At 36.0% G+C, this 124,680-nt stretch overlaps 11 protein-coding genes and 1 pseudogene across 12 annotated transcripts; 10 read left to right on the top strand and 2 right to left on the bottom strand.

Moving 5' to 3' along the window:
• Nucleotides 1–1,140: 1,140 nt before the first annotated feature.
• On the top strand, nucleotides 1,141–2,751 carry LOC142619070 (putative xyloglucan endotransglucosylase/hydrolase protein 23). Its single transcript, XM_075792148.1, has 3 exons — nucleotides 1,141–1,583; nucleotides 1,689–1,882; nucleotides 2,131–2,751. Exons 1-3 carry the CDS (start codon nucleotides 1,311–1,313, stop codon nucleotides 2,543–2,545), a joined length of 882 nt encoding a protein of 293 aa, XP_075648263.1. The 5' UTR covers nucleotides 1,141–1,310; the 3' UTR covers nucleotides 2,546–2,751.
• Nucleotides 2,752–11,689: 8,938 nt separating this feature from the next.
• On the top strand, nucleotides 11,690–13,433 carry LOC142624869 (putative xyloglucan endotransglucosylase/hydrolase protein 23). The gene is made up of 3 exons (XM_075798602.1): nucleotides 11,690–12,304; nucleotides 12,424–12,617; nucleotides 12,879–13,433. Exons 1-3 carry the CDS (start codon nucleotides 12,020–12,022, stop codon nucleotides 13,279–13,281), a joined length of 882 nt encoding a protein of 293 aa, XP_075654717.1. The 5' UTR covers nucleotides 11,690–12,019; the 3' UTR covers nucleotides 13,282–13,433.
• A 5,177-nt stretch (nucleotides 13,434–18,610) lies between these two features.
• Nucleotides 18,611–19,857, top strand: LOC142622160 (putative xyloglucan endotransglucosylase/hydrolase protein 23). Its single transcript, XM_075795592.1, has 3 exons — nucleotides 18,611–18,895; nucleotides 19,013–19,206; nucleotides 19,423–19,857. Exons 1-3 carry the CDS (start codon nucleotides 18,611–18,613, stop codon nucleotides 19,811–19,813), a joined length of 870 nt encoding a protein of 289 aa, XP_075651707.1. The 3' UTR covers nucleotides 19,814–19,857.
• A 16,441-nt stretch (nucleotides 19,858–36,298) lies between these two features.
• Nucleotides 36,299–37,605, top strand: LOC142621593 (putative xyloglucan endotransglucosylase/hydrolase protein 23). Its single transcript, XM_075794885.1, has 3 exons — nucleotides 36,299–36,684; nucleotides 36,782–36,975; nucleotides 37,079–37,605. Exons 1-3 carry the CDS (start codon nucleotides 36,403–36,405, stop codon nucleotides 37,479–37,481), a joined length of 879 nt encoding a protein of 292 aa, XP_075651000.1. The 5' UTR covers nucleotides 36,299–36,402; the 3' UTR covers nucleotides 37,482–37,605.
• A 2,619-nt stretch (nucleotides 37,606–40,224) lies between these two features.
• LOC142621657 (putative xyloglucan endotransglucosylase/hydrolase protein 23) lies at nucleotides 40,225–41,585 on the top strand. Its single transcript, XM_075794983.1, has 3 exons — nucleotides 40,225–40,602; nucleotides 40,699–40,892; nucleotides 40,991–41,585. The coding sequence occupies exons 1-3, from the start codon at nucleotides 40,318–40,320 to the stop codon at nucleotides 41,391–41,393; spliced, it is 882 nt and encodes a 293-aa protein (XP_075651098.1). The 5' UTR covers nucleotides 40,225–40,317; the 3' UTR covers nucleotides 41,394–41,585.
• Nucleotides 41,586–46,073: 4,488 nt separating this feature from the next.
• Nucleotides 46,074–47,403, top strand: LOC142606126 (putative xyloglucan endotransglucosylase/hydrolase protein 23). The gene is made up of 3 exons (XM_075777527.1): nucleotides 46,074–46,452; nucleotides 46,537–46,730; nucleotides 46,874–47,403. The coding sequence occupies exons 1-3, from the start codon at nucleotides 46,174–46,176 to the stop codon at nucleotides 47,274–47,276; spliced, it is 876 nt and encodes a 291-aa protein (XP_075633642.1). The 5' UTR covers nucleotides 46,074–46,173; the 3' UTR covers nucleotides 47,277–47,403.
• A 3,463-nt stretch (nucleotides 47,404–50,866) lies between these two features.
• Nucleotides 50,867–52,314, top strand: LOC142621624 (xyloglucan endotransglucosylase/hydrolase protein 22-like; annotated as a pseudogene).
• A 5,988-nt stretch (nucleotides 52,315–58,302) lies between these two features.
• On the top strand, nucleotides 58,303–59,755 carry LOC142644331 (xyloglucan endotransglucosylase/hydrolase protein 22-like). The gene is made up of 3 exons (XM_075818971.1): nucleotides 58,303–58,632; nucleotides 58,732–58,925; nucleotides 59,159–59,755. Exons 1-3 carry the CDS (start codon nucleotides 58,348–58,350, stop codon nucleotides 59,556–59,558), a joined length of 879 nt encoding a protein of 292 aa, XP_075675086.1. The 5' UTR covers nucleotides 58,303–58,347; the 3' UTR covers nucleotides 59,559–59,755.
• Nucleotides 59,756–66,867: 7,112 nt separating this feature from the next.
• On the top strand, nucleotides 66,868–68,403 carry LOC142644151 (xyloglucan endotransglucosylase/hydrolase protein 22-like). Its single transcript, XM_075818829.1, has 3 exons — nucleotides 66,868–67,248; nucleotides 67,348–67,541; nucleotides 67,800–68,403. Exons 1-3 carry the CDS (start codon nucleotides 66,964–66,966, stop codon nucleotides 68,197–68,199), a joined length of 879 nt encoding a protein of 292 aa, XP_075674944.1. The 5' UTR covers nucleotides 66,868–66,963; the 3' UTR covers nucleotides 68,200–68,403.
• Nucleotides 68,404–72,587: 4,184 nt separating this feature from the next.
• On the top strand, nucleotides 72,588–74,201 carry LOC142642975 (xyloglucan endotransglucosylase/hydrolase protein 22-like). Its single transcript, XM_075817450.1, has 3 exons — nucleotides 72,588–72,951; nucleotides 73,056–73,249; nucleotides 73,513–74,201. Exons 1-3 carry the CDS (start codon nucleotides 72,667–72,669, stop codon nucleotides 73,910–73,912), a joined length of 879 nt encoding a protein of 292 aa, XP_075673565.1. The 5' UTR covers nucleotides 72,588–72,666; the 3' UTR covers nucleotides 73,913–74,201.
• Nucleotides 74,202–82,163: 7,962 nt separating this feature from the next.
• Nucleotides 82,164–91,132, bottom strand: LOC142616896 (calmodulin-binding protein 60 B). Of its 2 annotated transcripts, XM_075789653.1 has the most exons (10): nucleotides 90,946–91,084; nucleotides 90,791–90,872; nucleotides 90,478–90,630; nucleotides 89,788–89,863; nucleotides 87,849–87,907; nucleotides 86,300–86,793; nucleotides 86,056–86,216; nucleotides 85,778–85,981; nucleotides 83,896–84,127; nucleotides 82,164–83,196 (listed from the first exon to the last, which is right to left on the bottom strand). In XM_075789653.1, the coding sequence occupies exons 3-10, from the start codon at nucleotides 90,591–90,593 to the stop codon at nucleotides 82,613–82,615; spliced, it is 1,926 nt and encodes a 641-aa protein (XP_075645768.1). In that variant the 5' UTR covers nucleotides 90,594–90,630; nucleotides 90,791–90,872; nucleotides 90,946–91,084; the 3' UTR covers nucleotides 82,164–82,612. The 2 variants fall into 2 exon arrangements, with proteins under 2 accessions (XP_075645768.1, XP_075645774.1); XM_075789659.1 differs by lacking the exon at nucleotides 90,791–90,872 and having other exon boundaries at nucleotides 90,946–91,132.
• Nucleotides 91,133–115,636: 24,504 nt separating this feature from the next.
• Nucleotides 115,637–123,767, bottom strand: LOC142622584 (bifunctional dethiobiotin synthetase/7,8-diamino-pelargonic acid aminotransferase, mitochondrial). Its single transcript, XM_075796099.1, has 14 exons — nucleotides 122,716–123,767; nucleotides 122,109–122,279; nucleotides 121,631–121,892; nucleotides 121,418–121,498; nucleotides 121,047–121,167; nucleotides 120,556–120,704; nucleotides 120,275–120,369; nucleotides 119,823–119,938; nucleotides 119,570–119,716; nucleotides 118,305–118,438; nucleotides 118,058–118,189; nucleotides 117,043–117,177; nucleotides 116,621–116,733; nucleotides 115,637–116,003 (listed from the first exon to the last, which is right to left on the bottom strand). The coding sequence occupies exons 1-14, from the start codon at nucleotides 123,438–123,440 to the stop codon at nucleotides 115,790–115,792; spliced, it is 2,595 nt and encodes an 864-aa protein (XP_075652214.1). The 5' UTR covers nucleotides 123,441–123,767; the 3' UTR covers nucleotides 115,637–115,789.
• Between the last annotated feature and the right edge of the window lie 913 nt (nucleotides 123,768–124,680).

Genomic DNA, 124,680 nt, shown 5'->3' with positions numbered 1-124,680 from the left:
ACATAACTTGAACAAAACGTATGGTTTTGGTGCAACTTGTAAGCACTCTGGCCTGTGGGCGAGCATGGGCCGCCAAAAAGTATTCCTCGCAAGTATAAAATGGATAAACCCAATCGTTGTTTATAAAAAAGGGTCCGGTTAATACACGTTAAGTCATTTATTTTTAAAAATATTTTTTTAAAAATTAAAAAAATTTTCAATAATTTTTTAATTTTTTAAAAAATATTATCAAAAATAATTAATTATTGTATATCTTAAAGCACATATTAGCAAAATTATATAAAAAATACTAAAAAATAAAAACAGAGTAAACCCCAATCATAGTTTTCTATTTCGCTGTATATATGAATCAATCTTTATCAATAATAAATTATAAATAGAGGTTCTACTAGAAAGAAGTCCAACCATACTGGTCACTGGTCTAATCTTCTTTTTTTTTTTTTGAAAAGAGTCACTGGTCTAATCTAGTAAGCTATATTGCGTAAGGCAAGTTAAAAGTGGACGAGGCACAACAAGATTGGTCTTAAAGGTCTCATCACTCATCTGTAGCGACTGTGTTATCTAGCGAAGGTTGGATTGTCACATGTAACACGTGTGACATGCATATTGCAAAACAACAAGTGAACATACAATAAAAATTGCACAATTTTTTTACCAATTATTGAAACAGTAAGTTATGATTTATATTAATAAAAATGGTGTTAATGATATCAACAACATTATAGACTAATTAATATTTTTTTGATGTTTCTAATGCAAATATCAACTTACAAATGCTATCTTCTCTATTATGCTATTAAACTAGTTATGATCCTATATGAAAATTATGTTGCACCAATCACATCAAATCTTTAAAAAGTAATAAAATTTATGACTAAATCTTGTTATACGTTCTCCATTGCACACATAATGTAAAATCGTATTTTGAAAATACAAATTCAATTATAATTACAAAATGACAAGCATTTTAACTAAAAATTTCAGCCGACGTGATAGTGTGTGTCACGTAAACTTTGTGGAACTATCACTACCCAAAATTTATTGTCACTAATTGCATTTCAAAATCATAGCACCAGTACTACTACCCTTTGCCATCTGTGTCCAGCTCTTATTCAAATAGAAGCCCCACAAATTGACATTGGGAGGCACCCTCCCAATAACATTTTCACTTACCTTTTCCCTCCTTTAAAATGCCAATTCCATGCACCACAATCTTCACCAACCCAACATTATTTCTCTCCTATCTCAACCCTAATCTGTCCCACACTCATCAATAACAATAACAATAACAAAAGAAAATCTCTCTATCTATGGCTCCCTCTTCTTCAACATTGAAGCTGTTACTGACTTTCTTGGCTAGCTATGCTTTGGTTGCCTATGCAGGTAGCTTTTCCCAGGACTTTGATGTCACTTGGGGTGATGGTCGTGGTAAGATACTCAACAATGGGGGACTTCTTACTCTCTCACTTGATAGGGGGTCTGGCTCTGGCTTTCAGTCCAAGAATGAATTTCTCTTTGGTAAGATTGACATGCAACTCAAACTTGTCCCAGGAAATTCTGCAGGCACAGTAACTGCATACTATGTAAGTACCCCTTGCACTATAAGACTTGCCCCAATCTTTTTTCGTCTTATGTTATGTACTTTTTTTTGACTAATACAAGTATATATTTCTGTGCTTGACTTGCAGTTATCTTCAAAAGGGTCAACATGGGATGAGATAGACTTTGAATTCTTGGGTAATCTAAGTGGTGATCCTTACATTCTTCACACTAACATATTTACCCAAGGCAAAGGAAACAGAGAGCAACAATTCTACCTTTGGTTTGACCCCACAGCTAATTTCCACACCTACTCTGTTCTATGGAATCCACAAGTCATCATGTAAGAACACTCTGTTTCAGTTCGAATAATGGTTAAATTAACCATTTTCTAACGGTTTAAATTTTTGTTACAATTGATTAATATCATGATATCAAAGCAGAGTCTGGACTCAAGAGGATTGACAAAATAAAATTTAACTACTAAAATTTATCATTTCTTAATATGTATTAAAATTCTTTGAGCATGAAATTTTATTTCATGGCTTTTTTCAACTTTGCATTAACTTGCTATTTTGCTGCACATTTCAGCTTCTCTGTGGATGGTACTCCCATTAGAAAATTCAAGAACTCTGAGTCGATTGGCATTCCATTCCCAAAGAAGCAGCCAATGAGGTTATACTCTAGCCTCTGGAACGCAGATGATTGGGCAACAAGAGGAGGGCTTGTGAAGACAGATTGGTCACAAGCTCCCTTTACTGCTTCATATAGGAACTTCAATGCCAAAGCATGTTTATGGTCTTCTGGGTCATCTTCTTGTAGTTCAAAGTCTCCATCTTCAACAACTTCCAACAATAATTCGTGGCTGAAAGAAGATTTGGATACCACAAGACAAGCCAGGCTGAAGTGGGTGCAGAAAAATTACATGATTTATAACTACTGCACAGACACCAAGCGCTTCCCACAGGGCTTTCCTCCAGAGTGTGCCATTGCCAATGCATCGTAGAGATGAAAGAAACTACAAGATAACATAGTACCTAGGCCTACCTCACAATTGTGGATTTTTTTTTTTTTCTTGTATGTTGCTCTTAGTTTTCACTTAGCGGGTTGATTATTTGTCGCACTCTTATTATCTTGTGAGATAATATTATTGTAAGCTTGTATAATATATATTACATATCTTAATCTGTTTAAAAAACTATTAAATATCGATTTTCTTTTTGTATGTATGAATGTATGTATGGGTTGAATAACTTATTATAGGATTTATATTTTGAAAATCTCACCCGTGAATTAGATGCTTTTTATATATTTATAATGCTCCTGTCAAATTTTATGTCAATGGGAAGTTATTTACTATTCAATTTATAAATTCATCTTTTATATTATTTTAAATAAAAAATTTGAATTTAAAAAATTGATTGATCCTATGACGAATAATCTTTGATCATTTTGAGCATAAAAAATATGCAAAGATAAAAAATATGCAAATATAATATAATTTAATGGTAAATTTGTCAAAATTTGTATTTAATTAAAAAATATTGAATAGTGTAACATTACTTAAAGTTATATTAGCTATAATTTGAACTCAATCTATATATATATATATATATATATATATATATGTTAATTTGTGCATAGTATAATATATGTTTTCCTAAAAAAATGCTTAATGTGGGTATTATACTATTATAGTGAGCAAAATAGAAATAGAAAGATAAAACAACCAATTACTTCTAAGTTTTAGCACAAAAATTTACATGGCTTTACCTTAAGCTTATGGCTAAATATATGGTGACATTGAAGATAAAAGTTTCATTAACAATATAAGCATATTAAAGGTGACATATAGACACTCGGTACAATACCCAAACCCAAAATGAATCCAAAGATCTCTCTCTCACACATAAGTAGCACACCACTGGGAAACCTAGCCTGCAAATACAAGTTGTGTGACCATATAAAATACCAAAAGCTGGCCGATCGACATTTCAACTTTGAATTGATTTTGCTTAATTTTGTTTGGACTATAACAGGGCATGCTTTTTTTACAGTGAAATCATGCTTATCATTGTTGGCATGTTGTGGGATATTGTGCATGCTTATTATGCAATCAGTGATAGGTTGAACACTCGAACATAACACTCATAAGTCATAACAACAAGTGCATGATTATTATGCGATTAATTTCACAAGTTGAACGTTAGCCTCATACATTCATCTAATATAAATAGGTGTGAACATTTTTACCTTACATTATATTTAGTATAAATAGGCAAATACATCACATCCAAACCATTTTTTTTTTCTGGCAATCATACATAGTCACTGCAACCAAAGGCGACTACTAATATTAATTAACCCTTGAACCCATAAACACCAAAGCCACTTCCACATATTTTTATTGATCAAAGCACGTGCCAATGGGATGGTTAAATGAAGCATTTGACCCTCAACCACAAGTAAAATACTTCAATATCCACCTTAGCAATTGAAACAGAGAGGACAATCCATGTAGGGCACATAATTCATCTGTTGATTTTTTTGTAAAATCAACTTATGCTTAAAATTGTTTTATACCATAAAATAGTTTTAATGATAAATACCTTATATTAATACTATATTCCTATAGTGTTGTAATATTTACATGTAAGTGATGTGGTTAATTAAGTGATAAAGCCTATATTGGATACTGTGGGGGGATGAGAATCCAAACAACTTATAAAATAGGTGAGGGCATTTGTGAGGAGGTAAACCACGGGAAATATTGATGGAATGTCCTCGGAAAGTATACATCTAACTCATACAGAAGTTGTATAACCATAGTTGGCAAGGGCACCGAGAACATCTACCTAACCTCGAAAAGTCGAGAGTCAGAGTTAAAGGGAGCATGGCCCAACTCGAGGGTGGACAAGGGTAACTTGGCATTGAACAAGAAAGAGAAGAAAAAGGAAGGACAAAGTAGTCATCTCTTCCGCATTAAATGTACTGCAATCACTTAGTTGGCTGCATTAATGGGAATATTACCATGAACAATACCCACACAGCTCACACCTTAGTGTAAAAACCTTCTAGCAATGCCTTGATGGGACAAGTATTAGGAAAGTCTGATCCTAACCCTCCAAATGTAAAATCTAGATGCATTTTGGCTAAACTATATAAAGCCAAGAAACACCTGGATCAAGGGGAGTTCTTTTGGGGGAAAGATATAGGAAAAAGAGAGAATTCAATTGTAACATCTTCCTTGGACCAAACCCGAGGACAGACACTTAGCCATTTCAAGGTTTTTTCTAGTTGAATATTTTTACTTCACACTTAAGATTGATCTGACCATCAATTTTTTTATCACATAACAGGTACTTAAAGATTGACATTGCATTTTACCTCTAAAAATTAATTGTGTGAGCAAACAGTAGAATGATTAATGCCTGCTTAATTTCTTTGTTTTACTTTTTGCCTGCCATAGATACTAATGCAAAGAATAAGTAGTTAGTAAAAAATAATTTGACCCATACTCATTAGCTTAAGTTTTTAGGTGAAGTACAGGCTCGTTTGGTTTGGCCATGACTCAGTTTTCATAACTTAATATTCATAACTTAAACTAAAATCCCATAACTCATATCCCAAACCTCACTTTATCTCAAAAACTCCAAAATTCTTGTTTGGTCACAAACTCACCTTTTGCCACCATAACTCATATTTCAGAAACTGGAAACACCAAAATTCTGTTTTCAGTTTCCATCATCCATCACTCAAATTTTTGAGTTTTGAGTGATGGAAATACCACCCAAAAACCAAGCCAAACAAGATTTTTTCCGTGAGACCCACGCGTTTTGGAAACTCAATAATGAAAACTGAGTGATATCACTCAAAATTATGGTAATCCAAACAAGCCCATAGTGTCTCTATATATAACACTTAACTAAATTAAAATTTCTCCAATGTGTTCTCTCCCCAACAAACATTTATTTATTGATATAAAGCCATAACATGAATATTGAGCCAACTCACTATTTGATAGGTTGGGGCTTCAACTGTAATCCAAAGTCGCCATCTCAGTTAAACCTTCTATTGTGATTAGGGCCCTAGCTAGAGATGGATTTGGCTCATGCTTTATAATGTAACCCTCATTTTAAAATAAACTTGTTGTTTATCAAGGGAAAAAACCGTATTTATAACCACATTTTGGCGTGGAGTACACATCATGTTAAATAAAAGGGGAAAGTACCAAAAAAAACCGTACACTTTTTAATATGACATTGCAAACCCTAGACTTTCATAAATACCTAAAAAAAACTCCAAACAAGTCTGACCCTCACACATAAAATGCATACATAAGAAAGTCTAGTTTAAATTGTCTTAGGATAAGATTCCCTTGACACCTCCTGAACTTAATTTGGATAATTTCATTTACACCCCTTAATTTTTATTTTATCCAATTTAGTGCATAAACATTAGGACTATAACAAATGCACCCTCTATATTTTTATGTTTTTGAAGTAAGATTCCTTTAATTATATTTTTGTTGATTATTTGGTCCCTAAAAAATTTAAAATTGGTGATAGGAAAAAGTTAAGGGCGTCTTGTTGCTATAGTATCAAAGTTTATGTATTAAATAAAAAAAGTTCAGAGATCTATTTACTACATTACCAAATTCATATGAATAATGCTAGAAATATAAACTATTTTACAAAAAAATTTACAAATTGTTGATATGGTGAGTAATTATTGGTGAATGAAAAAGTAATATTCATGGTAGGCTAAATGAAAACTAGGGGTGTCTGCTGGTCGTCAGGGTTAGTTTTGTGCCCAACTCGAAAATGACCCAATCAAATCGAGTGTGCAATTTCCAGACCTGCTGCCGACTGATGAAGGACTTGGGTCAAACTGGTCAGGTTCCCTCAGATTCGGTAGTTTTCAGGTCGGTCTGGTCAATCTGGGTGGGTGGGTCAATCTAGCTAGTGGATTGGATATGACTAATGAAAACCAATAACATGTTGAACACATCAACATTTTGTAAATAAATAATAAAATAGTTTATAACTGTATAATTACTCAAATTTTATATCAAATTGATTAAAATAAAAGTTCAAAAATTGTAAGTGCAACCATCTCATATGTAGTGAGAATAAAATTTCTCAAGTCTTTTAATTTAAAAGTCCAGGATTTAATGTATCCCAATGATTTTTTTTTTTTTCTCATTTTCTCCTAAATAAAATTTTCACTTTTCCTTTTGAAACGCCCCAACCTCAACCAAAAAGACAGAATAAAAAAGTAAAAAGTAACTTTTGTGCAATGGGATAAGATACTTTGTTTTTTTATGTCCTTGTCGGTGTTGATTCCAGCCGTCGGTGCTAACGCATGCACATATCTTCTTCTTTTGACTTTCATTTTTTAAACAATCACATATGTCACAGAAACAGAACAATTTAAAATAGGCACACATAACAATAATATGCTTCCCTATCAAAAAAAAAAAAAAAACAATAATATGCTTCTCTAAAAAATAATAATGATGTGCTAACGCTAACCCAGCTAATAAGCAGCTTTGTGATGCGTACTGTGCAGCACCAACCTATCTACTTCGGCTCATTATATCAATGCAAAACCAAAACCAAAACCGCGTCCCATTACCCACAATGATATAACCCAAAAAAAAACAAAAAGGGTTAGGTTGAGTCTGATTCTGACAACCAAAAAATTCTTGTCCTTAATTTTTTTTATGTCTTTTATTTTTGGTAGAAAATTTGTGATTGAGTTATTACTATTAGGACTAGGAAAAACGCTTTTGAGATTTGACCGCGATCTCTTAAACCCAGCAGCTGTCCATAGCTGACTTGACTGGTGGACCTTCCTATGTTACTTCCTCTTTTACTCTGGCCTTACGAAACGTATCACTATTCACTTCTCACTATTTATAAATACCAATCCAAGTTCTCAACCATACTCATCCATCCCTTCACTTCATAAGCTCTTCTTACTCGTATTTTCAATTACCCTCTTTCATATATCCATGGCTTCTTTTCCTTCAACATTTCCAGTGATGCTGATGATCAGTACTTTAATGCTTGGTTCTTTGATATTGTCTGCCTCTGCTAGTAACTTGTACCAAGATTTTGATATTACATGGGGTGATGGCCGTGCTGAGATTCTCAACAATGGCGAGCTTCTTTCTCTCTCCCTTGACAAAGCCTCTGGCTCTGGATTCCAATCCAAGAATGAATATTTATTCGGGAAGATTGATATGCAACTCAAGCTTGTCCTTGGAAACTCTGCTGGCATAGTCACTGCCTACTATGTGAGTTCTGCTAAATCACCATTTGCCTCTATCTTCTATAATACTATTTTGTTTATATATTCCATGCTTCAAGGTATACTAATATATATCATCTTGTTAGGTGTGAATTTACAGTTATAGGTCGGTAGACGACATACTACCAAGTACACACGTCCACAAAATAAATACAGTCAACTATAAAGCGCCAGCACCACGTACTCTACAAATCGCCATTGTTAGGTTTTGTTATCACTATTCAGAAACTAACATAAATTTGTAAAGTGTCATTGAAATAGGGGTATAAAATGCATGAAAAAAAAAAAAAACCAATCATGTATCAGCATGTGTATGCGATGATATAAGTAGTCTGCACATGTAAGTAATGACATAAGTAATCCAGCGCGTGTAAGCGATGATATAAGTGAACCAATCAAGCTGTGACATGTGTCACCAATCAGACTCCGCCACACATTGCTCACCCACCTCCAAACTCCTATAAATAGAAGATTTGTCCAACAATTGCAAGACACAATAACAAATACCATTCGAGCACAATATGGTGGTTCTTCCACTAGTGGTGCATCAACAACATGAGAATGCCAAATGGGTACCAACCTCCTAAGTTCCTACAATTTGACGGGAAGTACAATTCAAAACAACACATTTGCTCACTTCGAAGAGACTTGTGAGAATGCAGAAACTCAAGGAAGCCTCCTTGTGAAACAATTTGTCCGTTCACTCAAGGGAAATGTGTTTGATTGATACATTGATTTGAAACTTGAATCAATCGACAATTGGGAACCACTCGAAAGGGAGTTTCTCAACTAATTTTATAGCACACATCGCACGGTAAGTATGATGGAGCTTACTAATACCAAGCGTGGAAGGATGAGCCTATTGTTGATTAGTAAGCTCCATCATGCTTACCGTGCGATGTGTGCTATAAAATCGGTTGAGAAACTCCCTTTCGAATTGTTTCCAATTGTCGATTCATTCGGGTTTCAAATTAGTGTACTAATCAAACGCATTTCCCTTTAGTGAACGAACAAATTGTTTCACAAGGAGACTTCCTTGAGTTCCTGCATTCTCACAAGTCTCTACGAAGTGAGCAATGAGTTGTTTTGAATTGCCCTTACCGTCAAATTGTAGGAACTTAGGAGGTTGATACTCATTTGGCATTCTCATGGTCTCACATCAATTCTTTTATTTTTTTGACATTCCCATTTGATTAATTAATTTGTATGCCAATGATATAATCAAATTATTTTATTCTTTTCATTCGTCGCCTATTTTCATATCACAGTATTGTCTATTATTTGACTTTGTTCAAAGCAGCAAACCCATTCGGATTAAAACACACACATTTAGGCCCAACCCATTCTAACCTAAAAAATAAAAATAAAGCACATTTAAGGCCAGTACTCTAACAGTTAATTAGGCCCAGGGATAACCAACCATAGTTTAGCCGACTGATCCAAGGCTTCAAGCCTAATAGTGCAGTAGGGTTTCTAACGTGTGGTAACTGACCTTGGTGCATACATATTTTTAACCCATATTTGATAGGTCAAAACCAAATACACGAGTTAACACCTGTTTGCCAAGTGTGCCTATTGTTTTTCCTCAACAATAAAAAAGAAAAAAAGTCTGCCTATTGTTAGTCTATAAAGTTAATATTAATAGGCATAACAAGTAATAAAGATTAAAATACTTTTCTTTCATTCAAAGCACAGTTATATTATACACAGTTAATTTCCAAAATATATCCAATATTCATTTCAGTCCATATCAAAGATCACGTATAATAATACTGCAGTTCAAACAAATATTATATTCAACTCTTTGATTCCTTTACATCTCAAAAAAAAAAAAAAAAGAACTCTTTGATTCCTTTCAATAAATTTACACTTGTTTGATCCATGCTTGAAAAAAAATTCTGAACTTTCTAAATAAACAGAATCGGAGAAATTTATAGTATTTCTATAAATAAATTAAAAACCACTTTTTTTCTTTAAATATATAAGCTAAACTAATCAATGAGAAATTGTAAGGAAAGACAGGAATATTCAACAAATAATAAAAATTGTATTTTAAGCAAATGACTAGCCATGGAAAACGTTAATTACATTTGGGAAGCATACAATACAAGGTTTCAATACTTATCTAAGGGACTAACACAGTCAACACTCAACATTGAAGAAGACCCAGGTTCAACTCAAAGAAAGAGGAGTTTCTATTGTGTTCAACAGTTGTTCGATCTATCAAAAATTGTTGAACTAGATTCCTATAAGGTCTTGCAAATGATCTAGTTAAGCCCAGATAACTAAAACACGAGAGAGAGAGAGAGAGAGAGAGAGAGAGCTATTTGTACGTGTTTCTATCTATTTCACTATCATACTGATATTGAATTAGACCTGAAGATGGTATTCTTGGTGAATGGGAATTAACGGTGAAGCCATGCTGCTATTATACAAACTTGTTGCTGTGAAAAAAAACTTCAAGAGGTTCTTGAAGTTGGTTAGAGGTTTTGTTCATAATCGTGGATGTGTCATCCATGGAGTATTCATATAGTACAAGAGTTTAGAGGTTCTGAACATTTTGCATTACAATGTGCATTTGGGATTTGAAGGGCAATCAACTTTTTGAAAATAGTCTAACTTGTAGCTTATTTTAAATAAATTAGTTTTTTTGTTTTGTGTAACACATTTAACATAAAAATTACCAAAAACCATTTCTTTCAAAAGCACCATACAAATAAGTTATTTGAATTAAGCAAATTCCAAACCCAAATGTATCTAGTATAATGTATAAACAGCCAAATACATTATATCCCAAACATTTTTTTTTTTTTGGGCAATAATTAATACAAAGTCACTGCAAGTAAAGGTGACTACTAATGTTTATACTTATTGCAAGTAAAGGTGACTGCTAATATTAATCCTTGCACCCAAATAAATGGCTATCACAATCCCACCAGTGACCCTAGAAACCAGCCATAGACACCAATGCCACTTCCACATCTTTTTATTGATCAAAGCACATGCCAATGGGACAGGTAAATGAAGCATTTGACCCTCTACCTAAAGAAAAATATTCAATATCCATCTTACCAATTTAAATAGAGAGGGCAATCTATGTGCGGCAGGTAATTAATTCCCGTAGTGATGTGATGTTTTCTGTAAGATCAACTCATCTCTATTTGAAACTGTAAAGTTGCTTATATTATATTAATATTGTTGTAAAATTCATGTACGAGTGGTGTGATTAGTTTATTTCTTCTTTGGATGCATAATTGGGTCTAGATTCATTAGTTTAAGCTTTTGAGACAAGTTTTAGGCTAGTTGCAATCTCAGTTTCGTCTTTTATTAATGTAATTAGGGACCTAGCTAGAGATAGAGTCTGCTTAATGTAACTTCTTCTTCTTTTTTTAAATAAACTTGGTGTTTATCGTGGAAAAAAACCATAATCAAAACTAGATTTTGATATATATGGAGTATACATCATACTCCCTCCGTCCCAGTTTGTTTGTCCTCTATTCCATTTTGAAATGTCTCAAAATATTGTCTTATTTCTAAAAATAAAAGTCATTAATTTACTAATGTTCTTATTATACCCTTAATTTATTTTCAAAACTATTTTTTGATAAATTTATTTAAAGGTAGTTTTGAAAACTTATACATTTTTATAAGGTAGACAAAATAATAAATAATGTACTCTTAAAAAGTTTAAGATTAAAAATAAAAACTTTTTGGCAATGGGATAGGATAATCTGTTTTTTTTTTTTAATGTCTTAGCCGGTGTTGTCTGCAGCAGTCGGTGCAAACGCATGCACATATCTTCTTCTTTTGACTTTTATTTTTCAACAAGCTACAAGCATATGTCTGGTAGTGATGCAACACCCAATTCGTCTCATTAGTATCAAATTATCGCGTAATGCAATGCAAAACCGCGTCCCATCACTCGCTAGGACTAGGAAATTAAGGCGGTTTTGAGTTCAATTTGACAGCCAATATCTTGTAACTCGCCCAACAACTGTCCATAGCTGACTTGACTAGTGGACCTTCCTATGCTTCTTCCTCTCCTACTTTGGCCTTACGAAACGCATCACTATAAATACCAATCCAAGTTCTCAACCACACTCATCGATCCCTTCATTTCATAAGCTTCTTACTCATAGTTTCAATTACCCTCTTTCATATTTCCATGGCTTCTTTTCCTTCAACATTTCCAGTGATGCTGATGATCATTACTCTCATGCTTGGCTATTTAATATCGCTTGCCTCTGCTAGTAACTTGAACCAAGATTTTGATATCACATGGGGTGATGGCCGTGCTAAGATACTAAACAGTGGCGAGCTTCTTACTCTCTCCCTTGACAAAGCCTCTGGCTCTGGATTCCAATCCAAGAATGAATATTTGTTCGGAAAGATTGATATGCAACTCAAGCTTGTTCCTGGAAACTCTGCTGGCACAGTCACCGCCTACTATGTGAGTTCTCTTGCCATATCACTATTTGTCTCAATCTTCCACGATACGATTTTATTTATAAATTCCATGCTTAAGGGTATGCTAAAATATATATCATCCTTTTATGTGTGAATTTGCAGTTATCCTCAAAAGGGTCGACATGGGATGAGATAGACTTTGAGTTCCTGGGCAATTTGAGTGGTGATCCTTACATCATTCACACCAATGTGTTCAGCCAAGGCAAGGGCAACAGAGAGCAGCAATTCTATCTCTGGTTTGACCCAACTGCAGATTTCCACACCTATTCTATCCTTTGGAACCCCCAGCGCATCATGTAAGTACCTATAAATCCACCTTTCCAAAATGTTAATACTAAGGACACTATTTTTCACATGGAACATGATTTTTTGTGAATGGAGCAACGTCACTTTAACTTGAATATTACTTTTAACATGCACCAATCACAACAATTCATATTAACAGTTGTGAAAACTATTCTCTTCACAGACCTTGCTTCAAAATTGTCTTCAATCATTTATTTATTTATTTTTGATAGGTTGTAAAAACTAATGAAATTTTATGTTCTCTGTTTCAGTTTCTCTGTGGATGGCACTCCCATAAGAGAGTTCAAGAACCTTGAGTCAATTGGTGTACCATTCCCAAAGAACCAGGCAATGAGGATCTACTCTAGCCTGTGGAATGCTGATGACTGGGCCACAAGGGGTGGGCTAGTTAAAACAGACTGGACACAAGCTCCTTTCACTGCCTCCTATAGGAACTTCAATGCCAATGCATGTGTTTGGTCCTCTGGAGTATCATCTTGCAGCTCAAGTTCCCCCCCTTCTCAATCCATTAGCAATGCGTGGCTATCACAAGAATTGGACTCAACTAGTCAAGACAGGTTGAAATGGGTTCAGAAGAACTACATGATATACAATTACTGCACAGACTCAAAGAGATTCCCCCAAGGCCTCCCACCAGAATGCACCATGTCCTAAAGAAATGAACATAATATATAGTTTGTAGTCTTGTAGATCAATTCTTTTATTTTTTCGACATTCCCATTTGATTAATTATTTTGTATGCCATTTATATAATCAAATTCTTTTATTCTTTTTACCAAAAAAAAAAAAACTTTTATTCTTTGCCAGTTGTCACTTATTTTCGTATCACAGTATTGTATATTAATTGACTTTGTTCAAAGCCGCAAACCCTTTCTGATTAAAACATACACACTCAAGCACAACCAAAAGTTTAGCCCATAAGCAATTTTAGTATTGAAGTGTAAAATGATTTTTTTTAGGAATACAAATCATCTGAATTTTAGTATTGAAGTCTAAAATGATTCCTTTTAGAAATACAAATCATCTGCACTATTGTTTGTATTCCACTTTATGTTTCACCAATCAAAATTTGTAATGTATTTGTTTCATTTTTTTTTATATATAAAATAGCCAAAATTTAAAATAGAAAAAAAAAAAAAAAAAAAAAAAAACACATACAAAGTTGTAATTGGTGAAACATAAAATGAAGCACAAAATGTGGTACAGAGGATTGTATTCTGTTTTTAGTTCCAAAAAATTTTTAAATGATCGATTTTAGTTTTTAACAAACTTAAAGTGATCACTTAAATGGTGCATTTGGATACCGCTTATTTTGCTGAAAACTGAAAATAATAAAAAAAAATATCTGGTTATTATTCACCCTCACAAAACACTATTCACAAGTCTTAATGCATTGTTCATGTCTCATGAACAATGCACCAGGCGCTGGTCGGAAAAAAAAAAAAAAAAAGGCTGTAAACGCTAAACGTAAAACACAAGAGGCAATCCAAACGCTACCGAAGTCCTTGTGAAATGAAAGGTCTTAAGGGGTGTTTGTTTTTAGTTTGGCCATGTTATTGAAGGAATTAAAAGTTATCACTTGAAATGTTATAGACTAAAATCACCCACTAACTAAATTTTAAGGACCAACATTACATTTTTATTTTTATTTTATGATAACTTTTTTTTAGGTAGATGACTAATGTATATTTAGCGTGCATACAGAAAATGATACCTAATCCATTTTCATAACCAGATTGCTCTAGACTCTAGTGTGAAAGAAAACAAAATTGGAAGAAAAACTATTGCCTATCATCTCACACGAGTCATCAAAAATTTAAATTAAAAAAAAGATTACGGTAAGCCACATAATAGACAAATGTATTTTCCCTAATTATCTTTTAACAGTTGTTGGTGCCATGCTAGGACTAGGAAGTGCGGTTTTCATTTTGACAGCCAATATATATTGCACATTTCTTAAACCCAACAACTGTCCACAGTTGACTTTAATAATGGACCTTCCTAGTTACTATATATGGCATTTCCTCCTACACTGTAAATACCAACCCAAGTTCTCGAGAACACCCATCCATTTTATAAGCTTCTTGCTCATAATTTCAATTATCCGCTATCAAATTTCCAAGGCTTCTTTCCTTCAACATTTCCCGTGAAGCTGTTGATCAGTACCCTCATGCTTGGGATTCTCTGCCTCTGCTAGTAACTTGTATCAATGAAGATTTTGATATTACATAGGGTGATGGCCGTGCTAAGATACTCAACAATGGTGAGCTTCTTACTCTCTCCCTTAACAAAGCCTCTGGCTCTGGATTCCAATCCAAGAATGAATATTTAATTGGAAAGATTGATATACAACTCAAGCTTGTCCCTGGAAATTCTGCTGGCATAGTCACTGCCTACTAGGTAAGTTCTCTTGTGGTTTGTTTGGATGGCATGAATTTGGATTTAAATTTGAATTTGGATTTGAAGGGCCCAAATTCAATTCCTTTGTTTGGGTAAGTTAAAACAAACGGGTTTAGATTTGGCCAAATCCATCTTGGATTTCAAGAGTCCAAATCCATAGATTTGAAATCGTCTCACAAACCCAAGAATTTAGAAATCCCTCCCTCTCACGCTAGCTCTCTCTTATCAATTCTTCATTGTCTCTAGAAACTCAGTCACACTCTATCTTCCTTGCCCAAGCTTTTGTTCTCTCTCTCTTTCTCGTAGCAATGTTTGTCTCTCTCAACTCTGTCACGCTCTCTCTTTCTCATCCAAGCTTTTCTCCTTTCTCTCTTTCTCGCAACAAGGTTTGTCTCTCTCAACTCTGTCACGCTCTCTCTTCCTCGCCCAATCTTATAATAAACCAGAAGCTATTTTAACCTACTTGCATGCTTAGCAACAATTGATGGAACGGAAAGATATAAGGCTGAAGACTACATCTCTATCTCTTTGCGATCTGTCAAGCACAGTGAAATTCGGATTTTTTATATAAATTTTTTCGTAATTATTTTCTTTAGGCATGCGTATATCATTGGATGTGTATTCCATCCACTTCTAGAGCGATAATATATTTGCTATAGCACCTTCATCACCTCTTCGGTAATTAACAATATTAAACGATAGCTAATTTCAAATTTAAGAGCAACTTTAGTTTTTAATTTGTGTGTGGATTTTGTTTGGGTTTCAATTGATTTGTTTGTGCATTTTATTTCATAGTATTTTCAATGATTTATTTTGGGTTTATCTTTATTTTCTATTTCTGTTTTCGTTTATGGGTTTATAATGTAAATTATGTGTTTGATTAATGCTTCTATGAATGGTAGATATACATAAATAGAGCATGTGAATTGTTATATGACTATACTGCAATATATTTTATGTTATCCAAATAAATCAGTGATCAACTTGAAATAATTTTCACTGAGGATAGAATCATAACGTGATTAGTATAGTGGTTCTTGTTATAATTATTTCCGAATAGAATTGCCATTGTTTCTTTTGGATTAGTTGTCTGATATTTTCAAAGAGGTTGTTCAACTAAGAATTTTTCTTTAATTATTTGAGAACCAAAAAGCTTGGAATCATTTAAATTGAGGACAGAATCATGGTTTAACTAAAATAGAATTGCCTTTGTTTCTTCCTATATATAAGCTTTTGGTTCATTTTTTTCAAGATTCATTGTGTTTGTGAGACAAAAGCTTTTGGTTCATGTTTTTTCAAGACTCATTGTGTGTGTGTGTGTGTAAACAATTCTTATCGGCTATTTGTTGAAGTTTTTCAATGAGGCTATTCAACTGAGTGTTGGGAAGATAAACACATTGGGAGCCTTCTTGAATAATTAATATAATATATAGAAACGCACTATAACCCAAAAGGCCTAAGCCCCAATGGATATGTGCTTAATTATATTATATTAGCTAATCAATTATGGTATTGGCGATATTTATTTCTAGTGGTCATTAAATTGGATTGAAGATGACCTTATACTAGTCAATGTTTTCATGAGTTATTCATTCACTTGTATATTAGATCAGAGCCAAAACCCATATAAGCTTTCTCTTATGGTGTTTAAGGGGGTGTTTGGTGTTATTGTTTAAACAACAGTTTTCAGTGTTTAAACAACATTACACGTATTTCTACACATTTTTTCATCCACACGTTTTTCCACAAAACAACAAAAATGTTACTAGAAATCTCTTACCAAACGGGAAGTTTTCATGTCAACTCAATTTATGACTCTTGTTTAGCATGCATGTTCTTTTGTCTTTTCTGCTCCTATTTGTTTGCTGTCTTAGTTAATTGGATTATTAATATTACCTCATGTATTTAAAATTAAAATGTAGAATGATTAAGAAAAATAATAATTAAAAAAATACAATATATTTTATTGATCATAAATCCAAATCCAAATTTAGGTATCCAAACAATGAAATTTCAAATGATGAATTTCAAATTCTTCATTGTTTAAAAAAATCCAAACAAAGAATTTCAAAATCATGGGATTTCAAATTGAAGCATTTTAAATTAATGGATTTCAAATCTAAATTCAAATCCAAATGTTGCCATCCAAACACAACCTTGTTGTTTTTTATTATTTGCATAAATCTTCAATCAATAAGGATCAACTCTAGCTTGTGGAATGCTAATGACTGAGCCACAAGGGGTGGGCTAGTCAAGACAGATTGGACACAAGCTCCTTTCACTGCCATTGAATGTGTTTGGTCCTCTGGTGCATCATCTTGCAGTTCAAACTCTCCCTCTTCTACCTCCACTAGCAATGCGTGGCTCTCACAAGAGTTGGACTCAACTAGTCAAGAGAGGTTGAAATGGGTTCAGAAGTCAGAAGAACTACATGAAATACAATTACTGCAGACTCAAAGAGATTCCCCCAAGGCTTCCCTCTAGAATGCACCATGTCCCATAGAAAAAAGCATAGCTTTTACTTTAGTTTTAGGTCAATTCTTTTGTTTTTTTTGTTTTTTTTTGGGACATTCCCATTTGATTAAGTAATTGTATCACCCTACGCCATTTATACAATCAAATTCTTTTATTCTTTGACATATATCACCTACTTTCACATCCCAATATTGCCTAAAAAACAAGTATATTTAAACATCTATACCGCCACAATTATCTACGGAGTCATATATCATATTTTTTATTGCAAGAGATTAGCATTTGATTTGATTTTTTTTTAATGATAATTGATCCAAAAAAAAAACTCTTGGCTTGAATTTATTAATTATAATGAAACTACGTGAGAGTATATCATTGTCACGTCAAAAAGTCTCCTGTATGTAAATCTCAAAATTCGGTTCTCACTCTCTCATTCTATTTAATTTCTCTCTCCACATGACACTCTATATTGAAATTTGGCATTTTATCTGCCAACTTTCTTCTCACATTTTCTATCTTCTAAATTGATTTTCATTCAACCAAATTCGGTCAATGTTTTCCCTCCACTCAAGTAGGAAGAACAGTAGGTTTGGGCTGAGCAAGGGAGAGGAAAAATCAACACCAACTTTGGAAAGTTGAATAGGAAATTTGGTGTCAAGACTCCTCTCTCTCCCTCTAATTCAGAAATTTGGGTGCAAAAATACTACAGAATTTGGAAATTTAAATGCCCAATTAGTTATTACTCCTCAGTTCCCTAATGACCTGCATTATTTTTACTAATATTCACCCAAAAGACTAGCTAAACCAACTATGTTTCACAATATCAATGCAAAACCGCGTCTCCTCTCTGTCCCTCTAAATTATTGTTTCTAAATTAATTAGACACACTAAAATTAACAAAAAATTTCATATTTGAGATAACAAGGTATTAATGGTGGATAATTTTAAAGTAGTGTTAATAACGAGACTATATGAAAACCAATAATAATCTACCAATTACAGTATTACACTATAAATAGTTAGATACCAATTGACCAAAGCATACCCATCCCTTCATTTCATAAGCTTTTTACTCCTAATTTCAATTATACACTACAATCAAATTTCCATGGCTTCTTTTCCTTCAACTTTTCCGGTGATGCTGACGATCAGTACTCTCTTGGTTGGCTCTTTTATATTGCCCACATTTGCTAGTAACTTCTACCAAGATTTTAATCTTACATGGGGAGATGGCCGTGCAAAGATACTGAACAATGGTACGCTTCTTACTCTCTCACTTGACAAAGCCTCTGGCTCCGGGTTCGAATCCAAGAATCAATATTTATTCGCAAAGATTGATATGCAACTCAAGCTTGTTCCTGGAAACTCTGCAGGCACAGTCACCACCTACTATGCAAGTTCTCTTGCTGTTTTTCGTTATTTGCATAAATCTTATATTATACCTATATATGTCTCATACTCCCTTGCTCCAAGGTATACTTAACATATGTTATCCTTTTATACTTTGCAGTTATCCTCAAAAGAGTCAAAATGGGATGAGATAGACTTTGAGTTCCTCGGCAATTTGAGTGGTGATCCTTACATCATTCACACCAATGTGTACACCCAAGGCAAGGGCGACAAAGAGCAGCAATTCTATCCCTGGTTTGACCCAACTGCAGATTTCCACACCTATTCTATCCTTTGGAACCCTGAGCGCATCATGTGAGTATCTAGGGACACAATATCTTTCACAGCTTTAAACATGAATTGTGATCGAAAGACATTATTTCATCTTAATAGTTCTTTTATTATGCACCAATTATAATAAATTAATGAAAAAAATATTGTATTGAAAGGCTTGTTTCAAAACTACGAAGTCTTAGTGTTTTGTTTCGTTTTTTTTTTTTAGCTAATCAAATTTTATGTTTACTGTTTCAGTTTCTATGTGGATGGCACTCCCATAAGAGATTTCGAGAACCGGGAGTCAATTGGTGTTTTATTCCCAAAGAACCAGCCAATGAGGATCTACTCCACCCTCTGGGATGCTGAAGATTGGGCCACAAGGGGTGGGCTAGTCAAGACAAATTGGTCACTAGCTCCTTTCACTGCCTCCTATAGGAACTTCAATGCCAAGGCATGTGTTTGGTCCTCTGGTGCATCATCTTGCAGTTCAAACTCCTCCGCTACCAATGCATGGCTCACGGAAAAGTTGGACTCGCATGGTCTGGAGAGATTGAAATGGGTTCAGAAGAACTACATGATATACAATTACTGCACAGACCTAAAAAGATTCCCCAAAGGCTTCCCTCCAGAATGCACCATGTCTTAGAGAAAAGAAAATAGCTTCTACATGGAAATATTTTGACATTAATTAATTTAGGGTTTTGTTAATAGATGGTTTTAAGGCATTTGTTAATGAACCATTTTAGGAAAATTTTAATATCACTTTCGTGAGAAATATAAAAGACAAAAAAAAAAAGTCATTTTTTTAAAATATATTTTTAACCAATGTAGACATCTATTAACTTTTTCCATTAATTAATACCTATGTCATTTATATAATCATATTATTTTATTCTTTGGCATCTGCATTTATATTTTCATATCAAAGTATTTTCTATTAGGCAAGAATATTTAACTTTGTTCAAAGCATCAAATGAGATTAGCATTTGAATCAATTTTGAATTTATTGATTGTAATAAAGCTGCACGAGTATGCATGCTTGCCACATCAGAGAGTCTCGAGAGTATTTCCAAAGTGGTAATTGCCACATCAGAGAGTCTTTGTATTTTGTATTTTATTTTATTTATTTATGAATGAAAATATTGTATTACATCAAATGAATAAAGTATTTGTGGGAGTAAAAGGACCCAAGTGGGCATATGGGCCTTTAGACTGTAGCATGGAGGGTCAACCTGCTCCAGAGTTAAGAATTTGTTAACTCACGGAATTGGCAGGATACGTGCCGAGGATACCAGGCGGCGAGCTTCTCCTCAGACAGATCCAAGAGAACTCAAAGCTTCATTATGAAGGTCAAGGCACAGCTCTGGAAAGACTAATGGTTAAAGGGGGAAACTCTGAATCTTCGAGGTACACCGGTGTTAGAAAAATACCAAAAGAAAAGGCTGTCACCACCACATTAAAGACTCTGCACCTACCTCCCTGGCCGCATTAATGGGGAAGTGACCCCTGAACAGTAGAACTGAAACTTTTGGTCACTATTCAAAGGTACTAAGAAAAGAAATATTTAGGGGGGAGGGGGTTGGAGTAACACGTGGATAAAGCATCAGAAAAAGAAGTATTTAAGGGGGATGAACGCCAGAGAAAGAGGGGAGTCGGTAACAAAGAAAGAAATTAAGAATTGTAACTTCTAAGAGAGAAAGAGAAATAATACAGAAGTAGTCCTCGGCTTACATCCTCGGAGGTCTATTTGCAATTATCATTTGTTATTTGCAAGTGTTTGTAACTTTTAGCCTGTTATCAAGTTCTCAGTACCTCTAACCTAGGTTTCAAGCCCACACTCTACAAATTTTATTGTTTAAGGCTCATTGGGCCTGAGCCCGTAATTGTCTTTAGGTCCAGGTGCAATTGTGTACTTACAATTGGCGCCATCTGTGGGAAATCTAGTCTAGACGGAGTTGGGATACTATGGCAGGCCTGGGTTCTCACCATGCAGAGTCACAGGGATCACAACCGGAGGATCTTTTCGAGCGTCTTGAGCGTCGAAGGGATCGTGAGGGAAGTGTCCATACGGAATACCCCGGGGCTAGCCATACTCATGGTGGGGGTAGTACCACCTATGAGGATGGTGCTAAAGCCATGCAGAAGGAGATTAATCGTTTGAAGAGGAAGCTACGCCGCGCCAGACGTAGGTCTTCGCCGTCCTCATCTAATCCTTCCTCAGAGGAGGTCTGGGGAGGTAGCTACAGCTCAAGGTCATGCTCACCCCCCAGTGTAATGTCCTCTGGTGAGGAGGACAATCAGCCATCTCGCAGACGCAAGAAGCTTCCTTCTAGGGGCTTAGGGAACGATGCCATGAGTCGGGCGTTGCATCAACTCTCCAAATCTCCGTTTTCACGGAGGATTGAGAAAATGAGGCTTCCTAGGAGGTTTACCCAGCCCACCTTTACCATCTACAATGGCCGGACTGATCCGGTGGAGCACGTGAGTCACTTTAACCAGAGGATGGCGGTGCACTCTCACATCGAGACCCTGATGTGTAAAGTTTTCCCCTCTAGCTTGGGACTTGTTGCTATGAGGTGGTTCAACGGCCTTAAATTGGGGTCTATAGGTTCGTTTGGGGAGCTCACTAGAGCATTCGCTTCGCGGTTCATTACATGTAGCAGAGTACCTCGGCCATTGGACTCACTGCTATCCATGACCATGAGGGAAGGGGAGACGTTGAAAGCATATTCTGACCGATACTGGGAAATGTTTAATGAAATAGATGGTGACTTTGATGAGGTGGCGCTCAATACTTTTAAGGTAGGTCTTCCTACTGATCATGACTTGAGAAAGACTTTGACTAAAAAGCCTGTCCGCAGCGTACGTCGCCTCATGGACCGTATTGACGAGTACAAGAGAGTGGAGGAAGACCAGCAGCAAGGAAAGGGTAAGGAGAAGGTTATCTCGCAGGAGAGAAGGGATTTCAGGTCGGACAGGTACCACAACAACAAGCCGAGGAGAGATTATAGTGGTCAATCCGGCTCGGCAGCAACTCAGGCGTGAACACTGTGTTTCGAGAACCAGTGCACCAATTACTGGAGAAAGTTCGTAAGGAGCCCTTCTTCAGTTGGCCTAGTAAGATGGCAGGAGACCCTGCGAAGAGGAATCAGAACCTCTTTTGTCAGTACCATCAGGACGTGGGCCACACTACCGAGAACTGTCAGACCCTTTGGAACCACTTGGAGCAACTGGTCAGTGAAGGAAAACTAAAGCAGCACTTGTGTCAACCTGGTGGATAGGGCAGCCAATCTAGCTCGAACAATCAGAAGAATAATCCATCTCGGCCGGCATTGGGAACAATTAACGTTATTTTCGCTGCACCTGGCAAGACTAGCTCAGGTCCCACTAGGGTGATGGCGGTTTCCCATTCTCAGGCTGAGGAGGCAGGCTGCAGGCCGAAGAGGTTGAAGGTGACTTTACCCGTCTTGGGATTTTCGGAGGAGGATAAGGTTGGTACTATCCAACCTCATGACGATGCTCTTGTAATTACTCTTAGGATAGGGAGTTATGATGTGAAGAGAGTGATGATTGATCAGGGCAGCGGTGCAGATATCATGTACCCTGATTTATTTAAGGGGCTAAGGTTAAAGCTAGAAGATCTCACTCCTTATGACTCGCCACTCATAAGCTTCGAAGGAAGAGCCATTGTGCCGAAGGGACAGATTCGTTTGCCCGTTCAATCAGGCTCAGAAACAGTTGAGGTGGATTTCATTGTGGTCGACGCGTACTCCCCATATACAGCCATCCTCGCCAAGCCATGGCTACACGCTCTGGGAGCCGTCTCATCTACCTTACATGTTAAAGTTAAGTTCCCCTCTGGGGAATATGTTGAGGAAATCCTCGGCAGCCAATTGGTGGCCAGGCAATGCATATCGGCCGCAGTGCTTCATCAGACAGAAGCCAAGTCATCAGCTTTGCCCATCCAAGAGTCATAGCAATTAACAGCTCCGGATGCACTTGGAGCGGTGACAGGAGAGGAGGCTGTTTGTGAGGAGTTAGAGAAGTTTTTAATAGCAGATGACCCAGAGAGGTTCTTCCAAGTTGGCATATGTTTGCCACACCAAGAGAAGATGGAGTTGTTGAAATTTCTGAAGGACAGTATTGATGTTTTTGCGTGGGACCCTTATGAGGCTCCAAGAGTAGATCCGAGCTTCATTTGTCATCGTTTAAACGTCAACCCTACCATTATTCCGAGAAGGCAGCCACCTCGGCGTTCTTCCAAAGAACATTCTGAGGCTGTGAAGGAAGAGGTGCTCAAACTCAAGAGGGCTGGGGCTATTAAAGAAGTTTTCTACCCCGAATGGTTGGCGCATACGGTTGTGGTTAAAAAAAAGAATGGAACGTGGAGAGTGTGTGTGGACTTCACAAATTTGAACAAGGCCTGCCCCAAGGATTCGTTCCCAATGCCGCGTATTGATCAACTGGTGGATGCTACTGTCGGACATCCTCGAATGAGTTTTTTGGATGCCTTCCAGGCTTACCATCAAATTCCATTAGCATTGGAGGATCAGGAGAAGACTACTTTCATTACTCCAACAGGGAACTACCACTATAAGGTCATGCCATTTGGATTGAAGAATGCTGGGGCTACCTACCAAAGAATGATGACCAGAATGTTTGAACAGCAACTAGGGAAGACCATTGAGGTATATGTAGATGATATGGTGGTGAAGAGCAAAACAATACCTTCACATGTCAAAGATCTAGCCGACACCTTCCAGGTGCTAAGAAAGTACAAGTTGCGCCTTAACGCCTCAAAGTGCTCTTTTGGCGTGAGATCTGGAAAGTTCCTGGGGTATATGATTACTCACAGAGGCATAGAGGTGAACCCAGCGCAGGTCAAGGCTATTCAGGATTTGCAGCCGCCTCGGAACCCAAAAGAGATCCAGAAATTGACCGGAATGATTGTTGCATTAAATAGGTTTATCTCTCGGTCAGCTGACCAATGCCGTCCTTTCTTCCAATTGTTGAATAAGTGGAAAGGGTTTCAATGGACCGAGGACTACGTGTTAGCTTTTCAACAGCTTAAGCAATATCTTTCTCGGCCACCCATTTTGTCTAGCCCCGAGGCGGACGAGGTCTTGTTTGCTTATCTGGCAGTGGCCGTCCACGCGGTCAGCCTGGTCCTTATAAGGAATGAAAGCGGGGTGCAAAGACCGGTCTATTACGTTAGTAAGTCTTTGAATGAGGCCGAGATGCGCTATCTACTCTTGGAGAAAGCACTTCTGGCCATAGTTCATGCCACGCGCAAGCTTCCTCATTATCTCCAGTCTCACACTGTGGTGGTTCTGACCCAATTGCCTCTCAAGGCGGTGTTACGCAGCGCCGATTACTCTGGTAGGGTGGCAAAGTGGGGAACCATTTTAGGAGCTTTTGACGTTAAATACAGGCCTCACACCTCGATGAAGGGGCAGGTCCTCGCTGACTTGGTGGCAGAGTTTACCGAACCATTGCTAAAAGAAACTCTGAAAGAGGCGCGCATGGATGAAAAATCAGTTGGTGTGATCACAGCCGCAGTACCTCCGACTTGGAAAGTGTATGTGGATGGGGCAGCTAATCAGAGAGGGTCTGGTGTTGGACTTGTCCTAATGTCCCCTGAGGGGATTGTCTTCGAAAAATCTTTGAGATTGGTGTTCTCGGCTACTAATAATGAGGCCGAGTATGAAGCAGTCTTGGTGGGCATGAAGATGGTACGTAGGATGGGTGGAAAGGAAATCCATGTGTTCTCAGACTCTCAGTTAGTGGTCGGCCAAGTCATGGGGACCATGGAGGCTAGAGACCCCAGAATGCAGGAATATTTGGCCCAGGTCAAGCGTCAGCAAGCTGAATTTGACTCCTTCGTCTTAGCTCACATTTCTAGGAGTGGAAACACCCATGCAGATTCTTTGGCTACGTTAGCGACGTCCTCGGCTCAGGGTTTGCCCAGGATTATCCTCGTGGAGGATTTGCTAGAGCCAACTCTTACCATTGTTAGCGCAGTTCGCATTCATCTGATAAGGCCTGGACCTAGTTGGATTGACCCGGTTATATCTTTTCTTAAGAATGACATCCTTCCTCAGGAAAAATCTGAAGCAGATAAGATACGTCGAAAGGCGCCACGTTTCTGGTTGTCCGAGGACCAGAAACTATATAAACGGTCCTTCTCAGGACCATACTTGTTGTGTGTGCATCCTGAATCAACGGAGGCACTTCTGGAAGAACTGCATGAAGGGATTTGTGGGAGCCACACCGGGGGAAGGTCCTTAGCCCACAGAGCTCTGACTCAGGGTTATTGGTGGCCCAATATGCAGAGGGAGGCTCAGGACTATGCTCGAAAGTGTGATCAATGCCAGAGGTTCGCCCCTAATATTCATCAACCTGGAAGGGCTCTCAACCCTCTCTCCAGTCCTTGGCCTTTTGCACAATGGGGATTGGACATAGTGGGGCCATTTCCGAGGGCTGCAAGAAACAAAAGATGGCTTCTCGTGGGGACAGACTATTTCACTAAATGGGTTGAGGCCGAGCCCTTAGCAAATATCAGAGATGTTGATTCCAAGAAGTTTTTCTGGAAAAACATCGTCACTAGATTCGATATACCACACACACTTATCTCAGACAATGGCGTTCAATTCGACAGCAAGGCTTTTAGAAAATATTGTGGTGATATGGGCATCATAAATAGATACTCCACCCCAGCTTATCCTTAGGGAAATGGGCAAGCCGAGGCCGTTAACAAGGTCATAGTCAGTGGGCTGAAGAAAAGGTTGGACGATGCGAAGGGCAGATGGGTAGAAAAGCTCCCACATGTTCTGTGGACGTATCGGACTACACCGCGCAAGTCCACGGGAGAAACGCCATTCTCTATGACTTATGGAGCCGAGGCGGTGATACCTCTGGAATCTGGTTTTCCCACCCTGAAGATGAGTTCTTTTAGCCTAGAGAATAACGACGGCCTCCTGGAGAAAGCCTTGATTTACTTGAGGAACGACGTGAGGCAGCTATGGTCCAAATGGCTTATTATCAACAGAAGCTTAAACGGGGATATGACGCCCACGTGAAGCTAAGGCCACTCGCACCTGGGGATCTTGTACTAAGAAAAGTTGTGGGCACTTCTAAGAACCCAGCTTGGGGTAAGTTAGGACCAAACTGGGAAGGCCCCTATCGCATTGTTTCCGTAGCGGGCATAGGGTCATATCGGCTAGCCGACCTAGATGAAAGAATTATACCACGCCCATGGAATGTAAATAACCTTCGAAGGTATTATTATTAATAAAATGTGCTTTTGTTAGTTAGTAGTTCAAATTATAAATACTTCAGGGGCTTGCAGTTACTATTATTAAATGTCAAATAGAAACTTGGTTAAGTATGGTCCTCAGACCACAAACTTTGTGGAAATTGATATCTTGTCATTTGTTAAACAGAACCTTAGTTATGCCGGGTCCTCAGACCTCCTACTTTGGGAAAATTAACATTTGAAGTTACTATTCGTAAGTGTCAAACAGAAACTTGGTTAAGTATGGTCATCGGACCACAAACCTTGTGGAAATTGATATCTTGTCATTTGTTAAACAGAACCTTAGTTATGCCGGGTCATCGGACCTCCTACTTTGAGAAAATTAACATTTGAAGTTACTATTATTAAGTGTCAAATAGAAACTTGGTTAAGTATGGTCCTCGAACCACAAACCTTGTGGAAATTGATATCTTGTCATTTGTTAAACAGAACCTTAGTTATGCCGAGTCCTCGGACCTCCTACTTTGGGAAAATTAACATTTGAAGTTACTATTCTTAAGTGTCAAACAGAAATTTGTTTAAGTATGGTCCTTGGACCACAAGCCTTGTGGAAATTGATATCTCAGTTACTATTCTTATTCTTATCACATGCTTTGTGGAAATCACTATTTTACTATTCGTTAACTTAGATTTTAAGTTCTATATCATTAAATGTTAAATAAATTTTTGCAAGGAATAACCCTCGGACCTGACATCCTACTGAGAGTAATACTTCACATTACAAAGGTTCAACCATCATATGGGTCTTTTAACTAAGGCATTGATTAATGACCAAACTAAGTTATACGGCTGTTTTGAAGTTATAGTTGTTTGATTGGTGGAGTTAGACTTACTTATTCTGTTCTCCCTTTAACTATTTATTAGTGAGAACTTTCATGACAAGCACAAAAGGAATAAAGTAAAAAAAATACAACATGAATGAAAGTTGAATAAAACTGTTCTTCATTAATCATATACAAAAAAAAAAAAAAAGGGAGGAGTACAAAGAGTTCTATCCTAGGCCTTAAGCTTGTGGAGGGGGGTCTTGGAGGGAGCTGCTGCTAGCCTCGGTACTCTTCAGTTCCAACTCAAAGGTGGACAAAACTTGCTTCCCTTTGTCTGTTGAAGGGATGAGGGGCTCCATGTCTTGAACTTGCTCCTTCTCGGCGCCATCACACTTGTCCTTCTCTTTATAGGAACCTTCAGGTTTTGTAGGATCAAGAGGAAGGGCAGGAGAGGCTGCTATAGGAGGGTCTTCTATCTCCTGTATGTCTAGGGGGAGCCAGATGTTCTCGGGCTTCCTCAGCTCGAAAGCTGGAGGAACCCCTACTGCATTCATGGCCTCTCCCCAGACCTGTTGACAGTACTCTCAGCACAATGCCGCAAAGGCCTCTGTCAACAGTTCTTGCGTTCTGGTCACCCCCTCCTGATAGCTGGCCTTCTTCGCAGCCTCTAGTGTTTGCTTGTGGGTGCGAGCCTCCTCCTTCATCAGCGTAAGCTCCTTCTCCAAGTCGAAGCATGCCCGTTGGGCTAGAGAGAGCTCGTCGTCCTTTTGGCGAAGAAGCTTACGCTGCCCCTCCACTTGGGTCTCCATCATCTTTAAGCTGGCCTCAGTGCCATCCCTTTCCCTTTTCAGGTCGGCCAGCTGCAATGTGATCTTCCCGTTTTCTGCTAAGGCCTGGCCTAGGGATCTTTCTGTCTCCTGCCTTAGCTCTTGCTCCACTCCAGCTCGCTTCCGATAGTCCTCCACAAACTTCTCGGCAACGAAAACTTCTTGGATGGACTGCGAAAATGTCAGGAAGTTAAAAATGGTAAAGTATCTACAAATGAATCTAGAGTACAAGTGTCAGGTGGAACTTACCAGAGCTAGACCCCTTTTTAATGAAAGGAATAACTGAGGCTGGCCCATTTTTTCCAAGTTTTCCATGTCCTTGGGCAGCAGAAGAGGACGCTCCAGCACCTCGGCCAAGTGGTGGGCGTGGCCTTGCTGGACTGCCCTAATGCTGGAGTGGCAGGGAATTGGTGCGCCGTCCAGTCTCAGGTCAGGAGACCAGGTGGCCGGTGCTCAGCGCACTTTGGCCATGTCCCTGATTTCCCCGCTTTCGACTGAACGGGCCCGCCCTTTCCCCTTGTCCAGTTTCTGCTGCTGGGTCAGCGCTGGCAGTTGTTTTTGTTTCTTTGGCTTCTCACCACCAGCCCCCTCGGCCTCCCCCTTCCTTTTCTTCTTTGGATCTTCGGCCGGAGGCTTGGGGTCGGCTGAAGGAGGAGGAGGTGGTGGTAAAGCTGGGGGAACTTGGGACCCCCTCATTCCCTTCTTTGCCACTCATGCGCCTCTCACGGTCATAAGGTCCTTCAGCTCGTCCATCTTTTCTTCAATGGAGCTGTCGTCTAGATGCGCTATCACTAGACCTTCGATCCCAGAGGCCTCGGCTGCTTCTTCTTCCTCGTCGGAAAGAACAACGAACGGGTTTCCGCGAGGTCGTGAGGAGTCCTCGAACTGAAAACTGTTCTATCTCCTCGTCCAACGTGTTCGAAGAAGACACTCGCTCCTCTGGGACAGCAATTGCTTGAGAGTGCACAGCGAGGGGGACTGCCGCTATGGGCTGTGTGTACAATACAGTGTGAGGGGCGTCAGGGATGTCGTGGTCGGCCAAAAAGTGCGGCCTGGCTACGTGAATCCTTCTTCGCCTCCGGTCACCCGCAATTATTGCGTTCTCGATCTCCTGGAAGTTCGAGGAGATAGGGTTCTACCCTAGAATCAGATGAGCTGCCCTCACTTGTAAGCCTTCGCTGACGAACACCTCGGAGCGTAGCACTCGATTCAAATCGGCAACGTTGCAATGGCTTAAACGTGGGCGTACGAGTTGCTTATCTGCAAAGAAAGACATCCAAATAAACAAACATGGTCAGATTCGTAGAACATGTAATAAATTAAAGTTAGATGCTCAAGTAAATGCAAATGCACATTCCTAGATGATAGAGGGAGTTATAGGGTGGGAAGTTAAATCCTAAGGTGTCGCACCTGGATCTCCCCACTCAACTGGGCAGTGGAGGCCGTCGTGCCAATTGCTTGAGACGATGAGGTAGTCATCCTTCATGCCTTTATTAAACTTGGGTAAACAGGAGATTAACCTAACTACGCTAGAACGGGATTTGATGTAATAACCTATATTTTTAAGTTTATGGCACTCGTACATGAAAACAACGTCGTGCCAGGTAAGGTTGAGACTCATCTGCTCGTTTAGAGTGTCGACACTACCTAAGACTCTAAAAACGATGGGAGCGCACTGATCGGGACACAACCGGTGGTTGCGGAGGTACTCCCTGGTTACGGGTTTCATTGGGAGGGTCATTCCACCTTCTACGAAGGCGACCATTGGAATAATGACCTCTCCGGTTTTCCTAGAACCGGCCACGGCTTCTACCGGGCAGTATTTTAAACCTACGTCGCTGGGGATGTTATACTTAGCTCTAAAACCGTCCATCCCAGCGGCGGTATCAACTAGACACATAAACTTTCCCATCAGAAAGGAACGAAAGACTAAGTTCTAAGAGGGAAAACAGTTAGAAGGGAGCCGAGGACGGATCCGAGGAGAATGGGTTAAGGAAAAGGAATAATCACTTACAAATTTGAAGTTGTGCGAATTTCCACAGATTTGTGCAGACAAAAGGTGATTACTGATGTTTTGATGGGATTAGCCTCTGAAGAAATAAATGAAGGCGCAGGTTCCCGAAACGTCACGACGTGCGGGAAGCGGCCTCGAAATTACATTTGTCCCGCCCAAATTTTCATGGAGTAACAAGGGCCGTTGGATGCTCATCTCACTGTTGAACGTAGGAAACAAGGCGTAACTTACGATAATAAATGCGCGCATTTTTGAAAATAAAACTGCCAAGTGGCATCTTCTGGAACGCGAAACGGTCTCCACACGTGCAATTATTTACAAAACATGTGAGGTAAGTCCTCGTTGGATCAAAACCCTATTTTTCTCCTCGGATGATGAAAAATAGAGTTTTGAAGGGCTATTGTGGGGAGTAAAAGGACCCAAGTGGGCATATGGGCCTTTGGACTATAGCATGGAGGGCCGACCTGCTCCAGAGTTAAGAATTTGTTAACTCTGCGAATTGGCCCATACGTCGAGGGTCTGAGGATACAGCCGAGGGCGAGCTTCTCCTCGGACAGATCCAAGAGAACTCAAAGCTTCATTATGAAGGTCAAGACACAGCTCTGGAAAGACTAATGGTTAAAGGGGGAAACTCTGAATTTTCGAGGTACACCGGTGTTAGAAAAATACCAAAAGAAAAGGCTGCCACCACCACATTAAAGACTCTGCACCTACCTCCTTGGCCGCATTAATGGGGAAGTGACCCCTGAACAGTAGAACTGAAACTTCTGGTCACTATTCAAAGGTACTAAGAAAAGAAATATCTAAGGGGGAGGGGGTTGGAACAACATGTGGATAAAGCATCAGAAAAAGAAGTATTTAAGGGGGATGAACGCCAGAGAAAGAGGGGGGTCGGTAACAAATAAAGAAATTAAGAATTGTAACTTCTAAGAGAGAAAGAGAAATAATACAGAAGTAGTCATCGGCTTACGTCCGAGGAGGTCTATTTGCAATTATTATTTGTTATTTGCAAGTGTTTGTAACTTTTAGCCTGTTATCAAGTTCTCAGTACCTCTAACCTAGGTTTCAAGCCCACACTCTACAAATTTTATTGTTTAAGGCTCATTGGGCCTGAGCCCGTAATTGTCTTTGGGTTCAGGTGTAATTGTGCACTTACAGTATTGTTGTCGAAATTGTTATGGTGTTCTAAATATATATGTTACTTGTAGTTTTTATGTAAATATTTGTGTAAGTTGTCATGCTAGTTGAACTTTTTTAGTTGTTCAAAATTTGTCAATAAATTCCTTAAACAGAGACCCAAATATTAATAGAGTTCAAAATTTAATGGGTCCTAATGTTGGATTTTTAAATCTTAGTAATTTAATAGAGGCCTAAATTCAAATTTTGCAATGGATTAAAAAATATTGGTCCAAATTTATGCATAGCTTGATTTCTCAAGAAAAATAATAATAAAATTTTGAAGCCAGCCTATTCTGATTACCTTCTCAAAAAAAAAAAAAAAGCCTATTCTGATTAAAACACACGCACATTTAGGTCCAACTCATTCTAACTTTATACACGTGTGTATATATATATATATATATATATATATATATAACAAAACAAAACAAAATACACACATTTAAGACCCAGTCTATTAGTTAGCCAACCGACCCAACTGGCTGAAGTGACCCAGGGATAACCAACCGTAGTTCGGTCAATTAACCCAAGCCCAATGGTGTGGTACGATTTTGTTGAGGAAAAACACCTAAGTAACCAACAGTTTAGACCCGATGAGCATTAATAGACACGACCCATCAATAATCAAGTAAGGGTCATGAGATTAACAACATACTTTAGTCTGACCTATTTTTGGTCCAGACATATGTTAGTTGTTAAACCATATCAAATAGGTCAAAGTCAAACATATAGATCCGACCCGTTTTCCAAGTTTGTTTATTGTTAGCCTATTAAGGCTAACATGCATGAAAAGTAAATATTATGTCATAATTCAAAAGTTTGTGGAGTTCTTACTAAACCTCCCCTTGGCTATTTTAGGTATATTTCTTTTATATTTTTATTAAAGATTTTTTTTTTTGTTAATCTTATAAATAGGTTTTTTTTTGAGAATACACACACACCGATTGATAGTGCATCAATCAGTAATTTTTATTACTGGAGTTTATATAAAGAGAAAATAACGGTCCACTTGGCGGTCGACGTTAGATAAAAGAAGAATGGTGTTCATGATTTGTCCAGTTTGTTATTATAGTAACTAATTGTAAGGTAAAACCGTTGCACAAAATTGACAAATTAATTGGACTAATATTTCCACCTTTAAATCCAAACGTTAGAGCAACCACATCAGTCCAGTTAAAATCATCTAAAACACAAAAAATTGTCAATTTTACACATTTTGAGCACACATCAATAGGTGTAAAAACATGCAAAATTGTGCAAACCCAACCCGAGCTACAATAACTGTGTAAATATATACGGTTACTGTAGCTCGTTTATAGATTATTTTATTAATTTCCGTTCGCTCGTTTTTTTTTATCTCTTCTCTGTGCTGAAAAACAGTTAACTGCTCATTTTCTTCTTTTTCCTCAGATACACACAAACACACCAACACACAAACCCATCCACACAGACAAATCAACACAACACAGAGATACACTTGCTCAAAAAAAAAAAAAACAGAGATACACAAACAAGATCGGTGCTTGGATCGGAGCTTAGAGGTTTGTGGAACGGAGCAGAACGGAGCTCGGAGCTTGGATCGGAGCGTGGAGGTTGTGGAACGGACGGATCAGAGCTTGAAGGTTGTGGAACGGTGCGGATCGGAGCTTAGAGGTTGTGGAATGGAGCAGATAGGAGCTCGGAGCTTGGATTGGAGCGTGGAGGTTGTGGAATGGAGCGAATCGGAGCTTGGAGGTTGTGGAACGGACGGATCGAAGCTTGAAGGTTATGGAATGGTGCGAATTGGAGCTCGGAGCTATGGAGTTTTTCAGGGGAGAGGGAGCTCGGAGCTATGGAGTTTTTCAGGGGAGAGGGAGCTCGGAGCTATGGAGTTTTTCAAGGGAGAGGGAGAGTTGTTTCGGAGGGAGAGTTTTTCAGGGAGAGGGAGAGTTGATTCAGAAAGTGTGGGTATAAAGAGAGAGAGAGAGAGCAAACACAGAAATGGGTAGAAAGAGAGAGAGAAAGCGAAAGAGAAATGAAGAGAAGGAGAGAGAGAGAGAGAGAGAGAGAGAGAGAGAGAGAGAGAGAGAAATTAATCAGAAATGAAAGAGTGGCACGCGTACAGGTAGTTGGGGGAGAAATAATAAAAAAAAGTAAGGAAACTATTATTTAATTAATAGATGTAGTAGGATAGATAAACTGATGTAGGTTATTTGTAAAAATGAATGTGTAAAATTTTAAAAGGAGGTTTTTTGTGTAAAATAGACAAAATTTTTACACGAGCTGATGTGGTTGCTCTTAGTTGTTTCCTTTACTTTCTACATATATGGCCGGCTCTAAGGTACCACTTATACCAAAATATTTTAAAAGGTGATAAGACCCCCTAAAGTTGTATAAAAATGTCTTAAAATTGTAAAATGATACTTTATATATAGTTTGCGAAGGAACTAGTTCCTTATTTCTGTGATTTAGGACACTAACCAAAACAGGCGACACAACTAATTTGTGTCATAGGTTGATATTTATCCATGATGGGAAATATGGGTAAGAACACATAAATCATCCAAAATGAATTATTCTTTATTTATTTTGATATGTTGTTACAAGGATATTGCTTTTGAATGTTTACAATCTCTCTCTCTCTCTCTCTCTCTCTCTCTCTCTCTCTCTCTCTCTATATATATATATATATATATATATATATATATATATATATATTCTATGTTGTCCCTCTCTTCTTTCTTTTTTCACTTTATATGAGTTATCCCCTTCTTCTTCGTATTTTGTCTTTGTTTACCTGGATAACTTCTAGTCCTATCGGACTCTTTTTTCTTAGTTTTTCATCATGAATGGGGACTTTTAAGGTCTTCCTTACTATTCAAGTGTCCACCTAGATAACTTCTAGTCTTATTGGGTTGTTCTTTCTTGAGTTTTCATTATGAATGGAGACTTTTTTTTACTATTCAGGCTTGTCCTTTTGTATTAAATGTGATGGTACCAGACAAGTGACCTTCATTAATGCAGAGATTGTTGTGGAATCATCAAGAAATTTCAGAAAGCTACCTTAAAGAAGTTTATCTTCTATGGGATTTACCTCGGTAGCTCAGACACGCCTCAGACGTGGGGCCTAGAAGGGTATTGGGCCTGACTAATGATCCAAGGCTTTATGTTCTTTATCAAAATGGACTAGTCAATGCTGAATTTGTTTCCTTCGTTTGGGCCAATGCTTGAAATAGGCCCAACGTTTATCCTGTTATAATAAAGCACAATATTCACTCCACTATAGTTTGGATTTTGCATTTTCCCCCACTTCCAAGAAGGCTCCCAAAATATTGAGCGAATAAAAATTCAACTCAATTAATATAACTATAAACGCTTTCACTAAAAAAAATTATTATGAGTATGTTGAACAATCATTGATAAAATTTTCTAACATGTGAAAGAGATAAATAAAATTTAAATACAAAAAAATTAATTAGCAAATTTACATTTTTAAAAAAAACGTTTTTAATACCAAAAAAATTATAAATAATATTAAATTGATATTTACTTATTTAGTACTAAGAAATAGACCGTAAATTTTTTTTTACTTTATATCTCATAATATATTTAGGAGTAGCAATTTGTGTTCGCTCGGATTCGTGTTGTGTCAGCTCATGAGTATCTGACTATATGGATCAACACTAACACGACATGTTTATTAAAATGGTCAAGATTCCTCAACCCTAACATGACCCATTCATTAAACGGGTCAATCATATTGACCTACTTATCCAATTTTATCAAAATAGAAAGAAAAAAATAGTATTATCCAAATTGAATTATGAAAAACCAAAAAAATAAATATTTTTAATATAAAATTTAGCATTAACGAGTAACTACATCACAAATAATCATTCAAAACTAAAGAATATCTCAATATCATAAATAATCAATCATAATATGCCAAAGAAAATAAACTACAACAACTAATTAGTTTATATACTTAGGTTTTGAAGCGTATATTGGTAAATTGTCATTTAATTAAACGGATTAAGCAAGTCAAACAGGTTCCATAGATTGGACATTTTTCCAACCCATTTATTAAATGGGTCAGTTATGTCAATCCGAATATGGCACTAACACATTAAACTTCAACTCATAACCTGCTAATTTTATGTTGTGTAGTATCAGATTCACAGGTCGTGTCTAATTTTATCACCCCTATAATGACCTGACTCTCTATTGTAAGAAATGGGAAATTCAAACCCAAAATGGAGACATCTCCATTAAAAACATTAAGTTGCAAGTTGACGTAAAAGTTATCGGTGTTTCCTTTGCTTTTCAAAAATATTATTTTATTAAAACTTTAAATAAATAAAAAATTTGGTCTCCGACATGTAGAATTCTTCATGAATGATAGTACTACATAATATGAATTTTCTAATTAGCGACCGTGCAGCATTTAAAATTGAGTTCCCACGTGAACCCAAAAAAAAAAAAATTGAGCTCTCACTTGCGTTTATTGCTAATGACCTCGATAGCATTTAAGATTGGCAGCTAATCTCCGCGTTTATATGACTTTTGTTATTTAATAACCTGGCAATGAATAAAAGTGGGATAAAATTTGTGGGAACCAAAAATCTAATTAGCTAGGTGAGGTCCATCCCTTTATTCTAATCCTACCTCCCAGTCCCACCGAGAGAGAGAGAGAGAGCGATTAGACTAATATACACTTTCTCTGAGGTTTCTTTCTGATTTATACAGTGTCTTTGGTAGTGGTTATGCTTCGTGGACTCATATAGTCACATTTCTTTTTTTATTCCCTCTTTCTCATGGACTGCAATAACTCCACTTTTTTTTTTTAAATTATAAATCAATGCAAAACCGCGTGGCTATATGTATAATTGAAAGTTTATTTGGTGGCGTTTTAGCGCAATTCAAACAGCTATATATCTTTGTAACAACTTTTCATGCCAACAACTGGGTACAGCTTATTACATGACTGAACCTTCTTATGTCCCTTCCTTTGCCTTCTGTTTTCTCATCTTCATTGCCAAGTATAAATACCAGCCCAAACTAATTCTGACAACACCAATCTATTCACTCAGCAATCTGCAATTGCATTACAAATAGTCAAATACTCCAATATTCTTATCACCCATCAACATAGAATTCATGGCTTCTATGACTTCTTCAAGTGTTCCTTTAATCCTTCTTGTGCCCCTTATTCTTGGGTCAATGATGGTTGCCTCTGCTGCTAACTTGAACCAAGACTTTGACATTACATGGGGAGATGGCCGTGCCAATATAGTCAACAATGGTGAGCTTCTTACTCTCTCACTTGACAAAACTTCAGGCTCAGGATTCCAGTCCAAGAATGAATATCTATTTGGAAAGATTGATATGCAGCTCAAGCTTGTCCCTGGAAACTCTGCTGGCACTGTCACTGCCTATTATGTAAGCTTTCCTGCCTCTAGTTCTTTATTCAATTTTAAACAAGACTACATGTTCAATAGCTAATGCTAATTTTCTCTTTGAATATTTTTGTTTACAGTTGTCCTCAAAAGGATCAACATGGGATGAGATAGACTTTGAATTCTTGGGGAATCTGAGTGGGGATCCTTATATACTTCACACTAATGTGTTCAGCCAAGGCAAAGGCAACAGAGAACAACAGTTCTATCTATGGTTTGACCCAACTGCGGATTTTCACACCTATTCAATACTTTGGAATCCCCAGCGAATTATGTAAGTATTGCACCAATTTCTTACTAGTTAAAATTTATGTACCTGTTCCAGTTTTTTCCCTATACACTGTGTATTGATTTTTTTTTTTGCCTTTTCATCTCAGTTTCTCTGTGGATGGCACTCCCATTAGAGAGTTTAAGAACTTGGAGTCAAATGGTGTTCCATTCCCAAAGAACCAGCCAATGAGGATATACTCTAGCCTCTGGAATGCTGATGACTGGGCCACAAGGGGTGGACTCATAAAGACAGATTGGACACAAGCTCCATTCACTGCTTCCTATAGGAACTTCAATGCAAATGCTTGTGTTTGGGCCTCTGGGGCATCCTCCTGTGGTTCAAACTCTCCCTCTTCTACATCCAGCAATAATGCTTGGCTCTCACAAGAGTTGGATTCAGCAAGTCAACAGAGATTGCAATGGGCGCAGAAGAACTACATGATATACAACTATTGCTCAGACACAAAGAGGTTTCCCCAAGGCCTTCCTACAGAATGTACCACATCCTAGACAAAAATAGGACTAGGAATTTTGCGTCAATTCTTTTATTTATTTTTTTGTAACTCTCTGATTACTACTTTTGTGTTCTCTATGTAAGTTATAAACTACGGAATATAATTCTTTTATTCTTTTAGACATTTGTCCCTTACTGTTACTGGTTACATGGAAGTTTTTACATTCTCGGCAAGCTAAAAAGCTTGGTTTACTTCTTTAATTCATGTTTATTGATAACAGTGTGACCCAAAAAAAATTAAGAATTGTTAAAAACTAGGAAAATTATTATTGGCAATCGTCAACAATCTTACTAAGAACCAATCATATCTATACGCTTGGCAATCCACATGTTTGAGACAAATAATAAGATACATGTAGTCTACTGAACCTATTCACTAAACTACTAGTCGTATAACAACAAAATCTTAATAGCCCCTCAAGATGGAACATATATGTTGTTGATGCCCATCTTGGAGAGTAGATTAGTAAATTGCCGAAATCCGAGGGGTTTAGTGAATAAGTTAGCTAGCTAATTTGTGCTTAGTGGAAACAGCTAATTGGTGCTTAGGGGCTTAGTGGCTCTCCCTCATGAATTGAAAACTTCAAAAGCTCCTCCATCGAAAATTTTATTGATTTGCAACCCAAATAGCCAGATTCAGACAATAATACCTTTAGAGGACCTTGCAACCTCCAAGCCTAGGAAATATTTGAGTGGTCCTTATGTATTTTAGCTTTAATTGATCTTTTAAGAATTAGTAAAAGAAAGTTAGTGCATCTAAATCATTGCTAGCTATCAAAATAAGACCTCGTAAACTATGATGATGATTATGGAATTAGCTTAAACTCTTGTAAATTATATTTAAATGTTAAAAATTTGTCAATGAATTCAATTAATAGAGACCCAAATATTAATGGAGTCCAAAATTTAATGGTTTAAAAATGTCCCGTATTCATGCATTGGTTGATTTATTAAGAAAAACAAAATTATTTACTCAAAAAAAATTATATATATATAAAATTTTGAAGCCCAACCCATTCAAGTTAAAATACACACATTCAGGCTCCAACCCATTCTAACTTAAGAACACGTTTAAGGCCCAGTCCAATAGTCAGCCCAACTGACCTAACAGATTGAACTAACCCAGGTATAGCCAATTGCAGCTCGGCTGTCTGACCCAAACCCAACGATATGGCATGGTTTCTAACGTGAGGAAATTGACGACCTGCTTTAGTGTGACTTTTTTTTTTTTTTTTTTGGGTTGTAAAGTCTGATTTATTTGTGGTCCATACACATTTTAACCCATATTTAATAGGTTAAAACCAAACACATGAGACCTAACCCGTTTGCCAAAGTTTGCATATTGTTAGCCTATAAGGTGTACGTGCATTATAAGGAGTTTATTTGCATTTTTTTTAAGGAGTTTATTTATTTTTGGTTAATCTTATAGATGGTTTTTTTGGCTAAATAATCTTAGAAATGGGTTATAGTGCATCAGTCAGCCTATATAAAGGATAGTTGAGAATACATGACAAGTTGTAAATAGTGAAATATAATATGGAACACAAAAAATAATACAGAAGATTTGTATTAAAGAAAAAAGAATAGTGGTCCACTTCCCACATTCATTTGTTAAAAAGTGTCCAACAGAAATTTTTCTTGGTACAGCATTGTTCTTAGTTGTATCATGGTTTGTCAATTTGTTATTATACCAGTTAATTGTAAGAGAAAACCATTACTCAAAATTGACAGATTACTTGGACTAAGACTTCCACCTTCAAATCCAAATGTTTCCTTTTTATTTATTTATTTACTTATTTTTATACATTTCAAGTAGGAGGGGGCAAGTTTTAACCTTGAAACGTCTCTCTTAACAATAACAAGAATATGAGATGCTAGTTGACCTTAAGGTCATTAATTGGTGTTTCCTCTACTTGTAGAAACTAGAAAGACTATTTAAAAAAGAAAAAAAAAATTATAGTTTCCCTTTTAAGACTCATAAAATTCTTCATGAATGATGCTACATAGAATGCACTTTTTATTTCATTTTAAAAAATTTAATAGTTCATAAAGAGGGGATTTGAACATTAGATATCTCCATTAAAAATACCAAAAGATGTTAACCAGTTGACCTACAAAACTCTTAACCATAGTATACATTTTCTAATTTACGATTATGCATTTTTAAATTTGAGCTCCCACTTGTTTTCATTCCCTTATGACCAATATAGCATTGAAGATTGGCAGCTGATCTCCTCGTTTATATTATGCTTTTGGTTACATTAATTACCTGTATGAGAGGATTGAATAAAAGTGGTGTAAAACTTTTGTGAGCCAAAATATATTAGGTAGGTGATAAGGTCCTTTTTTAAAAATAATAATAAAATCCCACCTTCGAAGAGAGCGTGACAGATTAGAGTATACATGTCATACTCACTTTCCCTGAGGTTTCTTTATGATTCATACATTGTCTTTTTAGTTTATTCAGAGGCAGAGGCAGGGCTGGTGCTTTCAAAAAATAAGTATAAAAGACGCAGGCTGGTGATAAGAACTGGACAGCAGTAACGAGGTACTTTCATTAGTAGTAAATGCAAACCAGTGTGCTATATGCATGTATAAATAGAAGGTTTATTTGGTGGAGTTAGTGCGATTCAGACAGCTCTCTTTGCAATAACTTTTCATGACAACAACTGGCTACAGCGTATTACATGACTGGACCTTCCTATGGCCCTTCCTTTGCTTTGTGTCTTCACATCCTCATTGCCTAGTATAAATACCAGCCCAAACTAATACTTACAACATCAATCTCTTCACTCAGCAAGCTTCACTTACATTATAAATAGTCAAATACTAATGGCTTCTATGACTACTTCAAGTGTTCCCTTAATCATTCTTCTAGTGCCCGTTGTTCTTGGGTCAATCATGGTTGCCTCTGCTGGTAATTTGAACCAAGACTTTGACATTACATGGGGAGATGGCCGTGCGAATATCATCAACAATGGTGAGCTCCTTACTCTCTCACTTGACAAAACTTCTGGCTCAGGATTCCAGTCCAAGAATGAATATCTATTTGGAAAGATTGATATGCAGCTCAAGCTTGTCCCTGGAAACTCTGCTGGCACTGTCACTGCCTATTATGTAAGCTTTCCTGCCTCTAGTGCTTTATTCAATTTTAAACAAGACTACATATTCAATAGCTAATGCTTATTTTCTCTTTGAATATTTTGTTTACAGTTATCCTCAAAAGGATCAACATGGGATGAAATAGACTTTGAATTTTTGGGAAATCTGAGTGGTGATCCTTATATACTTCATACTAATGTGTTCAGCCAAGGCAAGGGAAACAGAGAACAACAGTTTTATCTATGGTTTGACCCAACTGCGGATTTTCACACCTATTCCATACTTTGGAATCCCCAGCGCATCATGTAAGCATTGCACCAATTTCTCATTCTCATTCACGTACCTTTTCCCAATTTTCCCGTATATATGCACTTTGTATTGACTTTTTCCTTTTTCATCTCAGCTTCTCTGTGGATGGCACTCCCATTAGAGAGTTCAAGAACTTGGAGTCAAATGGTGTTCCATTCCCAAAGAACCAGCCAATGAGGATATACTCTAGCCTCTGGAATGCTGATGACTGGGCCACAAGGGGTGGACTCATCAAGACAGATTGGACACAAGCTCCTTTCACTGCTTCCTATAGAAACTTCAATGCAAATGCTTGTGTTTGGTCCTCTGGGGGATCTTCTTGCGGTTCAAACTCTCCCTCTTCTACATCTAGCAGTAATGCTTGGCTCGCACAAGAATTGGATTCAGCAAGTCAGCAGAGATTGAAATGGGCGCAGAAGAACTACATGATATACAACTATTGCACAGATACGAAGAGATTTCCCCAAGGCCTCCCTACAGAATGTACCACATCTTAGACAAAAATAGGACTAGGAACCTTGTGTCAATTCTTTTATTTTTTCAATTTTTCCTACCTCTCAGGTTATTTTTATGTTCTCTATGTAAGTTGTGAAGTACGTAATATAATTCTTTTATTCTTTTAGACATTTGTCAGTTACATAGAACAAAAAAGTGTACATACTCGCATTAAAAAAAAAAAAGACGCTTACTCACTTTGCACTCTGGATTAAATTCATTTTTATTGGTAACGGTAAGACCAAAATACCAAGAACCTTATTTACTTAAGAGCATCACCATGGTGGAAAAATAGCATTTTTCCGCCTCAAACTCCAATTCGTGCCCAACATTGCTGGAGCCAAAGACAAATTCTTTTTGCCTTCTTACTGTAGTAAACAGTCAAGACTAGCCGTTCTTGATAGCAAGGAATGCATAAAAAATATATAATATTTTATCAGTATTTAATCATTTATTATATGTTAAAATAGATAAAATAGTTTTTTAAGGTATTTTATCACGCTCTAGGCTCTGCTTATTTATTTATTTTTATAAATGTGTCAATACATCCTGAGTAACAGCATTCAAAATAGGAAGACAATTGCTGCACAGACACAGAGAGATTATCCCACGGCCTCCCTGCGGAATGCACCATGTCCTAGAGATAAGAAGATAGCTTGTAAGTCAATTCTTTTATTTTTGACATTCCCAATTGATTAATTAATCTGTATGCCATTTATATAATCAAATTCTTTTATTCTATGGCATTTGTCACTTATTTTGATATCACATTATTGTTTATAAAACAAGTTTTGTCAAATTTTGTGTCTCCATAAATTTTCTTATATCCAATAAGTCAAAACCAATAATGCAAGACCTGTCCTGTTTGCTAAATAGGCCTACTATTAGCCTATAAGGTTAACGGGCATAAAAAATGGAGATCACGTCATAATTCTATAACCTAAAAGATTGTGGAGTTTTTACAAACGTTCAGACTGGGTATTTTAGTTATGTTTCTTCTTTTTCTTTTTCTTTTTCTTTTTTCACTTTTCAAATGATTTTTGTTGTTAATCTTATAAATAAGTTTTTTTTTTTCCTTATAATTCAATAACCGGAAGTGAATGATTTGAACCTTGAACATTTTTGTTTAAAATATCATAAAAAGTCAATTAAGTCATAAGACTTTTCATAATCTTATAAATGGGCTGGTAGCAGGGACGGGCCCAAAGGGGATCGGCTCCTGGCCCAAAGAAAAAAAAATTATTGGTTATATTTTTTTATTTCTAGATTTGCGCCTTCCTCTTCTAAAAACTTAGACTCCTCTCTTTTAATTAGTCTAACACAACTAGCAATTACCCAACTCAAAAACTTAACAAAAACAAAACTTAAAAAAAATAAAAAATCATAATCAGCTCAGTATTAGAGTATTAGCATCAGGTGTTGTAAATTTTAAAATATTTAGCATTTAGAACACCAAATACCAAAAACATTATTCTACGAGACATTTCAAATGCTATATTAAAGTGGCAAAAGTAAGTTTTGGTTTATGAATTTTTTTTTTTTGCAACAGTTTATGCTCTTAAGAAACAATATTATTTGGTGTTTTTTTGTCGTTGTTGGTAAATAATTTCATCTTCCTGTATTAAGAAACAATCATTTTTTGTTTTTATCTTGATTGGTAGTTTGTTAATACTTAATACTAATAGATAATTATTTGGGTTTTTTTTTTCCTTATACTTTAGCCCTTTGATTGAAATCCTAGGTCTGCCCTTGGTTGGTAGTGTATTAGTTAGCTATTTTTATTTCTGGAGCTTATATAAAGGGAAATAATAGCCCACTTGGTGGTAAAAGAATAATGGTTATTTACGAAATTCATTTATATATAGGGAAAATAATGGTCCAGTTGGTGGTAAGATAATAATGGTTGTTTACCAAATTCATTTTTTAAAGTGAAAAATTACTTGGACTAAGACTTCAACCTTTAAATCCTAATGTTAGTTGCTTCCTTAACTTTTTGTTTCAATACATTTAAGTAGGAGAGATTCGAAACATATCAAAAATAGAATGAGATGTTAGTTGACTTAAAGATGTTTCCTTTACTTCTAGAAAGACCATTTAAAAAAGAAAAACAATTGTAGTTTTTTATTTAGAAACACGCACACACTTGGGGAGAGAATATAGGGTTCTAACACAAAGTTACACAAAATCAACGCAAACACAAGATTTGTAATTTCATACATGTATGTTAGGGTCATATTTCTTGATGTTGGTAAACATGTGAAAAAATGAATTATATATGTAATTCAGTCTTAGTTTGAGTATGTTCAAAGACATAAACAAGCAATATAATTTGAAAATACAAGAAAGCTCAAGTAAAGCTGCTAGAAATTGGATTTTGAAATCTCTTGATACTTGTCAATCTATTGAGAATAAATGAATTTCGATACTTAGCTTGACAACTCTCGATCTATCGAGCTACAAGAAAATTGAACAATAATTTCTATTTCAGCCCACAATGATTTGACTCCTCTTGATTTCATACACTAGAGCTCCAAGACAAATAAAAGGTAAATTTTTATGTTTGTCATCATATACATAGAGAGATGCACAAACTATGGAGCTGTTGCGACATTTGTGCTCTTAGGATTTTGTGCCAAATTGCTACCGCTTCATCAAGGTATGTATTGAAGAAATTTGCATAAAGCTACATTAAACAACGATTGTGGTGGTGTTAGTCATGATTAGAGGTTTGCGCAAAAAAGAAGTTTGCTACAGGAAGTAGTCCAATTGGGATTGGACCTAAGTTTTCTCATAAATTAGCATATTCTACTGTAGGTAAGTACTTCAAAATAGAGTAAGATTCATTAAACTTGTAACTTCTATTTTTGTTAGTGGATTCTTCAGGAGTGGTGACCTAAACACTCACCAGATAGGGTTTTGCAAGTAAAAGTTTTCCCGTCGTGATCAAATCACTGTGTCAAACTTTTTTTTTCCCGCTGCATTCAACTTTGGTTTGGTGATTTGATTGTACCATAATTGATTTTACATGTAATTGAACTAATTAATTAACTCAAGTTATTGGTTAATTGCCGGTGCTCAAAATCTTAACCCAACCCAACAATGTAGAATTATACATAGTACAAAGTACGCATTTTCTAATTCACGATTATACAATATTTAAATTTGAGCTACTACCAGCTTTTATTCCTTAATACCATTATAGCATTTAAGAGCAACCACATCAGTGGTTGCAAAAATGTGCAAAATACAAAAAGTGCTCAATTTTGCACATTTTAACCCAAAAAACACCCACATCAGTATTTGTAAAAATGTGCAAATATGCACAATTGCTTTGCAAATGAACAGTAATCGTGCATATATGCATAGTTACTATTCATGTGCAAATAATTTTTTTTATTCTTTTTTTCTCTCTCCTCTATCAAACTACTTCTCTTCCTCTACGTCTACAACAACCAACAGCTTCCCCAACGCCTACAACAACCCAACGTGGCAGAATAAGAAGAAGAAAGAAGAAAATAACCACCCAACCACCAAACACTGCAGCCTAGCATAGAAAATTAACAGAAAATTAACTCAAATCAATGGAAAAGCAATTAGAAAACTCAACTCAAAATCAAGACAATCCCACTAGAAACAACTCAAAATCAATCAAAACTCACCGGGAAATCCAAACCCAGCCCAAATCATACTCAACAAAAAACTCATGTGAAAAGCCCAACGTAGTCGGATCTGCACCCGATCTACTGCCGTCAGGTCTTCCATTGTTGCCGCCAGATCTTCCATTGCTGTCGTAGGTTGAGGGTGGGAGGTGAAGGGTCAGTGGTGGAGGAGAGAGGGAGGGCGAATCGGCAGAGGGCTGAGGCGGTGGCGAGTTGGATCGGCGGTGATGGCGGGCTAGGTGAGGTGGCTGTGAGGGAAAGAGTGAGGGAAAGAGAGAATTGGGTGAGAGAGCTGAAAAAAAAAAAGTGGGAAGTGAAAATAATAATAATAAATAGGTATTAATAAATAATAATAAAAAAGAATAAATAATATTATTTTAGAATAGATTTGTAAAATAGATCAACTAATGTGCGTGTTTTGAAAATGTGGTAGTGTAAAATAAATTAAAAAAAATAAATTTTTAATGTAAAATATAAGGAAAAATTTAGCCAAATGAATGGTCTAAGATTGGCATCTAATCTCCTTTTTTTATTTATATATGACTTTTGTTATTTAATAACCTTACAACAGCGCGTGACCGATTAGAGTATACATGTGATACTCACTTTCCCTATGGTTTCTTTATGACCTGTACAGTCTTTGGTACTTGGGTCAGTGGTAATGCTCGTGGAGTTGCAATTTTTTTTTTATCATATATGTTTTCAATTCCCTGTTTCTCATGAATTTTTAAGTAGGAAAATCCAAAGAGGCAGGGCAGGTGATAACAACTGGACAGCAGTAACTGGGAACTTTCATGGGAAACTTATGCAAAACAGCGTGTTATATGTATAATTGAAGGTTTATTTGGTGGTGTTGGCGCGATTCAAACAGCTATCTTTGTAATAACTTTTCATGACAACAACTGGCTACAGCTTATTACATAACCCGACCTTCCTATGGCCTTTCCTATGCTTTGTCTCTTCACAGTCTCTTCACAGTTCACACCCTAATTGCCTAGTATAAATACCAGCCCAAACTAGTTCTGCCAACACCAATCTCTTCACTCAGTAATCTTCACTTACATTACAAATAGTCAAACACAGAAATACTCCAATTTTCTTATCACCCATTAACATAGAATTCATGGCTTCTATGACTTCTTTATGTGCTCCTTTAATCCTTCTAGTGCTTCTTCTTGGGTCAATGATGGTTGCCTCTGCTGCTAATTTGAACCAAGACTTTGACATTACATGGGGAGATGGCCGTGCTAATATAATCAACAATGGTGAGCTCCTTACTCTATCACTGGACAAAACTTCTGGCTCAGGATTCCAGTCCAAGAATGAATATCTATTTGGAAAGATTGATATGCAGCTCAAGCTTGTCCCTGGAAACTCTGCTGGCACTGTCACTGCCTATTATGTAAGCATTTCTGACACTAGTGCTTCATTCTATTTTAAAGAGGACTACATGTTCAATAGCTAATGCTTATGTCTGTGTCTGCAGTTGTCCTCGAAAGGATCAACATGGGATGAGATAGACTTTGAATTCTTGGGGAATCTGAGTGGTGATCCTTATATACTTCACACTAATGTGTTCAGCCAAGGCAAGGGCAACAGAGAGCAGCAATTCTATCTATGGTTTGACCCAACTGCAGATTTTCACACCTACTCCATACTTTGGAATCCCCAGCGCATTATGTAAGTATTGCACCAATTTCTTACTAGTTAAAATTTATGTACCTGTTCCAGTTTTTTCCCTATACACTGTGTATTGAAATTTATGTAGCTGTTCCAGTTTTTTCCCTATACACTGTGTATTGACTTTTCCTTTTTCATCTCAGTTTCTCTGTGGACGGCACTCCCATTAGAGAGTTCAAGAACTTGGAGTCAAATGGTGTTCCATTCCCAAAGAATCAGCCAATGAGGATATACTCTAGCCTCTGGAATGCTGATGATTGGGCCACAAGGGGTGGACTCGTCAAGACAGATTGGACACAAGCTCCTTTCACTGCTTCCTATAGAAACTTCAACGCAAATGCTTGTGTTTGGACCTCTGGGGCATCCTCCTGCGCTTCAAACTCTCCCTCTTCTACTTCTAGCAATAATGCTTGGCTCTCACAAGAGTTGGATTCAGCGAGTCAGCAGAGATTGCAATGGGCGCAGAAGAACTATATGATATACAACTATTGCACAGACACGAAGAGGCTTCCCCAAGGCCTTCCTACAGAATGTACCACATCCTAGACAAATATAGGACTAGGAACCTTGTGTCAATTCTTTTATTTTTTAATTTTTGCAACTCTTTGATTTATTTCATATTCTCTATGTAAGTTGTAACATACGTATAATATAATTCTTTTATTCTTTTTGACATTTGTAAGTTGCACGCTATGGGCTGTTGTTTCCTTCTTTTAATTCATGTTTATTGAAAAAGGTAAGACAAAATAAATGCAGAGGACCATTAAAGATTACAGCAATGCTGCTAACACGAGAAGTTTTACAAATTTTTTTTATTAATTTGTTAGGATGGTTGATTGAGATTTGTCAAAATCACTCTTATATGTAACCAGGCATCATATACATTAATTACTACCTTAATATGTTATTAATTTTGCAACTCAATTACTTGCCCCCTAAACCCATAAGCACTTCATGCATAGAAAAGTATTATTTCATTTGCAAAGAGTGAGTGGTAAATTTATTGTATTTTTAAACTTATTGTAAAGCACTATTGAAATGTTTAAATCTCCAAATCATGGAGGTGGTAAGAGTACTATTGTAAAACAATGGCATTGTCCCATCTTTACAATAGAGAGAAGCTATCAAGCTAGATTTAAATGCTCATCTCCCATTTGTTAAAAGCAAAAATAAAATCAACCAGAGTAAACGTATAAATTAATGATCAAATTGCATTAAACAGACAAAGGTTTATCAAGGTGGAGGCTGTGGAGCATAGCTTCCGAACAAAAAGTGGAGGGTAGAGCATACCTTTTTTTAAAATTATTATTATCTTAAAATTTGATAGTTACAACAATAAATAAGAGATTTGATTCTTGAATATTTTCATTAAAAATATCATAAAGTGTCAGTTAAGTTACAAAGCAATGTAGAGCATACCTTTGCAAAGCTATTAACTTAAACATTGTAGTACTTATATAGGCCAGTACTGCACCAATGCCACCTAAGTCACCTTCTTTAATTTATTTTCAGGTGTTCTAAGGTCTTCTTCTGAGTTCATCGTCACTAAATCTTCCGTGTAATTACTTATTCCTCATCAAATTATATATTTATGATTTAAAATTTCTTTTTAGTTTTTACATCATTGGGATTGTCTATTAATTATGATATTTAGATGGATGACATCTATTCCTACGGTCTAATAAAAAAATGGCCTCTCTCCAAAAAAAAAAAAAAGAAGAAGAAGAAGAAGAAGAAGAAGGTAAGCAAATGAACTAGCAAAAAACATATATGAGATATGAGGGAGAGGACCTTCAAATTTCAAATATGCAAATAAAGGAATCATTTTAAAACACTAGAATCCCGGAATCAACACTTCTATAAAAGTCCTTGAATCATGTTTTTTTCAATGACTGTTGTTGAATCTGTTTTGATTTGGTACTTGGTAGTATTCTACATGGAACATACTCCCCACCTAATGGACAACAATCATCACTAACTGGGTGGTAATTCTCGAGTGTTATAATAAGTTTTTCCTAAAATAATACTCTAGTACTGTTGTTAAAAAGGATTTCTCAAAATAATTCTTTTGATTCAATTCATAAGCTAAGTTCTGTAATTAGGGGTGTGCATGGGTAGGGTTGAGGGAATTTTTTGACCCAACCCACCATGGTGGATCAAAAAAAATTCAACCCAATCCAACCCATCACATAAGTCCAACCCAACCCAACCCAATCCATATGAGTCGGGTTGAACCCATGGTTGACAAATTTTTATTATTATTATTAAATTGAGTAGTATAAATATATTTAAAAAACTCAAAGATTAGTATCAATGTGACTCTTTAAAGGCAAACAACACTAATGACTAAACAACAATAGGAATTTACTAGGGTTTGTGTGAACTAATTGGTTTTTATATAGAATAGGAAGAGCTAATTATTTTTAAAAAATTTATTAATCATATAATATTTTATATATATATATATATATATATATATTAAATATATGGGTAGGTTAGGTTGGGTTTAGCGGGTTTGAAATTTTATGATCCAAACCCAACCCGACCCGCTATCAGAAAAAAAATTTGTAACCCAACCCAACCCAACCCACAAAGGCCTAAAAACCGACCCAACCCGGCAGGTTGGATTGGGTCGAGTCAGTTTTGGCGGGTTGGCTGCACACCCCTACCTGTAATAAGCCCAAAGCCGCAGCCAACCCAAAATTCATTTAGAACAGAACAACAGCATGATCAGGTACGTGTATAGTACAAAACATGAGCGTAGGATCAAGAACTTAGTGCAATTCAATCAAGAAAAGCTAGTCCTACCCACACAACCTCACACACATGCCACTTTTGTATAGAAATCATGGCTCCAAGTCACAATTTCCAAGTTGGACTTGAAAAAGTTGGAATTGGAAATCATGACTTCAACTCACAATTTTAGCCAAATCAGAATAATGGTTACATGTACATGTAAGTGTGTGTGAGTAAGAGATGTTAGCCAAAAGTTAATTAGTTAAGCTAAGTAGTTAAACAAGTTATTAGTTGTTTAAACTTTAAAGAACCAATCTCTTGTAAACTTGAATTAGAAAATTCCAAAAAAATTAAAAAAGAAAAACAAAATAACATTAGAACGGAAACGTACAACATTATTTTGGAAAAACATCAATCATGAAAATACTCTTTTGTACTGCCTTCTCCTCCCTTTAATTCTGACATCAATTGAGATAAGGAGGAATCTAACCCAAATTCTCTTTTAAATGAGAAACAATAAATCAGGGATATAAATTTTATTATCATTTACTAAAATGATTAACTGTGAGCTGTGAAAAAAAAAGTGGTGAATCCATGTAAAGTAATTGTCTACCTCTTATAGATATAGAATACCGTTAACCACTCCAACAAATTATAAAAAAAGTTACAGTGAACCACACTCATGACTACAAAGCTCAGCGTGTCTCTCTCTTTCTTTCTTTCTTTCTTCCCCTGTACCTACATTTTTTTCCCCCATTAATTATGACAATAAGACAGGCTTCCCATCATTGTGGCAATAAAGAATTTCACATGCATCCAATGGAAAGAAAATAAATATGGCCCAATTTGTGCTAGGTAATATCCAGAAAAGTAGTATTTATTTTGAAAAGCAGATGGAGTCGCAGGAACTGTATTTATGTCATGGATGAAAATATCAGTAAAGGCAAACGTGTGATTTTTCACTTTTCCAGGCGCTCCTATTATGTCTTTAAAGTCCCAATTGGTGGAGGTTGTTGTGATTTAGGAGTATTAGTTGGACTTGGAACAAACACTAGCACCCAAAAGAAGTATTATTTTGAACTCTATGAAGCTGGGCTGGTGCCTAAACAAAAGAAAGAGAGAGATGTGAATTGAGCAACAATAACTTTGACCTTTTCTTCTCAAAAATAATTCAAAACGCGTACTATAGTACAAAAAATTAATTATATTCATTTGGTTGTGTTTGGTAGTGCGATCTTTACAGCTAATTTTACACTTTCTTAAAGGCAACAACTGTCTACAGCTTAGCTGACTGGACATTCCCATGCATTTTCCTTTACTTTTGGATACACGTATTAGTAACCTGTCTACTATGTCCTTACTATAAATACCAATCCAAGTTCCTAAGTACACTCATCCTTCACTTCCAAACCTCATACACGCAAAAAATACTACAAATCGTCCCCATGGCTTCTTCTTCCACTTCTGCAAGTGTTAAATTCATGGTTCTTATGCCTATTCTTGTTAGTTCTTTGATAGTTGCTACTCTTGGCAACTTGAACCAAGACATTGACATTACATGGGGAGATGGACGGGCTAACATACTCAACAATGGCGAGCTTCTTACTCTCAAACTTGACAAAGCCTCTGGCTCAGGATTCCAATCCAAGAATGAGTACCTCTTTGGAAAGATAGATATGCAGCTCAAGTTAGTTCCTGGAAACTCTGCTGGCACTGTTACTGCCTACTATGTAAGTTTTCTTGTAGAGTCAGTATTTGCACATACCATCAACACAAATTTATGTTCGTTTACTTATCCATCTGAATGTCTGTGTTTACGTACAGCTATCTTCTAAAGGATCAACATGGGATGAGATAGACTTTGAGTTCTTGGGGAATCTAAGTGGTGATCCTTACATCCTTCACACTAATGTCTTTAGCCAAGGCAAAGGCAACAGAGAGCAACAGTTCTATCTCTGGTTTGACCCAACTGCAGATTTCACACCTATTCCATCCTTTGGAATCCCCAGCGCATTATGTAAGCTCTCCTTCTCCTTCTACCTATTCATTTTCTCATGAGTAATGCAATGTATACAACATTTCTCAAAACGCATAATTTGGTCTGCCTGATGTGATTGGATCAAGTCACGTTCATGAGCCTACTTCTGGTATCACTTTTATTATAAATAAATCACACAAGACCATATTATCAGCTGTGAAAAATGTTTCCCCTAGACTTATTATTTTTCAATACATGAGTAGCCTTTTTGTTTCCTTCCCAGCGTACATATAGTCTTACATTTTTGAACTGTTATTCAGATACTCTGTGGATGGCACTCCCATTAGAGAGTTCAAGAACTCAGAGTCAATTGGGGTTCCATTCCCAAAGAACCAGCCAATGAGGATATACTCAAGTCTATGGAATGCTGATGATTGGGCAACAAGGGGTGGACTTGTCAAGACAGACTGGAGCCAAGCACCCTTTACTGCATCCTACAGAAACTTCAAAGCCGATGCTTGCACATGGTCTTCTGGTGCATCATCTTGTAGTTCAACTACTCCTTCATCTTCCTCCAATAGTAGTTCATGGCTTTCACAAGAGCTGGACAGTTCAAGTCAAGAGAGGCTGAAATGGGTGCAGAAGAACTACATGATATATAATTACTGCTCAGACACTAAGAGGTTTCCCCAGGGCCTCCCTCCGGAATGCAGTGCTTGATGGAGACAAGGATCATCCTTTACATATATAGATTCTTTTATTATATATTAGTCTATTCATGTAATTTCTAGGATTCAATTCTTTCATTACCAGCCTATTTGTCATCAATCCTATGGAAAAATAGGTTTCTTATTAGCACTGTAATCTGTATGGTTGACATGTTGTGTCTATAATACAATAGATTGTTTTCTCTACTACATTCCAGTGCTGTTGAATCTTGGCGAGCTTATGGTTAAATTGACTTGTATCCATATAAAATATAATAATGGTATTTCAATGATTGGAAGAAATTAATGAATGTTTTAAGAGTATTGGTTTAAAAAATATTATTGAAAAAGAAAAATATAACTTTTTTATATACTTTTTTTATATTTTCTATAAAAATAATATCAAATTTTTTTATAAAAAAATTGTCCATTAACAAATGTTTTAGGCATTGTTAACATGACCCTTCAATGATTAAACAAATAAACATATGCTTAATGTGAAATTTTATGTGACAAACAAAATAAAGAATTATGTTAATGGGTGCCTTTAAGACAATTATTAATAAAATATTTTTAAAAAGTTTTGACATCAGTTTTATGGAAAATATAAAAAACTATAAAGTCATTCATTAACTTTTCTCCAAGAGTAATTAATACTATCTTCTACAACACTTAACCAAATTTTAAGATCCTATAAAATGTTCACACTTCAATAGTGATCAAAGTTATTCTATAGCAGTAGGAATGAAGATATTTATTAATTAATCTAGTCTAGTGACAATCATTTAAGAGTTATGTTAATGAATACCATTAGAGCAATTGTTAATAACTATATTAAGAAAGTTTTGACATCACTTTCATAGAAAATATAAAAAGCTATAAAAAAAATTAATTGACTTATCATTTTCCCATAAAATGTTTTTAAAAACAGTTTCTAAATCAATACCTTCAAGACATCTGGTAAAATTTTCCATCATTTAAACATCGGTTTAGTAAAAATTAATGTGCTGTATGTTCTTCATAATAATTCAATACTATGCAAAACAACAACAAACAAACCTTAGTTCCAAAATTTTTGAGGTTTGGTTATGGAATTCAATAAATTGGTTAGAATTTGTTGCATGTGTTCTTTTTCCCAAAATATTCTATCTAAAGTAATACTCTCAGTATTTATAAATAAATAAATAAAGTAATACTCTCTGTTATTCCTTAATTTACACATCTTTTTTTACTGCTTCTACTTATGTTATTTGTATCTTTCTCTATCTTTTTCCGTTCTTTCAACTTGAATGAACACAATTTTTTTATCAGTACACTAGTCACTCTCTTCTAAACATGGCCAAACTATGTCAAGCGACTAACCCATCTTTTCATAAACATGGATCAATACTATGCAAAACAAAATTAACGGTTACAAGTCCATACAAAGTATCAAATGCAGCAGGTAATTCTACATGGACACTTAAATATTGTAGGATAGACTTCATAGTTCCATATTCTCATAACATTCTTTGGGTACCTCCAAGTAGGGGTGGCAAAATTTGAAACAACCTGTGAACACAACACAACTCAACACGAAATTAGCAGGTTATGGGTTGAGGCTTAACGAGTTTAGGTCATATTCAGGTTGACACGACTGACCCATTTTATATGTGGGTCGGGTTAGTGTCCAATTCATAGAACCCATTTGACTCATCTAACATGTTTAATTAAATGATAATTTACCAATATACCCTTCAAACCTTGGGTATATAAACTTATTAGTTGTTGTGGTTTATTTTATTTAACATATTGTGATTGACTATTTGTGATATTGAGATATGTTATAATTTAAAATGATTATTTGTAATGCTTTTACTTGTTAGTTCCTAATATTATATTAAAAAATATTTATTTTTTTGGTTTTTCATAATTTAGATCAATTTGTTTAATGCTAAAAATTGTATATTTTTCCGTTTGAGAAAATATGATAAATGGGTCGACACAACTGACCCGTTTAATAAATAGGTTATGTTAGGGTTGGGGAATCTTGACCCGTTTAATAAGCATGTCAGGTTAAGATTGACTCATATAGTCAAATACTCATTAGTCGACACAATCCAAACCCGACACGTGAACATGAATTACCACCCCTACCTCCAAGAGCAGCAGGTATTCTCATTTTTCTTAGATATTAATTGAAACCGCAAGAGCTCTATCATGTGTAAATGAGACATAGCAAAAACAGTTTAGTTAAGAAGTAGAGATTAAGATGCATCATGCATAGCAAAAATCCCACTTTTAAAAAAAAAAATTAATCCTACTTCTGGATCCCACTAGATATTTTTTTGATAATTGATCCCACTAGATAACCCACTGCACCATATTAAGTCATTGGTATACTTCTTAATGTAGCTGCTCCAACCAACACCTACAAATACGAAAAAGGTAAAATTTAAGTACAATTCTTTAACAACTTACACTAGATTTTCTAATTAAACTCAATCACATAATTGTATTAAATTAAATTTTCCTTAGAAAATATAATATTGATTATGCTTTATTGGCCTATGCAGCCCTTGCTTCACATTAGGAAATAGAAATCCTTGACTTGGAAGATACAGAATCAAATTTCCGTCATCTTTTTTTTTTTCTTTTTTCAATGAACTTTTCAAAATTAACTTTCTCATGGTAAACTACCCAGCAGAATATGTTTGATCGATTAAATTTAAGACCATTTTGATCGCAGAACCACATTGAGAATATTCATGTTTTGATCAGTAACATCTACAAAGTCCAATTTTATTCACGAAAATAAGATAAAATAAAGGAAGATATCAAGATTCAAGAACGACCGATAATTATCAAAAAGAAAGAAAGAAATAGAAATACCCATCACTTTCATATATATCATTCCCAGATCACTTTCATGCCTTGATATAGCAACTTCATCAAGAACGTTACAAGGATATTGAATCGAACCTTTTGATTTCCGCTTCAACGTGATCATCATATAGGCTAGCTACTAGCTAGGCTGAAATATGGTTGAGAGGTATTTTAAAATACCTCATAGATTATTTGGATATTTGGACTTTCAGTGGGAGCTCCTGGGAGCTTAGGGTTTCCTTTTCCTTTGCTTCATTTGGAAAATGGAAAAGGACCCTAAACCCCAATTCTATTTTCCGCATATCCTCTCTATTTATAGGATTCCTGTTTCCTAGCTAGTTGCATTCACTCACCCCTGTGTGCAAACGCTACGTACTTGCTATCTATAATTGATTATTCGCTTTAAAAAATAAAAAAGGTTTGACTAGAATTTAATTAATCTCTTGACTTTTATTTCAACCGGTCGCAAACCTGTATGATACACAGAAAATTTTGATTTTTTGTTTTTTTGTTAAGTAAAAATTAAAAATCGTAGATGAGACCTATAAGTGTTAGTTTCAAACTCTTCTTAAAATGTCGTGATAATTTTATAATAAAATATATTTAATACAATATATTAAATTTTCTAAATTAATTTATGTATATTTATTACTCCAGTATTTGAAAGTGTTTTAAATTTTGTAAGTTTTTTTCTTCAATAAAATAAAAAGCATTCTATATACAATGATTATATAAAACAAGATATTTTCTAAATGATGTAATGTGTAATTGAAATTTGTTCCTACTATTGGATGGAAGTGGACCAAATGGACCAAAGTAGACCTAATGAATCAAGCTTAATAAAATGGACTGAAATGGACCGAATGTACCGAAGTGGACCAAAGTTGACCGAAGTAGATCAAATGGACCAAATGCTATACTTATGTGGCTCAACAGGAATATAACAACAATAAATGGTAAATTTCAACTTTTAGATATTATATATATTGTTAAATTTAAATTTAAAGTACGTTTCCCCATAAAAAAAATATTTGAAGTTTCATTTTTGTCAATTTAGTCTCTCACTTTGTAAAAATGAGTTAATTTAATCCTTCCATCCAAATCAATTAGTGAACAAACCGCTTAAACATTTTTTTTATTAAAAAATTAAATAAAAAATTCATGAGATATATTACTTAATGAATATTATATTATTTTGAAAATATATATTTAAATGACTTAATTTGCTAATAAATTTGAACAAAATAGCCAAATTGACTCATTTTGGCAAATTGGTGGACTAAATTGAAAAAAAAAATTAAACATTAATGATTAATTTGATAATTGAAGTAAAATAATCAAAAAACTAAGAAAAAAGTTAACATGATTTCCCGAGTTGTTTTCAAATTTAAAGAATTTGTGCTTGCTAGCATCCAGGAAGGTACTTTGTATTTATTTTCGAAAACAGATGGAGGCAGAGGGACAGTATTTATATCATGGATGTTTTTTAAAAAAATGTATATATCATGGATGGAGAGTGGAGACATCAGTAAAAGTAACCGTGTGATTTTTCACTCTTCCAGGTGCCACAATTATGTAGTCTTTAATGTCACAAGTGGTGGAGGTGAGATTTAGTAAAAGTATCATGGTTGTGATTTAGTTGGAACAGACACTAGCACCCAAAAGGAGTATTACTTGGAACTCTATGAAGCTTAGCTGGTGCCTAAACAAAAGAAAAGGGGAGGTGAGATTGTACCAGAAAATGTTTATCTCCAAATTTTTTTTTTTTTTTTTTTTTTAAAAACCCTTCAAACTTCTCTTATATTTTTTTTGTTTGAATATGAATTTTGAAAATCTAACTACTAGATTGCATATTCTTATTATATCCCCATGTTTACAAAATTTTAAGAAAATTAAAAATCATTAACTATTTAACAATCATATGCTTAAATTTCAAGTTTTTATGGTCTAAAATTATGCATAAACAATAAGTTCATTGATTGAATAATAAATAACGTCTAATTTTAATGAAATTTTTACGTGTATGTTAAAAACATAAACAACATGTAATCCAATGGTTAAATTTTCAAAATTCATATTCTATAAAAAAAATATTGGAGTAGTTTGAAAATTTTCACTAAAAACTAGTTAATTAATTCTTACAAGTGTATAAACAAGTTATTAGTTGTTTAAAGAACCAATCTTTTGTAAACTTAAATTAAAAGAATCCAAAAAAATTAAAAAGAAAAATAAAATAACATTAAAATGGAAACAACATTATTTTGGAAAAATTATTTTTCAAAAACATCAATCATGAAAATACTCACTTGCACTAAGTGTCTTTTCTTCTCTTTCATTCTTACCACAAGTGAGGAAAAGAGGAATCCAACCCAAATTCTCTTTTAAACGAGATACAATAAACCAAAGATACAACTTTTACCATAACTATTGAAGCAATCGATTGTATGTGATGAAAAAAAAATTATAAATACATGTAAAGTAATTGTTCACAGCCCATAAACATAGTCAACTACTTTAACAAATTAATAAATAAAAAAATAAAAAAAAGAGTTACAATGAATTACACTCTTGGCTACAAAGCTCAATGGTGTCTCTTTCTTCTTTCTCCCCTTCTACCTTCAATTTTTTCCCCCATTATGACAATAAGACAAGTATCCCATCATTGTTGCAATAATGAATTTTCACATGCTTCCAATGAGAAAGGAAAAAAATAATAATAATAATAAAAAAAGGCCCAATTTGTGCTACGCAATATCCAGGAAGCTACTAGTATTTATTTTGAAAAGCAATGGAGGCATAAGAACTGTATTTATGTCATGCATGGATGAAGACATCACTAAAGGTAAACGTGTGAATTTTCACTTTTCCAGGTGTTCCTTTATGTCTTTTAAGTCTCAAGTTGTGGGGGTGGTTGTGATTTAGGAGTATTAGTTGGAACAGACACTAAGACCCACAAGGAGTATTCATTGGAACTCTCTGAAGCTGGGCTGGTGCCTAAACAAAAGAAAGGGAGAGATGAGAATTGGGCAACAAAAACTTTCAACCTTTTCTACTCAAAATGAATCCGCGTACTACAGAACAAAATATTAATGATATTGATTTGGTTGTGTTTGGTAGGGCAATCTTTACAGCTAATTTTACTCTTTCTTAAAGGCAACAACTGTCTACAGCTTAGCTGATTGGATCTTCCCATGCACTTTACTTTTGGATACACGTCTTAATTGGTAACCTGTCTGCTATGTCCTTGCTATAAATACCAATCCAAGTCCCTAAGCACACTCATCCTTCACTTCCAAACCTCATACACAAAAAAATACTACAAATCCTCTCCATGGCTTCTTCTTCCACTTCTTCTTGTGTTAAATTGATGCTTCTTATGCCTATTCTTGTTAGCTCTTTGATAGTTGCTACTCTTGGCAACTTGAACCAAGACTTTGACATTACATGGGGAGATGGACGGGCTAACATATTCAACAATGGTGAGCTTCTTACTCTCAAACTTGACAAAGCCTCTGGCTCCGGATTCCAATCCAAGAATGAGTACCTCTTTGGAAAGATAGATATGCAGCTCAAGTTAGTTCCTGGAAACTCTGCTGGCACTGTTACTGCCTACTATGTAAGTTTTCTTGTAGAGTCAGTATTATCACAATCCACCAACACAAATTTATGTTTATTTACTAATATTTATCTCCTTGAATGTTGTGTTTACTTACAGTTATCTTCTAAAGGTTCAACATGGGATGAGATAGACTTTGAGTTCTTGGGAAATCTTAGCGGTGATCCTTACATCCTTCACACTAATGTCTTCAGCCAAGGCAAAGGCAACAGAGAGCAACAGTTCTATCTCTGGTTTGACCCAACTGCAGATTTTCATACCTATTCCATCCTTTGGAATCCTCAGCGCATTATGTAAGCTCTCCTTATATGTATTTATTTTCCCATTAGTAGTGCTACGACACCCAACATCTTTCATAATTTTTCATAACTTTTGACCTAGTCTGTTGTCCCACTTTTATTTTACTTTATACAAATCAGGTGGTGAAAAATGTTGTCCCTAGACTTATTATTTTCCTACATGAGTTATCTTTTTGTTTCCTTCCTAGTGTACATAAAGTCTTAATTTTTTTTTAACTGTTACTCAGATACTCTGTGGATGGCACTCCCATTAGAGAGTTCAAGAACTCAGAGTCAATTGGGGTTCCATTTCCAAAGAACCAGCCAATGAGGATATACTCTAGCCTCTGGAATGCTGATGATTGGGCAACAAGGGGTGGACTTGTCAAGACAGACTGGAGCCAAGCACCGTTTACTGCTTCATACAGAAACTTCAAAGCTGATGCTTGCACATGGTCTTCTGGAGCATCTTCTTGTAGTTCAAGTACTGCTTCACCTTCCTCCAATAGTAATTCATGGCTTTCACAAGAGTTGGACAGTGCAAGTCAAGAGAGGCTAAAATGGGTGCAGAAGAACTACATGATATATAATTACTGCTCTGACACTAAGAGGTTTCCCCAGGGCCTCCCTCCTGAATGCAGCGCTTGATAGAGAAAAGGAACATCCTATACATATATAGATTCTTTTAATATTATATTAGTTAGTCTATTCATGTAATTTCTAGAATTCAATTCTTTCATTATTTGACTTTTTGTCATCACTACATTGGCCAAAATCTATTCTTATTCTCTCTGTAATCCTGTAATGTTATATATGTCTATAATACAAGAGATTGTTTTCTCCACTACATGCCAGTGCTGTTGGTTCTTGGCGAGCTTATGGTTATATTGACTTGTATTCATAAAAAATAAAAATGGTCCTTCAATATGAAATTCTAAGTGGCAAACAAAATTAATCCATACTACAGCAATTTAACCAAATTTAAAGGTCCTGTATAATGTTGGCACTGCAATAATGTCATCAAAGTTATTCTATTGTACTAGGAATGACGATATTTATTAATTAATCTAGTCTAGTGGCAATCATTTAAACATTGGTTCAGAAGAAATTGATGTGCTCTATGTTCTTCATAATGGGCCAATACTATGCAAAACAACAACAAAGCCTTTAATTCCAAAAAATTTAGGATTTGGTTATGAATCCTTAGCAAATTAGTTAAAATTGATTGTATATATTCCTTTTCTTCATTATATTCTATCTAAAGTTATACTCTCTATTGTTTCCTTAATTGACATGTTCTTAGGTGCAATTTGTTCACAACAGTACCCTAAAATTTCTACCTAAATCCAAATATATTGTTATGTTAAACTAGCCTCTAAGCACGCATGTTGCACATGTTCAAAGGCTCTTTTATTTTTTTAGATAAAAATTAATAATTTGCATCTATTATAATTTGAAATAATGTTTTTTTTTTTATTTTTCAAACAAATAAAAAGACTAAACTTTAGAGATAAACAGTAACTATAATTTCTTTTTTGAACTTGAAGGAAAAAAATCATAAATTTTAGGAGTTCTCTTTTTGAACCACATAAAAATCCAATTCAAAGTAGGGAATTCTCTTATATATATTATATTATATTAAATTATCCTTGGAACATATAACATTGTTTATGCTATATTGGCCAATGGATCCATTGCTTCACATAGGAAATAGAAATCCTTGACTTGGAATATATAGAATAAAATTGTCATCATCTTTCTTTTCTTTTTTTCTTTTTCAATAAACTTTCCAAAATTAACTGTCTCATGGTAAAATACCCAACAGATTAATTATGTTTGATTAAATTTAAGACTATTTTGATCGCAGAACCACATCTACTAAGTCCAATTTTATACACCAAAATAAGATAAATGAAAGGAATATGCAAGAACGACCCATGATTATTTGAAAAGAAAGAAAGAAAGAAATAGAAATACCCATCACTTTCATATATTTCATGCCCTTGATAACAACTTCATCAAGGTGACAAGGACATTGAATTAATCGAACCTTTTGATTTACGCTTCAACATGATCATCATATAGGCTAGGCTGAAATATGGTTGAGAGGTGAAAGTTCGAATTTGTGTGAAAGCACAAGAGCTTGTTTAGACTCCCGATTAAAAATTACGGCTCAGTTGCTTTTACTCTACCTTAAACTAAGTGCGGAATAAGAATAAATGCGCGCAAACAACCGATAAAACTACTCTAAGCCATATTCAACCAATATTAACAATAAAATGAAAGTTTAAAGAGTAGGGAAGAATGATGCAAACACAAGATAACATTGAAACGTGTTATCGAAGAGGAAACCGAAGAACTCGGCAAAAAACCTTTCCGCCGCCCTCCAAGCGGTAAATCAATCCACTAGAGAATAAGTTGGAGTACACGAATAAGAAAAAACTCTCCAAGCCTAGTCTGTCCCATGTACTTGATCCCTCCAAGCTCCTGCTACTAATTGGTTTCGCGAAACCTTGGCTTCTCTGGCTTTCTTGGATCCCACAATTCAACCTGATTGCATCCGCCAACAATTAGCTTCTTCCAATGCTTCCTAGCAACACCAAAATCTCATTTTACACTCAGATTAGGTATGGTAAGTGTTTGGGCTATCAACCTACTCAAGGATTTGGATATGGTGAGGTAGGAGTAGAGGAAAACTACAAGGAAATGTATAGATGATTGTGAGTATAACAATATCTAACTCTCAAGTGTATTTTTTAAGGTTTTCTCGCTGAAAAACACTCCTTACAATATGTGGGTAATGAGAGTGTATATATATATATATATAGTGTGGGTAAAGACTTGGTAAAGCAAACATGACAAAATAGTCAAACCGAATATTTCGTGAGAATGCCTTACCGGCTAGACTCCAGGCTGTCATGACTCTTCGCATTCCAGTCATGTGCTCTACACGTGGCTACTTCGCGGGATAGTTTCTCGCGAGCTTCTCGCGAAATCCACTTATTCTTCACTTTAAGCTTGAATTTTCACACTCTCACACACAACCTTTACAATTAAAAACCCCACATAAAAACAGGGAAAATAATTGAATAAAATTACAATCAAATTTGACATAGAATTAAAATCAACATAAAATAGTTGTAAATTACAACTTTACAAGAGGTATTTTAAAATACTTCATAGATTATTTGGATTTTTGAACTTTTAGTGGGAGCTCCTGGGGATTTAGGGTTTCCTTTTCGTTTGCTTCATTTTGAAATGTAAAAGGACCCTAAACCCCAATTCTATTCTCTGCATACCCTCTATTTATAGGTTTCCTCTACTCCTGTATCCTAGTCCATTAATAGCCATTTGGTATGGAAGTGGTTTGTTGTCTCGATTAGATTTATTATCACATTAATATTTTTAACTAAATAATATGCATGCGTTTATGATTCTAAGTGCTATAGAAGTGGTTTGTTGTCTCGATCAAATTTATTATCACATTAATAATTTTAACTATATACATGCGTTTATGATTCTATGTGCTATGGAAGTGGTTTGTTGTCTCGATCAGATTTATTATCACATTAATATTTTTAACTAAATTATTATGCATGCGTTTATGATGTGTCTGTTGAAAGGTTAATTCAAGTTGAACTTGGTACCATGTAGAGAAAGTTGGCACACTACACCAAAAAAAAAATGCATATTAGGAAAATGACTAGCATGTAATATTTTAATATTTTATACAAAAATAAAGAAATGGAAAAAAAAAAAAAAAAGCCTTTCTAATCTCTATCTCTATCTCTCTCGAATTGGACATTTCAACCTAGCATTGAATACTTCATTAGCATACGGATATGAATAAAGAGGTGGAATAAGATTTTTTTTTTTTTTTTTTTGGGTGAGTATAAACTAAAAAATAAATAAATGACCTATCCACCAAAGGTGTCTATATTACATGTATTTTTTATTATAAATTACATTTAGGTTCAAGAATGTGTAAAGTTATGGTAGCGAAAAGTGATGGTCATATCATGATTGAATATTTATAATTAGTTTTGAGAATAATAAAGGCATAATGCACTATTGCATACATTAATATTTACATACATATTTTTAATAAAATGATGACATGACTGCTGATGTGGCTTAATAAGAGTGTAACAATAATAAATGTTATACTTCAACTTTTAGATATACTAGTCGCTAATCCGTGCAAAGCACATGAATAGTTATTGGATGAGTTAAAAAAAAATTAAAAACCTTTATCTTTTAGTTGGAATAGTAAGCAAAACTGCATGAAATTATATATATATATATATATATATATATATATATATATATATATATATATAATATTGAAAGAAATAGCACAAAGTTTTATTAGTTAGGCAGAAAAAAAAAATGTTGTTTTATTTATTAGTTATTTGTAGGAATTGAATGAATAAGAGATAGAATGTTACGTCTCTAGTTTAGCTTGTGTTGCATATATAGGTATATACAAAATAGGTTGTAATGTATATATCAAAAGGTACTTACTGAAAAGTTATAACCCTTCAAATTGGATACACCAAAAGATGTCTATTGATAAGTCATAACCCTTCATATTGGATGTTAGGGGCATCTAACCAAACCCAATACCCCCCCAACCAGGCTAACTCGATGTCGGTGATGGTTGGGGGCAAGTCTCTGCCCCTAAAACGTGAGACCAATAGGTCAGTTAACAGGTCTAAGCATGGAGAATCGATTTCCAACTGCCCTGATCATCTACACACCGAAAACGTGTTGTTCTCCGCCAATTGGAGTGGTTGGCAGGTTTGTTTTGTCCAATCTGTTGAGATCCAATGAGATCTCGTTGAGATTCAGCCTAATCTCTTCAAGATCCGCCAAGATTTCATCAAGATCTGGCTTGATCTCTTCAAGATCTGTCGAGATCCAGCTAGATCTCGTCCAAATCCATCAAGGTCTCTTCAAGATATGGCCATATCCGGCAAAAACCGTCAGATTTCGGCAAAAACATGTCGATTTCTGCAAAATCTAGCAATGTTTCACACAGTCCAAAACTAACCGAGACCCGACCGAAGATCGAAGGCATCTAACCACTCAAACCTTCTCCATCTATCGGTCGACAGCAGGTCTAGGTATGGGAAACCCGAAGTGATCAAGTCAGTTTGCGCCCAACCCAGATCGACCTGTGGACAGCCTTATTGGATATACCAAAAGGTGCCTGTTGAAATATCATAATCCTTCATATTAAATATATATTAAAGATGTCTATTGAAAGGCCATAACCCTTCATATTAGATATACCAAAAAGTGCCTATTGAAATGTCATAACCCTTCAAATTGGATTTACCAAAAGGTTCCTATTGAAATATCATAACCCTTCATATTGGATACACCAAAAGGTGTCTATTCAAAAGTCACAAGGCTTCATATTTCATATATATTAAAGATGCATATTGAATGAAAATGTGTTTATTGACCAAAAATATGCCTATTGAATAAAAATGTGTCTATTGACTGAAAAAATGTGTCTATTGAATGAAAAGGTGTCTATTGACCAAAAATGTGTATATTGATTAGATATATCAAACAGTGTCTATTAAATGAAAATGTACTTATTGACTGAAAAGTTGTCTATTGAATGAAAATTTACCTATTGATCGAAAATGTGTATATTGAATGAAAATATGCCATTGATGGGTCATAAGCCTTTGAGTATAAATAGTGGTTCATATCCATTTAGTAACTTCTTCTCTTTCATCTTTCTTAAAAACACAAGAAATCTGTGGGTCTTCTCCAAAATTGCTATTTGTAGAACCCAATAAATTAGGTTGTATTCTAGGGACAAATTGTGATAACCCTTTAGCAACTCTTGTGTAGGGGCAAATATTATCTAAAGATAACATTCAACTGTGCCTCCAAGCCAATCAAATTTTCTGTTTGTCTATGGAATCATTTGTTATTTCATTATATTACTACTCTAAATTCCCAATAGTTTGGGCAATTTGATTTTGGCCCAAAAATCAAGCCACACCAACAGTAACAATAATAATACTGAACGATTTCTTTAAATGCCTTACGAATACTTTTTTTTCTAAAATTTTCATTCTCTTTTCTATGCCTTACCAATGCTTTTCTTCCCAATGACAGTTTTTTATTTTAATATATACATCTTATATGAAACTGTAAGTAGATACTGAAACTTAACGAGTAAAATGAAAAGGTACAATTATTCGGTGTTTTTAAATGTATACGTAGTATAAATTTATATAACGATATGGTGCAATAAAAAGTGATCAACAAAACGTCAAACATTTCACTTTTATATTATATATAGATATAGATATAAATATAAATTGTTTAATTTTGAAGTTCCATTTTTGTCAATTTAGTCTCTCACTTTGTAAAAATGAGTAAATTTAATCCTTCAATTAGTAAACAAATAGCTTGAACAGTTTTTATTAACAAATTATCAAAAAAATTCGTGAGATATATTACTTAATAGAAATTATATTATTTTAAAAATAATAATTTAAATGAGCTAATTTGTTAAAATTTTTGAATAAAATAACAAAATGGACTCATTTGGAAAATTGTTGGACTAAATTGACAAAATTAAATATGGGAGAATTATGTTTGGCCCATACCAGGCCTAGGTTGAGAACCGTCGGACATAGGCCCATTCTACCAATAGAAGGCCCCAGCTGAATTACCTAGACCATTGCATTCCCTACAGCATCTGAGCAAACCCCATTTGCCCTTTGAGAAAGGGAATTAATGCTATGAAGGAGTCCGTCAACCGAGCACAAGATTCGGCTTTAGGCACAAGTTACTAGAAAATCATTTCAGAAGTAGAACTATGTGTACCACTCCCTGATACAAGATTAGACACGTTGGAACAATAACCTAGGCCCAAAGGGGGCCACCTAGCCTAGACCCAAAATATTCTTTCATCATGACAGGTCCACTAACAAAAGGAAATAAAAACGAAGGAGAAGGTCAGGGTAAAGGGTTGGAATATTTTCCGGGGGAGAGAAACCACGAGAAAATGAGGAATCATCAATCAATACTTGGGAAATGTGATCTCGCTTGGGACACCTTAGCTACTAGAGGTCCTCCTCGGGCAGCAGATTTGTAGTAACATACACCTCATAATTGTTTATCACCACCATCCACCAACCAAAACTTCTCTTGGGATCTCCCATTGTAGGCTATACCCAAATTAACACAAATTAATTCGGGGTCGAGGCCCAGTGATCCCAGTAACGTTGTGGGCCGTACCACCACATTAAACATTAATGGTTAATTTGACAATTGAAGTAAAAAATAAATAAATAAAACTAAAACTAATAATCAAGAAACAAAATTGAATTTTAAGAGAAAAATTAACATGATTTCCCGAGTTGTTTGCTTCTTTAAAGGATTTTGTGCGCGGTAATGTAGGAAGGTACTTTGGATTTATTTTGGAAAGCAGATGGTGGCATATATGGAGACAGTATTTGTATACATGGATGGAGATTCAACACATTGGTAAAGGTAACCGTGTAAATTTTCACTTTTCCAGGTGCTACTATTATGTCTTTAAACTTTAAAGTCTCAAGTGGTGGAGGTTGTTATGACTTTTTTTTTTTTTTTTTTGAGCATGGTTGTTGTGATTTATGAGTATTAGTTGGAACTTTATGAAGCTGGGCTGGTGCCTAAACAGAAGAGAGGGATAGATGTGAATTCAGCAATCTTTTCTTCTCAAAAATAATTCAATCCGCGTACTATAGATCAAAACATTAATGATACTGATTTGGTTGTGTTTGGTAGTGCGATCTTGACAGCTAATTTTTACGCTTTCTTAAAGGCAACAACTGTCTACAGCTTTGCTGACTGGATCTTTCCATGCATTTTCCTTTCCTTTTGGATACACGTCTAGTAACCTGTCTACTATGTCCTTGCCATAAATACCAATCCAAGTTCCTAAGCACACTCATCCTTCACTTCCAAACCTCATACACACAAAAAATACTACTACTTCTACTACCTGTATTTGCTTACCACCCACTACAAATCCTCCATGGCTTCTTCTTCCACTTCTTCGAGTGTTAAATTCATGGTTCTTCTGCCTATACTTGTTAGTTCTTTGATAGTTGCTACTGTTGGCAACTTGAACCAAAACTTTGACATTACATGGGGAGATGGCCGGGCTAACATACTCAACAATGGTGAGCTTCTTACTCTCAAACTTGACAAATCCTCTGGCTCAGGATTCCAATCCAAGAATGAGTACCTCTTTGGAAAGATAGATATGCAGCTCAAGTTAGTTCCTGGAAACTCTGCTGGCACTGTTACTGCCTACTATGTAAGTTTTCTTGTAGAGTCAGTATTATCACAATCCACCAACACAAATTTATGTTTATTTACTAATATTTATCTCCTTGAATGTTGTGTTTACTTACAGTTATCTTCTAAAGGTTCAACATGGGATGAGATAGACTTTGAGTTCTTGGGAAATCTTAGCGGTGATCCTTACATCCTTCACACTAATGTCTTCAGCCAAGGCAAAGGCAACAGAGAGCAACAGTTCTATCTCTGGTTTGACCCAACTGCAGATTTTCATACCTATTCCATCCTTTGGAATCCTCAGCGCATTATGTAAGCTCTCCTTCTACGTATTTATTTTCCCATTAGTAATGCTAAGGCACTCTTTTAACATTTTTCATAACTTTTGACCTTGTGATTGAGGCGACATCACATTAATTTACTGACTCCGCCACTTTAATTTTACACAAATCACATATCAACAGTGGTGAAAAATGTTGTCCCTAGACTTATTATTTTCCTACATGAGTTGTCTTTTTGTTTCCTTCCTAGTGTACATAAAGTCTTACATTTTTTTTAACTGTTACTCAGATACTCTGTGGATGGCACTCCCATTAGAGAGTTCAAGAACTCAGAGTCAATTGGGGTTCCATTTCCAAAGAACCAGCCAATGAGGATATACTCTAGCCTCTGGAATGCTGATGATTGGGCAACAAGGGGTGGACTTGTCAAGACAGACTGGAGCCAAGCACCGTTTACTGCTTCATACAGAAACTTCAAAGCTGATGCTTGCACATGGTCTTCTGGAGCATCTTCTTGTAGTTCAAGTACTGCTTCACCTTCCTCCAATAGTAATTCATGGCTTTCACAAGAGTTGGACAGTGCAAGTCAAGAGAGGCTAAAATGGGTGCAGAAGAACTACATGATATATAATTACTGCTCTGACACTAAGAGGTTTCCCCAGGGCCTCCCTCCTGAATGCAGCGCTTGATAGAGAAAAGGAACATCCTATACGTATATAGATTCTTTTACTATTATATTAGTCTATCTATTCATGTAATTTCTAGGATTCAATTCTTTCATTATTTGCCTTTTTTGTCATCACTAGCTACAATGGCAAAATCTATTCTTATTCGCACTGTAATCCTGTAATGTTTATATATGTCTATAATACAAGATATTGTTTTCTCCACTACATTCCTGTGCTGTTGTTTCTTGGGGAACTTATGGTTACATTTACTTGTATTCATAAAATTAAAATGGTACTTCAATGATTAAGCACATGAACCTATGCATAATGTGAAATTTTAAGTGGCAAACAAAATAACAATTATTGAGTGATATCAATAATTGTAATATCAATTATTACTTTGAAACATAAAACTGTTAATAGTAACAAAAGAAACTAGGAAAATATAACGCATAATAACAATAGTTAGAAGAATATAAATCATTTTGAAAAAGAATAATATCAATAAAAAAACATCAAAAATTATAAAATTATATATTTGTAAAAATAGAGTTATGGAAATTACATTTTGAAATTGTTTAATTTTTAAGTAGAACAAATTTTGTAAAATAAAATTTACAGAATAAACTATACATATTTATAAGTTTGTTATGAATTTTAATAGTCATAATAATCTCGTTTAAGAGAATGAAGAATTTGAATAATTTATTTAAATAAAAATTATATTTTTTTGTTTGAAGGTATAATCAACCACATGCAATTCATTTAAAAGTAATGACTTTAAAACAAATGAGTAACTATCCTAAAGATTAGATTTGTATATTCATAACCTTTTATATTTAGAAAGAATTTTTCACTTAAATTTAGTTAAACCGAAGTAAACTGAAATGCTACCTTAATGTGACTTTACAAAAAATGTAGCAATAATAAATGCTATACTTAAGGATTTTGAATATTACAAGTTTAAAATTTATATATTTATATATATATATATATATATATATATATAATAAATTTAGATTTTGGAACTCTCAACCCAAACATTCTTTCCCTATATATGTAAGTGCACAAAAATGGACCGAAGTGGGCACAACTGGACCGAATTATACCAAATGGAACGAAGTGGACCAATAGACAAAATAGGTCCGAATGGGAACAAGGTGGCCGAAGTGGACCAATGTGGACCGAATAGAACGGAAGGGACTAAAGTCGACTAAATAGGACCGAATAGATAGATTAGCACCAAAGTGGACATAATGGACCAAATAGGAACAAATTGAACCAAAGTAGATGTAAAGTTGTGATTTACAACTATGTTTTATGTTGTCTTTATTCTATGACAAAAAGTGTTGTAATTGCTTTAATTTTGTTCATTGTATTTTGTGAGATTTTATTGTATTGGGTTTAGTATTAAGTTGGTGAAGAATCAAGCTTGAAATGAAGAATCAGTGCATTTTCGCTATTGGCTCCCGAGTAGCTCGTAAGAAGAGTATCCCGCGAAAAGGGCACGTGAGAAGCACATGCTAAAAGCATGAAGAGTCGTGCCAGCCTCGAGGATTTCGTGAGTGTCTCGCAGGTAAGGCCTTCCCGCAAGATACCTGCGAAACTCTCTACTTGGAAGATTTTTAAGTGTGACTTTCTTACCCTTCACCCATACTATATATACCATCATTACCCACAAATGTGTAAAGAGGTCATTCAAAGAGAAAAACCCTAGATAGGTTTTCTACAACACACACACCCATCTTTTAGAGAGAGAGAGATCTACTAATCCTTAGTGAAAAATCATCCTAACATCTTCTTCTTCCCTCTCTCATTGCCATATCTGGAGAGGAGATTTGTACCCAAACACAACCCACACCTTTTCAGAGTGTAGAGAGTGTTTTGGAGCTCGGCAAACTTTGGAGATTTGCCAAAAGAAGCCGATGAGGCTTGGTGAATGCAATCGGGCACATTGCAAGATCCGGAAAGCTAGACAAGACATGGTTCCGAGAAACCTTGTTGGAGTAGGAGCTTGGAGGGCTTAGGTACATTGGGTAGATTAGGCTTGGAGGGTCTCTTGATATTCATGTATCCCAACTTATTGTCTAGTGGATCGATTTACCGTTTGGAGTGCGGCGGAGAAGTTTTTCGCCGAGTTCTTCGATTTTCTCTTTGATAACACATCGCCGTATTATCTTGTGTTAGCATCTCTCTTCCCTTACTCTTGTACTTTACTTTTACTATTTGTTGTTCATGTTTATGCACTAGAGTAGTATCGGTTGATTGCGCTTCATTTACTTTTATTCCGCCCTTAGATAAGTTAGAGTAAAATCAACCAAGCCGTAATATTTTAATTTGGGATCTAAACAGCTCTTGTATTTTTAACACAAATCCGAGCTTTCAGTAGACTGAATAGGATCAATGTCAACTAAATAGGACCAAAGTAGAAAAAATAGACCAAATAAGACCAATGTGGACCAAATAAAACTACAATAGATAGAATGGACAGAATAGGACCAAGGTGGACCGAATAGCCCAAATAGGATTGAAGTGAACAACATAGGACCAATGTGGACTGAATGGGCCAAATAAAACCAAAGTGGACCAAAGAGGACATAATGGACAAAATATGGCCGAAGTGGACTAAATAAGACTTTTGAATATTTATTATTTTTATTGCATTTTTAGAACTCATATTTCTAATTTCTAATGTCTATTTTGTTTATACTTTTTAATTCAAAACTAAAGAGTTTAGCCCAAATTTAATAAAATTTTATACTTTTCAACCCAAAAAATAAGGAGAAAAAAAGAATTTTTGAGCTAAACTTGAAAAGGCAACCTATAAAAAGAATCAATTGAGCACAATTAGTCCAAAATGAATCGAAGGGGACTAAAATTGACTGAGTGAACTGTAAGGGGTAAAAGTGCTTGAATAAACGTTTGGACTTTGGGCCTGGTTAGCTGGTACAAGTCTGTTCAATCAGGGTCTCTAGGCCCACAGGTCAGTCCGCACTATAATGGTCTAATGAATTGCCCGAGGAGGAGTATCTCCTTGGACAGGCCCAGCAAAAGCCTTGGGACTTGCTAAACAGCTTAGAGGCAGAATTCTAGAAGATCTGTTGGGTAAAGGTGTGATCCAAGCACCCTTTAGAAGCAGGAACGTGTGAGAAATATCTGAGGAAAAAGCTGCTACCACCGCATTAAAGGCCCTGCATCTACCTCCCTGACCGCATTAATGGAGAAATGACCTCTGAACAGTAGAATTCAGCCTTCCAGCTATTATTTGAAGACTTTAAGAAGGTGGTGGATGGGACAAGTATCTGGGAGGAAGATTTGTGTTACACGTGGATGAAACAGGGAAGAAGAAAAAAGATATAAGAAGACGAGAGAGGAAAGAAGAGGGGGGATCTTCTTCTTGGTTGAAAACTAAAAATTGTAATCTTTTGCTTAGAAAAAGAAATATTATACAAATTGTCCTCGACTTACGTCCGAGGAAGGTTTTTTGTTACGTCCATCTATTACTTGCATAGACAGCAGCATTCTAGCCTGTTGATCAACTTTCCAACATCCCAAACCTAGGTTTCAAACTTATACTCTACAAATTTCGTTATATAAGGATCTTTGGGCCTGAGCCCATCACTTGTTTTTGGGTCCGGGTACAAATTGTGCACTTACATGAACCAAAATAGACCTAATTGGACTGAATATAAATTGTTTAATTTTTAGGAAAAATAAATTATACATTATATTACAATTACAAAATAATTATATATTCTCACGCATCGTGTGAGTCTGCGATGAGTTGAAGTAAAAATCAAGACACTAAAATTGAATTTAAAGAAAATGGTTAACAGGAATTGTTTGCTTCTTTTAAAGAATCTTGTGCTCGGTAATATCCAGGAAGGTACTTGGTATTTATTTTGGAAAGCGGATGGAGGCATGGGAACAGTATTTTTATCATGGATAGAGAGTGGAGACATTAGTAAAGGTAACCGTGTGATTTTCCAGGTGCTACTCTTATGTCGACTTTAAAAGTCAAAAGTGGTGGAGGTTGTTGTGATTTAGGAGTATTAGTTGGAACAGACACTAGCACCCAAAAGGAGAGTATTAATTGGAACTTTATGAAGCTGGGCTGGTGCCTAAACAAAAAGAAAGGGAGAGATGTGAATTCACCAACTTTTTCTTCTCAAAAAAAATTCAATCCGCGTATAATATGGTACCAAAATATTAATGATATTGACTTGGTAGAGCGATCTTGACAGCTAATTTTTACACTTTCTTAAAGGCAACAACTGTCTACAGCCAATTAGCTGACTGGATCTTCCCATGCATTTTCCTTTACTTTTGGATACACGTCTTAATTAGTAACCTGTCTACTATGTCCTTGCTATAAATACCAATCCAAGTTCCTAAGCACACTCATCCTTCACTTCCAAACCTCATACACACAAAAAATACTACTACTTCTACTACCTGTATTTGCTTACCACCCACTACAAATCCTCCATGGCTTCTTCTTCCACTTCTTCTAGTGTTAAATTCATGGTTCTTCTGCCTATACTTGTTAGTTCTTTGATAGTTGCTACTGTTGGCAACTTGAACCAAAACTTTGACATTACATGGGGAGATGGCCGGGCTAACATATTCAACAATGGTGAGCTTCTTACTCTCAAACTTGACAAAGCCTCTGGCTCAGGATTCCAATCCAAGAATGAGTATCTCTTTGGAAAGATAGATATGCAGCTCAAGTTAGTTCCTGGAAACTCTGCTGGCACTGTTACTGCCTACTATGTAAGTTTTCTTGTAGAGTCAGTATTATCCAAAGCCATATATCAACACAAATTAATGTTCATTTACTAATATTTATCCCTTTGAATGTTTGTGTTTATATACAGTTATCTTCTAAAGGATCAACATGGGATGAGATAGACTTTGAGTTCTTGGGAAATCTTAGCGGTGATCCTTACATCCTTCACACTAATGTCTTCAGCCAAGGCAAAGGCAACAGAGAGCAACAGTTCTATCTCTGGTTTGACCCAACTGCAGATTTTCACACCTATTCCATCCTTTGGAATCCCCAGCGCATTATGTAAGCTCTCCTTCAACCTGAGTAATACTGTAGACACAACATTTTTCAAAACGAATAGCATGGTCTGCCTACTGTAATTGGATCAAGTCACTTTCACATTGACCCACTATACTGATAACACTCTTATTATAAATAAATCACACCAGGCCATATTATCGGTTGTGAAAAATATTGTCCCTTCGCTTATTATTTTCCAATACATCAGTTGTCTTTTTGTTTCCTTTCCAGTGTACATAGTCTTACATTTTTAAACTGTTATTCAGATACTCTGTGGATGGCACTCCCATTAGAGAGTTCAAGAACTCAGAGACCATTGGGGTTCCATTTCCAAAGAACCAGCCAATGAGGATATACTCTAGTCTCTGGAATGCTGATGATTGGGCAACAAGAGGTGGACTTGTCAAGACAGACTGGAGCCAAGCACCATTTACTGCTTCATACAGAAACTTCAAAGCTGATGCTTGTACATGGTCTTCTGGAGCATCTTCTTGTAGTTCAACTACTCCTTCACCTTCCAACAATAGTAGTTCATGGCTTTCGCAAGAGCTGGACAGTTCAAGTCAAGAGAGGCTGAAATGGGTGCAGAAGAACTACATGATATACAATTACTGCTCAGACACTAAGAGATTTTCCCAGGGCCTCCCTCCTGAATGTAGCGCTTGATAGAGAAAAGGAACATCCTATACATACATAGATTCTTTTACTATTATATTAGGCTATTCATGTAATTTCTAGGATTCAATTCTTTCATTATTTTTGTTTTTGTCATCACTACATTGGCCAAAATCTGTTCTTATTTGCAATGTAATCCTGTAATGTTGTATATGTCTATATAATACAAGAGATTGTTTTCTCCACTAAATTCCAGTGCTATTGGTTCTTGGCGAGCTTATGGTTATATTGACTTGTATCCATAAAAAATAATAATGGTACTTCAATGTTAGCACATGAACTTATGCATAATGTGAAATTTTAAGTGGCAAGCAAAATTAATCCATACTGTCTTCTGTAGCAAGTAAATTAAAAAAAATTAGAAGTCCTGAAAAATGCTGGCACTGCAATGGTGTGATCGAGATATTCTATAACACTAGGAATAATGCATAGAAAAGGTCCCAGTTATTTTTCTAAAATCCTACATCTGGAAATGCTATATCAATTAGGTAGCCCACTACACCATTTTAAGCCACTGTTGTACTTCATAATATAGCTGCTTTAACCAAGACCTACCAAATATAAAATGGGTAAATTTTAGGTTTAGTTCTTTAGGAGCAGTAGATTTAGATTCTCCAGATAAATTCAAACAAATAGTTTCATTGATTTTTTTTTTTTTTTGGAAAATATAACAAATTTTTTTTATTAGTCAATACAATATGTATGAATTTAATTAACTTAACATACAAAATCTGAGGAATTGTACCCAACTTTTGCCCATATAAAAAATTGATAATAGTGAAGCACATTTACCCAATGGGATTGCATGCCAAAAATATATAGATAAAACTAATATATTCAAAGACCATACTTATTTTATGTGATTACATATTATACTGAAACAAACATGTCCAAAAAATGTTATTAACTATTTAAGGCACATATTGCAAAAATAAGTTACCTTATGCACTGTGCAACTGCTAATGATTCAGCTTGAAGCAAATTGACAAAAATGTGAATCATAAGGTAACGCATTGATGTACAAAAGTATGCTAACAAGAAGCTAACTACCGATTTGTGATGTTTAATGAACCATGGTCATTATCTTCTTTTTTTCCCCCAATGAACTTTCCAAAATCAATTGTCTCATGGTAAAATAAAAAAATACCAAACTGAATATGGTGGATGAAATTTTAAGACCATTTTGGTTGCAGAACCACATAGAGAAGACTTATTTTTCTTAGAGATATGTGTCCATATTTCCTTAAAGATATAGTTTGCATCACTTCTGTATCTGCATTTTTCCCACCACTAACATTTTCCTTAAAGTATATGGCAAGACAGAGCATCACAGAGTACTCTGTAATTGCATCAAAATTTCATATTACTATATATGCTCCAAGGCTGTCTCAACAATCAGATAACCTTTGGACTATTTTTTTATTTTAAAAAAAGGAAATTATTGTTTTGATTTGATGAATCTGAATTTGATCTAATCAGGTTTATACCTCTACTTTGCACAGAAGAATTATAACTGTTTAATAAAATTTATTGAAGATATACTTTTATACTGATTTGGCCCAAACTCATGACCAGTTAACTGCAGGAATTGTCTCCTATTCAATGATAGAACTTTGACCTTCTTGTTTATTAGCAATTGCTGGGGAAAGGATTGTTTCATACCCCACCTTGAGCCAGTCTATGTCATTGTCATGTAATGGCCTAAAAAATTTCAATGTGTTTGATATGAGACCAGAGCAACTACATTTATATAATCATATAAAACTACAATACAATCACGAACGAACCACTAATTAAGAATTCACCCATGGCCATGGGCCAGCCTTCATATGATGACATGAGCTAAAATTTCTTAGAGTGGAACAAAGATTGTGTTATCCATTAGGGCTGACTTGCCACAGTTTTTACAGTTGATATTAATTACATTCCAAATTTTCTCTGTACTTCAATCCTCCTAGCTGTTAAACATAAAATAACTTCAAAATGCTAACTTTTTAGTAGTGGACCTAATGGACCGAACTAGACCGAAATAGACTAAACTAGATTGAAATGCTACACTAATATGGCTCAACAAGAGTATAACAATAATAAATGTTACACTTTAACTTATAGATATTATATATAGACGAGTCTAGTTAATGTTCTTAAGAAATTTTTTATGAGAAATTGAAAATTTTGTTAAAAAAGTGTCACCTTTTCATTTTTTTTCATAAAAAATTTTCTAAAATGGTTTATTAATGTATGTCCTGACTCCTAAGGGAATACATTAGTAACATCATATGTAGATATATATGTTTAAGATATTGGATAAAGTTAGATGTACTCTTGCCACTTGAACTATTGTATGGCAACATTTTTATTACAAACCCTAACTTATACTACACTCTATGATCATTTTATGGTTAGCTTAGGGTCAATGGTGCAAGATAATAAACTCTAAGAATGGAATTTATTATTTGGGAATCAAAAGAATAAAACAATGGAATATGACTTAAGAATTAACAATTAGGGTTTGCTTGGAAATGGAATCAACACTAAATTGAATAGGAAAAGGAGAACATAAATGTGCTTAGAGTCAACACTAATCACTAGAAGAAAACTTGCAACCCAAATTTCATTAATACATTGGTTATAATAATGAACTCTTTTTCTTTTTCTTTTTGCTGAAGGTTATAATAATGAACTTTGGATACTTTAAATAAAGTCCCCAAATTACATCAAAGCTGGAAAAGAAATAAACTCCGTAGAAAAATATTTAGCTTTCCAAAGCATTATTGATTTAATTGGGTAATCCTCTAAAAACATTAATCAAGCATTGGATATTTGAACATACTCCCGAAGTATAGTAAAATGGTGTACCCTCTTCTTACATTTATAGTGGACTTCATCATAAATTTAATGAGTGGACCTCACCATGAATGTGAGAGGAGAAAACATCATTCTCTATACTCTGAAAATATCCAAGAATTACTCCTGAACATGGGTTTTATACACCATCCTTACCAAATTCGTACTTATTATAAAGGTTTGGTTTACCTCCAGTACTACTTTTTTAAATAGAATTTCTTTTTGTTTTAATGAAAAACTGACACGTCACCCACTAACTAAATAAAAGATGGAGATTAAAACTCACTACCACTAGCCATTGTATATTTAAAACAATAGGAGATGTTTAATTAAAAAAGTATTGAAAGTAAGTCAAAACCTATTATAAATATGTGACAACAAGTAAATATGCATGTCTCATGCAAATTATTTAGCTTTCCAAAGCATAAATGATTTTTTTTTTTTTTTTGGATGAAAAAGCATTAATGAATTAGTTTCTCAATTATAGCAAATCTAAAGATTACTTAATACATCTAAAATTCTAAATTATGATATAATCATTTTTTTTTATACAAGATAAAAATTCTACTTTAACCTAATCTTAGTATACATATATGTGTGTGAAGTCCCTTCTAGAGATTTAAACCCGGATCATTGCCCCTCCACTCCCCACAAGCACTTATACTTGTGGAGTAACCATTGCGCCAAGGATGCGCAGTGATATCATGCTTTATTTTTTTAACTTCATTCTTTATTCATCTTCAATTTAAATGCTTCGTAATTAGGTATCAAATGTTGGGAAAATTTTCAACTTCAAACATAATGCACGGATGGTTTAGACTTGGATGCATTTCTTAAGATAAATATGTTCTTACTTATGGTGGATATCCCACACTACGTCAAAATGTCTACAAAGAAGAAAGAATAAAGATTTCTTCCAAACTGGATTAAAGGAATCTCCTCTAACCCATACTTGAAGATTTATAATTTCAAATTTTCAACTAGTGTATATCAATAGTGTATATCAAATTATATGACTCATTAAATTATTTAAACAAGTCACATAACTAATAAATAAGTCATATGGTTAAATACAAATGGATACTCATATGGCTAAATACAAATACAAATGGACACTCAAAAAAAGAAATAATTGGTTAGATGGAATTTCATCCAAGCTTATTTAGTAATAAATAAACTCTCCAAGAAGAAAAAAAAATTATTTTATTTATTTTTAATTTCATCGATTATAGTAAATATGTGTCTCATGCGAAATAATTTGACTTTCCAAAGCATTAATGAATTAGTTTCACAATTATAGTAAATCTGAAGATCACTGATACTTCCAAAAGTCTAAATTATGACATGATAATTATAGAAAACTAAATGGGTAGAATACACTTTCTTTACACTCTTTGTTTTCTTTTTTTACTTCATTCCTCATCATTCTTCATCAATTTAAATACTTCATACAGTGTATCAAACATCCCCAATATCATCAACCCTTTTAAATCGTGTTATCTGAACCACTTATTGGTACTTTTCTAAGATAATGAAGAACTGTTATTCTGTAAATGCATAGGAACGGATAGCTGTATAATTGAAGCACCAAATAATTTTTTCATCCAAAGAAACTCAATTACTGTAGATTATTAAGTAAATGGTTATGACCTTCTCTTGCGGCCTTGCAGAATTTATTGCCATCTTGAAGTCCTATTAATTAGCTCAACAACTTTAACACAAATATATACAAAAAAAAAAATGTCATGATGTCAATGCAGGATAGAAGAACAGCCAAGCGAGCATTTGTTTGGCCTCTTGATTGTGTTAACAATTAAGCTAACCAAGTTCTTGATTTCTTGAAGAAAAAAAAAAGTTCTTGACTTCTTTCCTTCCAAAGAAAGAGGGTAAGGGTGAATAAAAGTTTACTAGTTTGGTATTCCATGTGATTTAAATCCACCTCGTCCTCCCCACTATCTAACTATAAAAAATTAGAAGAAATTTAAAAAATAAACACGTGCTTAATCTTCCAATGAGTAAAATATAGATCAATATAGGCTTGTGAAATATGCACAGTTAACAGTCACCAGATTATCATGATAGATATAATATACCACAAAAGACAAAAGGAGAGCAAAAACAAGCGAAACGTATATACATTAATCCTGTTTAGAATTACGTGAAAAGGGTTTCGAGTAACATTATCTACAAACTCCATTATTATTCACCAAAATAAGATAAAAGAATGGAAGATATATCGAGAACGACCCATGATTATCAAAAAAGAAAGAAAGAAATAGAACTAGCTTGATCTGTATTATGCCCTGTGTATCCTCCATCAAGAGATACGTATATAGAGAGACTTGTAGGCAATGTAAATACAGTTATATGATCATGTCTAGAATTAAATGAAAAGGGTTTTGAGCAACATCTACAAACTCCATTTTTATTCACCAAAATGAGATAAAAGAAAGGAAGATACATATCAAGAACGAAGAGCAAGAAAGAAAGAGAGAAAGAAAGACCCATCATTACTTTCATATGTTATGCCCTGATAGAAACTTCATCAACAAGGTGACAAGGAAACTGAATCGAACTTTTTGATCACCACTAGCTTCAAGTGCAGGACCATCATATAGATATAGGCTTGCTTGGCTGAAATCTGGTTGCACGAGAGGTATTTTAAAATACCTCATAAATTATTTGGAGTGAAAAGGGAGCTCCTTGGGGGCTTAGGGTTTCCTTTTTCTTGTGGGAATGGAACCCCCTAAACCCCAATTCTATTCTCTGCGTACTTTCTCTATTTATAGGTTTACTGTGTTCACAGGTGAAGTCATAGCTCTCCACTCGATTCGGTATACAAAAGCCATGTAATCGCTATTACTAGATTCTTGGCTTTGAAAAACAAATTGCTAAAATTTAATAAAAATGCTAAAATTACAAACTAATTTTTCAAAATGTTTTACAAATTATTAATGTGGTAAATAGTTAGTGGTAAGTGAAAAGATAATTTCAATGATAAAATCAAAATGAAAATCAATAAAAATTTATCACAAAAACAATTTGTAAAAATATTATAAAATAATAGTTTATAACTTTAACATTACTCTTAATCTCTTGACTTTTATTTCAAATGTCAAATTTTTCTTCAAAGTTTTTTTTTAATTTAATCTCACTTTTAAAAATGAATCAATTTGGTCATTCCCTAGAATATGTTAATTTAATTGATTTTTTAAATTTAAAAAAAAAATAAACGACTTAATTTGTTAATAAATTTGAACAAAATGACTAAATTGACTCATTTTGACATATTGATGGATTAAATTGACACAAAGTAAACATTAATAATGAATGTGACAATTGAAGTAATTAAAAAGCAAAGAAACTAAAGGTCTTAATAAAACAAAAGGCAAATCTTTTATGTTTTTTCGCTCAATGCTTATTGTTTACAACTTCAGTCAAATTGACCGGTCATTATTCACCAATTTGCTAGATTTGTGATTTTACGCCTAATCAAATATAATATTAGAGTCTCTCTCTCTCTCTCTCTCTCTCTCTCTCTCTCTCTCTCTCTCTCTCTCTCTATATATATATATATATATATATATATATATATATATATATATATAGGGCAATACTTAAATACAGTACTTAGTTGTTATTTTTTATATTCACCTCTTAAAATTTTGTCATGTGAATTTTTTTTCATAAGATGGAAGTGTATTTTTTAGTTAAATAGCTCTATGGCTAAATCTTATATATATAAAGAGAGAGAGAGAGAGAGAGGTCCCTAATTTAGTACAAAAATATTGATGTGTAAAGTTTTTTTTTTTTTTTTTTTTGAGAAAAAGAGTGTAAAGTGAAATTAATTCATTTATATTTCCTTAGGTTTTCACAAATTAGTTACAATACCTATCCCGTATTTATCAAAGACCTCACATAGAAATGTAGGGAAACAAAATGATTATAAAGTGAATAGTAACTTATTTATTTTTAACGTAGTAGAAGAAACAAAATAAAAATAAAAATAAAAGTACTAGTCTTAGAATTCCTCAATGAGTATGAAACGCTAATAATAATAAGAGAGAAAGTGGGAGTAATCTAATAACCGAGTAAGACAAGTGGATAATGGATTCTGTCAGCTTTTCAGTTTTGGAATGTATATTGTGGAGTGGACGTAATCATCAGCTTTTTTAAAAGCATACGACTCTCAAAATAAAATGATGAACAGAGCCATTATCTTTCTTTCCCACCCTTTCGGTGCCTCATTTTAAGGAAGAAGGGGTGGTGATGACATATTCATCTTCTGTCAAATAAGATAGATTTTTTTTTTTTTTTTTTTTTTTTTAAGGATCAGATAAGATAGATTTGTTGGAAGATCTTCAAAAACATTTCGCATTAAATCCTTGTTAATTTGTGAAAGAAATATACATACCGAAAATATATATATATATATATATATATCTTATCGCTTCTGAAAAAAGTATAAAAGTGATCGTTTAAAGTCTTAAGCATAATTAATAAAAAATTACATCTTAAACCATATATCTTTTGAATTGTTTCAAATTAAACTCTAATAGTTCCAGAAAATATTTAAATTTTTCTTTATAATTAAACCTTAAAGTTTAAGACTAACAAATTAACTAAGGTTTATAGTTTATACTTTTATTTTTAATCGCATCATGCAATTTCAAAATTGTATCACTTTAAATCCCCAGTATTTGGATTTGATTTTCTGGTTTTAGTGGGAGATTAAATTGATAATAAGGTTTTAAAAGTTTAGAATTTAAATTGAAACTAGAGAAACTAAAGAATCTACTGAAATTTATAACAATCTTAAACTTCAGGAATTAATATAAAACTTTTAAACTATAGCGTTTAATTTAATTAATAAATAAATAAAGAAACCGTAAAATACAACTGGCTGTGTCGTATTCAAACACCACTTTTTCCATTGTCAAATTCAATTCCCAGCAAAGGATGAACGGAATTTCAGAAAGATTTCTCAAATTGGTGGTAGTGCACTGCAGTATGTACGTATTCGACTTCCATAAAAAACAAAGCACTGAAAAAGGAGGAGAAAGTGGGGATAGAATGATGGGGTCTTCTACCTGTGTTGTCGTGCAATGGAAAATTTTGGGGAGACCAATACGAGAAAAAATAATTAAATGAACGTAAGAACTAGAATCAAAGCACTGAACTTGACGTGTACCCACCAAAGAACGAGTTACGTTCAACAACATCGCTCAATTTTAGAGTACTACAAAGTACAAACCATCAGATAGTAGTGCAGAAGTATCATTCATATCAATAAATAAGATTGTTAACAGTATCGATGAGTCGATGACATTAAACTTTTTTATCTTAAGTAGGACAAGATAACAAAAAAAAAAATAGCTCAAAGAACTTATCAAAATATAGAAACAGCTAACAAGATATTAGAAGCCATCATTCTTGTACACAAAATGATTGAAACAACAAATTAAAGTCACAAATATTAAAAATGTTCCCCCAATCAATGAACAACATCAAAGGGGCCATCAATTGAAAAGCACATTTACCCCCTTAGAACCCCAAAACGCATATATATATCATTCAGAAAAACCAACAACGGTGATAAGAGAAGCATCTTAATAGAAAGATGGGTAATCAACAGAAACAACTGTACAGGCAAACTGTACAAGAGGAGAAACCCCTGCTGTCTAAATACTCAAACAACATCAGTGATCCTCAAGACTTCTGAAACCAATGATTTCAAGCAGTCCCAGAAGCGAACCTCAAGGAGTTGCTACCAACCATGAAGAGTTTGCGTAAACTAGTGCAAAGGTTAGAGGAGAAAACCTAATTGCAATCCCTGGGCAACATCTATTCATCATCTAACTCAACAAGCTGAGCCCGCTTCTCAGCTGCTTTCTTCCTGATAAAGAAGCCCCACCTCATAGCCGCCTTTATCTTCAGCCACCCAACAACAGCTTTTCCAGATCGGCCACGATCCTCATCAAAGCTTGGCACTGGTGATTGCACGTATGGTGCGAACTGATACGTATCCTCCGGCACATTAATGGAGGCATGACCTCCCATACTGAAGAGTCGGAGCAGGTGCTGCATATCCTCATTCTCAAGCATCTCATGACTTCTAATGCGAATCTCTTCCTCAGAAAAGAAGTCTTCGACTCCCTTGTCCCGGTTTTGTGACCAGTCATCAAAAGGATTAAGAGTAGCTGGTGTAAGTGTAGAGTTGATATTCTGAAATCCTGATGTAGATGGTTGTGGGGGACCAAGGGCCAGCCCAACAGCACTGTTATTATTTCTTGTGCTCTGGGGCTGGTGAGAATTGGTGATCATATGGTCATGTGGTACAAATGAAGTGCTATCAAATTGGCTACGAGAATTTGAATTTACAATCTGCGGCTGTGTTGAATACCTTGTTGCCAGGTTATCATTATACCCTGAAGCTCACAAAACAGAAACAGAATAAAAATGAAAATCATAACAGAGCAATTAATCTAGACCGCATCATCTTCAGCCAAACACCATCTCTATTGGGTGGCAGCATGTGAAATAATGCACACAATTGTGAGTATATATAGTAGGGTGTGTGTGTGTGTGTGTGTGTGTGTGTGTGTGTGAGAGAGAGAGAGAGAGAGATCAACAAAACAAAAATTTACTGTCACCTATGGACCCAACTGGAACCTAACTTACAAATGGTACAAGCAAGTGCCAATTTGTAAGGTAGGCACCAATTATTTTCAGCCATCTTACTTAATTATGTGTCTAACAGACAGAAATGGAAGAAATGTGCCAAAACATTGAAAAGAGAAGTGCAAGACTTCTCCAAGAAATTTTCCAAAGTGTAAGAAACAGACTAACCACAAATTATTGGTTACTACTTACTACCAATTCAGTTGATCTGTATTGACAAGAGATATATTTCTTTTTTCTAAGGCAAATCCTATGAAGCGGGGATAAAATCAAAACTGTGCTGATTGACTTTCGCATAACATTAATTCAGTATGGTAAAGCTAATTATCTTAACCCCACCTCCCATCCTTCACTGAACTCCCACCCAGCCAGAAAAAGAGGCAAAAACAAAGGCCACGCACTTAATTCCAAATAACCTATGATTTAACATAACCACCAACTCTTACCTCCAACTGGTAAGCCGGAATCCATTGGAGGTTGCTCCAAAGGAACTGGCAAGCGTGGTAGTGGCAGTTGATGATCTAATGCATTAGAGTAATCAACTATCCCCATGTTTTGGTCATTCCGCGATGTACCGGACCTCTTATTCTGCTTGAAGCTCATAAGTGACTTGCCATCATATTCTACAACTTGGTCCCAATTGTCATAGGCTTTCTTCACCAATGCATCCACATATACCTGCAATTACAAAAGCGACACCTTGATGATTAGTTTTACCAGAGAAAACTCAAACATCCTGCAACGTTCGAAACACAATGGGATTCAACTGACAATAATTTTAAAAATTACATATACCAACATGTTTATAAACATGGCCAGCAATATTAGTGTAATGTCTCATTAGATTAAATGACCTGTACTTAAAACTAATACACAATTCTCTTGTTTCTTTTTTGATAAGTAGTTTATTGTATTCATAATGGACTAGTCAAAGAAAATTATGTATGGCCCAGTCAAGTTGGTTGATTTTTTTTTTTTTTTTTTTTTTTGCTTGGTGGACTGGAGGGTGTTGGGGGGGGGGGGGGGGGGGGTGGAACTAAATGAAGGTGAAGAGATTCAAAACCTGGATCAAACCTAACAAATGGGGGCGATATGCTATTAGATTGGATGTCATGGGCGCTCTCTTATGCTTATCTTTATTTGCAGTAAATCTCACAATTACATCTCAGTATCTCATGCCGCTCATGTCAACTTACATAGCTTCTCAGCATATGATGTCATTGTCCTTCCTTTTTGTCTTTTGTAATTTTTTTTTTTCTTTCTACTGATTTCTGCACAGCAAGTCTTAAACTAGAATGAGGGGAGTCCAGCGTAAACGAAGAGATTAATTAAGGCATCAGCATAAAAGGCCAACAAATAACAGAACTGAGTTGATCCAACAGCTCCAACCCTCTTTAAAATGGTATAATAAAAAAATATTTGGAAAGATATACAAAAATTATGGGGTTTCGTAGTTGCCAAACAAAGTTGGCTGATGATCAATTATTTTCTTCATTTCCTTGTACAACGTGGGAACTAAATAAGAGAATAATTGGAGGGAACATACTTCAAACTTTCCTGAACAGGAAGACCATACAGTGAAGACCAAGGGGAAGAGGAAGATTATTTTCTGTTGGGGAAGTTTAATCGTTAAAGTAATAAGTTAATTGTTGACTATCATTCTGACACAGCCTATCAAAGTAAAATAAACTCTCTTTTTTTATAAATATCTTTCTTTTCTTTTTTTTGATAAGTAATGTAAAAACTTTTATTAACCAAAGCCACTCCAAGTACACTGGCAATGTACTATAGGGGCAAAACAAATCAAGAGCCCAAAATAGAATTAAAGTAAAAGAACTTTGACACAACAAGCACCATATTGACAGAAAATGAGGCATGTAATCATGATAAACATCCCAAAAAGGGAAAAATCAGTGATTAAAGATCTGTTTATGTTGATTTTATTCATTAGAAAACATAAAATCATTGAATCTGGCCAATAACACTAAGGAATTACAGCAGAGAAGGATTTGATTTCTTAGAGTAGATACCTCACATATAGGGTTTATGAAAACCAATGCCACAATGTTTTGAGAGCAGATTTGTAGAAGGCAAGCAAAACTTGACGATGAACTCTAGCTCAAATGGCATCTCCATGCCTTCTAGGAATGGGGTGGAGGGTGAGGTAATGGATTAAGTGCTTGTATAATTAACCAATAAAAGGAGGAAAAGGGGGGAGAGAGAGAGAGAGAGAGAGGCAACTAAAGCTACTATGGCACCACTAGTATAAATGCAACCTATGGCAGGATTAAGTACAGAAATAAAGCACATCACACATATCATACCCACCTTCTGGTTGTCAGAAAGAGAATCAGCAGAAAAATATTGCTCCCCATTAATAAGGCCACTCAGTTCATAGATGTTGTTAAAAACAACACCAGCATTTCTTGTATCATCTTGATAGTAAATATAATACTTCCCACTCATGACACAGGTCTTTGCATGCTCTAAGAGAGCTTCCCACATTTTATTTGACATTCCACTTCCAAGGATCTACAAAAACACAAAGTATCAGCGAACAGCTAGAAAGCATGCTATTTTAATTCAAGAAAAAAACCCAAACATACATTCCGAAGTTTTTGCTGATCTCGGACCACAAGCCGAAGAAACTCTTCAACCGTGAATATTCCTGCCTGATTTAGCCTCTTGTGGAATGACCCATCCTTGCCAATTTTCTCTAATCTCCATACGTCATCATTTAATGCAGGTGGATAGTGTTTCTTGTACACTGTCCAGGGAAAATTGAGGAATCAACAACAATCGGAGAGAAACAGGAAAAAGAAGAATTGAAATGACAGATTACGAGCGTACATTCCCCTCTGTGATCTTTAACAGTAAAAGCTTCTGTCTTTGCTTCACGTATGTGTATGCCCTCACAAAATCCAGAGGCAACCTTCAAGCCAAGCCTGAACTTCCTGCTCCTTATCCAACTTGAGTTATCTGTAAACGTGAGCTCCCCCACCGTCCCTACCCCTTCCTTGAGTGTCACTTGTAGGTCTCCAGTCAACAAAGGCCTCTTACCTTCACGCTCTTTCACCACATGACTTTCAAACTCTTCTTGAGTCCAGTCTTCATCATCCTCATTATTAAAATCACCTTCAAGCACAACAACGTCTAGTTTGACAGAGGCTTCAGGTCCAGATGTCACAACAACGCCAGTGCTTGCATCAATCAAAACGACATGGATTGCAGCACCCTGCTCGCCTTCTACTTTCCCTCCTGTGAAGAGAGGAAGAGACAATCTGGACTTAAAGTGCAGCTGCAAGTTTCGTCCATCTGGACCTTCAATTCGTTTTGGGGAAGACCTGAAACCAAAAGCGTGAAAAGAATTTACCACAACCACAGATGTAAAACAAAAAGTTTATGCAAGCAGAATGATGAAAAAATAGGGGACCACTGAAGTTAGAAATCAAAAATAAAGACTGAATAGGAGGTTGATATTACCCAAAGACCAAACTATCCAATATTTTCCATGTAGATGGGATACTATTGGATCAGAGAAAATAGGTCAGAAATAGAAGCTACCAATAAAGACATAATTCTCGGAATATAATAGCGTAGCCAATAGAAGATATTAATAAACTAAACCAACAAACTAGGATAGAGCCATAGCATCAAATAAGGAAGACAAAGAAACAAACGTTTTTTTTGGATAAATCATTTATTGTGAACAAAAGAAAACCATCCAACAATTTTCCTGGCATTTTATTTCAACTCTACAACTTCTCAAAGGCAAGGCAATGTTATTCCTGGTCCTTGAGTTCAGATGTTACCACAAGGATCAACTTAAGTGAGCTTTTGAACACCCACATCAGCTTGTATTTGAAAGTCCAAGGACCATTCTGTGGCCCAATATTGAAATGGTATACTTATTATCGATGGCACATCACACATGTATGCAATCAGAACTACACAAATGTGCAAAGAAATATCATCCAAACTTGATAACAGTGACTTTTATATACATGAGATTGTTCATGCACGTTGCAACCAATTTTATGATTTTTAACAACTTTGTTCCTCAGTACATCAGTCAATAATCTAAAGCTGGCATGTTTCTTACCCAAACCATAATATAATTCAAAAAAATCATCTTTCTTTGCCCTATCTTTTTTTCCATTGGTGACAAACATTCAACAAGTTTACCATTCTAACATCCCCACCCCACCCCCAACACAAAAAAGATGCTGTGTGATTCAACTGTTTCACATTTAAAGCTTAACTATGTTTCAAGAAAATATGTAAAATTGACCTTAGACAATTATAAAACTAAAACATACCCAAGTAAGATTCAGGGGGGAAAAGGCAATCACAAGAAATTAAATCAACTTCCAAAAGAATCATCAAGAATATTTCAAACCTTCCATTGAGTCTAGCAGGGCCTAACTTTGCCAAAGCACGTTCCACTTCTTCACTGACCTGTTAAGTATCAATTGCACTGAATTAGTGAGAAAGAAGGAACATACACCATATACAAATCACAACCAATGTAATTATATTCTTTTATGCAGGGAAAAATTGTTTGTTCATAAGAAAATCGCTATCCTTCATGTTTTAGGAGAGATGGTGGATAGTGGTACAAGGCATTGGAATCCTCAGGTTATGTGAGACAAGTTCAAGATTGGTGCTGGAGTCGATGGACATTTTATTATCATTACTATACTCTAGTCTCCCTTCTATTCAGGGTGAGGATCTGTTATCTTGGAGCTTAACTAAGAGTGGAAGGTTTAATGTTAAATTGTATTACGAAGCCTTAAGGGGTTCAAGGAGAGTTTCCTTTCCTTGGCTAAGCATTTGGGTAGCCTAGGTGCCTCTTAAGGTTTCTCCTTTCCCTTGGACAGCAGCCCCGGATAAGATATTGACTGTGATAATTTACGAAGGTGACACTCACTGATTTTGGATTGGTGCTGTCTGTGTAAGAATAGTAGAAAGATGGTCAAGTACCTCTTGCTTAATTGTTTGTGGGTAGAGATTTGTGGTCCCTTGTGTTTCTTTCTTTGGAGTATCTTGGTTGGATCATGCCAAAGACAGTAGCTCAAATGTTGGCAGGTTGGTAAGGAAGGTTTCATAAGCACATGAGCAAAAAAGTTTGGTAGGGTTCTCCTTTATGTATTTTATGGACCATATGGCAAGAAAGGAATAACAGGACCTTTGATGTGGCAGAACATCATATAATGTTATTGAACTTTTATTGTTACGATCTTTGTATGATCAGATGAATGCCTTAGGCAATCTCCCTATTGTATCTTTCTTAGAACGTTCATATTGTAATTTTTTTTTATAATTAACAAAAGTTCATTAATAAATAAATAAATAAAAGAATACCCAGGGACACCGGATGTGTACTTTAGTAGCAGTAAATCAATCTCTCAAATTACAAAACTCCAATAAATATAATAAATTAGAACAGGGAAGAGAATTAAAAGCAGTACTCCAATCTAGCAAAGAATGAAGAAGGAGAGATTTAATCTCGAGTATAGACCGTTCACTTCCCCTCATATTGTAATTATTTAAGATAGTTAGTAGTTGATACACACCCTGTACAATCCAACTAGCTCTTTTTTAATAAATTATTCGTATTCATTAAAAAAATGCAAATTACACAAATATCTGACTAATGAATTATGCATAAAGAAGAGGAAGGGAACTTTAAGTGATGAATTTCAGCACAACTATTTAACATAAATTTTTGAAGTTAGACCAATTCACTGGATAACATGATTTAATAGGTCAAAATATGTAAACAAACCAAAGGAAGAAAATTTTCATTCAGTTGATAAGCAAAACTCCATTGAAAGACTACAGAGAGGAGATTAATCCAAAACACACAACCAACAACCTAAAGGCTAAAGTCTCAAGTCAGCCTATCCAAACAACTCCAAATGAGAAGGAGAATAAGTAAAAGCATTAGACAGCCAACAATACAACCACTTCAAACATTAGGCATAATGAAGTAGCCAACTTGACTATTTCCCTCCTGTGCTCCACACATATGGACCAGAATCTACAATTGATCTACTATTTTCCTTCCATGCCCTACAGATACTTGGGTTATTCTTAGAGATCAAAATAGTGTCAAGACATTTTACACTAAAAGAAAGATGGCAACCACAAAGGATCGGACTCAAAAGGAAATATAAGAAGGATAGATAAGCACGTTGACCTATGATTGGTGATAAAAGCAGATATTTTGTACTAGGTAAATCAAAGTGATGAAGCTTTAATTAATAGCCAGCCCAAACTAATCAGAAGAAAAACCAGTTTGTATGAAAACTGTGAGTAGAAGCCTTAAGTCTTACAACTCTACGAAGAATAGGTTCCAAAGACGAGCAGAGCTTTTGCAAACTGTCCACCTTCAGGGCCTCAACAATTACACTGCATGACATATATGATTTTAAATCAAACAGAATGCACATACCAAGCAACATTAAATAAAGAGAATAGAATAAGAAAAAAGTTATATTAGCACTAGTGCACAAATGCTAGTATCATGTGATAGACCTTAGAAATTAAGAATTTTGCTACACATACGATTAAGATAGCATCACTCACGGCTAGCCAGGTTTAGAAAGGAAAAATTCCCTAACCTTTAAACAACACCTAAATAAAATTTATACTGACTTGTGGTGGTAGTGCATTTGGTGACAACATAGGCCACTTTTAGAGGAAATTTCAATCTTCCTACCAACAAGGCAACCCATTTTTTATTGGTAAGATTCTCAAAACAAGCTTTAAAGGTAGTTATCAGTTATCACCTTTCCATTTATAAAGACAAGCTCACACCAAGTTCTAGTGCTACTTAAGTAACAGCTAATGACTGTTCTCTCATAACCAAGTAGTCATCTTACCTACTAAACTCTTCAATTGGAGACCCCATGTGTGTACTAGTTCAGCTAGACCCATATTAATTTGTGTACAATTTACATTTTCCAGAAAAAAATTAACAAACAAGATAAAAGCAATTCACACTCAAGAACTCAAGAATTTACCTAGCAAGAGCAGGCCGCTTCCGCTCCGGCTGCTCGTCATCTCCTCCACCTCCACCACCATCCAAACTCCTCTTCCCTCTCATGGAATTAGTCCTCTCCATTAACCTAGTCTGCATTGATACCCACTCTTCCAAAACCCCAAGCCTCCTAGATCTGCAATACACCAAAAAGCACAACAAATTTCACTTCCAAAAAACAAATTCCCACTAGTAAAAACCCCAAATTTACAGCCAAACTCACAAAAAGAAACCCTAACCAACACTCCACTCACACACACACACACACAAAACACAAAAACACAAAAAGAACACACCAGTTCCCCAACACAGATCTACAATACCCTTCGAATTCAGCTCAGATTCCACAAATTCCCCCAAATTTGAACTTCCAAAACCCTAATCTCAATACAAAAAAAAAAAAAAATTAAACTTGAACTAGAGACCAATAACAAATAACAGGAACACTTACTGAGATATTTCCGTTACAAGTTTTCCCTTTTGGTAAAATTTCTCAGAGGGCGAGAAAGTGCGGGAAAATCAGCGAGAAAATTTAGCGTGTTTGGGAAAAGAGCGAGAAAATCGAAAGCAATGTATGATAGACAGATGGATAGATAGGCTTGGAGTCTAGGATTGGTCTTTTAAAAGACTTCTTTTATATTTACAGTCTACTCTGGCGACTATCTTAGCTCAACTGTGCCACAATCTCCTGCTTCTCACACCACAGTACTCCGATTTCTACGCCAACCGATTCCAACTATCAGTTCGACTCTTTTTTGACTTTCTAATTCTGGTAGCGGTGGACTGGTGGGTGGGTGAGTAGTGAGTAGTGACTAGTGAACACGATTTTTCTAGAGCAATTTTGCCCTCACATTTGGGCGGGCGCAAGTAGTGACTAGTAATTTTTTTTTTTTTTATTGTAAAATGTTGGCCAAATTTAGCGGCGACAAAATTGGATATGACTCATGTATTAACACTGTAAGGACCAAAAGCTCATAAAAACAATCTTTCACACGTTATTCTTGCTCTATTCACTTAAGAGTCCTCATACAATACATTTGGTAGAGAGGGTTCAACAACCAAAAAGCCCCTTTCTCGTAATCTCTTGATTCCTATTTATACTATTCTTTACTTTCATCGTAGCCTTACACCTCGTATACGTCCTTTTCCCGTGACACTTTCGTCCGTCGCAATGGAACAAGATTCCACTTTGCAATCACGTCTTGTTCGGTCGTATCCACATTAATGCGACGGATAGGAGATGCTTGCTAATTAATGCGGCCGGAATGGTTGTTGTCGGCGCATTTAATGCAACCTTTCCAAATCACCTATTACAAAGCATATTTGTAACATGCCCCTTGTTTAGTTATCGTCCACGCCACCTCGTCTTCGGGCACACTCCGGAGAGACCTCATCTTTCATTCTAAATTTTGGCCTTCCTTTCTTCGGGTCTTCGGGTGCTTAGGTCCTCGGGTCCTCACGGCCCCACTTTTAATACTTGAGTTATGAATCATGTATTCATAACTAAGTTTTAACTTCTTATACACGCTTCTTACCCATTTTATGCTTTCACACGTACATACGTCACTGCCCCATGATCCGCATCTGGCGCCTCGTATCCCACGTTGAGGCATTTATGGCGCCTGACGCTTCTTTTTCCGCGCACGTTCTACGGTTGGATGAGAAATGTACGGTTCAGATTCTGCTCTTAATTATGAGCGGGAAAGTTACCGCTCTTATTATTATTTATTTATTTTTTTTACCCCATTACCTCCACTTCCCCCATCCCTATAAAAGCAACTTTTTACGCTGGATAAAGCTCATTTTGCCATTTCGAAGGATTGAAAGAAAAGTGAGCTCCCGAGGACCATCCTTAAGCGATCTTCTGAGGTGTGTTCATTTTCCTTTCCTTTTGTCTCTCCTTGCTTACTTTTCTCCTCTTGCAGTGGGGGTTAATGGGTAGATACGCTAAGTTAGTGAATACGGATGAGGCGAAGGCCGCTTTTAAGGACCGATATCGGATCCCCAATGACGTAGATATTACGTATTGTGAGATAGAAGATATTCCATGGTGTCTCGGCCACACTGAATCCGTTTGATTCCGATGATTGCATTTATTGAGGGGGTATGGAAATTCCTATGGGTAGAGTAACTAGGGATTTTCTAATAAATTATAGACTTACCCCTTCGCAATGCTCCCCAAAGGTCCTTAGAATTTTAGGATGCGCGGATGCCCTTAATCGAACACGGGGAACCAACTTGACTTGGCAGGATGTAAATTGGGTATATAACTGCCAAAAAGTGGATAGGACAAAGTACTATATGAAGTGAAGAATCCCTTCGAGGCTGATTTCCTGTTTACCGATTCAAGCAAAGGGATGGATGAAGATTATCTCGTCATCTCGCAATTGGCATGACGGATTGCATTGCCCTACCCGAGAAGGGGTACCGGGTAGGGTTCCGAGGACTAACCTAGCACTTAGGACTAACCATACTCTTTTATGTTCTTTACACCACACTACGTACTTGTTTAAATGACTTCATTTTTATTGCAGACGATTACCATACTGCCCCGAATCTTTCTGCCGTGAACCGTGCTGACTTGAACAGGATTCTTCGATCAGAGATATTCGTTCATAGGGACGGACGGCTCAAGCAGCCACCTCATCCTTGGATACAACCCCTGCACTAAACGCTTCCAAAGCCCGAAGAACGTGATAAGAGCAAGAGATTTAAGACTAGCTCAAATTGACGTTGCCGCCCCGGGATTTTTATTAGCCGTACCTCCCCCTGCAGGAATTCAGGACGCCCAACTCCCTGCTTCACTCGCCGTCCAACTGATCCATCCTCCTTCGGAACAAGCTGCTAATCCGGACGTTGAAGAAAAAGCGCCACGCCGAGCTCCCTTCCCCTCGAGGTGACAGAAGAAGACTTTGAGGTGTTCTATCGCCCAGACGCTCCTTCCAGGTTCCCGGCCGTCCACCGGTCAAATGGGTTTCCGGGGAGAAAGAGCCCGAAGCCTGGTTGGCCCTACTCCAGGCACGTACGGGCGGCTCCTCGCCGCCGTGTCGGTTCCTCCTCGCCCCGCACTCAAGGCAATCACTCGGGCACCCACTCGGAGGCAACAGATAAAAAACGCAAAAGGGGTCGAGTAGCAAACACGTTATAGATATCGAAGAGGGGAAAACCTTGACCCTCTCGTTAAAGATACCAGGGGCTACAAAAGTCCTTTCCAAGAAAGTTGTTCCTACCGGTTCGTCTAAGGACCTCGGTAGTGAGCCTACAAAGAAGGCGTCGGCACTGGCGAACCCAAACTTCACTTTCGGTTCGGCCCCGTCATGGATGACGCGAACCCGAGGGATCCGAAGAAGGGCAGCTCGAGCCTGGTGGCCGAGTGTCTAGAGAAGGCTCTGTGCCTTCCCGAGGATATGGCAGAGTTACGATCCTTCCGTAAAAGGGAGGTTTTCTTGTCTTTGAAGCAGGACTTGGCCAAGGTATTTTTAAGCCTTTGCACAATTTATACATAAGTTTAATTCTTTATTATGGCTAACTCTTCTGTTTGTACTTGAATACATCATAGGCGGTCCAAGCTTCATTTATGGCTGAGGAATGGGTAGATCATTCATTGGATCTTGCCCGCAAAGCTGATCAGAATGCCGAGGCGGCATTGAGGGCTCAAAAGAAGCTGAGTTGAATTTGAAGGAGACCCTCACTCACTGTCCGAGGTAGAAAAGGCTCACAAGAATGCCGTAGGCCGCTCGAAAAGCTACGAATCTCAAGCAAACCTTGCTCTTCGAGGCTCAAAAACAAGCCCAAAGTAGGCTCGCTCGCCGTTGTTGAGCTTAAGCAAACGCAAGAGAAATTGGCCGCCAAGGAGCAGGCGAGCGCGCAGAGCAAGTTCGTACGATGCAGAATAAAAGAGGCTTCGGATAGCCTGCTGCCCAACTCAAGGGGTTGCTAGGGCGTTCGCTTGGAGGTATGGGGTCAAGCCTTAGACGCTGCTGGGGTAGCTGCCGACGCTGAACTTCGAGCCCCAGACAATGTTTACTACCCCACAGCACTTCGGATTGCTCCTGCTCCCCCCATGCCACCAAGTGAACCAGCTGAGCCTATTCCTGTTCCTGATTCTTCTGATGCTGCAGCCTCAAAGGGCCCTTCTCCCACAAGTACATCAGGATGGAAGAACCAATCATGGGTGATGTGGCCGAAGAGCCAAAAAAGAAAAAGAAAGACAAAGAAACAGAGAAGAGGAAGGACAAGCAACCTGTCGCATAGTCAATCTATCATAGTTGTCTCCTTCTTTTGTTGTTGCTGTTTTGTTGTTTTTTTTTTTTTTTTATACGGATGTAAGGGGCTGTATGATTGCCCCAATTTTGTAATGAGTACTTATTAAGGAATTAACATTTGGCTCTTCTCTTTTGTTTCACATACGAGTCTTACTACAATATGCTACCATCCGATTGTCACTTTTCACGAATTCATAAGCTTACCTTAGAAATCATAATACCACTCTAAATTGTTCATCATACTTGTGATTTGAAGAAACACAAAAAAAAAAAAAAAAACTTAACCTGGATACCATAATTCCACTACTTAATCTTTTTTGACATTTGAAAGAGCAGGCATGATAATGAGCGACGAGGCTTTCTGATTCATTTGTGCTAACGCTTTAGATGCTTGGGATCCTTTAGCCCGAAAAAGAACAAAAAATCAGTTTAGCACTTATGCTCTCGTAAGCGTTTAATTCCTCTTAGACTTGTAGTCCGAGGAGCCTAACAGGCGCTAAGGTCAATTTTAACACTTATGCTTTTTGCAAGTGATTAATTTCCCTTAGACTTGTGGCCCGAGGAGCCGAACAAGAACTAAGGTCAGTTTAACACTTATGTTTTTTGCAAGTGATTAATTTCCCTTAGACTTGTGGCCCGAGGAGCCGAACAAGAACTAAGGTCAGTTTAACACTTATGTTTTTTGCAAGTGATTAATTTCCCTTAGACTTGTGGCCCGAGGAGCCGAACAAGAACTAAGGTCAGTTTAACACTTATGCTTTTTGCAAGTGATTAATTTCCCTTAGACTTGTGGCCCGAGGAGCCGAACAAGAACTAAGGTCAGTTTAACACTTATGTTTTTTGCAAGTGATTAATTTCCCTTAGACTTGTGGCCCGTGGAGCCGAACAAGAACTAAGGTCAGTTTAACACTTGTGTTTTTTGCAAGTGATTAATTTCCCTTAGACTTGTGGCCCGAGGAGCCGAACAAGAACTAAGGTCAGTTTAACACTTATGCTTTTTGCAAGTGATTAATTTCCCTTAGACTTGTGGCCCGAGGAGCCGAACAAGAACTAAGGTCAGTTTAACACTTATGTTTTTTGCAAGTGATTAATTTCCCTTAGACTTGTAGCCCGTGGAGCCGAACAAGAACTAAGGTCAGTTTAACACTTATGCTTTTTGCAAGTGATTAATTTCCCTTAGACTTGTGGCCCGAGGAGCCGAACAAGAACTAAGGTCAGTTTAACACTTATGCTTTTTGCAAGTGATTAATTTCCCTTAGACTTGTGCCGAGGAAGCCGAACAAGAACTAAGGTCGGTTGCTAACACTTATGCTTGTCAGGAGTACGAATTGAAACGAACGAAGCTTCAATATAAAAGGAAATTCTTCTCTTAATAATAATTTCGTCGTATGTTATTTACATTCCACGTACGAGGAATCACCCTCCCATCTAGATCCTCTAAACGATAAGCCCCTACACCTCGCTTACCGAGGTAATTCTATATGGCCCCTCCCGGTTAGGACCCAACTTTCCCCGGGCGCAGGGTTCTTTGCTACCCCCACTACCTTTCTTAGTACCAAATCTCCTGGTACCAAGGGTCTGGTCTTAACTCCCTTGTCATACGTCTGCTTGAGCTTTTGTTGATAATTGCCCATCTTCACATTGGCTATTTCTCTACTCTCCTCAATTGTATTCAAACAATCATTCATCAGATCATGATTGTTCGCGTCGTCATACTGGTCGGACTTCAGGGTGGGAAAACCTGACTCTAATGGTATTATAGCTTCCATCCCATACGTCATCGAAAAGGGAGTCTCGCCTGTTGATCTTCGGGGTGTAGTGCGATAAGCCCATAGTACATGAGGTAATTCTTCTACCCAGCTTCCTTTAGCGTCATCCAATCGTTTCTTCAAACCTGCCAAGATGACTTTATTTGTTGCTTCGGCCTGTCCATTTCCTTGGGGATAGTACGGTGTGGAATATCCATTTCTTATTCCCATTTCTCGCGCGATCGGGAAAACTTTACTATCAAATTGAAGACCATTATCGTATATCAAGGTGTGTGGGACCCAGAAGCGAGTTATGATATTTTTCCAGATGAATCTTTTTGCATCCACATCCCTAATGTTGGATAATGCCTCGGCCTCCACCCATTTCGTGAAGTAATCCGTTCCAGACGATGAGCCATCTCCTATTACTGTTGCCGAGGAAACGGCCCGACGATATCTAAACCCCACTTAGCAAAGGGCCATAGGTGGACAACGGATTTTAAGTTATCCTGGTTGATGTACATTGGGTGCAAACCTTTGAACATGATCACACTTCTTGGCATACTCTTGAGAGGTTCTCTGCATGCTTGGCCACCAATACCCTTGGGTCATGGCTCTATGAGCTAATGATCTTCCTCCAGTGTGGCTCCCACACACACCCTCATGCATTTCTTCCAGTAAAGGTTCCACGGCCTCAGGATGTACGCAAAGGAGGTATGGACCTGCATAGGAACGCCTATAGAGTTTTTTCTCCTCCGATAGCCAGTAACGGGGTGCGCTTCTTCGTATCGACTCGGCCATCTTTCTATCCTCAGGTAGTATTCCGTGCTGTAAGAAAGCTATAATTGGGTCCATCTAGCTTGGGCCTACATGAATGCTGTGAACCCGTACTGCCGGGATGCTGGTTGAGCTAGAAGACAACAAATCCTCCACCATAACCATACGCGGTAACTTCGATCCCAACGAAGTGGCTAATATTGCTAATGAATCAGCATGAGAGTTATGTCCCCTTGGGACTTGCTGTACCTTGAACTCGTCAAACAAACCCAACACCCCTTGGACTCGTTTCGGATAGCTTTTCATCCGCTCATCTTTTGCCTCAAACTCTCCATTAACTTGCCCGACCACCAATCGGGAATCACGAAACAACCTCACTACTTTTCCTCCCAAATGTTTAACCATTCGGGAGCCCACTAAGAGAGCCTCGTACTCGGCCTCATTATTAGTTCTTTGGGAATCCCAATCTCAATGACTTTTCAATGACTAGTTTCTCGGGGGATATTAACACAACTCCGAAACCCCGGCTCCACTTTCGATTTGATGCCCCATCCGTGTAGACTTCCCATGGAGTGATGTTTTCCGTTCCAATGGACATTATTGACATCACGGCATCTTCGGGATAAACTCGACCGTCCGTGAACTCGGCTACGAAGTCGGCAAGGATTTGCCCTTTGATAGCCGTCCGGGGCATATACTTGATATCATAAGCTCCCAAGCTTGGTTCCCCACTTTGCTACACGACCCGTATAATCCGATTTCCGTGTGATAGCTTGTAGAGGCAACCGAGTGAGTATCACCACGGTGTGAGCTTGGAAGTAATGAGGCAATTTCCTTGTTGCATGCACCAGCGGCTAGAAGCGCTTTTCCGGCGGTAAGTATCGTCGTTCAACTTCTTGCAAGGACTTGCCGACATAATATATTGGTTTTCGGACCCCATCATCATTCCGTATTAAGACAAGACTTACGGAGTGATTTGTGACGGCTAGATAAGCATATAGCACTTCTTCCTTCTCGGGCGTTGATAGTATCGGCGGTCTAGATAGGTATTGCTTTAATCCTCAAAAGCCAAATTGCACTCGTTAGACCATGGAAATCTTTCCACTGTGCAAAAGGCGATAAAATGGGCGGCACCTATTCCGGGCGAAAATGAACTTGTTCAAGGCCGCAATCATGCAGCTAACATCGCACCTCTTTAGGGCTCCGAGGAGGATGCAACCCTAAGACGACCTTAATTTGGTCGGGATTAACTTCAATTCCCCGATGAGTAATCATGTACCCCAAAAATTTTCCCGAGCCCACTCCGAAAGAACACTTTGATGCATTCAAACGTAATTTATACTTTCTTAACACGAGAAGGTCTCACTGCAAATCTGTCAAATGGTCTTCTGTCTTCTTACTTTTGATTACCATATCATCGATATAAGCTTCCATGTTACGTCCTAACTGCGCATCGAACATTCCGTCACCATTCGTTGATAAGTGGACCTACATTCTTTAGAGCGAAGGGCATTACTCGGTAATGGTAAGTACGAGTCGGGGCACGAAAAGCCGTCTTCTCCCGATCATTCGGTGACAACGGGATTGATGATACCCTTGAAATGCGTCCAAGAAGCTCATTCGGGGGTGTCCAGGTTGCATCCACCAATTGGTCAATTCTAGGAATAGGAAAGGGATCCTTGGGACATGCCCTATTTAGATCCGTAAAGTCAATACAGACTCTCCATTTTCCATTCTTCTTTTTCACTACGACAGTGTTGGCCAGCCATTCAGGATAGAAGATCTCCTTGATCGCACCAGCTTGCTTTAGCTTACCAACCTCCTCTTTAACTGCCTCGGCGTGCTCGAGAGATGCTCGCCGAGGAGGCTGCTGTCTAGGCGTCGCATGAGGGTTAACATTCAAATGGTGGCAGATAACTTCTGGATTAATTCCTGGCACATCATAAGTCGTCCATGCAAAAACATCAATGTTATCTCGCAAGAATTGAATCAACTCTTCTCTTTCCTGTATCGGCAACTTGGATCCGACCTGAAAATACTTCTCTTTATCTTCCCCAATAATTACCTTGGTTAGCTCCTCGCAGACCCTTCATCTTCAAGGCTTGGGCCGACTTCCCGAGCCGGCCTTCCTTTAATTGCTATGATGTCTCGGGAACTTCCGCCTCCACCGAACCCGGCACTCGTGCGAATAAGGCGGACATTAGACATTGCCTAGCCACTAGGATTTGACCTGCCATGTAACACTCCCACGCTTCCCCCTCTAGGGTACTTCACCATCACATGTAAAGTTGATGAAACTCGCCTCCATTGCATGCAACCAGGGGTCTAGCCAAAATGGCCGTGTATGGAGAATATGCCATAACAACTATGAAGTTTACCTGTACCTCGAACCCTCCACCCGCACGGGCGGCCTAATCATTCCTCGTGGGATCACTGGTTTCCATCAAAACCAACCAAGGGATGGTCGTATTTTTCCAAGTCCTCGTCTTTCAACTTTAACCCATTGAATAGGTCGGATACATAATCTCGGCACCACTTCCATCATCCACCAATACACGTTTCACATCATATCCCCCAATACGAACCATGACCACCAAGGCATCATCATGGGGTTGAAATGTTCCCTCTTTATCCTTATCCGAAAAAACCCAAAGTAAGCGCCACCGAGACACGAGTCTTTTGTTTGTTTGATGATTCTCTTCCACGTCTTCAAGTCCCACATTTGTTTTGAACGGTCATAACCCGAGGAAATTTCCCAAAGTCTCCTCTTGGGTCAAGATAACGTTAATAGTGCCTAAAGAGGGTGGTTGAGGCACGACCCCAATATTTCCGAGTATCTAGTTGTTCCTGATTCCATTCGGCTTTGCCAACAAGTGATTGATCTTCCCGGCCCTAATCAATTGATTTAAATGGTCACGCAACGTCCGACATTTCTCCGTGGTGTGTCCCTTGTCCTGGTGGTAATGGCAGTGGAGGTTTTGGTTCCTCGTAGATGCATCTCCACTCATTTTGTTTGGTGGCCTAAAATATGGCTCATGCCGAATTTTCTCCAGTATGTGATGCACAGGTTCCTTAAATAGTGAGTTAACTAGAGGAGCCTCGGCGGTCCTCGGATGGCTTGTAAAGTCGCGTTTGGGCCGAATACCTTGAAACCCTTCCACCCGAAGATCTTTCCTCTCTAGATACCCTTTCATTTTGCCTTTGCTTTGCATCTGATCCTCTTCCACCCGCTTATATTTATCTATCCGATCCATAAGCTGACGCATGTCTACCGCGGCCTTCATTGTCAAAGACTTCCTTAACCCATGTTCCGTGGGAAGACCCACCTTGAAAGTTCTCACAGCTACACCCTCCACATCCCCATCGATTTCATTATACGTTTCCCAGTATCGGTCAGAATAGGTTTTGAGTGTTTCACCTTCCCTCATAGACATAGACAGTAGAGCATCCAAAGGTTTTGGAATCCTAGTACAAGTTATGAACCTTGCTCCAAATGCCCTAGTCAATTCCTCAAAGGACCTCAGGGAACCCTCTGCCAAAGCATCAAACCACCTCATAGCCACGGGCCCCAAACTGGAGGGAAAAACTCTACACATCAATGCCTCATTATTCGAATGAACGGCCATCTTCTGACAAAAATAACTAACGTGCTCTACAGGGTCAGTCCTCCCGTTATAGACAGTAAAAAGGGGTTGGGAAAACCTACGAGGTAGCTTTGCTCTGTTTATCCTTGTCACAAAAGGGGATTTGGCAATTTGTCTCAGGGCTTTACCCATTGCATCACTCCCGTCCTCGCGATATATTCCATCAGTATCGGGCATCTTCGTCACTTTAGACCTTTGCCCTAACACCCGAAGACACACTAGCATGGGTCATACTTCGAGTAGGCTCAAACATTGGGGGATGAATTCCTCCTGGGTTCGCTTCTGAATTATCACTGGAAGAGCTAGCATTATCCTTGCGTCTCCGCTTCTTACTATCCAAACGCTTGCGTGGTGCGCTATCTCAATTGCATCCGCCCGCAACACGTCGTCGCGAGACATATGCCCCTCAGTTAACGATCGTTGCTCGGCCACTATGATCGCCATCATATGCCTTCACCACCCCGAAGTATGTCCTTTCCCTTTATCACGTTGGAGACTCGCGGCCTACGTCCTGCCTCGTGAACTTACCGGATTCTTCCCCTTCCAAATACACCTCCGCCATACACTTCTAAATGGAATATGTTACGCTGTTGTTGTTCCCACAGACGGCGCCAATTGTAAGGACCAAAAGCTCATAAAAACAATCTTTCACACGTTATTCTTGCTCTATTCACTTAAGAGTCCTCATACAATACATTTGGTAGAGAGGGTTCAACAACCAAAAAGCCCCTTTCTCGTAATCTCTTGATTCCTATTTATACTATTCTTTACTTTCATCGTAGCCTTACACCTTGCAATCTGCGGTCCTTTTCCCGTGACACTTGTCCGTCGGCAATGGAACAAGATTCCACTTTGCATCCCGTACTGTTCAGGTCATGTCCACATTAATGCGACGGATAGAGGAGATGCTTGCTAATTAATGCGGCCAGAATGGTTGTTGCCCAGCATTTAATGCAACCTTCCAAATCAGCCTATTACAACCAGATATTTGTAACATGCCCCTTGTTTAGTTATCGTCCACGCCACCTCATCTTCGGGCACACCTGGAGAGACCTCATCTTTCATTCTAAATTTTGGCCTTCCTTTCTTCGGGTCTTCGGGTGCTTAGGTCCTCGGGTCCTCACAAATACAATACGAAACTAGCAAGTTATGGATTAAGACTTAATGAGTTAGTGTCATATTCGAATTGATATGACCAATTCGTTTAATAAAAGGGTTGAGTTAGTGTCTAATTTATAGAACATGTTTAACATGTCTGACCCATTTAATTAAATAACATTTTACCAATATACCTTTTAAATTCTAGGTATATAAACTTATTAGTTATTGCAATTTATTTTATTTGAAATATTATAATTGATTATCTGTGATATTCAGATGTACTTTAATTTTAAATGATTATTTGTGAAAGTTACTAGTTAGTTATGAACGTTATATTTTTTTCAGTTTTTTTTTTTCACTTTAATAAAATTTAATAAACAAGCCAACATGACTAACTCGTTTAATAAATAAGTTGTGTTAGGGTTAAAGAATCTTAACCCATTTAATAAATATGTCGAGTTAGTATTTACCTATATAGTCAATACTCATGAGTTGATACAATATAAACTCGACACATGAACACGAATTGCTACCCTTAGTCAAACTAAAAACATTTTCAATTAACCGTAAAATTCTTTATAAAATTTTGTAAAATGTTATACCAACAAAAGCCTCGGTGAAAAAAACACATAGCAACACTCCCCCCTCCTTAATATGTTGTGGCGTTGCTAGTCTGGTGGCTTGAGTCATTGATATGATGGCTAAGGTCACTAATGATGGTGGTTTTTATGTTTGAAATTTTTTATATTATATTAAATACTTGAAAATATTTTAACTGAAAAAAAAAAAAAAACATTTGAAAATATGTTACAGCAAGACAAACGCATTGTTGAAGGATGTGGTGTGTGTCTTATTTCAAGTTTTTTTTTTTTTTTTTTGAGAATCTATTTCAAGTGTTCTTTTAGGAACATCTTATTTAATTTTTTGTTGAAAATTTGTTAAAAGTGAAATTTTAAAATACTGCATATAAAAGTTAAAAGCATAAAAAAACTTTACTTATAAGCCAATACCAAACGGAAACTTCATTAGAGAGGATGTGAGTGTAATAATCGAAAACCTTGATGAATTTTTAATCGAATGGTGGAAAAGTAAGTGAGAGCAGCGTGGTCTGTGTAGCAGACTAGCAGTGGATAGTTTCTCGTAGAATGAGTGTTAGATCCCAATCCCGTATTGGTCGTTGCTTTAGGATCGTCCGAAGGACAAACAAGCATGAAATCGTGACCGTACGTTTACCAAGATGTGTTAGCCCCTTCTTGCCACGTCACTTGGATATTTTATATAATTTTGTCATTGGCGTCACTTCCTTTTACTGAGCTGACGCCACTTCTTTTTGTTTTTTTTTTTTAAAACAAAAGAATTTTCTTTTCCTTTTTGGCTGGACTACTTTTCTATTGCTATCATTAAATTGATGGTACTAACCCAATGTATTATTGTACTGTTGTTATTTTGTTTTTATTTTTTTCCTTCTTTTGGAGGAAAGTTGTTGTTTAGCAACCGCGCCAACTTGTGAATAATCTTCTAAAATATAAAAAGTGCTTAATTTTATATAATTTAATCTAAAAATTATCACATCAATCTTTGTAAAAATGTCTAAATATACACAATAATCTTGTAAATGAACAGTAATTATGCATATATATACAGTTATTGTTCACCGTGTAAATAATTTTTTTATTCTTTTTTTCTCTCTCCTCGCTCTTTTTCTCATTTCCTTTCTCACTTCACTCTCACAGTTACTGTTCACAGTGTTAAAAAAATGAATATTTTATTTGAATAAATGTGTATAATAGACAAATTGATATGGATATTTTGTAAAAATAGATGTATAAAATAAAAAAAGTAGGTTTTAGATGTGCAAAGTGAAAAAAATTTTACATGTACTGATGTAGATGCTCTTAATCATGACAATGATTAATAAAATGTTGCTGCTACTTCTAATACTTTTTCTCTGAAATTCAACATTGGCTGAGAATTTGGGACGTAAATATTTGCCAAATAAAAACAAAGTTTTTTGCTCAAAGAGTAACTAAAATATTCATTTTACCAATAATGGTAAATTTTGTAAAAGAGAAAGACAACATATGACGAGTAATGCCGATTGGACTTGGGGAGTAAAAGTAACCAATGATTTTCATGCTTTAATTAGAGCCAACGTGCATGACCAAGTTTTAAAGCTTTACATCGGCCAGGAAGGTTCCTAGCTAATTGGGTGATTCAATCATTCAAATTAAAGAAAGTTTGTCAGTCAAAATCTAACCTTTATTTTTTTTTTTGACAAAGTTTAGCTACAGGGATTATAATCTTAACTAGTTAACTTAAGATTATAATCTTATTTAGTGATAGAGGCGTGTTACACAAAAAGTTCATACCAAAAAAGCAGACAATACCTACAAGTCCGTCAGCCCCATGAGAACTGACAAAGGCCTTTGAACAACGACAATAGGGACAACAATACCACCCCTGAAAACTAAGGGGATCATCTTCCCAAACCGATGGGGGTTCATTGAGCGACGGTAGACCTTAAACTAACAAAGGGGAAAGCCGACAGATCTCACGTGGCCTCACTTGATCCACACACATACTCGTATATGGGAATATCTTGCACATCACGTACAAAGAGCCTATTACACCCCCCATATCTCCCCCGTATATGGAAATACACCCTAAAATATTAGAAACCCTAAGTATCAAATATCTCTACTAGGAAAGATCCCTTCTTTGAAGGGGTCTCGATTCGCTACTCACCACTATATAAACACCAGACCTCATCTTTTCTCATGTACATAGAAAATCTCTAGCTCTCTCACTATAGAGTTCTTAGAGATTTCACATTCACTAACTTGACATTCAGAGGGTTTTTGATCGGTACCACACTGGTGCCTTCTATTTGGTCATTTTGTTCTTATACCATAGGTATTCATTGGCGTGATTTGGAGCCTACAGCTCACTGACGATTCCAGCACATCATCACTTAGTAAAAATAAACATTATTACATATTTTGAAAATCTAATTGTTGTATTGCATGTTCTTTACGTTTTTAATAAAAATATCAAATTTTATGTCAATCGAATATTATTTATTATATGATTTATAAAATTATATTTTATGTATAATTCTAAATTACAAAAACTTACAATTTAAACAATTTATTGATGACATAATTATTGATCTTCAATTTTTTAGAAATTTTGCAAGTATAGAGTATATAAGAAGATGATGTAATTCAATGGTAGATTTGTCAAAATTCACTTCTAATAAAAAGATATTGCGTAAGATTGTAACATTATGTTACAACTAATTTTGTAACTAAACTTTACCTTTATTTTTTTTACATTTCATTTTTTTTATAAAAACATTTTTTTTTAATTTCTTGAAAGCTGACTCAATTTTTTATGTTCAGTTATTATAACTAACTTAAAAACGTGTTCAAAAACGCTTTCGGTATTTGAGATGGGCTGATAATTCAAAATAAGTATAATAAGAATACTGTGTAAAGCAATTACTTATATAGTCTACACACATTATAAAAAATTTACAAAATTCAACCATACTTTTAATAATCTAAAACAACTATTTGGTTACCTTTTTTTTAAGGAACCAATGATTTTCATGCCATAAAGAGAGCAAACGTGCATGATCAAGTTTTGAAGCTTTACATCGCCGGAATGTTCCTAGTTGGCTGAGTCACGTTAAAGAAAGTTTGCCGGCCAAAATATGATTTTATGGTCTATTTGAAATTTGCTTATTTTGCTAAAATTAAAAAAAATTTGCTGAAAATATTATAAATAAAAGCAAAAGTTAGTTGAAATAGTACAGTGATCCATAAATAGTACCAAAAAGTGCAGTGAGGCCTATAAATAGTAATAAAAATAAGCTAAATAATAAAATAAACTGGTTTTTTAATTTGGAGCAAAATGCACAGTTAATTTAATTTGATTTTTTTTACACTTCATTTGTTTTTATAAAAACATTTTTTTTTTTGTTATTTTAAATTTCTTGAAAGCTGACTCAATTTTTTATGTTTAGTTATTAATGAACTTTAAAACGAGTTCAAGAACGCTTTTTGGTATTTGGGATGTGCTGAAAATTAGTAATATTTGTTGTACAATTCAAAACAATTATAGCAAGTATATTGTGTAAAGCAATTACATATAGCCTACAAACATTGTAATAAGAGGGCGTTTGGATTCAGCTTATTATTTCCACATTTTGCTGCATTCACGTTTTGCTGTTTTTTTTTTTCCCCCCAGCCGCACTTGTTGACTTTCCTGCGTTTTACCCTTTTTTTTTTTTTTTTTGCTGCAGCACGCTTTTCGGGGACAAACAGCTACTGTTCATGAACAGTAGTCATATATTTTTAACTTTTCAGACACTTTCTTCTGTGAACAGTGCATTCGTGTACTATTCACGGACCCACAAATTTCATATTTAGCAATTTTTTTTATTAAAAATTGGTCTCACAATACTATTTACACATTTAAAAATTATTTTACTACAGTGTTTTTAGTTTTCAGCAATATTACAAAAATTGACCATACTTTTCATAATCCAAAACAACTATTTGATTACCTTTACTTAAAATATGTTTTCAAAATTCGTTTCCAATATATGTTTTTCATTGTTTTTGAACTTTGAGAGAAGAAGAAAAAAAAGTTGTTTTGCAAATGGGTCACTGTTTCTTTTTCATATTTTTAAGATCAATCCTTCTTCTATTATAATAAATTAAAAAAATAATGGCCAACAAGAATTGGGAATAGCATACCCACACAAATCGACCAACTCCCAAAGTATAATTGATGGTGACCTCATGACCCATGGCTATAACCCACACAATCAAGGGTAAACTTTGGATTTCAAGTTAGAAGGCCCAAGTATAAGAAAAAAAAATCCAAATAAGTATAAATATAGTACTAACAAACTATCAACCAAGATTAATACACAAAATCATTGTTTTTAATACATTAAGATGCAATCATTTACCAACAAAGACAAAAAATACAAAATAATATTGTTTCTTAAGAGCATAAACTGTTGCAAAAAAAATTATTTTCACAAGCCAAAACTTATATAACATTTGAAATATCTCATACAGTAGTATTTTTTATATTTGAAGTTCTAAATACTAAATATTTATCATTTAGAACACCTCATGCTAATACTCTAGTATTGGGTTGATTGGGAAATTTTATTTTTTATTTTAAAATTTTGTTTTTGCTAAATTTTTGAGTTGGGTAGTTGCTAGTTGGGTTAGGTTAATTAAAAGATAGGGAGTTTAAGTTTTTGGAAGAGTGAGACACAATTCTGGAAAAAAAATATATAATCATTAAAAAAATTCTTTTTTTTTTCCTTTGGGCTAGGGAGGGCCCAATTTTTTTCCCTTTTTCTTTCATTGGGCCGGGGGGGCCCAACCCCCTTGCCCCCCCCCCCCTAGATCCATCCCAACGCACAATCCACAAAACCCACAGCCACCCACGACTATCAACAACGACCATCGACAGCCATCCAAAGGCAATCCACATCGGTAACCAATAATTGACACCCACACGTGACCATCAACGATGACCCACGCTCATAACTCACACAACCCACAACCATAAATTGCCTTTGCCAAGGAAAGTAAAACTTGTTTTATGCCTGAATCATGATTTTTTATTTGGCATATGGAAGTAATCTTGCTTTCATTAGTATTAAGTTATCAAGTTATGTGGTAAATTTATCTCATCTCCCTTCCCCTATATATATATATATATATGTGTGTGTGTGTGTGTGTATGTGTGTGTGTGTGTGTGTGTGTGTGTTTCTCAAAAAAAGTTATGTGGTAAATTTATCTTTGCATTATTGTTTAGGCAGGTTGATGCTATTAGGTGATTCTATTTTTCTTGAAGTTGCAATAATACATTTAAGAAATTAGATTCTATTGTGCTACATTTCAAATTTATTTTTTATTATATTATAGATAGTATTTCTTTTATTTGTAAATAATTTATAATAAAAAATGTATTCTAGAAAATAAAAATAGGAATTTAAAAAAAATTCTAAAAACAACAAGAGAGAACAAAAGATTAATAGAATCGCAAATAGGATTTCTTGATAAATTTCTACTAGTAATATAAAAAATATAATAGAGAATTTGTAGGATGAAAATCTCTCAAATAAATAAAAAACTCATAAAAAAAGTTAAAATATAATTAAATAACAAAACATAAATATTAAGATGAAAATAATCATAATGATGTTCAAACATGTAATATAACAATTTTTTATTATATAAAAAGGCTAGATTTTTTTTCCTAAATGCATATATTGCATTCAAAACTTTACTGATTTGTTATTTTTGTTCGACACTAAAGGTTTTCAAAGGTAGAATTGATAAAATCCTATTTAAGGTCGATTATGTCATAAGAATATGAAATTAATTAGACATATTATCATTGAAAATGAAATGTTAATAAATCCTAGATACAAAATTTTAATTATGGATTTTACATTTCAAAAATTAAAAAGAATGCTTTTCAACAAAAAAAACTAAATAAATACTACTTAATTAATATTAAATATAAAAAATCCACTTAATTATATGGACTTTAATAATTTTATATGGTGGGTTATCTATCACTGGGAATAGAGTAAGACTATATATATACACACATATAAAATTCAATTGTTACCATAAGTAGGAGAGAGGGATTTTTTAAATTTTGATTCTCCTCTTAAATTTTGATTCAACTACAAATCTCTTGACATTTAAAATCACTTATATATAATAATAATAATAATAATAATTTGCTTAGAATTCTAATAATTACTCATCGATTTAAGTTCAACCAAAAAAAAAAAAATCTGAAGCTAACCAAACATAAATTTGAATTTGATCAATGGTGGAATGGTCATGACTCATGAATGCATTACCAAAAAGAAATGTACTAAAAAAAAGGCTACAAATATCCAGATGTACTGTCCCATTCGAATAAAAAATGAACTTATAAGGATCAGATTATTGTCATTCCCTCGCCGCTAATACATGAAAGTGAAACATCTACAGTTACGGATAAGAATATAATATATATATATATATATATGTTCTTCATTTCTTTTCTTCTTCTTTTGATCCTGTTGGTACTGCGGCAAAAAGATACGACAAAAAACAAAGCAAAGGAAACAAAGAAAAGACGCCTCGTTTAAAGCAGACAACAGGATAAAAAGGCAATTAAAGAACATGAAGATTATTAGAGTACTGTCATCAGCGTGTCAAATGTTAAATATTTGATATTTGACACACTAAATATTACTATTCAAACTTCATGATGTTTTAAATGTTTCAAAATTTTGCAACATGTTACAGTATTGTCTCAAATATGAGGTACGGACACAAATGCCAAATCAAAAAACTAATTTTTTATTCAAACTTCTCTCTCTCCTCTCAATATTTTATTCAACGTTTTCTCTCTCTTCTCATTGATTTGTCTCTCTCCAACCCATGTTCTCTCTCTCTTTCTTCTTTAGATCACCCTCGCTCACCCTCAAATCAACGGTACGGCGGCGTTGTGGATTGTGGATCAAGCCACCCTTACCGATCAAGTCACTGCCATTGCTTCTCGTTTGAAGACTCCAGTGCCGCTGATCTGAAGACGCCATCGTCGCCGGTCTGAAGCCTTCATTGCCACCTCGATCTGAAGCTGCCATGCCACCTCGATCTGAACCCATCTCAGCCACGGCTTGAAGCTACAGCATCGCTTGTCTGATGCGCATCTCAGCCACAGCACGAAGCCGATCTTAGCCACTACCGCTGATCTAAAGCCACCACCGCCGACAAAGAAAGCCACCATTACCGGATCTCTCTACCTTTCTTACCTGTTTGTTTTTGTTTTTAATTTGATTTGTGGTGATTGTGGTTGTGGATCTATTGTGGGTATTTGGTTAGAATTTATTTGGTTTATTTTGAGTTGTGTTTTGGGTTGTGGAGGATGCGGTGGTTGTGGTTGGTGGCTATTGGTTGTGGCGATGGTTGTTGGTCGTTGGGTGGTGGCCACTGCCACTGTTTGTGTTTGGTATATTGGCAGAGTTTTGTGTTACAAATATATTATTTTAATATTTGTATATATTATTTTAATGTTTAGAATCAAAGAATGGAAGATGTGATAAATGTTGAATGGTAAAATGATGTGTTACAATAATAAAGTAAGTTTTTGATATGTCAAAATGACAGTTTTTATAAGAGAGCTTATGAGAATGCTCTTAGCTTCACATAAATAGGATTTTATTCTTAGCCAGACTGTTTTCAACCGAAATGTCTAAGTTCAAATCTCTTTTATCACATAGTAACTATTAAATTTTTTAAAAAAAAACTTTTAAAAAAAAGTTAAATTTTTTGAAAAGAGAAAAACAGTAGGAGTTGTGTCAAATCTCATATTTTTACCACAAATTGTTTGCCTTGTGTGATGCCACCAAGAATGCATGGGTGGCGCAAGCCATAGCCAATGAAACCCTGAATCTTTTTTTTTTTATTTTTTTATTTTAAAGAGTTTCAACCTATGACGTCCGCTCTATGAAACCCTAACTTGGCTAAAATATATATTATATTAAAATATATAGAATATAATAGAATATGATGAATTCAATCAATTAATCATTTCTAAGAGCATTCTTATCAAAGATTTCAAAAAAAATTTAGCATTTACCATCTCAAAAACCTACTTAATCAATTTTAACATCTCACTTTACAATACACCCAATATCAAAGATTTTATATTTTTTACCACTTCATTAAAATATTAATTTTTTTTTTTTTTTAAATTCTCATTCACATCTATTTTACTACCAACAAACCCACTACCACTGCTAACACCTATTGCCACCACCATGGACAGCCACAGTCACGACCACAGCCACTGCCACCAACCACAACCTCAACCCCCGAACCACCAAAAAAAAAAAACACAGTACAAACTGCAGCCAAAACCCACCACAAAACAGCAGCCAAAATCCACCATCTCAGCAACCCCGATTTGAACCCACTAGCAAACCCACCAACAAACCCATCATGCCGAACCAAACAAAAAGAAGAACCACAGCCATCGAACCCACGTAGAAAAAGAAAAACCATAGCTATCGGACCCACGCAAAAAACGAAGACCATAGCCATCGGACCCACGCAAAAAAAGAAGAACCATAGCTATCGGGCCCACGCAGCCATCGGACCCAAGAAGAACCACGCAGAAAAAAAAAAAGTGAATAAGAAAAAGAAGAAACCTCCATCGCTGGCACCAGACCACAACCATTGGACCCACGATCCATGACCACAATCACCGGACCACAGCCATCAACAGCCCACAATTGCCGGAGCACAATCATTGGCGAAGCTCAGAGAGAGAAGAGAGAAGAAAAAAGTGAGAGAGGAAAGAGAAAGATAGAAGAGAGAGAGCCATTGAGGTGAATAAAAAAGAATTTTTCTTTTACAATCCAGCTACAATGCGGTCTCAAAGATGAGATTGTACTGTAGCTGAATCTTAAATTTTTTAAGATTTAACATATTTAATGTAGAGGTGTTTTTATCATTTGAGGTGCTAAAAATGCTAAAAAAAATAGTATTTAGCATTTTTAGCACATTTGATAAGAATACTCTAACATAACATATAAGGATCTATTTAGATATTGCTTATGTTGCTGAAAACTTAGGGGTCGTTTGGTAGGGTAGTTTAAGCAACACTTTTCAGTTTTTAAACAATATTACACGTATTTCCACACACTTTTTTACCCACACGTATTTTCAAAAAATACAAACATTACTAGAACAACGTTACCAAACAGCCCCTTATTGTTGAAAGCACTATAGTAGCAGTGAGTGATGACTGCATTTTTTATAAGTTTGGTAGTTTATAAACAGTGTCATGAGACCAAAAAAATAAAAATAAGGCGTAAATGCACTTTTAGTCCCTACATTTTGACCCGATTTCTATTTTGGTCCCTACATTTTATTTTTACCACTTTTAGTCCCTAAACCAATTAACGCGTGACGTTTAAGTCCTTACCGTCACCCAACTAACAGAAAATGCTGACGTGGCTAACGGCACAGTAAAATAATAATTAAAAAATCTATTTTGGCATTAAAAAATTGCCACGTCAGCTTTTAAATTAATTTTAATTAAATAAAAAAATTAAAAACAAAAAATTGAACATGAACAATCCCAGAATCAAGAACATGAACATCAACAAAAACAAAATAGATCAGACTGAACCACACCCAAACCAACAACAACAAACCCACGCCAATCAGACCAACAACAACAACAACAAACCCTGCAACAGTAATGTATACAAGAATGGATCCTTCCCCACTTCGATAATCCCCAGCAGAATTCAATGATTCTTTGCGAATCGGACTCAAAGCTGTACAAATCAATCAAAATTTGATCAAAGAACCCCAACTTTCTAAACAATACCCAAAAATGAAAACCACACAAAAATGTGAAAAACAATCTATACAAAATCACAGGAATCCAAGACCTAAAAAACAAAATCTTTTCTGACATTTAAATCCAGAACCTAAAACACAATGAAAATTAAACTCTTCAATCTCCTGGCTTCTAAGATGAAATCTTTGTTGTTAGCATTCTAACTTCTAACATCTAACAAAGCTTCAAGTCCCAAACCCCATTAGAAACAAAACAAACCACAACACAACACAAAACTCTCTTCCACCGAGATAGAACCGACCCTAACTTCACGCTCGCCGAGCTTTCTTCTTTGCCGGAGACTTCACACTCTTCAGCTTCGGTGCTTTCTTTGCCGACACCACCTTCTTCGACGGAGTTGTTCTCGTTCAAGTCCTTGCCACCTTCGCCTTTGGCTTCGCAACTGGTTTTGCCTTCGCTGCAACCTTCGTCTTTGGCTTTGGCTTTGGCTTCGCAGTCACGAACTTCGCCTTAGGCTTCACAGACGCTGCGGCTTTTGCCTTTGGCTTTGGCTTGGTTGAAACTTTCTTTGCCTTGGGAGCCACTTTGGTTGCCTTCGGCTTTGCAATGGACTTAGGCTTCGCCGGAGCAGAAACGGTTGAGGACTTCTTCACCGGAGCAGCAGGAACGAGCTTGAACGAGTTTTTCACCTTGACGAGCTTTTTAGAGGCGACGAGTTTCAGATCTGAAAGCAAGTTTCAAACACACAGATCTGAAACTAAGTTTCTAGAGGTGACAAGTTTCAAACACACAAAAAATCAGTTTTAGATCTGAAACTTTTGAAAAAGAAACAGTTTTTTGTTTTTAATTTTTTTTATTTAATTAAAATTAATTTAAAAGTTGACGTGGCAATTTTTTAATGCCAAAATAGATTTTTTAATTATTATTTTACTGTGCCGTTAGCCACGTCAGCATTTTCTGTTAGTTGGGTGACGGTAAGGACTTAAACGTCACGCGTTAATTGGTTTAGGGACTAAAAGTGGTAAAAATAAAATGTAGGGACCAAAATAGAAATCGGGTCAAAATGTAGGGACTAAAAGTGCATTTACGCCTAAAAATAAATAAAACGTAACTTAATTACTGGGCACGCTAAGCAATAATAGTGCCTAACTCTATGCTATGTCTTGGAGCCTTTAGCACATTGACAAAGACCATCTATGATCCATGCATGATGCATGCAGCTACTGGGTAACTGTCACACCAAGTTGTTGCCATCTATTAGGCACGTGCATATAGTTTGTGCATATGTTCCAGCCACCACAAGCCGTGTCTATCAACCTGATATCCACAGCACACTGCCCAACACCTAGTATTTGCCCATGCACTACCATTTGGAGGGTTTGGCTTATGTCAATGACACTCCAAGTCTAGCCAACACATCTCATACAGCCTAAATAACATATTAGGACATTCATACCAGCTCATGAAAAAAATTATGTATATTTTAGAACATTTCACATGGACTTATTTATATTAATATTTTTTTATACACAATAACTATCATTTACTTTATTCTTTTATCCTCGGAATACATAAAAAAATGATAGAAAATTAAATGCAAAATGAATAATACTAGTATAAATTTACACAATTTTTGTTACAATTTTACAAATTTACACATATTTAACTTGACCGACATAAATGATTTAGGGATTTAGATGTGTAAAATTGATACATTTGTTTATTTTGCATTGACTAATGCGCATCCATATGCAACCCAACCACACTCGGTCATGTAAGCCATAACCCAAAAAACGTTTTTCCCTGTACACAAGCCAGCTACTCACTGCACAACAATATGCCCAAGGGCCATGGCGAAGCCCATACAAAGCCGTCACGACTCATCCCACTGGCACAACACACGCATAGCTTATAGCCTACCAAACCATGACTACAGATTCATTACCTTTGCAAGGCAACAAACACATAGCCTCTAAAGTCAAACACTAGTATGCATGCACCACAATGAGTGAGGCAGCATAGTCTTCTATTTCCTTTAGGAATCTTGCTCGGCCCATTATATGAATCCTTCTTGTCCATGAGTTTCTATGGGGATCGGTTGGCATGAATGGAAGGTGCCACACATGTAATCACCCCTCTCAAGGATCAAGGGCCTAACAACTAATGTTCCTAAAACTAGAGAACACGATAAATTGATTTGACACCCCCATCATGCTCATTTAGATTGCAAACATGGCTTGCTTTGTGTACACGAGTTTAACATCAGTTTTAAGCTTTAGTTTATAACTTTTAACTTTTATATATAACTTTTTAAAACTTCACTTTTTCTCATTTTTTTTCAAATCTTTTTAAAGTACAAAATATACTTTAGCATACTTTCATAGAAAACTTTTCAACAAAAAACCTAGGTAAACTATTCCCAAACAAACACAGGTTTAACTAGAGGAGCCTTGTGTGGGGGTAACTGACATTGGTTCTATGGTGTTTTTTTTTTTTTTTTTTTTATAGCTAAAGAGGCTCACGTTTTCAGAGTATCAAACAGCATTTTAGCCCATAAACCGACGATTTTCACTCTGCTATTTTTCTCAAGACAGGCTGAACATGCAAATTTTGACTTGGTAGCTAGCTGCATTGAGTTTAAATTTAACCCAACCAATCAATTGGAGAGGTGAACAAGAAGTGGTTTATGAAGGGGCCTTTATTGCTCAAATTATGTGACTAAGCTCATACAACTTTGTTTATTTGCCATTGGTGGGAAGAAAATTAATCAAAAACCATGATAAATGAAGATTCCACATGCTCAGGAAAGATATTTTTTTGGGGTTTAGAGGGAGAGGGGGGGTCAAAATAACATTAAGCTTAGTATGTGTTTTGATTCGGATGAACCTTCGTCTACGTTTTCAATTTTTTCCTCTTTTTATTTTATTATTTTTTTTCCTGCTGCACACATTTCAGCTTTAGGGGGACAAAGTGACTGTTCACATACTATTCACACACTTTTCAGCCATTTTTTCATTAAAAATAGCTCCCACGACACTATTTACACATTTAAAAATTATTTTGCTACAGTGTTTTTAATTTTCAGTTGTATTCAAATGGACCCTTAGATACTTCATTCCTTTATTGAAGCCCATATTTGTCAAGGAGCTGCTGAGCAGGAGCAGTTGAGCAAATAATTATCAAATACCACAAAATAACTGACGAAAAATGGCAAGAAAAATTATCACTTATTATAGCTTCTGAAAAATAATAATAATAATTAATGATTGTAAATCCTTACAAATTATAAGCTCAGATACTCTACATGGGCCCCAAAAAAGAGAGGACTTTGAATAGCTAGCAATGATTCAACCACCATAGCTTTCAGAACTCTCCTCCCTAATTTGGTGAAACTGGTCAAAGTCTTCAAGTCTTTTGTAAAGTTTAATGAGTAATTGGCTGCAGATCTCAGGAGATGTGCAGGGCCCGCACATGAGATATATGACATTGCCCAAAGGCCTCGTGTAAATGCCATCCTGACGGAGATTCTGAAGAAGAGAGCTAGCATATTGCGATGCATACCTGTAAAAGACGCGCTTAGAGCAAAACTTCCTAAATGAGGGGATAAACATTAAATCATAGATAAGGACTGAACTGGAAGACAAGCAGTAGTGCGTGCACAATGGCGGAAAATCAGGTCACAAGGAAGAGAAAAACAGACCAAAAGTAAGAGTTTGTTATAATAGGGATATGGGCCATATGGCAATACCTTTTTTAAGTGAGTCATAAAGCAGAAATAGACTGATCATGCCACAAATACCATTGCCTACACTTGCTCATAGATCCTCAAATCATCAGATCAATGAGACAATTATGATGTTTGAATAACCATTAATTGCCTTCTATTTGAAGCCAGACAAGCTCAAAATTAACTCCTTGACTGATCTCGATCATCCTAGCGATGATTTCAGACATATGATGAACCATACAGGATCACCGTTTACTGTTTATATGCTTATGACAGAGAAGTTGCGAAAGTCCAAGATGCTTCATGTAACAGTTTCTTAAGGAAATAAATTTCTGTGTAACCTTCCAGATTGTTTGTTGGAAAGTGTAACAGTGACATGTAGTGCTACCATGAAAATTACTAGAAGATGAAATTTTAAAATAATTCAAATGAGAAGCCAATCAGACAATACCCAGCATTACTGCCTTCTGCTCGAAGTTCTAAGGCAAAGAGAGTCCCCAGTGCTACCACTCTTTCAACTGCAGGATGTGATGAGATCTGCTGCACCAATTCTTCATCCCATAGCTGCAAGCATTTAAAGACAAATGATTAATTTACAGATCCCATAATGATATTTATAGCATGATCCCTATAAGATGATCTATGGTTTTTTTTTGGGGGGGGGGGGGGGGGGGGGGGTTGTGAGTGGCTAGCTAAATGTTAGAATTATATATGACTGATGAATTCATCCAGAAGAGTTTGAATTTGAGTTTAAAAAAAAAAGAGGTGCTACCATCTGTAGAACTGTAATGCCCCATTTGTAAATTATTAACACATACAAGTTAATGGAAGATTTGTATTACATGAGTTAAAAAAAAAACATAATCAACATACCTCCCTAAGCGACCTTCCTTCATCGGTGATATTTAGGTTTGTCTGGGGATCTTTGAACCACTTAATGGATTTAACAGCTGCTGTGCATCCCATAGCATGTCCAGTGTATGAGTGTCCATGCAGAAGGGCTTTCAGCTACAACAAGAATGAACAGCATTTAAGCACTTTATTCCTTAAAAAATATCAAAGAGTACTGTTTAGCACAAACACATACAAAACAAGGGAAATTAGAGTTTTTAAGATACAGGCGGTGCTTGGGATCTTCAGAATACTAGACACCATCAGTCACCAATCAATGTTACTACCACCACCCACCTGCCATTGCTATCGTCACCAGTCATCCGCCACCATCACTTTCCTCCCCTCAACCGCCATCGTCATTAATGAATTTAGTACAAACAAAAGCTAGGAAATTATTTTCCAGGTAACATCCAAACAGCTTAAAACAACTCATTTTCCACTGAAAATATTTTTCGAAGGAAACATTTGACACAAAAACTAACAGGGCCTAAATATGCTCAAACTACCTCAAAGTTAGATTACTTGAATGAATTAAGTTAAATGAACCCTTTTATACCAATTTTTGTAAGCATAATCCTGCTTTGACAGCCAAATATATTGGAACTCCTTTTAATAGGTAATAACTTATCAAAGAAGGCCAAAAAAAGGTGGCAGAACCCAATGTGTACATGCTGCAACTACTAGGGAATTTTAATGACAAAGCTTTGTAAAGTGGGAACACAAAAAGAAAATATCCGTGTATAAGACTTCACTGCATATAAACTGATTCACCCTTGAGTGTTCTAGCATTGCTATTAACCAGTCCGTGTCATTCCCTTTATCACATTCTGAGTCTAAGGGTGAAATACAACCAAGGGCAACAAATGTGACAGCCAAAAGTATACTACCAGAAGCCAACATGTCAATTTCCTATATAAAATTTCTTATATATTTTAGCCCTAACTAACACACAAAAATAAAAAAGAAACCAAAAAAAAAACAGCCCATAGATTACCTTTGATTCTCCAATAAATGCGTTAAATATAGCATTTGTTGCCAACGTGGCAGCCAAGGGTATAATTCCACCGGTCATCAGCTTTGCAAAGCAGGCTATATCTGGTACACAACCAAGTAGTTCTGCTGCAGTCTGCCAGAAGAGACATGAATTTCCAATCAATTAAGTGATCTAAAAAGTTGTTTTCCTTTTTTTTTTTTTTTTTTAAAGTAAATATAGAGTGAAATGTAACTTAAGGGCAACCAACCTCTCTTCCCAGACGCCAGAAACCCGTAAAAACTTCATCAAAGATAACTGGAATTTTTTTACTTCGGCACTCATTAACAAGTACCCGCTGGAAAAGTGGATCAATCATACGCATTCCTCCAGCACCTTGTATAACTGCATTACAGTCAAAACGATTAAATGAGTAAACCGCACAGTTTCCAGGAAAAAGCAGCTATGCCAACAGCAAATATGGTATATAATAATAATACATGATCATTGATCACATCTGAATCACAAATACCAATACCAAACACATGCCTCCAAAGAGTCTTTAACCAATGATCTAACCTTCCATCCCATTATTAAGGTTGAAATTTTAGAAACTGAAAATAAAAGCCAGTAAAATTACAAATTTATGCTGTCGTTTCAGAAAATTCACATAGAAATTGAAGGTGGAAAAGATAATTCTCGGTGAGTCATTCACAATTTTGGAAAAAATTGCCAACATATCAGAAATTATTGCAAGATGTGCAATAAAATTGAGAAGGACAAAGCTTAGCTCCAAACATGTTTGGAGCCTTAGGCTCTAACCACCAATAGGAAGATGATTATTATCCTTGTCATGTGTAATGCACATGGCTCACTTAACCCAACCAACCAAGTGAGTCATGTGCAATGCACATGATGGGACACATGTCATCTTCCTATTGGTGGTTGGAGCCAAACCTTTTCCAATCGAGATTAATTAGCAGAATATTGATTTTGTAAGAATAAATATTTAAAATTAATAAGCTCGATGAGGTGATTATCTTTTTGGAATATTTTCATATTATTACAAGTGCACTCCTATAATTCAAGTCTAGGAAGACCTTATAAAGAATTCAACCAGACAAGAATTGCCTATAACCTTCTATGAAATTACTTGCATTTAATTTTTAACAATCAAAACATGTAAATATATAATACAGTGAGAACATCAGTAAGCATATCAAATTGACTTCTAGAGAGAGAACCAACAAACTGGAGATACAGTGAGAACCAACAAATATGTGATACAGCGAGAACCAAAATTTCTATGCACCACATCCAGCACAGGTAATTCTGATGCAGTAGATGGACTCAAAGAGTCAGACATTATATCCATTATATCCTTTTTCATGTTTAAGAGATAATAAAACTGCAGCATCAAGTTTCCAACAATAGAAGAAAGTTCATGAAAAATTTAATTTTAGTTCCAAATGAATAAGAAGATAATATGAAAATTTAACAGAGGTTTGAAACAGAATAACAGTAAGCTTATCTTACCTGGTTCCATAATCAATGCTCCTATATGGTAAAACCCTCCTGATCCTGAATATTGTGATAATTGTTCTGATATATAAGATGAATAATTTCTGGCAAGATCTGACTTATCCCTTATCTTATGACAAATTTCATCACGTGAACTGAAGGCTGTAAAATATAAAAAAGGTGGATAATTTTTCAAATAGACACAAAATGAGATCCAAATGGCAATTAAGAATAATGGTAGACTTAAAAAAAAAAAAAAATGGTTTACCCTTATTTTCAAGTTTTGGAATCTCTAAATGCAACCCTTTAGGTAAGGAAAGTTTCCAAACACCATTGCACATGTAGACTGTAGGAGGATCCAGAAAAAGGCCTCTTCCAGTGTACCTGTGAAAACACATAAATCAATGATTAACAAGGTTTGATGACAAATAGCTTGTTTTTAATTGATACCCACTATTACTGGACTAGAATGAGGAAATTATCTTCTTGTGAAAAGGTACAAAAAGCCAAAAACTATTTGATGACCTAATTGCTTCAATATCTGAATTTTCTTTTGTCAAAATGGCTCATCAATAGCCATAGATATAAATATTTAGGAATCACAAAAAAACTAGAGACATATCACCATTTATTAACCTAGACAAACTCCAAAATTCCAAACATATAAAGAAATATATTTGGAACTTTTTCATACATGCTTGTATCTAAAAGTGTTCATACCATGGTTGCTGGAGAAAGCCTGTGTAAGAAGATGGCGCTTGTGCTTCCATAGCACCCAAAGTATCACCATGATAGGATCCTTGAAGAGCTAAGACCTGTGAAATAATTAAGCCGCCTTAGTTACCAGCATATCGATTTGATTATTAACAGAAAATTCTCTTATAACAATTGAAAAGAATTACAGCACTGTTCCATCAGAGAGTATATCTCTTAAAAAACTATTTTATCACAGAATATGTAAACTATAAGTAATCAATGAAAACAGAATTAGTGAGGCCCACCATAAGCTCAACCCTTCGGCTAGCTGTATTATCCTTGTGAACATCTGAAAGGATTCCATGATCATAGGAGAATTTACGAAATGCCATCTTGAGAGCAATTTCAATTGCTGTAGATCCATTATCTGAAAAGTATGTTCGGGAAGCCCAACCTGTATGGTGAAACAGCCCAAGCATTATTTATATACAGCAAATAAATAAGCAGTAGAACATGACATAAGAAAAGAAAATAAATGAGAAAAACAGGCTCTTCTCAATATGTAACCACTCTCCTACCATCAGCATAATCTTTCAATGACCAATCTCTAGCCAACCCTTGAACTAAAGAGGACAGTATATTTGAGGACAGTCAATTACTAAAATATGGATTCAACTGATAACATTATAGACAGCTTAAAGTATCTGGAAGTTTCTATCAAAAACAAATGTCAAGTAATAATTTCAACAAACAAAAAAAATCCTATTTGGCTAAAAAGAAGAAAAGAAATACTAACCTTTCCCCACACCTTCAAGCAAAAGCTCGGCACATTCTAAGGCTGGTTCGTAAACATTCTCAGGAAACATTACATGTCCAAATCTTGCAGCAGCATAACCCATATCTCTTGCGAGCTCAGTCTGAAACCACCTAAACAAAAACCACATTAAAATTTTCAGAAAAGCTACCACTGAAGAATATAAATTGCAATAACTCTATACTCGGGGCAAACATTCAATACAAAAATGGTGGGGAAATGATGTTTAGCACACTGACTGTATGATTTAGATCCCCTAATAGGATAAAACTATCACCCAATTCATTCCTATGGACTCACATTCAATAGTGAAAAAAAAATAAAAAAGCTCAGAAACTACTCATGAGAGTGACCTGTAAAGTAGTGTCAGGACCCTGAGTCCACCAACTAGCACATGCATCAAACTGTTGCGTTATGAATTCATTATTCTGAGCCTACGAGGGAAATAGAATGACGTTAATTTAGCATATTAAAGCAGCAGTCAGTTGGGGAAGACACAGAAAAAGAAACGTTATGAAAGGGTAAGGAGAAAATATAAAACCATTGACCATTTCTATCACACGAACCTTGAAGACCGCAAAGTTCTCACCATGTCGTGAATCAATCACTGTAACAGCTTCTTCAGGTACAAGTTGGTGCTGAGTAAATGGCCACCAGAAAATCTCTCCTGCTTTCTTTGGCATGTCTTGCAATCTCATCATTCTTTTTGAATAAGCTGACAACATCTCTTCCTTCAAAGAATCAAATACACCACAAGATTCATCAAACCATTCCATTAAGTCATTTGATAGGTCTTTCGGAACTGGTGGCAGGACAAGTACAGGCACCCTAGAAAAAAAAAATGACAATGGATTAAATACACATACAGATCAGTCCTACTACACAAGTATAAGAAAAATTAACAATTAGTTAGATGATGGAAGAACAATATCAGGTCATGAAAAATCAAATTATATAACCTGTGATGAACATTATGTAGTCTGCATATAATTGCTTAAAATAATAATGTACAAAAAGGGAAAAGATTAATAAGAGCTAATTTACCTATTTCGTAGATAAGACAGCAATGGCATCTCATTTACAAGGCCATGATCTTCAAAAACAACAGCAGCAATGTCATAACCTCGAAGTTTCAAACTCTCATAAGCTGAAATGGTTCCAGAAATACCACCCAGCCGCCCATCTCCAACTAGAATACCAGGTAAACGGAAAGGCCTGCCGGCATATGCAACAAAGATCATAATTACAAAAAAGAAGAAGTAAACTATTAATAAAAAGGGTCTTGCCATATTTAGCCTGTGTGACCCCTGTCATATTCTGTTGAATGTGCAACATTGACCTGAGCAAAGCAAGTGTATTTTGCACAATAAACTAAATAGACTGATGAAATAAACTCACCCAAACACACAATCATTATTATTTATAATAAGAATTCTTATATTTTATTTTCTTCAATTAAAAAAAAAATATATACAAATCTTGATTACTTTAGTTTAAAATACAGAAGAATTATAATTTGACCAGTCAGCGAATTTAAAATTAGGAAAGCAAAGCACCCAATATATATTTGAAAACAAATAAATTTTAACAGAATTCATAACTCTAATCATTGTAAACCAATATTAAGCCAGGTGATGAGAGATTGAGCTACCTATACAAGTCACATTGAAGAGAGCCCGAAGGCCCGGGACTCGCAACCCCGCCGGCAGTCTCAACCACACAGAAAATCTCTGTTTCCATCCTCTTATCCTCACCACCTTCCAGCTCAAATCTCAAACACTTCTGCAGCAATCCGAGCACCGCCGAGTCCTCCACCACCCCGCTCTCCCTCTCGGCCGCCAGGTGCGGCGACACGGCCTCCCTCCACGCGTACAGCGTCTTACACACCAGTTGGGACGCCGCGCCGCCTCCAATGTCCCCCTCGGCCTTCGTCTCCTCGTAGCTGCCCAAGTCGCGCATTCCAGAATGCGGGGTCTCGGAGATTTCTTGGCCGAGGGCGGAATTGGCGGCGGGGAACGAGGCTTTGAGGATGTGATTGGAGGAGAAGAGAGAGAAATGAGGGAGGTTGTGGCGGCGGAGCAGAGAGAGGCGGGAGAGCCTGTGGAAGACGAAGGAGGAGTCGGAGTCGGTAGGGAAGCCGGTTTGGATGGGCTTGAGGTAGAGGAATTTACGAGGCTTCGGAATGGGGTTGAGGAGAGAGGAGGCGGCGAGGCCCGTGGAGACTAGGGTTTTGCCGAGGGAGGTGTTGGAAGCCCATACGAGAAAGGTCGGGTGGTTGAGAGGGACGTGGAGTTGTGAATGCCCGGTTGTGGAAAGGTGTTTGATGTGGCGGAGATGGCGGTGGCCGCGGCGGTGGATAGATAACAGAACGTACATTGTAACGATAGATTGGCAGCGGGTTGTCTGCTTAGCCCGTCAGCGGGTGAATACCACTGGATTATCTGACAACTGGTTCTAGCCCAGACACGACCAGTTACTCATAGGTTTTATTGGCTAAAGACAGAGTCTAAACAACTCTCTTCTTTAAAACTGTTGCTATGTTATGTTAGTGGCGTTGGATATATGAAGGGAAGCGGAGAAAACTAGGTGCACTAGATATTGAGAGAGTTTGAGATGTGATAATGTAAGAGGAAGTGGGCAGAGTTGGAGTAGGTTTGGTATGGGGTTGGTTTTGGCTAGGGTACAGGGGGTTTAAGAGGGAAATGAGGTGGTTGAAAAATTAGGTGGCCTACACGAGGGGAGCTGGTATCAAATTTAATATGACATATAACTACCCGTTAATAAAGGAATGACATGTTTTACTTCCCATTTGTTCTGAAAAATAGTTTATCATATTTTGCAGAATTTGGTAGCACAAAAAAGATTGGTTAATGAAAAATTATTTTTAATTAATGAAAAATTTTAATAAAAACTAGTCTCATTACACGCGCTTCGCGCGTGTAATGAGACTTTTCTTTTTTAGTGGTCCTATTTTGTAGAAAAAAACTGTATTTAATTATTAAATATATATAAATATGATTTTTATTTTAAAATTTTAATTTATAAGTGAATAAATAAATTTAAAAATTAATAGGAAAGTAGTCCTATTTTTTAGGTAATATTTCAGTAGGAGTTAAAGTTGCATTTTTACCGAATTGTCCTTTAGTTTTATCTTTATTTAAACATAGGACTATAGGGACATTTTTGAACTAAAAAAATAGGAATCTAAACAGGGGAAGCCCCTTAAATAGTAGTATAGATAAGACTTGTTTTTTATAGGTTGTTTTTTTTAAAAAAAATTTGGAAAATAATCTCTTTCTCATGGTAAGCTCTCTCACTCTTTCTCTCTTTCTCTTTTGTTTTTCTTTCCTCACACCTTCACTGTTACTAATTCTAATCTCTCATCTTCCATAGATCTCTCTCTATCTCTCTCTCTCTCTCCATATTTCTCTTCCCCTTTATAACACAGGTCTCATATTAGATTTTTTTTTCTCTCATTATTCAGTAATTATTTCATTCCTCTCTACCAACTTGCAAAAGAGAACATATTTGCAACGGTAATTATTTCATTCCTCTCTACCAAAATCTCAATTCTTTACTTCAAATTTCAAACTTAATTTTATTTTTTCTCTAAGCA

The sequence above is a fragment of the Castanea sativa genome, chromosome 1, assembly GCF_040712315.1.
Source record: "Castanea sativa cultivar Marrone di Chiusa Pesio chromosome 1, ASM4071231v1".
Classification (NCBI taxonomy): domain Eukaryota; kingdom Viridiplantae; phylum Streptophyta; class Magnoliopsida; order Fagales; family Fagaceae; genus Castanea; species Castanea sativa.
The sequence above is the reverse complement of the archived record's forward strand: the minus strand, read 5'-3'. Positions and strand labels throughout refer to the sequence as shown.

What these genes read in the sequence shown, in the direction of transcription:
- LOC142619070 (XM_075792148.1), top strand. Translation starts at nt 1,311, where the DNA reads ATGGCTCCCTCTTCTTCAACATTGAAGCTGTTACTGACTTTCTTGGCT. An exon ending in GCACAGTAACTGCATACTAT is followed by an intron (nt 1,584 to 1,688) that starts GTAAGTACCCCT and finishes CTTGACTTGCAG; the next exon opens with TTATCTTCAAAAGGGTCAAC. An exon ending in TGGAATCCACAAGTCATCAT is followed by an intron (nt 1,883 to 2,130) that starts GTAAGAACACTC and finishes TGCACATTTCAG; the next exon opens with CTTCTCTGTGGATGGTACTC.
- LOC142624869 (XM_075798602.1), top strand. Translation starts at nt 12,020, where the DNA reads ATGGCTTCTTTTCCTTCAACATTTCCAGTGATGCTGATGATCATTACT. An exon ending in GCACAGTCACCGCCTACTAT is followed by an intron (nt 12,305 to 12,423) that starts GTGAGTTCTCTT and finishes GTGAATTTGCAG; the next exon opens with TTATCCTCAAAAGGGTCGAC. An exon ending in TGGAACCCCCAGCGCATCAT is followed by an intron (nt 12,618 to 12,878) that starts GTAAGTACCTAT and finishes TCTCTGTTTCAG; the next exon opens with TTTCTCTGTGGATGGCACTC.
- LOC142622160 (XM_075795592.1), top strand. Translation starts at nt 18,611, where the DNA reads ATGGCTTCTTTTCCTTCAACTTTTCCGGTGATGCTGACGATCAGTACT. An exon ending in GCACAGTCACCACCTACTAT is followed by an intron (nt 18,896 to 19,012) that starts GCAAGTTCTCTT and finishes TATACTTTGCAG; the next exon opens with TTATCCTCAAAAGAGTCAAA. An exon ending in TGGAACCCTGAGCGCATCAT is followed by an intron (nt 19,207 to 19,422) that starts GTGAGTATCTAG and finishes TTACTGTTTCAG; the next exon opens with TTTCTATGTGGATGGCACTC.
- LOC142621593 (XM_075794885.1), top strand. Translation starts at nt 36,403, where the DNA reads ATGGCTTCTATGACTTCTTCAAGTGTTCCTTTAATCCTTCTTGTGCCC. An exon ending in GCACTGTCACTGCCTATTAT is followed by an intron (nt 36,685 to 36,781) that starts GTAAGCTTTCCT and finishes TTTTGTTTACAG; the next exon opens with TTGTCCTCAAAAGGATCAAC. An exon ending in TGGAATCCCCAGCGAATTAT is followed by an intron (nt 36,976 to 37,078) that starts GTAAGTATTGCA and finishes TTTTCATCTCAG; the next exon opens with TTTCTCTGTGGATGGCACTC.
- LOC142621657 (XM_075794983.1), top strand. Translation starts at nt 40,318, where the DNA reads ATGGCTTCTATGACTACTTCAAGTGTTCCCTTAATCATTCTTCTAGTG. An exon ending in GCACTGTCACTGCCTATTAT is followed by an intron (nt 40,603 to 40,698) that starts GTAAGCTTTCCT and finishes TTTTGTTTACAG; the next exon opens with TTATCCTCAAAAGGATCAAC. An exon ending in TGGAATCCCCAGCGCATCAT is followed by an intron (nt 40,893 to 40,990) that starts GTAAGCATTGCA and finishes TTTTCATCTCAG; the next exon opens with CTTCTCTGTGGATGGCACTC.
- LOC142606126 (XM_075777527.1), top strand. Translation starts at nt 46,174, where the DNA reads ATGGCTTCTATGACTTCTTTATGTGCTCCTTTAATCCTTCTAGTGCTT. An exon ending in GCACTGTCACTGCCTATTAT is followed by an intron (nt 46,453 to 46,536) that starts GTAAGCATTTCT and finishes CTGTGTCTGCAG; the next exon opens with TTGTCCTCGAAAGGATCAAC. An exon ending in TGGAATCCCCAGCGCATTAT is followed by an intron (nt 46,731 to 46,873) that starts GTAAGTATTGCA and finishes TTTTCATCTCAG; the next exon opens with TTTCTCTGTGGACGGCACTC.
- LOC142644331 (XM_075818971.1), top strand. Translation starts at nt 58,348, where the DNA reads ATGGCTTCTTCTTCCACTTCTTCTTGTGTTAAATTGATGCTTCTTATG. An exon ending in GCACTGTTACTGCCTACTAT is followed by an intron (nt 58,633 to 58,731) that starts GTAAGTTTTCTT and finishes GTTTACTTACAG; the next exon opens with TTATCTTCTAAAGGTTCAAC. An exon ending in TGGAATCCTCAGCGCATTAT is followed by an intron (nt 58,926 to 59,158) that starts GTAAGCTCTCCT and finishes ACTGTTACTCAG; the next exon opens with ATACTCTGTGGATGGCACTC.
- LOC142644151 (XM_075818829.1), top strand. Translation starts at nt 66,964, where the DNA reads ATGGCTTCTTCTTCCACTTCTTCGAGTGTTAAATTCATGGTTCTTCTG. An exon ending in GCACTGTTACTGCCTACTAT is followed by an intron (nt 67,249 to 67,347) that starts GTAAGTTTTCTT and finishes GTTTACTTACAG; the next exon opens with TTATCTTCTAAAGGTTCAAC. An exon ending in TGGAATCCTCAGCGCATTAT is followed by an intron (nt 67,542 to 67,799) that starts GTAAGCTCTCCT and finishes ACTGTTACTCAG; the next exon opens with ATACTCTGTGGATGGCACTC.
- LOC142642975 (XM_075817450.1), top strand. Translation starts at nt 72,667, where the DNA reads ATGGCTTCTTCTTCCACTTCTTCTAGTGTTAAATTCATGGTTCTTCTG. An exon ending in GCACTGTTACTGCCTACTAT is followed by an intron (nt 72,952 to 73,055) that starts GTAAGTTTTCTT and finishes GTTTATATACAG; the next exon opens with TTATCTTCTAAAGGATCAAC. An exon ending in TGGAATCCCCAGCGCATTAT is followed by an intron (nt 73,250 to 73,512) that starts GTAAGCTCTCCT and finishes ACTGTTATTCAG; the next exon opens with ATACTCTGTGGATGGCACTC.
- LOC142616896 (XM_075789659.1), bottom strand. Translation starts at nt 90,593, where the DNA reads ATGCAGACTAGGTTAATGGAGAGGACTAATTCCATGAGAGGGAAGAGG. An exon ending in ATCAGCAAAAACTTCGGAAT is followed by an intron (nt 85,982 to 86,055) that starts GTATGTTTGGGT and finishes GTGTTTTTGTAG; the next exon opens with ATCCTTGGAAGTGGAATGTC. An exon ending in CTCTTTCTGACAACCAGAAG is followed by an intron (nt 84,128 to 85,777) that starts GTGGGTATGATA and finishes TTGTAATTGCAG; the next exon opens with GTATATGTGGATGCATTGGT.
- LOC142622584 (XM_075796099.1), bottom strand. Translation starts at nt 123,440, where the DNA reads ATGTACGTTCTGTTATCTATCCACCGCCGCGGCCACCGCCATCTCCGC. An exon ending in GTCCTGACACTACTTTACAG is followed by an intron (nt 121,168 to 121,417) that starts GTCACTCTCATG and finishes AGGTGGTTTCAG; the next exon opens with ACTGAGCTCGCAAGAGATAT. An exon ending in GCTTGAAGGTGTGGGGAAAG is followed by an intron (nt 120,705 to 121,046) that starts GTTAGTATTTCT and finishes TTCACCATACAG; the next exon opens with GTTGGGCTTCCCGAACATAC.